General features: G+C 41.9%; 5 protein-coding genes across 9 annotated transcripts; 2 read left to right on the top strand and 3 right to left on the bottom strand.

The window, feature by feature from the left end:
- Positions 1-10454: 10454 nt before the first annotated feature.
- On the bottom strand, positions 10455-33485 carry NSUN3 (NOP2/Sun RNA methyltransferase 3). Of its 4 annotated transcripts, none has more exons than XM_048494932.1 (7): positions 33367-33485; positions 31916-31938; positions 31247-31356; positions 30114-30341; positions 27851-28005; positions 25326-25447; positions 10455-11721 (listed from the first exon to the last, which is right to left on the bottom strand). In XM_048494932.1, the coding sequence occupies exons 1-7, from the start codon at positions 33460-33462 to the stop codon at positions 11460-11462; spliced, it is 996 nt and encodes a 331-aa protein (XP_048350889.1). In that variant the 5' UTR covers positions 33463-33485; the 3' UTR covers positions 10455-11459. The 4 variants fall into 4 exon arrangements, with proteins under 4 accessions (XP_048350889.1, XP_048350890.1, XP_048350888.1 ...); XM_048494933.1 differs by having other exon boundaries at positions 30114-30209; XM_048494931.1 differs by lacking the exon at positions 31916-31938 and having other exon boundaries at positions 30114-30457.
- Positions 33486-38272: 4787 nt separating this feature from the next.
- LOC125431288 (ADP-ribosylation factor-like protein 13B) lies at positions 38273-48057 on the bottom strand. The gene is made up of 4 exons (XM_048494053.1): positions 47922-48057; positions 46545-46661; positions 43943-44011; positions 38273-40443 (listed from the first exon to the last, which is right to left on the bottom strand). Exons 1-4 carry the CDS (start codon positions 48055-48057, stop codon positions 40367-40369), a joined length of 399 nt encoding a protein of 132 aa, XP_048350010.1. The 3' UTR covers positions 38273-40366.
- A 7715-nt stretch (positions 48058-55772) lies between these two features.
- ARL13B (ADP ribosylation factor like GTPase 13B) lies at positions 55773-95816 on the bottom strand. 2 transcript variants are annotated; one of them, XM_048493543.1, is made up of 8 exons: positions 95749-95816; positions 93661-93840; positions 91084-91154; positions 86001-86250; positions 63920-64025; positions 62795-62997; positions 57485-57599; positions 55773-55923 (listed from the first exon to the last, which is right to left on the bottom strand). In XM_048493543.1, exons 2-8 carry the CDS (start codon positions 93717-93719, stop codon positions 55879-55881), a joined length of 849 nt encoding a protein of 282 aa, XP_048349500.1. In that variant the 5' UTR covers positions 93720-93840; positions 95749-95816; the 3' UTR covers positions 55773-55878. The 2 variants fall into 2 exon arrangements, with proteins under 2 accessions (XP_048349500.1, XP_048349499.1); XM_048493542.1 differs by lacking the exon at positions 95749-95816 and adding an exon at positions 95521-95731.
- On the top strand, positions 70835-79824 carry STX19 (syntaxin 19). Its single transcript, XM_048493541.1, has 2 exons — positions 70835-71041; positions 77055-79824. Exon 2 carries the CDS (start codon positions 77110-77112, stop codon positions 77989-77991), a length of 882 nt encoding a protein of 293 aa, XP_048349498.1. The 5' UTR covers positions 70835-71041; positions 77055-77109; the 3' UTR covers positions 77992-79824.
- A 2418-nt stretch (positions 95817-98234) lies between the features above and the next one.
- On the top strand, positions 98235-141192 carry PROS1 (protein S). The gene is made up of 15 exons (XM_048494313.1): positions 98235-98445; positions 104482-104639; positions 105666-105690; positions 108979-109065; positions 119027-119149; positions 119321-119452; positions 120736-120861; positions 122465-122586; positions 128223-128341; positions 128743-128932; positions 129076-129243; positions 131052-131220; positions 133611-133762; positions 134646-134862; positions 138751-141192. Exons 1-15 carry the CDS (start codon positions 98376-98378, stop codon positions 138927-138929), a joined length of 2037 nt encoding a protein of 678 aa, XP_048350270.1. The 5' UTR covers positions 98235-98375; the 3' UTR covers positions 138930-141192.
- The last annotated feature ends 2987 nt before the right edge of the window (positions 141193-144179 follow it).

The raw sequence follows: 144179 nt of genomic DNA, 5'->3' as shown, positions 1-144179 counted from the left end.
TGAGACTGGTCACTGCCTGACTGAAAGAGCTCCTGGACTACATTGCTAATAAACATCATTGAAGAGATAGTCCCCTCACTTCCCACCCCCAAGGCAGTTTACAGGTGATCTCTAGTCTGGTGCTGCTTAAAAATTACAGGGGTAGAAATGAATGTCTCTATTGAGGAACCCACCAAAACCTCCCAAGATGGAGGTTGTGTGGAACAAAGAATGCAGTTGACTGGGAAAAATGGCAGATCAGGACCTCATGACATTTGGAGGGGAGGGGAAGCAAAACCACACTTCAAATCAAAAGATTTGGAATCAACTGCTTCTAAAGTGTGCAGTAAGTTGAATGTGCAGAAAAGGCCTTGTTCAATCCAAATTTAGGGATGTTTACTGTGCAATAAGGGTCAAACAATGCATTATTGTTTTTTTTAAGAGCCAACTCATGTTCTTCACAGCAGCTGTGGGGACAGTCTTTAAGAAAAAGTGGAGAGTCTAAATGGGCTTGGGGAGGGGGGGAAGGAAAGGCTTCTACCACCTCCCAGGATGTTTTCCTATGAAAAATTATGATGGGGCTGGGGAGTTATTTCCACAATTTTGTTGCTTCACATGGAGTATCCATGCACATGGAACAGTAAAACTGGGGAGATCAACAGTGTTTTTGCACAAAAAATGGCTTGAAGAGGAAGCTGGAAAAATTCTTTTTCCCTGTGGCACCATTCTAAGCCTGTGTTTTTAAAGAAACTGTACCCTGCAGCTGCTGTGTGGCTCTGGAAACATGAGTTGGGTCCAGGGAAGTTGGACCCAATTTTTTTAAAATGAGTAGCTTGGCCCTAAGTCCTATATAAGCCAAGGGAATGTACCTCCAACTAAGTGTGCAGTCTTTGGATCCTCCCCAAACTAACACTTTAATGGCACTCTTTTTGAAAGTGAAGGTGCTATGAAAGATGAATAAGATATATGGTAGGGTCTCATACAAATTATATAGTGAAGTTAGGAAAGCTGAGAAATATATATTTTAAGAGCATTGCTCTTTCTTAACACACAAAAGGACCCACAAAGAAGCTTGTCTCTTTTCTTCCATTTGGTTCTAATTTACCTGGCAGAAATAGTTGCCTGGTATCCTCTGAGATGCTCCTTTTGTTGTCTTAGCATTCTCTTTCTCAGAGAACTGGCTAGGATTACCGGCTGGCATCCCAGCAAAAAGTATCATTGGTATTAACCGTGCAAATCACTTTACAGAGTCTCCAACAGGATGATTTGGAAAACAGATATTGTTCCTAGGTCTGACTAGGGATGTTAGCTAGAAGGATTTCTGTGTTTTTGATAATTGTCAGATTTTTTTGTTGGTGAAGCCAAAACTTTAAAGCGAAGGCTGGTTTTCTTTCCTGAGATCTAAATTTCTATGAATATGCAAACACATGGATGCAACATATAACCTTCTATGGACCTTCTAACTTCTCTACAGCTGCCCACACCATATCTGTATCCTTATTATTTTTAGACAGCTTTGTCTTAAATACTGCTTGATACTGTTATTGTGCTATTGCCAGTTTTCCCTTCAAGGGAGAAGGGAGGTGGGGAGGAGCATGGAAGGGAACCGTGTGAGGCAGCCTCAGCCTGGGCATCTGTCGCTCTGTCGGGCTGCTCAAGAGGAGGAGGAAGAGGAGGCAGCCCTGTGACCCTCCACCCACCAACCAAGCTGAGAACAAGGAGCCTATGGAGGAGGAGAAAGACAGAGGAGTTTCCAGGCTGGCTGGGTATCTTGGAAAAGTAGAACTTCCCTGAGAGACAAGCAAAGACCCTACTTTCCTCCAGCCTGCCTGGCTCCAGCCTGCCTGGCTTCCAGTGGAAGCTTGCTACTCGCCGACCTTGCCGCCCACCTCTCCATGCTTGCAAGCCAGCAATCTGATGCCACCTGGAAGCTGCTGCCACTCAACCACCGGTGGCCCACAAGGACTCCCTGGACGTCTACATCAAGCACTGGCTGCTGCTGGAGTGGTGCATCCAAGAACACAGCCAGCCCTGGGACCCCCAGAACCAGTTCCCGCCTAAGCTGATGCGCAGATTCTCTAGCATGACTATATGGTGCAGCTGGGCTTCCGCGACCCGTGGTGTCTGCAGGACGAGGGCCTTGATACTGAAACCAGCTGCCTCACCTGCCTCTATGCAGCCCTGCCTGCATTACTGTCTGCTAGCCACAGAAGCTTCCATTGACACTGGAAGAACTGCAAGCCTGACCAGGTGAGCTGTGGCTGCAGCTCCTGCACCCCATTCTATTGGGAACACATGCAGGGGGTCGGGCCTGGCAGCTACTTCAACAGCTGCAGCAGCAGTACCCCAAGGCAGCAGTCATAGGGTGGCAACATAAGGGTGCTGCCCGTTGTAGGACAATTTGGGGGCAGGCCACTTCTTCTCATGCGACTTGGGCATGTGGCTGGGTTTGGCAGACTTAGAGGGATTATATTGTTATTGTTTAATCTTTTTTAGCTTGGTTTTAACTTGTGGGATTTGGGGGCTTAGCTGGCATTTGGGTAAGAGGAGAACTGCCTCCGTGGGTCCCCTATTGATAGCCATCTTCCTGCATGGGAGTGGGATAGAGCTCCTGGGGTGTGGCAGAAGGGGCACCCTGGTCAGAAGACCCCAATTTGAAATGAGAGTCCATTCACAGTGTTTTTCCATCCCTCTCCCTCCGAGTGAGAGACAGAGGGCCCACTCCCAAGGGCATAGTAGGGGATCTAGAAGATTAATAGGGGCAAGACCACCTGGGGGGATGTGCCTGGGTGAGGGGAAGACCAGGGAGGCTGAGGCCATCCCAGTGCTTATGAGCAGGGGGCATTGTGGTGGTGGGGGTCAGAGGAAAATGGTTTTCAGAATGAGTACTGGATGTCTTCAGGCCATTATTCCTTCTGCTCTGCTCCCCATCCAAAGGAATGTGGGGAGGTCAGTCATCCTGCCCACTGGCCTGGTGATGCTGCTTTTGAATGCTAGGTCGGCCCTGAACAAGATAGCCCTCATCCAGAATTTGATATTGGATAAGGGGGTTGACTAAGCTTGTACAACAGAGACCTGGGCAGGTGAGGGGGGGGGTTAGAACTGACCCAGCTTTGCCTCCCAAGCTATCAAGTGCAGCACCAGCCCAGAATAGGTTGGTGGGGTAGCCACAGTCCACAAGGAATCATACACATTCACCAGGTGCCCCTCTCGTCCCGTGTCCGGAGTTGAGAGTTTGTATTTGGTGTTCGGCCAGAGAGAAAAGTTGGGATTGTTGCTGGTGTACCACTCACCCTGCTGCCCAGCAGCCTCCCTGCCTGAGCTGGCAGAGGCAGTCTCAAAGGTGGTGATGGACTCCCCAAGGATTGTTGTTCTGATGGATTCCTGAGAGCTCTGGGGGAGTTTTCAGGTGACATGGCTAGTGGTCCTGTCAAGACCCTAGTTTCACTGTTGAATAGCAAAATCAAGAGGGCCATCAACATGATCGCTCCTGAGTGCCTCTGTCCAGCCTGTAGAGCTCACTCAGCCCCTTGGTTCAATGGAGATTTGCGGGTAATGAAACAGAAGGGGCGACGACTAGAGAGCAGTGGAAATGGCTAGAGCGCAGGTGGTTGAAATCCCTCTGCGGGTCTGACCAAAAACTGGTTAGAGCCCATTTTCAGGCCTATCAGATGGTGGTAGAGGCAAAGAGAGTCTACTTCTCCTCCATCATTGCATCCTCAAGTAGTCGTCCAACAGAACTGTTTTAAGTGGTGAATGACTTGCTATCCTCCAATGGGGGGGGGAGTAGGGGCTGGGACACCTCTGGAGATCTGTTGTGACACTTTTGCTAGGCACTTTTGGGATGAAGTTGTCCAGATCCACAGGGGATTGGATGACATCATTGAGCAGTTTTTAGTATGGGTGTCCAGAGGGTCATCTGGTCATGTTGTGATGGATAAGTTTCAGTTGTTGTGGTCTGAGGATATGAACAGGTTGCACGCAGGGATGCGGACTACGACTTGCCTCCTGGACCCATGCCCATCTTGGCGGATAAAATCAAGCCGAGGGGGACTGGCTGAGTGGATCCAGGGTGTTGGTAACGCCTCATTGAGGGAGGGGGTCGTGCCACTGACTTTTAAGGAGGCAGTGGTTAGCTTCGCACCCTTCTGAAGAGGCACTTCCTGGATCCTACAGTTCTGGACAATTACTGTCCAGTTGCCAGTGTCCCCCTTTTTTGCCAGTGTCCACTGGAGACAGTGGCAGGAACTTAATTTAGGGTTCCATAGGGCTTGGTGCTATCTCCTTTGCTTTTTAATATCTATATGAGGGAGGTCATCAGGAGTTTGGAGTTGGGTGCAATGGTGCTCCGCCTTCCCGGCCCCGCCCTCTGAGGCCTGGTCCTTTCCTCCTTCCCTTATCCAGATGGTGTCCAACCCATTCTTGGCCTGAGGGCTGCTGGCTTGCTGTCCCTAGAAGCTTGCACACCCACAGCTTGGCTGGGCGCCCTGGCTGACCTTAGCAAATCCCCCTCCTTGCCAATTCTTCCACCGCCTCCTCCCCTCTGCCCACGTGTCCTTCACTTGCTCTCTCTCCGCCTCCTTCAAAGTTCTGCTTCTCTTTGCTTTCTTCTTCTTCCTCTGTTCTCTTCCACTCACCACAACCACTCCCTTCCTGCCACTCTTCCTTCCTTAAAACCTCTTCTCTCCCCTTTCCTCCCGACCCCCGGTAAGTTGCAGGGTCTGGGTAGCACCTGAGGGGACATCTGAGAAGGGGGGGAATCCCCCAACCCCAGACAGGTGCCATCAGTATGCAGATGACACCCAGCTTTACCTTTCAATTCCAGATGAGTCTAGTGAGGCCCTTATGGTACTGGATACTTGAACTGGATGAGGACCAACTGGATGAGGACCAACAAACTGAGGCTGAATCCAAATAAGATGGAGATGCTGTGGGTAGCAGGTCCCCATGTCCAGGAGATCAGAGGGCACCTGGTGCTTGATGGAGCGATATTGCCCCTGAAGGACTGGGTGCGAGATCTGGGGGGGGGGGTGCTCTTGGATTCTGCTCTGTCCCTGGAATTACAGGTGGTAGCGATGGCCAGAAGTGCCTATTAGTAGCTCTGGCTAGTTCACCAGTTTCGCCTATCTGGACAGAAGGGACCTGGCCACAGTACTGCATGCCCTGGTAACCTCTTGTCTTGATTACTGCAATGCAGTTTACATGAGGCTTTCTTTGAAGATGGTCCAAAAGCTGGAGCTGGTGCTAAATGCACCAGCTAGGCTGCTGATGGGTCAACCTGGCTGGCTGCATATGACACTGGCCTTGAAATAATGGCACTGGCTCCCTATTCACTATCGGTCACAATTCAAGGTACTGATAATCATATTTAAAGCTCTAAACAGCTTGGGTACCACTTACCTGAAGTAGCACCTACGCTCATATGAGCTTGCCCATGCACTGAGGTCAAGTGGGGAGGCCCTCCTAATAATCCCACCTGGTGCCAAGGAGTGGCGGGAGTGGGCACACGGAAGGACTTTTTCTGTGGCAAGTCCCCAGCTGTGGAACAGCCTCCCTGCAGAAAATTCACTAGGCACTGACACTTTATGGATTTTGGCACCTGGTTAAAACCTTCCTCTTTACTCAGGCCTTCAAATGTGTGACCCCCAGGGTCTCCCATATCGATGCCAGCTGAAGGAGAGGTTGAAGGGGGAGGGAGAGGTTGGGATTTGTATTGATGGTTTAATGGATGTTTTATGGGTTTTTTTAATGTTTTATGTTTTTAGGATTGTAATGTTTTACCGGGAATTTTAACCCCATTACGTAAGCCGCCCTGGGACTTCGGTGTAGGGCGGGGTATGAATGGAACAAATAAATAAATATTGAGTTGCTGTTTATTAACTTTTGTTTTTAAAAATTGATGATCTGCTATTAGGTCTTTTTTTTTCTACACATATTGCCACTATTAAGATTGTTTATATTTTAATTCCGATTGTCCTGTTATTGTTTCTCCTTAAGTTGTTGCAAGACTGTCTTAGCTGAGTGTGCCGGGGAAAATAGTGCAAATTAGTAAAAAAAGCCCAACTTCCAGTAGACCTGCTCTGACCTTGATAGCTCAGGTTAAGCTGATCTTGTCAGAAGCAAAGCAGGGTCAATTCTGGCAAGTATTTCAATATGAGGTCTCCAAAGAATACCAGGGTCATGATGCAAACCACTGCTGAACATCCCTTGTCTTGAAAACTGCACAAGGAGTTGCCATAAGCTAGATGTGAGTGAACAGCAAAAAAGAATGTATGACTCATCATCAATACCACTTCCACATGGCTAAATGGTACATTACTACATGATCTGACCTAACCAAATGGGCAGAATGCAAAATCCTGAAGCCACCAGGCAAGTCAACCAAGACCAGTTGTCAGTCAAAGTCTGTGTGACTAGATCTAATTACTTGTGTCTGCAAGAAACTGTCCAACTCATGCCTATAATTTATCAATTTTTAAAAGCAAAAAGGGATAATCATTGTTGCCCCTCAAAGATTCATCTGCCTCTCTACTGGACACATGGTTTAACGTTTTGGGCACCCTTATTTATCCCTTAGTGAGCTAAACTGTTGAATGGAATCTAGTCTACCAGTGCCACACTCTTGTCCAATCAAATTGTTTCAGTTAATTGCTTCTGTGAACTCTGACAAATAAATGATGTCCTGGATGAAGGCTCATGAATAGTATGATGCTGTAGCTTGTAAACAAATAAAAATGCAGATACAGCTCCACAATACCAGGCACAACCATACCAATTAGATATAGGCCATCAAGTAGCTTCTCTAGGTTTGGTTTGTGCATCTCCTGTCTGCATTTCCTGCTACAGCCATTATCAATTTCTAGTGCACTTTCCAGTAATTATTATGCTTCTCTCACATTATTCCTGGGAGATAGATTGCTTGTTATCTATATACAGAGGTAAAGTTAGGTTAATTGCCACTTTCTTTATGCCACATGTGTCTGTGACATCAACAGAACTCATATACAGCTCTCCCAATTTGAAATTTCAACTGAGTTATCATTTACAATCAAAGTAAAGTATCAGTTTTCATAGTCTTCCCTTTCTGTCTCATACAACCTTTCTCCAGAACCGTATACTACTTTCTTCTGTTGGGTATTCTCTTACATGCCATTCCAACTGTTCTCTCCTGTGCATGCAGACAGTACATGCATTATTTCTTTTCACTGTAGCCTGAATTCTGTATGTCACTAGTATGCTTGGGACCCCTTGAAGCCTGAAGTATGATCACATAAAATACACACTTTCCTAATACAGTAAGATGACATTTGCTTCATTTGTGAACAAGTAACACTGGCAATCCCCAAAATATAGACAATACCAGAATTTGAAATCATCTTAGGGTACAAATTCAATTGGACAAATGTATCCTTGTTGTAGTCCTTTGCTCTCTGCAGAACAAATTGATGGTGAAGCATAAAAGCAGAAATATGTTATCCAGATGTAAACAAACTGTGGCTAAATTATGCAGCAGAAAAATCATTTGAAATATCCAAAGAGCACCATAACAATTTCTGAAGTTGGATTTTTGGTGTTTCATTTAATCTGTGAGAAGATCAGTGAGTACAGTATCACTACAAAAATACATTTATCAAAAAGAATATAGATTGTTGCAATCCTGGAACGTGAGGTTTTCGTTGTTTTTATTTATGTGCAATTGCTTTATCTACTTTCAATTTTTTTCCTTAGCTTCAGTGGTATTTCTTAATTGTTTCACTTGTATTATGTTTGCTGAAAGAGCTTCATAAATTTTTCTGAACACTGTTGCCTTGGCGGTCAGATCAATCCACAGGCACTCAGCATACAAGACTTTGCAGCTAAGGACAACAAAAGGTTTCAGTTGTCACTAGGAATTACTTTGGAATCAACACAGTCACTATTTCATGGCAATAAACTTTCAAAGACAAGGAAGCTCAGAAGAAAACGTGGCTCACACTGGGTAAAACTAAAGACAGGTCTCTGTGCAAGCACAGGGTCATCATTGGCACAAGGGAGACATCACATCACGATATTTACTAGGCAGACTGTGTTTATGGGATGGTTTGTCATTGTCTTCCCCAGTTGTCTACAGTTCACCCCCAGCAAGGTGGGTAATCGTTTTACCAACCTCAGAAGGATAGAAGGGTGAGTTAACCTTAAGCCAGCTACCTGAAACCGTGTTGGAAACAAATTCAGAGCACTGACTGCAGTCCTGTGGCTTACCACTTTGTGCCACAGTGTTCCTTTCACACTGGGTAGAAGTCCTCATAGCCAACCCTGATTTTGTTGAGCGATTGGCAGCATAAAAAATAAAATAAATTAAACCTTACTTCCACTAAGGAAAGCACACATCTAAAAATCAAGTTTCCTCTACGTTGTTAGGCCTCCAACGGCCGGAAATGACCATACTTTAATATGTAACTTTTCCATGTAAAAGTTAAAAAGGGTCACCACAACATGAGGAACTGTATTAAAGGGTCGCAGCATTAGGAAGGTTGAGAACCACTGGTTTGAGGAGTGATGTTACAGCAGATGTATGTTTCCCATATTTTGTATAATTCAGTCTGATTCTGTACTAGAAAATACTTGCAAAAATAATAATATATATAACAAAAATACAAATAGGTTTTATTTTTATGCTAATAAACTTTTTAAATGTATATGGATATGAAGCGTAAATCTATTTTTATATGAAAATTTGGCAGCTAGCTTATTACTGAAAATAACACAATTCTGCAAAGAAAGCATGTTCTTAAATACTGGCAGGATTTCAGGAGTGGCACAGCGGGACATTAGGGAAAGTCTTTTAAATAAGGATGTCATTTGTATTTGTTAATTTTTAGCATTTTGTTATTGCTTTGAAACTGTGACTTATAAAAATGAAAAACGTGAATGGACTTCTGTATAAAGCAACGTTTCTTCATTCTTCTTTCATATATGGCAGAGAACGAACATCACTTTGGTCAAACCATTTGTTCAGATTGTTTATGTTTGTAATTAGAGCTTCAGTTATGTAGAAATGCTCTTGTAACACTGTGGTGACTACAGCTACACTTCATCATCCCTTCAGTTTAAGTATTCTTTCTACAGCTGCCAGATAAAAAGCATTAAATCTTCAAACTACATGCCCAAGTGGCACTTCTGTTTGGGAATCCACTGCTTGTAACGTAGTCTATTATCCCACTGTATATTCTGACAAAGGTAGTAGGAGTAGCTATAAACTGATCTCATTATAATCTGTAACTTCTGGAAGAGACCGAAGATAATCCTGCATGTAAATTACCGGTATGTGCAACACAGAAAATATGTTTTACTGGAGCCTAGGTGATCTCCACACAGAAAGACAGATTCTACATAAAATCCTGTTCTTGACTTTGAAAAATCATTTTATGATATATCACAACCATGAGATAACAATTTAATAATAGCTAGACCCCATTATTAATAATCTTAAATCAGGCACTCAAATAGCCTTAAAATGTGACGATATTTAGGAGGAGGAGGAGGAGTTGGATTTATATCCCCCCTTTCTGTCCTGTAAGGAGACTCAAAGGGGCTTACAAACTCCTTTCCCTTCCCCTCTCACAACAAACACCCTGTGAGGTAGGTGGGGCTGAGAGAGCTCAGAAGAACTGTGACTAGCCCAAGGTCACCCAGCTGGTGTGTGTCGGAGTGCACAGGCTAATCTGGTTCACCAGATAAGCCTCCACAGCTCAAGCGGCAGAGCGGGGAATCAAACCCAGTTCCTCCAGATTAGAGTACATCTGCTCTTAACCACTTCACCACTGCTGCTCCTTACAGGAATATATTTACAGGAATATATTTGTGTTGAAAGCAACTTGTGAAACTGGGTGACTACTAGATTTATTTTATTTTTCAAAAAAATATTTCTATCCTGATTCATAACAGATGTTCAAGGTGAGTCATTATCAGTCTAATAAACAGACAAACTGAAGATGGGTAATTTTTATTGCTTGCTAATGAGGAATGACGGTAAGCTAGCTGAAGATACTTTTTCCATGTTTGAAGCTTAAAAGGTTTGTTTAATGAACATATATGGAAGCTGGGTGTGGACAAGGACACGTGTTCTTGTAGTTAATGGACAAGCAGTTTGGAGCTGAAAAAATATTGCCAGTGAAAGGCAATGAGGTCTCAGTTTTGCAACCTGCTAATAGTTTCAGGGAAGGAGAGAGCTCAGATGGTTTTCTTGGGGAACAGGTAATTGTCTGCTGTGATATTTTATGTGCCTTCTCATTCTCACATGTAAACAGCTATCAGAAAAGCACCCAAGTCTTCAGAAGTTCTCCTCCAAAGGAAATAACAGCTGCTACCAGAACTTCGAGAAATGAGGAGTTCCATGATTATGAAAACACTTGCCTCTATGTTCATGCATTTTTACATTGTCACTGTGTATTCAAATAGATCTACCATAATCAAGAGGGCTCAGACTGAAGACGATGATTCTATCATATGTTTATGCAGAGATTGAGCATTACCCACAGCCCAACTCAGAGTTTAAGTCTGCTTAAGTCTAAATTTGAAATTAAGGACCTTCAGGATACTCAAATTCCCTGTCAGATTATTAACCCTGTAACAGTTGCATATTTCTGCATAAATATACCAGAAACAGGCATCACAGAAAACATCAGTTCTTGTGCTAACCAGTTTAGATAGTCAGCTAAAATACTACACTGCGTTCAAAATGCAATACATGCACATGGTTTTTTAAACAAGGAAACTCATCAAAGCTAGTATTAAAAGCACTTCGTGTGAAACACTTAGGCCCAATTTCAAGTGCATCTTGAGCAGAAAAGAGTTCTGTGGTTGTCAGCAGTTATTGAGAACACAAGATCCTCCTTACCTGGCACTCAAATGGCATAATTCAATGACAGCTCTATAAAGACAGAATAGTCTGTGACAGGACACAGACAATATAACTTTTTCAAATGAATGCAGTTTCCCTTAAAAAACCAATATCTTCATTTAGAATTTGCATAGTCGCAAAAAACAACCTGAAAGTAATTATTATTATCTGAATGATGAAAACAAGTACCTATAATATCTTACCAGTACTCATATGCAGCATACATTTGAAACTTTTATACTGGCAGAGTGCATTTACAGCTGCTTATATCACAGCTCTCAAAATGATTCTGACCGCTGTAGCAGGGATTCCCACTCTTTTTTGCCAATCAGTTTCAACCACTCTGGTAGATAAACAAGCATTTCAGGAATTTATTTTCCTTTAAAATATCATTTGTACCAAAAAAACTGCAAAGGAAACAAGTTTTTCAAATGTTCAAATTACATTATGAAAATTAGTAGGTAAAATGCTAATTGCTAAATAAATAAATAATTTTAAATTATTTTACTCCAGTGACATATTTAGCCTTCAATGTTAAAAATTGTATCCCCTTCAAAGTCAGTATGACTTACTGAAATCACACAAGAAACCACATGAATCATATTTTCTTTAGTTTAGATATGTACATGGGGCCCCATGCTTTTCCCATTTCTGGAAGTATGAGAAATTCATGCTGCTGGAGATCTGAAGAAAGAGAGAATTCTTTGGATACAGCTCTGGCTAGGGTGCTTATATCCACAGGCAGAACATTGTTGCAGGTGTTAAGGGTGTGAGTTATCATGTCACTGTTCTCTGCCTTAGAAAGAGTGCACGTGGAATAAACCAGAGATCCTCCAGGGCGTAAGGCCTTGATTGCTGACCTGTAAGAATACACAAGGAACTGAGCTGGATTTATTCAACATTTACGAGTGCATTAAACTAGAAGACTTTAAAGCAGAATACAATATTCTACTTATTCAGCATCTATTAGCATTCTGACAACAAAGCATGCACTTAATAACAGACAGAAAATGAATCCAATGGTGTATTATTTGGAAAAAATATTTTAACCCTTTGTTGGTAATAAGTGTTATTAGTTCCTGTACTGGTACTTAATCATTATGCTTAGATTTGGATTTATGCCTTTTATACATATGAATTTCTGTATGAACCCATTAAGTACATAGTAGACAATGCCACTTCCATATGCGCTCCCCCAAAAGTGAAATGATTATAAAACAGCAGTAATACATTTGCATTACAGATTTGTCTGTCATTATTGTTGGTTAAAAAGTAAATGACAGAAAGGACAGACTACTTTATGAAATCACTTATGTTTGAAATATAATATTTAGAAATATAATATTTAGGGGCTCAACAGTACAGACTTCGCACTCAGCGCTGGGATAGTAAGAAGTTGTTAAACTGAGATAAGCAACTGCTTTAGAATAAGCTGGGCAAAGTAAAACTGCCTGCTGTTTATTGACTGAGTCAAAAGGTTAAACAACCCATAAAAATTGTAGTAATGCATTTGAGGGCAATTCCATTCTGCTCAAGAGCTTTACAGCACCAAAATTTCATAGAAGTAATCTACTACAAATAGTGATGAGAAGTCACATGGACTATGTCATGACCTTACCCAAAATGGATTGTACCAGTGGGAGCACATCTATCTTTTGAAGAGAGAAGGAAATAGAACAGGGAGATAGAGGAGAAGACTAAATTGGAATCCCACTCTAAAGGAATTTAGTCACTCATCAGTCCATTGAGATCATGAAAATGAAGATTTTTTTAAAGTTTGCAAGAAATTTATGATTGTTTAATTTCTAGCATGCTATTTAAGTAAAGAAGGGGGATATGTCGTTCTACCCTACAACCACGTGTCAGCTGTGTAATTATTCATTAGGTTTGCCTGCATTTCTGGCACTACCTGGTTTGACAATCTGAGTGACAATTTTTCTAAACAATTAAGCGTGTAATATGGAAGTCAAATGCACAAACTTCATCACTATAAAGGATGGCAGGTTGTTAACATTATAATTGTTATAAACCACAAAAATGCTTCCAATATTTTCTGTTATTTTTTTGGAAAGAAGAAGTCCAATTTATTATTATTACTACTATTATCATTAGCAAACGACAGCAGCAAAAGATGACTGTACAAACCTACTTGCAGGTCATACTGGGACCCAAAGTTGTATCAGAAAGCAAAAATGGTCAAGAAAGCAAAATCAACATCTGAGATAGCATTTTTCATCCTGCAGGATATCCAGAACATTTCACAAGCATTATCTCCCAAACCAACCCAATAAGGTATGCTATTATCAATATTTTTAGGATCAAGAGCTGAGGCTGGAAGAAACAATAGCTTCCTCAAAGCCATCTAATGGCTTCCTTAAAGCTTCAATACAAAAATCAAAATCACCCATGCCTAAAATAGACAATATCTATTCCAGAACATTAGCTATTACCCTACAATGAAAAAAATAACAAAGGAAATGCTCAAAGTCATTAACAACACTATCCTAAACAGTTCAATCCTTCTAATCTTACTGGCTTGAATTGACTCAAAGGGGTAAATCTATAGTAGATAAATGTACAGATAAAGGCCGTTTCCGCACGGAGGCAGAAGCGGCTGGGTCAGCGCATTTTGCGCCAACCCGACGACGCTGGGACGACGGCGCCACGGAGCACCGTCGCCCGGCCGACCCGGCGCGTCCCCGGCCCTCCGGCACGTTGCCGAGGCCTGGAGACACGCCCCCCGGGCCCTGCGTTACTGCTCCAGTGTCGCTGGGCAGGGGGGGGTGTTCCCAGGCCTCGGCGACGCGCCGGAGGGCCGGGGACAAGGTAAGTGCAGGGAGGGAGTGGGGGGGGGAAGAGCCAGGAAGCCGCTGCCATTCGCACGGCAGCGGCTTCCAGCCGGCGTTTCCAAAAAACCACGCTGGGAAAGCGTGGTTTGGAAACGCCGGCTCGGCACCGGTCAGGCGGCGCGGCTGCGAAGCAGATGCGCCCCCTGTGCAAACGGCGGCCTGGGGACAACATTTTTGCCGTCCCCAGGCCGCCATATTCCGCCCGTGCGGAAACGGCCAAAATTAGAAGTAACATCATACACCAACAGAAAGATGCTTTAAGTTAGGATTTATGCATTTCCCTCTTTTTCATCACTATTCAGAGAACATATTGCACTGAAATACACAAACTCATTCCTGAGCCCAAATTAAGGTTTTGACCTTTAAAGTCCTTCATAATTTAGGGCTGTTTTCGCACGGGCGGAATACAGTGTCCCAGGGATGCTAAAAACAGCGTCCCTGGGGAGGGGTTCGCACGGTCGCCGCTGCTGCATCACAACAGCACCGGCCTTGCAACCCCCAAGCAGGCGAAGCCGCTGTTTCCAAACCTCGCTCCCTGAGCGAGGTTTTTTTGGAAACAGCGGCTTCCAAACGCTGCCGTGGGAATGGCAGCAGTTGGAAGGCGCCATTACCCCCGCTTTCCCAATCATCTTACCGTCCCCTCCTGGCTTCCGGCGCATCGTACAGGCCAGGGGACACGCCCCCTTGCTCTGCGACTCTAGAGCTGTCACGCAGGGCAGGGGGGCGTGTCTCCTGGCCTGTACAACACTCCGGAAGCCAGGAGGGGACAATGAGGCCATCGGGGGACGGCACATCCTCTGCGCAGGCTGCGCCGTCTTTTCCACCCCTACTGGGACTGTATACGCTGACACCCCCCCGAAGTGTGGCCGTGTGGAAACGGCCTAGTACTGAAATATCTGAAAGACTATCTTCTCCCATATGTTCCTGCCCAGGAATTAAGATCACAGGGAGAGGCCCTCCCATCAATCAAATAAGCTTGTTTGGTAGGTGCACTAGAGAGGGTTTTTTCCCAGTGGAAGCCCCAAGATTATGGAACCTTCCCTGGCAGTTGCTCCAGGTTCCCTGACTTTCTACCTTTAGGAGGCAGTTGAAGATGGTTTAATTTAATACCATATTTGGTTATGTTTACTAGCAGTAGTGGATTATGATTTTTAAATTTTGTTTTTTGATGGTTTTTTGATGTATTTTAGCTAAGCTGTAAGATGCCTAAAGCCCTTTAAGAAGAAAGGCTGCTAATACATTTTAAATACCTAAATAAATAATTTTAAAATGAAGATGCTTTATATTGGTTTTCATTATTTTCCAGTTCTATAAACCTAGTACTTTTTGCATTGTTCACTGGAGTTCTTTACTATATGATTTAATTACTTTTCATATTTTGCAGTCTTAAATCTCAGTGAGAAAGATGGTCTATAAATGTTGTTATTATGACCTATCAACTGGTATAATAGTTGACAGTCCATTCTAAGCACATTTCAATTGAAGCTAATTTGAATAGAAAAACTCTGCTTAGAAAGGTAATCTAAGCCCATTAACTATGGATAGCAATCCTTGGTTCAGAATTCAATCAGATTTTTTCCTAATCATGTTGCCTTGTTATGAAATGATTTCTTTTAATTGGACTGATGTTATTTTTCTAATTCTCCTTACAGAATTGTCTTTTGAAGTAACATCACACTAAATATGAGTTTGTTTTTGATTTTATGGTATATAGTTATTTCTCTTTTTTATATGATGTGTTTGAATGCAAAAGTTTGCTTTATTATAATTTATTGTTTATCTACAACTGCTTACCAGTATAATTTCTACAGGTTTCTAAATTAATCAGTGCAAGGTAGTTCATGACTGATAAAGATTCATACTTTGAAACAGGAACTTAGCTAATATACTGTTCTTTGTTGTGAGCACTTCTCCAGTTTGTAAACTATTTTACAGAAATGCCACATCGAAATCGCACATGATATCAGCATTGAAATTGTTATTGGTTATACTTGGTTTGTAAATATTTTGATGATGTTTTTAATTGTTGGCATTTTGGCTTGTGGCTACATGACCTTGTAACTCTAATTCTGTAATTTTTTTGTTTTCTATTTTCTATTACATTTTGCAATTTTTGAATTTCTAATTTGGATGTTTCTATAATAATTTTTCAGGCCTTTGATATGTTATATCTTTTGTCAAAATTCAATCAGCCATAAACATCATACATAGCCCTATCTTGTACCCTCAGCTCATCAAAATTGTAATTTACAGATAATAACACTGACTGATGTTAGAATTGCTTGTAAGGATTACCTCCTCCCTCCCCTCCCCCCCCCAAAAACCCTTGGAAAAATGGCTATATACATTCTAACCTTTTTACATTCTAACCATTATTATTATTATTATTATTATTATTATTATTATTATTATTATTATTTATTTAATTTGTATACCGCCCGATCCTTAATTAATTGCAAACCTAAAACAAACTCAAATAACAAGATTTGAACATGAACAATATCTGTGCATACAATTCAGTGAAACTGAAAACTGAATTTTAAAGCTACATATACCAGTCAGTCAGCATTTCATTTCAGTTGCTTTGAATCAGTTCAAACATACTCAATAGCTTTTAAAGGCTTCTATGAGAAGTAACTGCAAAACAAATAATGAAAGAAATGCAAAGAAAAATAAGAGACCAGAAAATGGATGCAATAAGTATCTCTTCAAATTCTCAGCAGTTTTGAAGAACACTTCTTAAATGTCAGCAAGAGAATAACCAAACCCACAAAATGCCAAAAGCAAAGACCTCACATTGAGATAAATTAAACAGTGGGATCAGTTGCCATTTTTGTCTGTTTTAATATCTGTGATTTTCAAGCCATGTTGCACACAAAAGCACACTTTCCATTCACAGAGACGCATACATCCCGAGGTACACCAGTAACTGGTACAGAAATTCATGTTATAAGTTCCACTTCCTCATGTCTTCAGAGGCTAATTACATGTTCTTCATCCCATTAGAAGGGCCACCATTAATTATGTCACTAATTCAACCATTCTTCACTTTTTTTTATAAAAGGAGGAAAAAAAACAAGGACGGATTATGAATTGTATTGTACTTCAATGCTGCCATCTTGTGTTTAACTTTAGAAGTATTTTCGTAGAACATAGAGCAGGTTCTGATCAGCAGGAAAGCAATTCTTTCATAGCTAGTCAAGAAGCTGAAATAACATTTACTTCCATCCCAGCATTCCCTCTTAACCAAAATGATCACAGATTTTGTTTTCCTTTCAAATATCAACCTGGGCATTCCACTTACATTCTTCAGCTGTAGCTTTTGGGGAGGTAAGAGTATATAAAATTAATCTGAAAAGGCCAGGGAAAACTCCCCTCCCGAATCCACAAAATGCAATTTATAATATGCCCATGAAGCGAGACCACACTGGGGACAGTCTTAGAAAGCTTAATCCATGTTTCCCTCGGATTTTGGATGGGCCTTCCTGTTGCAGAAAAGTCAAACAGCAAAGGACAGTATTTCAGAATAAAATGAGAATTGCGGTTGTTTTAATATGAAACTACTCCTGGAACCATTTCTCCCAGCCCAGAAATCTGTCCCATTTGTCATCCATTGAGGACATAATTATACACTGAATCCATCACTTAATTTTACATTTTGTCTCTTCCTCATCTGATCTTCTTCTAACTATAGGATTGTAAAAACTGCTCTCATCAACATAATTGCTTTTGCAGTTTCAAAAATAGACTCAGGTTCTGAACTTAGCATACAGTTCTCATATTATAATCAAGGAAAGCCAGGGAAAAAAACTAGTGTTGTGGATTTTCCGGGTTGCATGGTCGTGTTCCAGTAGCATTTTCTCCTGACGTTTCACCTTTATCTGTGGCTGGCATCTTCAGAGGATCTGATGGTAGTAAAGCAAGGGGAGTAAGTATACCTGTGGAATGTCCAGGGTGGGAGAAAGAACCATTTGCATTGGTTAAAAGTGTTAAGGGTGCAAGTTGCAAGTGCGATGTGCATGTGTTAAGTGGAATCCACCCATTTTAGCATATGTAATACTGAAGTTGCACAATCAATTAGTGAGGCCATCTGCATAGCAGTTGCATGGCATTTTAATCCATTTGATTGCTTCCTTCAGTGAGACATCCTGTGTCTGAGTGGTGACCACCCAGACACAGGATGTCTCTCTGCATGAAGCAACCAAATGTGATGGGAAGAAGTCAGGAGTCATGGTACATGTTGACACCAATGACACTAGGAAATGTAGTTGTATAGTCCTAAGAAAAAATAAGGATAGCTAACAGAAAGATAAAGGCCAGGATCTTAAAGATAGCATTGTCAGATGTTCTACTAGTTCCATTTGAAGGCCAGCTAGAAAAGTATAGATCAGGGATCTCAGTGTGTGAATGAGAACTTGGTTCCAGGAGGAAGGGTTTAGATTTGTTAAGCTCTGGGGAACTTTCTGGCCAAGTCTGCAGATGACAAATTATTTAGGATGGTGAAAATCAAGGATGACTTTGAAGAGGTCTAGGAGGAACCTCACAAATTGGGTGAGTGGACAACAATATGGCAGATGAAGTTCAATGTTGGTAAGTGCATTGGAACAAAATATCCAAACTTTAAGTAGAGGCTAATGGGATCTGAACTTGCTGAGACTGGGGTTATAGTAGATAACTCAATAAAAGTGTCCCAGTGTGCTGCAGTGGTGAGAAAGGCAAACTCTGTGTTAGGGTTTATTAGTAAAGGGATTGAAAATAAATCAGCTGATATAACAACCCTGAATAAGTCTATGTTTAGGCCTCACTAAGCAAACAGTTTGGACACCGTATCTCAAAAAGGACATCACAAAACTAGAAAATGTATAGAAGAGGACAACTCAGATGGTCAGAAGGCTGAGGAGGAAAGAATGAACAGAATGGGAGTTTTCAGTTTTGAAAAGAGACAACTAATAAGGAGGGATAAGATAGTGGTTCATAAAATTATGTACCGGGTAGAAAGCATTAACAAAGAGAACTTTTTCTCCCTCTCCCAAAGTATTCGAACTTGAGGGCATCCAATGAAAGTGATGAACAGTAGATTCAGGACAAAAGGATTTTTTTTCACACAAAGATTGTAACATGGAATCGCTGCCAGAGGATGGAGTAATGGACACAGGCATAGACAGCTTTTAAAGGGGATTAGATTGATGTATGGAGGATAAATCTATAAGCGCCTACTAGCCATGGTGACTAAAGGGAACCACATTCAAAGGCAGTCAATCTATGAATCCCAGTGCCAAGAGGCAACTTCAGCGGGAGGTCTTGACCTCTATGGTCTATTGTTGGACCTCCACAGGAACTGGTTGGCCACTGTTGGTGTGCAATTGTTGGTGTGCAATTGTTGGTGCGCAACAGGATGATGGACCACATGGACAACTGGTCTGATCCAGCTGAGTCCTTATGACAAGAAAATATTGTAAACTGCTTTGAATTTCCACTGGGAAAGCGGGAGATGAATAAATATTAACATAAATTTTGAGAATTTTTAAAAGTGACTTATAAGTAGTTTAATAAATCCATTAAAAAGCTTTTGTCAAAAAAGGAGGTTTATGGAAAGTTGCCCACTTTGAAAGCTTCCATAGCATCTGTGATGGGAGCGTGAGATAAGCAGAGATTCACATGAATTCAAATGTATGCACATCCAAGGACAGAAATCACTCTGCAATATATTAAGATTCCAATAATTAAAATGCAGGTGGACTCAATCTGGATGAGGGCTGAAGCTCTAGATGGCCCATACCATTCCCTATGAAATTATTGTTCAGAGCTGGCACCTGCTCCATTCACATACTTGCATGCAATTTCCACAGGGAAACAGTAGCGTCAAGAAGTGACTGAGAAAATGCTGTGAAGGGAAACAGTTAACTCGCACGTACACACCCCTCCAGTGTCACAGACATGAAGTGGCTCTTCTGTAACTATGTTTTTATACCTCTATAATCCCTAGGAAATTCATCACAGATTTTCTAGCACTGTGTCTAATACACATAAGTAAGAAAAAAATTATCTTGCAATTATTGCTATGTTTTGTAGCCCCATCTCTTCTCCTTTAGTCATACTGATTCTGCACTACTCACATTTTGGCATATCTTTCTTAACTCTGAGAAAAATTCAAACAGAATAATTTATCAATAATTCTAATATTCTGACTGGCTTCCTGCCTATACTTCAATATTGTCACAGATACTGTATATACCGGCGATTAAGACTACTGGGTGTATAAGATGACCCCCCCCCCCACTTTTCCAGTTAAAATATAGAGTTTGGAATATACTCGCCTTATAAGACTACTGTGTAAGTAGAAAATCAGGTTTTTTACATGGGATCACTATGCAGTGTTACCTAAATCAATCCTTGTCACTTATGCCACATGTAGAGCACCCTCCACATAGATAACTAGAATATGCATTTCAGAGGAAGAAGGGATCTTCTTAGTCTGTTATATTAATGTGTATTTTCGCACATGCAGAGTAATGCACTTTCAGTCCACTTTCCCAATTGTTTGCAAGTGGATTTTACTATTCCACACAGTCAAATCCAGCTGCCAAGTGCATTGAAAGTGGATTGAAAGTGCACTATTCTGCATGTGCGGAAGTGCCCAATGACCCCCAGTTTGAAACAATAAATACCATATCTGGCGATCATAAAGATTGAAGGGAGACAACACATAACAAGTAACTATCTTGAACTTCTGGTCAGAGCATGGCAGCTGCTGGACGTCTCTAGGAGAACTCCAAAGAATCGTCCCCCACCCATGCCCTCTCTCTCGGGGGGGGGGGAGGGGGGGCAGCCGCACTGACAGTCTCCTGGTCAACCGCTCCAGGCACCACCACTGCCTTTCACTCCCCCCACCGAGATACAGCACGGTGCTGAGGGCAGGCGCATGCACCAACACCAGGGGAGAGGACGAGCGAGGCGCCTGGCACCCGCAGAGTGTGCAGGAGAAGGAGGGAGATCTGCTGGGAGGTCTGTCTGGAGGGGCCGGAGCCAGCAAGCAGCTGCATCCATCCCTGGGATGTGTGGACAGGCGATGTTCAAGACAAAGTTACCCAGAGGCAGAGGGAGGACTCCAGCTGGTTCTGCCGTGTCTTTTACCCTGCTTTGCCCTCAGGAGACCGACAGGCTGATATTTGTGTGGAAGAAAGCGAGAACTTGGGCGCCCTACCCGGGAAACAGCTCCTGAGCTCCACTCCACTTGAGGAGGTGCTGGTGGGGTGAAGAGCGCGCGGGTCCCAGGGGATAGAGAGACAAAAAGTCGGGCTGCCCCTGCGTGTGGTTCTGCTGGAAGGATGTGCAAGAAACCCAGTTCGGAGGGGGATGTAGGTTGAGCGGGGGGGGGGCAGCTGACCAGGCAGAAGGGAAAGTGAAACCAGGAGCCCCTCTCCCATGTTGGCTCCGCAGCTCCATCCTTGGGGAGCAGGAAAGTTCGTCAAGTGCCTGTGGGAAGGGGGGGAGCCTTCTGCGCCTTTAAAGAGCTGGTGCGTTGGTTTTGTTGATTTTGCAGAAATAAGGAAGGGGCTCTTCAGGCACAGGAGTCTCCTCTTGTCCAGTAGCAACGCCTCCGTCGGCTCGGGAGTAGCCTGCCCCACGGACGCCGACGGGGCTGACTCTGCAGGCAGCTGGCCAAGCCAGAGTAGGGCAAGTTTCGTGTTCAGGTGTAAGAAACTGAACCCAGTGCACAGGGCAGTAGAAGCAGCAGCAGAGCTGCGGCTCCAGATCCTGGGCGCTCAGTACCACCCGCTCAGTACCCGGCATATAAGATGACCCCAGACTTTATAGATAATTTCCCAGGGTTCAAAAGTCATCTTAAACCCCGGTATATATGGTACTATTTTCTCTCTCCTTTATTCTTTTGGAGATGAAGTGGTTAGCAACTAGGAGCATGGCATTTTTAGCCATCTTATTTCTCCATCTGGGAACAACACAACATGGAACGCTGAATTAATATTCAAAATTATTGTGGAAAAGTTATAGGTTTACAATTTTTGTTCTTGCATAGCTCATATAAGCTTGGGATACTTTTATCAGATACACTATTTTCCTGCTCTAGATAACAGGCCCAACTAGATTAAACATGTTTTTGAGAAACTGGCTATTCTGGTTTGCTTAGATTTCTCTCTCCCAACAAGAATCTTACTGTCAAGAATATTCCACTTCAGGATTATAATCCAGAATGATTTATTCAAATTTGCAAAAAATTCACAGAATGATGTATGTTTTCTTGAGCCAAGGGGCCCACAAATTGGATTTTACATGTCAAATATTGGAAAGAAAAAAAACTAAAGGAGGTCAGTGTTTTAAATATGATTGATTTCTTCAAAGGAAATGGCTGACATGATGCATTACTGCAATAAGACACTTATATTTCGGTTATAAATCTAAAGCTTCCTTTAGACCTTTTCCTCAGGAAATCATGAAAACAAAGCAAAACAAAAAAGGACGACCATTACAGAGCTTTCCATCAAGAACCCTAGTTTTAGGAAAACAAACTACTTTATTTCTCTCTCAATTCATCCTGACAGCTGGGATACTTCTCAAGTGAAACACAGCACTACATAAAAAGCTTTAGTATTCGATCAATAACCATAAAATAATATATAGCAAGATAAAATGACTGAGGAGAAAAAAATCCTTTTTTAATTCAGCCATCAGCCACCCCTCTCTCAAATATCTTTGTAATATGGCTCTACATTTAAAATTCCTAATTGTTTCTTCTTATTTCTGTAAAACAAATATCAAAGGCTGTAATTGAAGAATGAGTAAACCAAATGCATTCCAAGTTACAAGGGTAGGCAGAAAATCTAAATAACAAAATAGGAAATAAATTTTAATTGTGAACATTTTGCCAGCAGTAACTACACAGCAAAGCTTCCACTGCATATGAAGGCTAAATATACTACAAGTAGAGGATATGATCTCCTGGGATAACCTGTGCAAACTTCATTCACTTCAAAAGGGAATCTTCCCAGTTAATTGTTCCCATGTCGTGGAATGTGTCATTAAATTACAGCTGGTTTATGACATCCCCAAAAGGTTTCCAAGGTAAGAGGGACTCAGGTGGTTTGCCATCTGCGTAGTTATCCTGGTCCATTGCTTGCCTCTGCATAGTTATTCTGGTCTTCCTTGGTGGTCTCCCATCCAAATACTACCCAGGGCTGACCCTACATAGCTTCCAAACTTTGATAAGATAAGGCTAGCCTGGACCATCCAGTTCAGGGCAACTGTGCCCATAATTTGGTTTCACTGTCATAGCTTCATGGTTCTGAAAGTCCCAGGTAATAATGAACAGGACTAACAATATTTTTCCAAAAATATTTTTCAGAAGCCTCATAATTAAGATGTTCCTAGATCACCTTCAGGAAACCCTGACAATTAAATGAGTTTGAAATTTAATCCTATGTGGTTTGACTGAAATACTCATCATTGCATTGTTGCCAGATAAAGAACGTAAGTACAGCCTGCTGGATCAGGCCATTGGTCCATCTAGTCCAGAATACAGTTTCACATAGAGGCCAACCCTTTGCCCTGGCTGGCCAAACAAACAAGGCGCAGAGGTCGAGGCCCTCTTCTGACGCTTCCTCTCACTCTCTCCACCGGTATTCAGAGGTTTGCTGCCTCCCCCCAACTCCATCCCACCTCACAACAAAAGAAAAACTTGTAAACTGTGTGTGTGTATAAAATGCCATAATGTCAGAGCCAGTAATGGCAAACCCAGTAATGGTGTCATGGTGACCAGGCCTCCACACCCTACCTAGTTCAACAGCAAGGGGATGTTATATGGCTTTGAGAGTAATAGCAGCCCCGGCATCCTTGCCCTCGACCTTGCCACTGATAGAGGGGAGACATTTCTTGGGCTCAAAAGCAACACAGAAGCAGAGCTTGCTGATAGCTACAGCAGCTTGGATGAGGAGCCAGCTGTCAGTAAAGCAGGATAAGGCCACCTAGAACTGCCTGAATACCGGCCATCCACGCAGGCTTCCATCTCGCCATGGAAGCACCACCTAGCGATAATAACTCCATGCCAGGACCATCTTCCTGGACCCCTGGTGATCCTGCCCTCTCTTGGAGTACACTGTCAGCACCCAGGGCAAACCCTCCCTCTAGCCCACCTTCCCCCTTGAAGCAATGCTGCCAAGACTTTGTTCCAATCTGGCCAAGTGCTGAAAGTTGGCCAGATTATCAGCTGTCAGTAGCCTGCAGGAGTAGGACCAATAGATGAAGCATGATGATGCAATCTGTTTACCTGGCCAACAAAGGAGACTGTAGCCAGTGGACTCTCCACAGAAGGTAATGCATCACCTTGTCTTACTGCTGCACTGCCCTGGACTTGCATGCCACTCCTGAAATCCTGTTAACCTGCTCATCTCCCTGGCTTTTGGACCCCGGACCTCTCCTGGACTTCTCTTCTGAAGACACGCAAGCACATTTGCTGGTGAGCCTTTGACTTGGGACCATGCCCTGACTACCATTTCTGTCTCATGTTGGACTGTGCTTGCTTCCATCAGATTAAGACCTTGGACTGTTGCTGACTAAACGTTTGCACCTCAAGGCTCTCTCCAATCGCTTGGCAGCCAGCCCATGGCTAACTGGCTTTCAAGGCAAATGAGAAGAAGATTGTTAGCCATTTGCCTTCCTCTGGAGGACTTCCAAATTCCAACAATGATTAGCTTCCAGCATCTGATGAGACTGAGCTATGCCATGCTGAATTCCTTTCTCTGTAAACTGTAGGGAATTTTTAAACAACCCTTTGCTAAGAGACAGAAGAAATCACTTTGCTTGAAAACTGCACATAAATGATGTCATACCACAATATTTAATAGAAAGGATAACATGACTCTGTGCTGAGAGGACGGGCATTCTCACTCTGTGATAGACTCCTTAAATGTAATTAACAAATAACAAAGCAGTGGAGATTTTTGTGCATGAGCCAACTGCTTATTTCTCAGCTAACCTAATGTCATCTACTCACATTTATGGTTTTGAGGCTAGCTTTCTTGATCCACGCATGACACTGTATTGAATATATTAAACTGGTTGAAACATGACAGGAATTATTATTGCAAATAAGTGGCCAAGTGTATAGTCTGAGCTCCAGCTCCTCCTGACTACTCCCTACTGATTGCTCCATTTGCTTTAATATGATTTTTTTCTTAGCTCACTAGACATTTGATGTTTCCCTTTTAAACTGGACAATCCATTAACTGTTTGCTACAACAATTAAAACAATTAAAGAGACATAGTTATTTAGGAATTGTGCTTTCAGCAAAACATGAAAAATCAAATGAAAACCCGCACAGTCCTGCCCCCTTTCTTCCACCCTATGAAGTCCTAGATACAAGCCAACTTTTAAAATACATTTTAAAAGCCAACTTTCGACAATATATTGAACTTTTAAAATGTTTATTAGGCACCTATCATGAAAAGGTAGGTCAGCTCTATGCCTTTTTAAATGGCTAGCTCCATGTGGCTCTACATGGATCAGGCTGATGAAGACCTTCAGAATACAATCTGCCATGCCCTTCAAGTCAGGGCAGAAGATGATTGAATTTCAGGACATTTTCCTTCACATGTCTTACCTCAGCAGCTGTATCTGTACAGAAGACAATTCTTTCCTTCGTGCTAACCTTGCAGTGGCCTGCTGAATATCAGAGGAGAATAACCAGCTTCTGTCGTTTGAGCACGGGGCATCTACTAGTATCTGAATGACCAATTAGAAGAAAAGACAAAATGATACCATATCGACAGAAATCTATGTAAATAAAAACTATTTATGAAAGTCTACTCATTTAAATATCAAATATCTGCCTATTTATTAAATTTTCAAGTTCTACATCTGTCTTCTACAAACTCTGTTTAACACGGGATTTAATCTTACCATTCCACTTACATAAGTGTCTAACTTCTCAAGATGTCTTTCTCCAGTGGAAGAGGCTCTTTCTCTGGGTTAGAAGGGGGCTCCACAGTTAGTCAAGCAGAAGGAGTCAACAGACAGGGAAATATAAAACAACTGAGAACTGTTCTTTGACAGATGAAAAAATCTGTTCCAGAATAGGTTTTGTGGATGATTAATTTGAAAGCATGGAAAATACTATCCCCACAAAATGTGATCCAGGAACTTATTTTGTGAATCAATAAAATGGGCTGGGGATATCCAAAGCTTTAACTAATAGGGGAAGAGATCCTATTAGCTCCTGGATGAAAGCCCACTGCAAGCCACTGTGAGTTTACTAAATGGGTTCACAGCACTGGTTGTTGAGAACTTTCTAAGGCTCAAATGATCACAATACATTTTATATATGATTGCATCCATATAAAAGCAGCAAGTTCTCCATAACAACTCAATGTAGAAATTCAGATTGGGAGCACAGAAAGGGGAAAAGAGGGGTCTTTGTCCACCAAGCCATTTTCCCTACCCGAAATGGAGGAGTTATTCCCCCCAACAAGGAGGCTGCCTGTGCACCACATGTTAAAATAATATGCAGTTTGAATCTATGTGCACAACAGGATAAAGCACAATTTCAACCCTATCCACCTTGGTGCTCCAGGGTAATTCAAAAGTTTAGGTGGGTTGGGCCATGGGGAGTGTCCGGTGGCCTTTGGCCTGCCTACGCTTCTTGGCGAGACGTTAAAGTTAACTTCGTCCGCCAAGAGCCTGGGGGTGACTCTGGATCCATCTTTATCATTGGTGGACCAGGTCACCCAGACAGCTCAGGCAGCTTTTTACCATCTGCGGCAGGCAAGGCAACTGGCCCCGTATCTCTCCCGTTCCGATCTGACCATGGTGATCCATGCCATGGTCACCTCGAGACTAGACTACTGTAACTCGCTCTATGCAGGCTTACCTTTAGCCATGATCCGGAAATTGAAACTCGTACAGAATGCGGCAGCCAGGCTCCTCTCCGGAGCAACAGCTAGGGACCGGATTACGCCGGTCCTGTACCAACTGCACTGGCTGCCAATCGAGTACCGGGTCATGTTTAACGTTTTGGTATTGACCTTTAAAGCCATTCGCGGCCTTGGCTTTAAGGGACCGTCTCTCCCTATACCGCCCTTCTAGGCACCTCTGATCATCGGAGGCGGACCTACTGGTGATCCCTGGCCCCAAGGCGATCTGGCTGGCCTCTACAAGAGCCAGGGCTTTTACGGCTCTGGCCCCTACCTGGAGGAACATGCCTCCAGGTGAGATCAGGACTTACAAAGTTTCCGCAGGGCCTGCAAAATGGACCTGTTCCGCCAGGCGTTTGGCCAGCCGGGATGATGTCAACTCCACCATAAGAACACCTGGCCTCCCGTGGGTACATAAAAGAGGGGGAGGGGTTGAAGCCATAGGTGGTTTTAGTATTTTAGGCATTTTGATGTTTATGATGTTTTATGATGTTTTAAATTGTCTTATTGATGGACACCGCCCTGAGCCTTCGGGGAGGGCGGTATATAAATATAATAAAATAAATAAATAAATAAATAATACTTATTTTATTTTGGTTATTTTTGTACTTTGTAAATTTTGCATTAATGTGATGAATGTTTTATTGTATGTAGTGTTTTCCATTTGGTATATTTCTCTTATACTGCTGATCTAAAGCCGTACTCATTAAATTTGCATTTGCACAATTTCAAAATAAAAATTTGGTTTCTGAGCTTTGTGAACACAAAGAGTTTGCAGATGTGGATTTTCCCCATTTTCTCCCAGCAGTAGTTTTTTTTCAAAGAGCTGATGAAGGTCGCAAGACCCCCCAACCAACATGGCATGCAGCATATTGGGAAACTATATCAAGGAGGGAAGGGCAGTAGGCTTGATCTGTTTGTAAAGGGGAGAGAGAATTGGAAAACAACTTCATCTTATTTCTCCTCCTTCCTGCAGCTCCTTCTTCCATAGGATGCTGCTGAAGGACAGGGAAGTCAAGGAAAATTCACTTCTTCAATTTATAAAAGCTAGGATCCAACTCAACATATTTTCATATTTATTCTACTCGATAAACATATGATGTAGCACAAAATAAGAATAGTCACCGAGAGTTGTGATAAGCATGAGATTAAAAATACAGAAGAAAAGAAACAAGCAAGCCAGAGTTCGAGGAAGTTGTCAGCATATTAGAGATACCTTATCAAATCTTTCAGGTTGGAGATTTCCAATTTGTCTTCCATCCAACTGAGAAATGATAACTAGATTCATCAAAGATTCTGGGATGAAAGATTCTAGTGTATTCCTCAGCCAATTTGACCTCAAATTATCATATTCATTGGACTGCAGAAGACCTTAAATAAGAAAGATCTTAGATATATAAAAAATTGCTACCTTTCCAACAAGTTGTCAAGGCAGTGTTTAAACCAAACTTTTAATACACTCAAACTCTAGCAACAGCTACTTCCATCATTATCACAATTATTAGGAACAAGTTGCATACCCTTTGTGAAGAGGCATATGGGGTCCAAACTGCGTCTGGAGCCCCTGCTGCAGGGAGCCTGGAAGGGAAGAACGCCCTGACCCCACCAACCTGCAGAGAGTGCAGAGTTGGGCCTCCATCAGCCCCACCCCCTGGTCTGCCTGGAAACCAGGAACATAGCTCCATCCCCCTGTTTTTAGCAGGCCCAGTCCTGCCTTGAACTATCTTTTCAAGTGATGGTGAACTTGAAAAGATAGTCAAAGGCAGAACTGCCCCTGCTAAAAGCAGGGGAATGGGGCCATGTTCCTGATCTCCAAGGTCAGTGCCTTGGACTATGTTTTCGAGTTATGCTGAGCATTTCAACAACATACCCATGAGCCTTTGCTAAATATGCAAATTAATAATGGGTATGTTGTTGAAAATATAGTCCAAGGCACTAACTCACCTACACTTACTTTAATTCTGCCAGCAGCCAGCAGAAAAAGCAGCCTGCTCAGGCTAGGCTGTTTCGGCTCCGTGCAAAGCAGAGTTGTCTCCCTCGGGGAGGCTGACTCTCTGGTCACATGGGGGGCTGATTTTGTGCCCCCCATGTGACCAGATGGCATGAGGCCAGAGACATGGGTTACCCCATGTCCCTGAGCAGATATGCCACTGCCTTTGTGTCAAAATGTGACATCGAGTGACTATCTGGCTGGTTTGTCACATTAATCATCTGTCTATCAAACCAGAACAAAGCTGAGTAAAAATAATCCATAAAGCTCATCATGACCATTTATCTAAACAGATGCTGAAACATACCTTTTCTTAATACATTATAGAAAAAAAGTAACATGAGAACTAACCTTAGGACAAGCAACATGTTCAATTGCTATGATGAATGCTTAATTTGCCCTTGCCAATTACTTGCCCTTGAAATGTCATTCCCCCTTCCCCTCCCCACTCCACAAACACTGCTTTTACCCCACCGATTCCAGACTAAGGCAGGGCATTCCAGGACAGCACTGATGTGACTGTAAGGACTTCCTCTGCAGAACATGACTTTCTCAACTCCCACCTCCTGAAGCAACCTCTGTAAGGGTCATTTGGGGTTGCAGTGGAACTGCTGAGGCCAGAAAGTCATGCTGCATGGATGCAAGCTCTTACACCCACAGAAATGCTGCTCTAGATCTGAGACTGATGCAAAGTAAGAACATGTCTGGAATACTGGCCGGGATCACGCATACCTGGGGGACTGAATTTTCAAGGGACGCTACTAGCCAGGGAAGGGTTAATCGTTTCTGAAGTAAAAGATCAACTTTGGAAAAGAACCTGTTGATGCACAATTTAGGTGGTTTAATTGCTGTGTATTCATCTCTTAGACCATGTCTAAATTCAACAGCTGCTATATTATCCTCTTAGATTCTCCTGAGTTCTATAATAACATTCAGTTATTATGAAATATTCATCAAGTGTCCTCCAATTTTAACTGAAACCATCCAGCTGCTAAAAGATATTCAGACTCACTGTCTGTAATCTCTTGCAGCTCAGCCTTTATTTTATAGGCATTCTCTGTGCCACACATTTGGAAGTGATCTTTTTAGGGATCATCATCTCACTAGCATTTGAAATGGCTTTGTTTCCTTTACAAGCTGATCCTTCAAACTTAAAAAACTAATGAAATATGTGAAAATAGCTAGGGACTGCAAAACACCTGTTTTCATGTACCTTCAACTAATAAACAGTAAAAACAATGTGCTGGGCAGCATGGGTATAATACGCAGATTGCATCTGAGACAGAAATTATACTACTTCCTGGTGTACCAAGCCAGACTTTAACAACACCTGCAAGATTCCAATTGCAACAGAAAAATAAGGAACTCCACCAGAGTTTTCTTAATGAATTCAAAATATCTGCTTCCAAATAACCTATTTAATAAGTTATTTAATTAAGCTAGCAGCCAATTTGAGTGTGCTAATTGGTTTAGGAGCACAGTGCATTACCTGGGCAAGCATACTGAAGTGTCACTATCGATTTACCCCCTGGAGCAGCACACATATCCAAAACCTTCTCCTCATTCTCTATATCGAGGGCCATCACTGCCAAAATAGAAGCCGCATTCAGTAGATAATATTCCTTCAGTCTGCCAGCTCTGTGTTTCTGAGCAGGGAATCTACCAGGAATGCTAGGGATGTAACACTTGAATGACTGCCGAAAACAGGACAAGGATTCTGGGAAAAGAAGCCGATAACCCTTTGAAAGCAAGTCATTCTCCACTTCAGAGGAAAAACAGAATGGATTAAGGAGGACAGCATATTGCCAACACTGAGGTGAAGTCAGCACTCTCCTAAAGATTTAAAGTAGAACAATACATGTTACTACACTTAGACATTTGCATAGAATAAAACAAAAAGCAAGGTAAACTGTACTTAAAAATAGGATATGGTATCTATTCAGTATCTATTTTGCTACTTTATAGGGCAGGGAACAATATGGATAATTCCCTATGTATATGGCAGTAGTTCAGATTACATTTAAACAACAGATCTATGTAAACTATGTTTTCCCAAGGTCTGACTTCGGGGCATAATCTAAAAGGAGAGGTGCCAGGGCTAAATTGTACCAAGCTTCTATATCAGAAGACTAGATATATAAAGTGACTGGATAATCCAGAACAAAGGAAAGATTTGCATATCCTCAAAGAAATCTTGATAACAAACTGCAGGGCCCAGAAGAGGTCTGATCGATCAAACCTAAAATGTTGATTTAATATATTTTCTAAATATGTCTCTATGAGGATGACCAGAAGTGCTCAAAAGAAATAGCCCACCTCTGCTGCTGCCCTTTTACCAACTGGTATTCAAAAGTAGTTTCTGAACATGGGCCTGTCTAATCTCCACCATGGATTTGTCTATTCCCTTTTCAAGGCATCTAGGCCAATAGTCATCACCACAGCCATACAGACCTAAGCCATTCTTCATTGCATTAGATCGTTTCTCATCTAGAACTCCTTTTTATACTGAAAAAAAAATCCGAGACGTCTAAATTATTTTGCACTTTGTAGAATTGTTTCAAATTGAATTACCTAATGAGACACTGAGGGTAAGGAAGAGTCAAGAAAAAGAAAGAAATTAACCTGACTGAATTCCATGCTTCTCCCAACTCCTTGCAGTACTGTTTCTCAAAATGATTGAGGACAACTTGGCATATTTGCTTTTGAAGTTTTGCTCCTGATTTTGTTTCCAACTTGGACAGAAAAAGAAGCACACAAGAATACCAATTAGGCAAAGGCTGTGCTCTGTTACACTTTCAATAAATGTAGTGTCATTCAAAAGTGCATATCTAAGAGCAACAGGCAAACAACAGATATTTCTATAGTTTCCTAAGGAAGTGATAAAAAGGTACATGAAGCTCTTCCTTAAAAATCATTCTTGTAATTGAACAGTGTCTGTACTGCATTAGTCACAGTAATTTATTTATAAAATGTTTATTCTATCTCCTTCCACAAAGACAGAGCTCAAGATACAGCATGTAATTCTCCTTCCTCCATTTTATCTTCACAACAACCCTGTGTGGTAGATTAACCTGAGAGCATACAACTGGTTGAAGTCCATCCAGTGAGTTTGATGGCCGTATGAAAATTGGAACCCTATCCAATAATTCATCCTAATCCAGATCCCATAATATAACTGTAAGGACAAATACTGACACATAAACACCACTGAGTTCAAAGGACTTACCCACTAGTGTATTCAGGACTGCAACAATAGACCGAGTCTAACTACTACATCACACAATTTCTTACCTCAGTTGATCCACTATCATGCCCTGCAAGTGCAAAAATGGTCTCTCAGGAACTGTGGATTATCAATTGGGTAGTTTATGTTAATTTTGTTTAATGTATTGTTGATTTTTAAAAATTTATTATTTTTTAATGTATCGATTAATTTTGTTTGTTTATTTAGGAAATGCAGAAACCTCTCCAGAGATCTGCTTCTAATTATTTTGTGCCACTCTCCATGCAGGAAACTGAAGGCACTGTTGATTACTTCTTCTTCCCCTTCTTCTTCCCCGTTTAAGAAGAAAGCTGGAGAGTCAGTTACTGGCCCAAGGCTAACTAATGAATTCAAGGCAGAGCGGCCAAGAAGGTTGTTGCAGTAATACGACTCAAAGGGCTTAGCAAAAAATAGGGCGTAGCAAAAGTCTGGAAGGGCCTTAAAGGTCTTTCCGGTCTAGTACAACAGTCTTCGCATTGCACCATACTACAGATGTTGAAATATGAACTGGTATGTAGAGCTTGAAATATTCTGGCAGCTGTACCAGTAATAACCCCAGATTTGCCAGTAACATTATGTTTTCTCCATAAAATGCACATGGCCAGGTAGTGCTTAGCATGAATTGCACCATTTCCTCTTTCAGGAGAACTTCAGAATCTTTGTCTCAGCCCAATTAAAAGGAATGTATGTGTGAATGGGTGTGTGAACATTTAATTCAAGCCCCAAATACATCACTTCCACTGCAACAGCTCAACCATGGACTGTTACAAAGAACTTACAGAGTGATGATAACAGGAATAATAAGAATGGAAGGAAACAAACATACAGCCTCACAGACTGAGATTTACAAAATCGCATGTGTGCTTATCAACTACAACTGGAAAGACCAGGAGAGGTCAGGGTGCTGTGAAACCATTTCTCTCAATCATCATCACCCAATAAAACTAAGGCTCCTTAAAGAAATGATGGGAAGGTCATAACCAGAGAATCTTCCCAGACTTGTTCTCTTTCATCTTTCCCTATATTGGACTGGGGGGAAGCCGCAGCTTAGCATCCAGCAATAACTGTCTTCGGTTCCTTTCCAGGCTGTATTTTTTTTGCTACTCCCTTTGAATCGTAATCCTGCAACAACCATCTGGGCCTATCTGACCTCTTAACGCAATTTCATAGCCCAACCTAAGCCCTTGAGGACTAAGGAAGAGGACTAAGCTGCTTTGCTTGATCTCAGGGGTGCACAGAGATCTGCGGACTTCATCTGATCCAAGCAGAAGCCCGTCAAACAAATGCACCACCCAATCTATTCAGGACTATCGGGTTCTTGGAGGAACAGAGGAGATCGCTTTAACAGAGAAGCAGCATAACCAGCCGGTCCTGCTCAGACTAGGATCGCTTTGCGTATCATCACTGCAGAAATGAAAGCTGAAGGGACCTGCACTTTATTCTTGCTGCGGTTGCTGGCAAACCCCCTGATCGCGCTCACCTCCTCCCGGCAAGACCGGTGTGCTTTTCTTATCTGGCGAGCAGCGGAACGGCAGTTTATCCCAAGGAGAGGGCCCGGAAGCCGGAGCAGCCACATGGCGGCTTGTGATCCTTTCGGCTCCGAACGGCACAGCGGCTGCCCCCCTGCGGAGACCGAGGGAAATTCCGGCCTGTTCTTACGGTGCCGGGCTGTTGTGGAATGGACGCTACCATTTTAAGCCGCAGGAGGGGAAGTCGCTCCTCCATGTAATGCAGGGGTGTCAAACCCAATCGCACAGGGGGCCAAAACTCTAAACACACTTTAGGATGCGGGCAGAACAGGATAAACATTTATTGCCAGGCATGAAAACCCCCTCTGCACCATGGAGAAGGCAGCCGCCTGCTCCGTTGGGCAGAGAGGGGACAGTGACGGTGGCCTGCCTGGTGCTGCCAGTTCACCAGGCATGAAAAACCCCTTTGCCCCGCATTGGGCAGAGAGAAGATGGCAGCAGCGGCGGCAGCCTGCCTAGTGCTGCCAGCTCTCGCACTGCACGAGCCGGCAGCACCGGTGATACAAACTCCCTCTGCCCTACGGAGAAGGTAGCTGCCTGCTCCATTGGGCAGAGGGGGCGGCGGCCTGCTTGGTGCTACCAGCTCTCGTGCTGTGCAAGCCGGCAGCGCCAGGCATGCAAACCCCCCACTGCCCCATGGAGAAGGCAGCCGCCTGCTCATTTGGCAGAAAGGGGATGGCAGCGACGGCTACCAGCTCACATGCTGCACAAGCCAGCAGCACCAGACACGCAAACTCCCCTCTGCCTGGTGCTGCCGGTTCTCCTGCCGTGCAAGCCAGCAGCGCCAGGCATGCAAACCCCCATTGCCCCATGGAGAAGGTAGCACGTGCTCCGTTGGGCAGAGAGGGGGTGGCGGCCTGCCTGGTGCTGCCGGCTCTCCTGCCGTACGAGCCGGCAGCACCAGGATTGCAAACCCCCACTGACCCACAGAGAAGGCAGCCAACTGCTCCAAGGCAGAGATGAGATGGCGACGGTGGCAGCCTGCGTAGTGTTGCCAGCTCTCACACTGCGTGAGCCAGCAGCACCGGGCATACAAACTCCCTCTGCCCCACGGAGAAGGTAGCGGCCTGCTCTGTTGGGCAGGGGGTGGGGGTGGCAGCGGCCTGCTTGGTGCTGCCAACTCTTGTGCTGTGCGAGCCGGCAGTGCCAGGCGCGCAAACCCCCACTGCCCCATGGAGACGAGATGGTGGCGTCGGCAGCACCAGGCATGCAAACCCCCTCTGCCCCACAGAGAAGGTAGCCGCCTGCTCCATTGGACAGAGAGGGGGCGGTGGTGGCAGCCTGCCTGATGCTGTCAGCTGTTGTGCTGTGCAAGCAGGCAGCACCAGGATTGCAATCCCCCTCTGCCTTGCGAAGAAGGAGGCCGCTTGCTCCATTGGGCAGAGAAGAGACAGTGGCGGCAGCAGCCTACCTAGTGCTGCCAGCTCTCACATTGCGCGAGCCAGCAGCACCGGGCATAGAAACCGCCTCTGCCCCACAGAGAAGGTAGCCACCTGCTCCATTGGGCAGAGAGGGGGCGGCGGCGGCGGCAGCCTGCCTGAGGCTGCCAGCTCTCATGCCATGCGAGCCGGCAGCGCCAGGATTGCAAACCCCCTCTGCCCCACGAAGAAGGCGGCCGCTTGCTCCATTGGGCAGAGGAGAAACTATGGCGGCAGCAGCCTACCTAGTGCTGCCAGCTCTCGCACTGCTTGAGCCAGCAGCACCGGGCATACAAACCCCTCTGCCCCACGGAGAAGGTAGCCGCCTGCTACTCCATTGGGCCGAGAGGGGTGGCAGTGGTGCCCTGCAAACCTCTGCCGGACAGAGAAGGCAGCTGCCTGCTGCTCCATGGGGCAGAGGGGGGATGGTGGCCTCCTCGTTTTCTGCCCCCTCCCCTGTGGGTCCCACGCAACAGCCACCCCCACGCACCATCATACCTGCAGGATAAGGTAAGCGGTGATGCAGGGGGTACTGGGTGCAACAGGGGGACGGAGGACCCATGGGGGGGGCTGAAAATGCGGAGCCCACCCTGGGTGCAGCTTTGCCCAGCTACACCTCTGCTTCAGGCCTACCTCCAGGTGAGGCCAGGAGATCTCCCAGAATTACAACTGATCTCCAGGCAAGACAGATACATTTCCCCAAGGGGGGGGGGGGCTACACCAGATAGTGGCTGCTAAAGTTCCTCCCCATTCTCAACCTCATATCTCCAGTCGGGAGCTGGCAACGCGTTTTCCCACCTTGCAATAGCCTTGCAATGTAAGCCAGGAGGCTTCCGTCCTCATTTTGCAGCAGCTTCTGTTCATCCCACATGGCAGCCTACCCTGCAGGATGCACAGAAATCAGAGCAGGACTCCCTTGGTGCAAAGCTAAATCTGGACCTCCCATCCGCCCCTCCTGCTCGGTTGCCTTACCAAACGCATGACCAAGAGATGGGGCGGCTCTTGCAAAAAATTCATGCAAAGCACCAGGAAACTCAGGCGGAGTGGGGTAAAAAAAGACACAGCAACTTCTGCCTGCAAAGAGATGCCAGCGGACTCAGAGGCGGGGAGTTTGCCAATTTGGGTGGGGGGGAAGAGGAGGGCTCACCCTTTGTTTGGCTTGGAGAGCTGTAACTCATGGGCAGACTGGCCCCCTTTTTTGTAAGGATTAGATTCAAAGGAGCCAGGGCTGGGGGGCGTGTGTTTGCAATGGGCCAGCTCTCTTGCAAGGAGATGACTTTTCTCCCCCTTTTGGGTTTGCTCATTTGGGGAGGAGTGAGTGGTGCTTGCAAATTTTGTATGCAAATACGTTCTTCCTGCTTTTCAAAATGCACAACAGGCTCCTGAGCACACCCACCAAACGGCGTCTGGGACTGGGGCCAGGCAATGGGATTTTAAGTGTGTGTTAGTATCCACAGGCCGGTTAGAATTGTATGAAGGGCTGGATGTGGCCCAGGCTGTGAGTTTGACACATGCGCCTTATTAGATAGATGGGGCTGAGAGAAACTGTGACTACCCCAAGGGTAACCAACAGGAATGGAGGAGTGGGGGCACGAATCTGGTTCAGCAGAAGACTCTGCAGCTCATTCGGTGTAGTGGAGAATCAAACCTGGTTCTCCATATTAGAGTTCACCTGCACTTAACCATTAGCCGTTCTGGCTCTCAGCAGATAGGGTTGAACTGCTCTTCTTGATGCATGCATTTTAAACTTGCTTTATTTAGGAAAGTATTCCAAGATGTATCTTCCTGCAGCAACCTGGAGTCATCTTGCTCAATGGACCAGTTTGGTGATTTTTCTCTCTTCTAGTTAAGGAAGGCATCTTAAAGGCCTATCCGCTATGTTATCAAAAAATCTAAAAGCTTGATCACTACTTCTTGTTTTAGCTAGTCCAAATAAAAGATATTGCATTACCAATGTTACTGATTCCATTGCAACGGGGATTCAGTATACCTTGGTAGCTTTGAAGAAAACAGTACAGTTCTGAGGGACATGCTATGCAAATAGTGCTACTACTTAAAGTAACAAAATGAGCAAACATCTGCCAAAAAAATGGTAGATTGAACTCTACAAGAAACAAATGGAACAATAGTACTTCATACTGTTTAAAGATTATACCCGTGTCCTTTGGCTCCTGTTACATCTTCCAGTGAGTGCTCCATTCTGCAAATAACTGACTAGTGATCCCTGGCCTGAAAGAGGTGCAGTTAGCATCACCCAGGCCAGGGCATTCTTGGTCCTGGGCCCAGTCTGGTGGAGTGTCTCAGGAGACCAGTGCCATGCAGGATTTGATTCAATTCCACCAGACAGAGCTGCAAGACAAACTGTTCCACCAGACTTCTGTTCGAGGGGGAAACGGTACAATGAATAATCTCTACCAACTTTTGGTCTCCCCTCATTAACATATCTTATTCAACATCGATTTTAGAGTGTTGTGCTAATGTTGTTAAATTTTTAATGAACTGTATTTATTGTATTTTACATGATGTAAGCCACCCTAAGCCAGTAAGAGGAAGGGCGGCATAGAAATATAATAAAATAAATAAAATCATAAAGGATTGGTTTATGTAACTTATTTCTGCTTGCACTCCTCTTTGTCCATTGCAGATGCAGTCCTCCACTGCTGCTGCTAGGCCTTGACATGAGCAATATCTTTCAAGGAACCAAGAAGCACTTAGCACAAGAGGCGTAGGTACTATCATAGAGTAGCTCTACAATAGATGGAATGGAGTAGAAATGCAGTAAGGTATAGGATTCCAATTGTATCCAGTATGGTTATTTGCTGTACCATTTCCAACTCTGGGTCTTGCTCTCATAACTATTTTATCACATAACACTATGCAGGTTCACTTGGAGCAGGGTCCCCAAACATCATTCCCGGTGTCATGGTGCCAGTGGATTTTCAGACAGTGGACATGGCCAATGGTCAAATGAAAGGGCCTTCCACTAGAGCAGCAAGAAGACTGGTAAGCACCAGGTCTTTCCTTAGTCATTAAATGGTTCCACTCCTCTTTCAGGCTTTCTTCCCAGGAGGTATGTTTGTTAATGGAACTATACTTAGATAAAATAGATTACAAACATCAATTAATATTCCACGACACTGCCATTATTAAGAGCGTATCCTGTGTCTGTGAGAAAGAGCAAGAGAGACAGGAAAGGGGTATGTAGCCAGATGCCTAGGGTGAAGATGTATAAAAGTAGGGAGATAAGGAATCAGTATCTATCCTGGAATAGTACATAAATGAATATAGAAAAATAGATGGAAGACTGGAGTGGATATTTCATGCCAGATGACTGCACATGGCAGGACATGATTTTCTCACTACTGCTATATCTAAACCATGTATTCATTTCATCCATCTTCAATCAGACTCTGGGTAAGATCCCACTGGCCCTTAAAAATTGCATTAAGACTTTATTTCATATTTATTTTTACTGCAGGCATAAAACGTTTAGATTTGACATTCAACAAATAATACAGTCATAAGGAAAAACAATAAAACAGTTCATTACATTAATACACAAAAAATTAGTTTGGGCCCAAAGCAAACATATATTTAACAGTCATAAACAAATACATGGAGCACACATGTTGTATATTTAAAAGGCTGGGTTTTTTTCCTTTTGTGTTCCCAGAAAATCCTTTGAATTGTAATGCATGTTAATAGGGGAAAGAACTGGCAGAAAAATATCTTTCAGTGAAAGGGCTGAAACTATCAAGCTCCATTAAAAGATTGTTTCCCAAAACAGAAAGCCTTGGACTAGTCTTTGAACCATCTTATGGGTCATTTTGGCTTATTTTTTCCTAAACTAAAATTCACAGTACTTTTAAAATGATTGTGGTACTAATTAACGTTTACATCAGTTTTCGACATACATGCTCGGAAAAAAAGGGGAAATAGCCAGCTTTGAATTCAAAACTATTTGACCACAATGTTCTATTAAATATAATATTTTGGATAAATTTTAATATTACTGTTTGTACACAAAAAGTGTGAAGTCACAGAACTTAATAACAGATCTTAATATTTCAATTGTGCCAGTTTTATTTATGATGCAGGAGTTAATTTCAAATAGGATCCATGCATACAGAACAAATAAATATTTCTGTACTTCTATGCCATTCTCAGTTTGTTAAAGACGGCCACACTGGACAGGGCACCATCTAAATTTTTAGAGTGCTTTGATGTACACATTTCAGCTCCAGCATAACCAAAAGCATTCTCAATCACTTTAGTGCCAAGACCACATATGTGCCCACACGCTTATACAAAGCTGACCTACACAGATACGCGCACAGTAGAGCTCTGAATGTGAGCAAGAAAGTATAATGAGCTGCAAAAAAGTTGGGTCAGCATTACAGGAAACAGATATAACCTAATCGAGGAAGGGCTAATTGCTTCCAATTTTAGTCGCTTGCCATTTTAGGTCTTTGGACAGAAAATTATTTTGAGGTTACAACATATTCCACGAGCAAAACCATCATAATTTTACATATAGTCTCATTTATCAGGAGATCAAGAGACAAGTCACCCCAATTTGACAAGAGGAAATGCACATCCTATTAATGCGTGCAATGCTTGTTGTCTGTCCCCGCCCCCCACCCCCATGGAAAAGCCCACTTCAGAAACTGCGACTAAGTGCACGGCATCCCAGATTGTTTGGAATTATTCTAATCATCAGCCATCCAGAAGTTAGAACAAGGGGTAGGGATTCAGTCTTCCTGCTCATCTTCGGAACATATGATTGGTGTGATCCCAGTGACTGGCATGGGTTCACTGTATGTAGCACCAGCTTCTGGAATAAGCTTTTCAGCTTGAGTAAAAACAACTGCAGCACTCATTCGAGCATGCAGTTCCTCTGGCTGATCATGACGATAGACAATATCAACACAGCAACAGCAAGGGCAACTTGTGAAGCATAGGCAAACTGTACTGCAGTTGCAAAGAAAAAAAATGACATTCAGAAGTATGTTTTGCTTGTGAAAATTAAGTATGAACCTCAATATTTCAAAATAGTTCTGTTAACCCAAATTTCCAAACCTCCTATAAAAAATATAAAAATAGTTGAAATGTATAGTTCATACTTTTCATTTGCACAAGCCTTCCAAATAAATCTCTGAAATATTAAATGTAGAAATACTGGTTGCTAAGCATAACCAGAAACAGTCATTGTAGGTGCACATGTTGGTCTTGGAAAGGTCTTCAGAGCTACAGTTTTTCTGTTCCGGCACAGAAAAAATTCAGGAACTTATCAATAGTTCTATTAATAAACATTTTCTTAGTCCACATAAACTCTTGAAGATGAGCTGGTGAATCAAGATAGTTGAATTCATCAACACTATTCTTACTGCTGCAATTCCAAGGCACTCTTAGTGTCTTTCCCAGCAATTTTTAAGAATAGCATTGTTTTCATCATTTTAGAAAATGATACTGAATCTGGGTTTCACTTTTCCACACTGCAGGCTTTGTTTTAAAGCTGCTGCATGACTCCTTGTTAAGAAATGACATCATGGGAATCACTGTTCGGTCTTTGCCGTACTGTCAGCGGAGGCAGGGGCTTCCCGTAGAAATCTAACGCAGACACATAGACACACCAAAAACACCCAGTGTTAATATATTTTATATCATTGGTTACCAATTCTAAGAACAGACTAATAATGTATATAATTAACAAAATGTGAGGAAACTTTGGGCTCTATCTGATATTGCAGTTTCCCCTGTCTAGTATGGACTCACAAACCAAGTCATATTTGGCCTAAGGAACAAATTTCTTTGTTTTATTAGTTTTTTACATTCACTATTTTTTTCTGATGGTCATCACTGTGATGTGCAGAAGGTAATTGGTAACATCTGAAGTAGTTCTAGGATTTCAAATTAGCAAAAGTTCAGCCTACATATACAAGATCACAGGCACAAAGGCACATAGTTGGAATAGACCCATTGATGCCTTTATGATTGACTATCTCAGCAGATAATTATAACACTCTATAGAATTATAAAAATGGTAATCATAAGATAAAATTAGTTGTAAGGATGTAAAATCAAAAGTAATATGGAAAAAGAAAAAAACTCAATCCAAATAGATTACTGTTTCCATTTTATTCCTTGTACACACAAATAACCACACTGTTGCTGTCATTGCTTTCTGCTTCTACAAGCAGTCTACAAGAAATAATACTAGAAAGGGAGAATCTCAGAGATCACTGCATAGCAACCATTTTTTCCAAAGACTCCCAGCCAACAATGGAGAACAAAATGAAAAGTAGCAATTAACTTCCAGTGCAATCCTAAACAGAAGTACACACTTCTAAATCCATTCACTGCTTAAGATTGCACTGTAACATGAACACACTGGGTATCTGTGTGTTTCCATGCTGCTGGTATGTTTGTTCTCTTTGGAATCAGATATTTGGGCAACATTTTAGACAATGCTGTAATAAACAGGATCTGAGGAAAAAAATACGACCATCTGTCTCAAGTTTCCAAACATGCCAGGAGAGAATGGAAACATCCTTCTTAACTCAAACACTTTTTTATAGTGCTATAACAACATGCAGGTTTAGTACATGCAAAATTAGAAAACAAATAAAAAGCTGGCTTGTTTACTCAGAAGGAACAGGAAAAGTGAATGCAAGCAGCATTTAGGATATTTTTGACTCAGTGGTACTAAAAACAGCCTCCATTGTAGCACTAAAGACATGGATTTATTTTACATCTGATCTTCATATATTTATATTTAATTTTAAAGGTGAGTGAACTTCTGACCTTGCTGTCCTGAATATGACTTAAAGCCAGATGTTTCTAGTATTTTCAACAGAATCTTCCAGAATTCTGTTAGCTATAAGCATCAAGATCTTTTTTCTGTTACAACGAAAGTTTGCTTGGAGATAGAAAGTGTCAAATGACACTATCCTATGCCTTCCAAGAACAATAGAGAATGTAAAACTACTGTTTGGGAAACCAATAGTGCAATCCGAAAATGAGTTAATAGTTCCTTGTCTATGAAAGTCAACAGGGTTAGAAAGGTGTAATTATGCTTAGAATTGTTTAATGTTCTCAGGAAACTAATGGATTTAGAAACTGCAACTGATTGGATCAGTTAGGACAGATAAGAAAGATGCTTCTCCCATCTTTTAACCTGTTCTTTTAGTTTAAAGATTGGTTGGTCAATATGAAACATGTACTTTTCTTGAGTTGCTAGGAAATTTTATATTTTCTTGAGATACTAGGAAATTTTATATTTCTGTAAATATAACAGATTCATTTAGATACTGCTTGAAAAGATTCCAGCTAAGAAAAGCGAAAAAAAGTTTGACCTATGCAGGAATGTAAGAATTTTCATAAATATCTGCTACCCAATTTCATGTATAGCATTAAATGTATGCCTACCATTAAACAAGGATACAAATGTGGAATACCAGTAAGTAAATTGATGAATAGTTATTCATTTTGTATCACAGAATAATGCTATAGAGTTGCCATAATAAATTTAGTCAGTGTGCCAAATATTTTTGGAAAAAAGCAAGCACTCACATGGTAGGGAAATTGGAGCTCCTGAAGAGGCCAGTAAATTCTTGCAACTGCACTTTATCGCAGTTGATCCTAAACTGCACTCAGTGGCCCAGTAAACCCTTGACAGACATGTGAATTCAATTACATTATTTCAGTTCCAAGATTTAGTGGTTTTCAACAAGAACACAAGGAACTCTATGAAAGATGAGTTAGTGTTATCCCTTTGGGACCGACCTGAGATATCACCTACCATCCAGATAAATAACTCATGTCCCAACTTTGCATTGGTGGGGACAGGCATCATGCCTAAGGATATACATTTCTTGATTCCCATTCCCATGCTCCAGCCACTAAGCCAGCTGCCTCATTTTGAGCAAAGCAAATGTAATCAAGAAAGCATGAGCCCTTTCCTCTCCTCCCTACCTTTTTTATTCTGTCATTTTTCTTGCCTTCTTCTGTTTACACACCTTAAAAACAAAGGTGGACTTTATTATACAAATGCATTTTAAAGCATATCAAACCATTGCTGCATTACAATGCATAACATTTGTGCTTACCATCACAAATGTTCATAAGAAACTACTGTTTGAAAAAATACTACCAAGGTGCCTTATACCACTGATCCACTTAATCCTCTATGAAAGGATGTTGCTGCTAAAGATCCTTTAACTGGAGATGCTAGGAAATGAACCTGGACCCCTGTTAATGCCCAATATACATTCTACTGCTGACATGTGCTTCTCCCACTGAAACACTATTCAACAGGAATGTTTATAATATTATTAGCATGCTATAGACAATAGCATTGGATCTTTGGCAAAGATCCATGAAATAATTCCCTCAAATAGCTATGCATTAATTTCAAGAACTCAGCTAAGATAACTCGGTGTTATAAATCAGAAGCCAACTATATTTTAAGATCAATCATTAAATGGGATCCCTTCATTAACTGTTAAAAAGGTTTAGATTCTCTTCTCAATTTATGTAATTTAAAAAGGTTTAGAAACAAATGCTATTTTACATTATTCAGGCTTAGGGAGATCTATATATGTTCACTTTTTGAGCTAATCAATTGCTCCTACATATTCTGGACCATGCATGCAAAATTTCCTTTGCTTTTCTAATTAAGATTTAAAACAAAACAAAAAAACCAGCCTTCTGTCTTATAGAATTTAGAAGTTTATATAACAGTTACTTGTAGCTAATGATATATGCCCCTGATTTCTGTTTTTCCTCTGAACTGCATCATGTGACATTTTTAATATTATACATAATGGGACAGCTTACTGAATTAATTTTTTTTAAATATAGGTAGGCACCACTGAGCAATAATCTGTCCTGAATAAAAGAATTAAGTGAATAGTTTATAAGCAATACTTTTGCCACAAATATAAAAAAAGCTAGGAAAAAGTGCATCTTTCCAAAAATTGAAAATAAAATCATAAAGCAGCTCAAATTTAGATGCAATGAAAGGATGCTAACGTGCAAAATGCTAACGTGCAAAATGAAATGGGTTTATGAGGACAAACAACAAATTGTGAATCTCCTTTAAAATTACCATTATGACGTGTTTCACCAAGAGGCTCAAGTTTTCGAATTCTGTTAATTTTAGGGGTTTCCCAGCCAACTATTGAAAACAGAAATATCAAAGACCATCACTACACTGTTGAACAGGAATTAAGAGATGAGCACATTCATCTGTGTGATGAAAATATAACAAGAAAACGTTCACCACCAATCAAACCTACAGTTCCATTTGCAAGTAAACTACAAGGGAAGGATAAAACTTGAAAACTGTGTATTAAATCAAAGGTCTGTGTAGACCAACTTTCTGTCTACAGAAAAACCTTGCAGACAGAAACGGTTTGCCACAGACATCTGATTAGCAGATCAGAGGTGGTATATATCAACAATCTGTTGTATTGTTTCTACTCTGTTGTACTGCACTGGTATCCAGGAGGAAGCCGGCACGACTGAGGGCATTTCAGGAACATTCCTGACATCTGATTGATCCAGACACCTATTTGACATAGAGAGAGAACTATTCATTCTCGACAGAATCCCTAATATTATAAACATATTTCACCTGCCCTCAGTTATGTTGCCATTGGAACAATTTGGCAGGGGATTTAAAAATAAGACTTGTAGCTAAGATTGCCAACTCTGGGATTGGAGGTTCCTGGAGAGACTGGGAAGTACGGCATATACCATGACACAGTCCACTCTCCAAAGCAGATAAAATTCTCCAGATCTCTGTAGTCTATAGATCAGTTGCAATTCTGGGAGAACTCCAGGACCCATTTGGATGTTGACAACCCTACTTGTAGTACTTTTTAGGCATAATTAATAATTTTAATTAAAACCTACTTCGAAGTAAATGTGAATAGGATTTCCAGCGCATAAACTTGAGAGTGAACCTCAATTACCTTGCAGATGTATTTTCACATAAGTATTGATATGATAGCAGTGCTTTGATTTCAGTACTTTTCCCCCCTGTATCTACACAAATTTTGTCCAGCAGAAGAAACCAATCTAGAGATTCTTGTTTGCACGTACAAAGTACTTCTGAATGTACATAACTGGGAAGCTAATTTTGCCATCTACTGGCAATCCCTTGTACTGATAAGGGTTCATAAGATGGTATTTGTAACTATCAGAAAATAGTTTCTTGTTTGCTAATATTAACAAGTGATATGAGTTACTTATTGGGCAGAACAAGGATTAAGTTCACAGGTTTTACCATTCAAGTTAGGATGTTTCTCCATAAAAATATCTATAAAGCAATAAATATATGGTACACAGGAATAATGTGCTGCAAATGAACTGCCCAGAAAAAGCAGTTAACACATACCGTATATACTTGTGGATAAGTCAACCTGAGTATAAGTCGAGGCACCTAATTTTACTACAAAAACTGGGAAAACTTATTGACTCGTGTATAAGTCGAGGGTGGGAAATGCAGCAGCAACTGGTAAATTTCAAAAATAAAAAATAGATACCAATAAAATTACATTAATTGGGGCTTCAATATGTTAAATGTTTTTGAATATTTATATTTATTTCAAAGAAAAACAGTAAACTACAAGAACAATAAGGAGGGAGAAGAAAATGAAGGAAAACTAAAGTCAGCTCATGGGCTGTATATCTGAAGCCCTTCTTGCTCTTTTTCTCTAAGACTAAGCAAACTCCCCTTGTTTACCCTTTCCCACCCCCTCCCTTCCTGCTCAGCCTCTCTAGCAAACAGCTCCAACAGTTTTTAACCTTCCAGTGCTGCAAACAAATAGTTTTAAAGCTTCCCACCCTTCTTATTAGCAGCAACACCGTAACGGGATGGACGAACTGTATCTCAACGGGGCTTCCATGGGCAGCCTTACTGCATACGCCTTGTGCAGCTCACCGGGGCTACTATGGAGTAAGGCTGCACATGAATGCGGTTGAGTGGAAAGGAGGGAGAAGAAAATGAAGGAAAACTAAGCCAGCTCACTTTAAGCAAACATTTCCCACACTAGTGTATCCATGTAACTCTCACAATACACCCCTCACCCTCACAAAAACATTTCCCATAACTTACCAGCCTGGGACTTGAGTCGCCACTATTTCTCTAGCTAGTGGCCAACAGAGCAACTGTGTAGGCGGGGCCAAGGCACAACATGAGCAGAGTTGGGAGTGAGAGGAAGGTCAAAAAGACAAACCAGGAAGTTTGAGGCAGCCTGATGCCAATGAAAGTTTAGGCTGGAAGGCTGGAATACTTCAGTCTGTGTGTGGGGACAATTTGGCGCTCCCCACGTGACTGGAATGGTTGTGCCCAGGATGTTCCTAGGCAAATACTGGCGATTCCTGGGAGGGGGACTTCTGCACACGCAAAGGTGAGCAGGATGGGAAAGGCGGAAGGGCTGACCTCACCCTGACTCACGCATTTAAGTCAAGGGAGCATTTTTCAGCCTTAAAAAAGGGCTGAAAACTCGACTTATACGCGAGTATATACGGTACTTGGTTTTCATGTTCCTTCACCTTCATCCTAGATCTACATTTTATCAGAGGAAACCTGAGAAGCTATATCAACTGCTGTTAACTTAAGTTAAATAAGTAGATAAAATCACTTCACACAGCATTCACAAACTGATGCACCAATAATTATAGTTCACTAATGTGTTACTCACCTGGTGCAAGAGGTGCTACTGGTGTAGTATTTGGGGAAACTGTGTCTTCAGTATTGACTGGTTCTACTCGGTGACTCCTTTTTAATTTTAGTTTCTTTGATTTCTTTTTACTGTTCTCTAAAATAAGCATAAAGAATACTGCCATGTAACATTAGCAAGCTTATAAATAAACTCTGCTTGTAATACTTTATTTTCATATCTGCAAATGCTTCCACTGAAGACTGCTGGGTAAGACTTCTTCCTTCAAAGATAGAGACAGGGCAGTAGGAGGCTACAAATTAATATAATGGGTTACTTCAGAGTAGGGAGGAGAGTAAATGATTTCAGATTCAAATCTGTTCTTCATACTACTTGAAAGGAAGAAATGAAAAAGCTAGCTAGTACAAATGCTGGTTTCTCTTGGCAACTGAGCATCAGCCTGATGAGTAAAGTGTCAACTACACAATATTGACTATGAGATTTTTTGTTAATGAAACATTTGTATCCCACTTTCCTCCATGGTTCAAGATGGCTTACAATTCACAACTGAAAACAATACATTCATAATTCTCCTCGAATGTAATAAGATGTCTGCAGTTTACACTCAAAAGCTTTTGTGAGTAAAATAAACTTTATAGTACCTCCTAAAGGTTTCCAAGAATAGTGCTGCCTTTCTTGAGAAACCCATTCCATACAATAGAAGAATCACTGAGAAAGCATGGATCCTTGTCAGTGCTAGGCGGGTCACTTTCAGCAGGGGAAACCCTTAAAGGGGACCCTTAAAGACTACATCTGGCCCATGGGAATATATGGGTAGAGATTTTTTTTAGATACCTGAGTTTTAGGACATGAAGGGTGCGATGACCCTTCTATCCGTGGCCACCAACAGTGATGTTCACTCTTTTCCCTTTATAAATAAATATACAAGTGTCAACTAATATTTACTCCCTTAAAGAGCGGCTGCGAATTAACGCGGCCGCCATTGCTGGCGGGGAAGGGACAGCCTCCTAGGTGGCTGCCGCCTCTCATTGCTGCCTCAGCGAGCTCCCAACAGCTTTCGCTGCAGGTTTCTGGACTTCAGCGTTGTAGGGCAAAGCCCTCCAGGGAGCCAGGTGACGGCGGCCTTAAGCCTGGACGTCGCACTGGAGTGAGGAAGGGCCAGGCAGCTTCTATTTTAGGGTCATTGTCCTGCTCTAAACCTCCTATTTTGCCAGAGCAAACACGTTGACCCACGGGAAGCGGTAACACGTTGCTGTGAGGTAAGTAATGGCGGCTTTGCCTTTTACTATTCCCTCCCCTCCTTGCCTCGTTCCTGCCGCCAGCTCTGTGCGCTGGCCAAGGCCTGGTCCCGAGGTCAGTCAGGGATTGGAAGCGGTCCTGGCAAAGGCTTCTCTTCACCAACCACGGCGCATTTCCTTTCCCTTGCCGTTACGCCGGGCCTTGCGCGGTGGGGATCCGCGTTCTTTCGCTTATACGCCGCTCCGCCGCCCGGCCCCGCAGCCCACTCGGGTGAGGCCCGGACGGCGCTGGCCATCGGCTACAATACCGCCCTAAGCGCGGAACTCCGGTGAGCCATGGCCTTCCTCCGGTGAGGTGGGGGGGCCCGGCGGCGCTGGCCTCATGCCTTGGCGCCGGTCCGCGCCAAGACCAGCGCCTGCCTTTTTTCTGGTTGAGTTCTAGCGGCTGCGCTTCTTACAGCGAAGCCTCGCTACCAGCATACTTGCACACGCCTGACCTCCCCGGGCGGCCCGGCGGGCGCTATCTTCGCTACCCCGCTGGCCCCGCGGCGCTTCTTCGGGTAAAGCGGAAGCCCGGCTGTGGCGGGCGCCTGCATTAAAATCCGGTCTCACGCCATCGCGTCCTACTTTTGTATATATGGTAGTAAGTCGGGCGGCATGGCCGCCGAATTCGGCTCGCCCGGCCTTCGCAGCACCCGCGGCCCGCCTTCCGGTGGGGGGGGGGGGGGGGGGGTCCGGCGACTGGCCGCATGCCGCTACCGTCCATGCTCCCGCTACTCCAGCGGGGCTGTTTCGAATTCCGTGGGGTCCTGAGGATGGCTGGCGAAGCCTTCTTGCGCCAACCCAGCTGCACCTATGGCGCTTCTTCTGGGTAGCGGGCGCCTTCCGCCCGGCCTCACGGCTTTTAAGGGCGGGCTTCAAACCGGCGGCATCGGCCTCGGCGCCTCCGCCAGCCCGCAACCCAAGTCCGCTGGCGCCCTGCACCGCTGCCTTCTTCCGGAATTGGGGCAGGCCGGGCGGCTATTCCGGCTACTTCCCGCCCGGCCATAGGCGGAACGGGCGGCCCTCTTCCGCCAGCGGATGGCGGGAAAACCTGGCTGTGTTGGCCTTATATTCTTGCCGCCCAGGGGGGATCAGCTGACCCATTTTTTTAGCCACCTGCTGCAGCCGCGAGCCATTATTCCTTAGCGGAAAGGGGGGGGGGGTGGCATGAGGGAGCTACTACGGTTTTCCTCAACTTCCGGCGCCAAATTCCCCACCCCACCCCCTTTTTGTCTCGGTTCATGTTTCAGGCACTTTCTGTTGTTGCTGTTTACTGTCGTTTTATAAAGTTTGCTGGGATGGGGAATTCATCGCCAGAAGCATTGCATAACGTATACTGCTGCTCCTTTTTTCCTATCCTTCCCTGCCGCATTTACAAGGCTAGTTACTAGGGTGTACTCTTCTCGGTTGCTGGCACTTAATACACCACCATCCCTTCCCAGTCCGGCCCACTGTTCTCCTTAAGCACTGGGTTTTCTTTCAGCATACAGCTGGCAGTATGGCTCCTACAGCAGCTAAAGGGGTGGAGGCCCCTGCAAAGGAGCAGAGGGCAAGCAGAGCCACCAGGGCCAATAGGGAAAAACCCACGGAGGCATCCAAAGGTGCCCCAGCCAAAAAGGCCAGGGTCTCTGTGACAGCGGCGGCTGCACAGGCAGAGCCTGGCAGCCCCATCCATAGAACACGCAGTAGCGGGGCCCCAAGGGTTACAGCCAATGGCACCACCACCAGCAAGCGACCACCAAGGACGCCGGTGGCCCCCAGACCCAGCAGCAGTGTAAGAGAGCAGAGCTCTAAGCGTGCTGTTAGCCAGGCTCAAGCCTTTATTGCCACCTCCACCAGCGGTATGGCAGCTGGCCAAAAACAGCCATTGCGGAAGCTGCCCCCCCCAAGGTTAATAGCGGCAACCCTTTAGTTCACATGGGGAACGCTTACTGCGAATCCATGGCCAAATCGGCGATGCAGCTGTCCAAAAGCAGCTTAGTGGTAGTTCGATGTTCGCGTGACCAGTCAGTCGGATTCCGGCTCTCTCCACCACTTTAGCTCACATGCGCTGTGCAGGATTCTGTAGGGAAGGGGAGGTTTTTCCTATTCCTGACCAGGTTGACAGCCACCAGGAACAAGGGAACTCTAAAATTCCCGCACTGGACGGTGAGGAAGAAGAAGACCGGACTGCTTCACCAGCAGGTCCCGAAGCGCGAAGACCAAACATCACAGGGTTCACGGAAACATCGCGGACACCCTCGCCCAGTGCGAGTTGTCACTGATGAAGGACTCTGAAGCCCGGATGGGGTTTTATTGGGTTTCCGGGAGGGTATTCCCTCAAGTTGCCTCCTTCCTTGGCAAAACGGCGTGACTTTAGCTTGGGTCCCTGCCAGAGATGGGACAGAATCATGATTCGGTTCTGGTCCACGGCGAAGGTTTGTGACCAGGACCCGGTGGCACTCTCCCAAAAAAAGGTCAAAGGAACGCAGCATTGGATGGATTTACTATGGCCGAGATATTTTTGACTTCGTGGTCTCGACTGCTCCAGGCGGCTTCTGGGGGGATCTGCCGCCAAGAGCCTCACAGCCCCTAGGGTTGGACCGGTCCTTCATCAACTGGCTATCCGCTCGTGAATATGCTATGCCTCATTTCCGACAGCTTATCCGCTTTAGAGCTTGGGCAGTTGCTGGCCCAATTACAATAATCAACGTGAATGAGGGCCAGAGCCATTGCTGGAGAGGCCGCCGCATAATAGGCTGCATGATGAGTGAGTTTCTGTGAAAGTGCTCTCCAACACGCATAAAACACGCTGGCATCTATTCATAATAGGGCGTGATTTGTGCAGCCCAATGCCGTCCCAGCAGTCTTCCTCCAACAAGAACGCCTCATTTTTTCAAGGCACAGGCCATGTGCTGGGAGTTTACTGTAGCGCGCTACAGAGCAAATGCAAGTTTGAGACATGCCTGTGAGCTGTGCTGGTTCCCACCCACGATCAATTGCCCAAAGGGAAATCCTGCCCAGTCTCAGGTGCTCCGCCCATCACCAGCCCCAACAGGAAAGGGACGGAGGGTCGGGAATCTCAAGCAAACTTCTGCTGAGGCAGAGGGATACTGACTCCCACCCGCCTGGTCAGCCCCGTGAAGGTCTCTGCCCCACTACTCCAAGCTTACCCAGGAGGTGGCAGCCATTTCTATTAGATGGATTCACCAAGGTTTTAGAATTCCTTACGCAGGCTCCAAGGCGCCACCATCGGGAACTGCCGCTAGGACTTGCTCCAGGGTGGCTGGAACAAAAAATTGTATCAAAGAAATTCAAGCAGGCAGGGTAGCTGGCCCTTCTCATCCCTCCCTGCCCAATCTCCGGAAAGTGTCCTCTAGAGTAGTTCCAAGAAGACGATAAAGCTTTGTAAGGATACACAAATCTTCCACCCCAGGGGCCTTTCTGCAACGGCGTATCAATTCGGAGGTCAGCTCTGTCAAGTACGCTTTTAGACTGCTTCGTAGCTCCTCATCCGCTCATGTGGCCCTGGCCCTGATGGCTAAGTGTGACATTCAGTCCGCTCTGCTGCCCATTCATCCCAATGACTTTTGTTTGCTGGGTTTTGGGGTGCTCTCAGGGCTAGTCGGTTCGTGGATAAATCCATGCCGAAGGGCTGCTCTGTGGCTTGTGCGGCTTTCGACGCTTCGGCACATTCACATCAATGGGCCGCCAAAGGCCGGGCCTCCTCTCCCTCACATGCTAACGCACTACTTGGACGAAGTTTTAATCATAGGCCGCACACCTCTGAATGCGGGACAGGCTGAGGGCTCTACATGGCCGGGCGCAGAGCTGGGTGACACTTTGGCAAACGAGCAGGCGCCCCGCCTTCATGGGTATTTTAGGTGTCACACTGGACACCTGTGGAGGGGTTCTTCCAGCTTGCCCTCAGACAAGGACAAGATGCTTGCTCTATTGCAGGATTTTTTACAGCGCAGCAATGCACCCTTAAGGAGATGCAGGTCCGGCGGTTCAGTCTATCGGGTGGTGGCCACCGGGCTTCATTTCGCACGGCTGTTCAGGCTTGGCGAAGGGGTTAAGGCCCCATCATTATATCCGCTGACCAAAGGCATTGCATTTGGCTATCTGGGGTGGAGAAGCATTTTAATCACACTTTATGCAATCCCCTTGATGCACGCTTCAAATGTGTTCAGTCAGTCTGATTCCTCTGGTGTTTGGGTTTTGGGTCTTTCGAGGGTCGCTGCGTGCCTGTTACGGCCAGTGGAATGGGAAGCTACTGGAATCTTGAGAGATTTCGAACTTTCGGCCCTTTCCCATCTAGTGGCCGGTTCTTTGGTGAGCACGGGTTTAGGTGAATCCATGTTCTTTCAGCAAGGTGACAGCAGGGTCCGGTAATCAACAAACAACTCTCCGCTTCCAGCGGTCATGCTTGGTGCGAGGTTTGTGGCTACCCTGTTTGCTTAACAACATCTCTTTTTCTAGCTAGGCATGTGCCGGGAGTGGACAACAACATTGCTGATGCCTTATCCAGATTCCAATGATAATTCCGCATTGTTCACGTAAATAAGTAACCCCTGACTTCTTCCAGAACTGTGGAGTCTTGAAGCGATTAGTGGCCCTAGTACTGTGAATCACAGGTCCTTTTGGCCTCATTCATCTGGTGACTGGGGCAGCATCCACCGGGCCGCTGCCTTTAGGCTGGCCAGGGGCCTGCCAAGCCATCCAGTCATTGGGCAGGTGGCGCTCCTCCGCAGATACAAGACCTACATCAGGTCCTTCACGACTCGCAGGACTTTTCTGTCTCTCGCTCTGCACCCATGGCGAATGGCACCGCTATCACGGGCATCCTCCGGCTGGGATGGAACTGGCTCTATGGAAACAGGCAGCCTGGTTCGTGTCAGAGGTATGCGCTTGGGAAGCCCTTCTGCCTCCATGTTTGAACAAGGTGGATCGCTTGGGAGCTCCAGATGTTCTTCATCATTCATCTCGCTTTAAAATGACTTACCTGCTTCAAGCCGACACTACTTCACAAGATGCTGGGAAGATTTTAACGATTTTCAAGATGCCTGGGACCTTAGGATCTTTTGGTCCAAGCTGCTGAGAGACGCTGCCGGCAAAGTGTCTCAACAGGTGTGGACTTGGCCAGAATCAACACCTGTCGCTACGGGTTTCTGCTTTGTTCAGGCAATGGGGGCCACGAGTCTAATTGGGAATTTCGCACACGTTGGCCCCTTTATAGGGACGCATCGGGTACACTTGTCTTCCCAGTATGGGACTGTTGGCTGCACAGGCACGAAATGCATTTGTGTGGATTGCCCGTGTAGGTATGCCATGAGCTGTTTCAGCCTTTTGGCGGTTTGGCGATGGGGACTGATCTTTGCTTAGTATGCCGGCAAAATGCTCCGGCTTTATGAACCTCATTATGAGGTTTGGGTTGTAGCAAGCCAAGGGCAACCCTGCCCAGACGTATTTCTATGGCTTGGCGCAGAATTCGGCAGCAAAGAGTTCAGGAAGTGGCAATCCCCATCTGGAATCTCAGCTGCTCTATGCAGATAATTCTTCAACGGCAGGCTAAGTTGAGTGAAAATTTTAGGTGACTGGGGGATGTTATCTGCTGCCCAGCTCACAGACTGCAAGATCAGACTCTATGCCATGCTCTTTACGCTTTGTTTTCACCTTGAACCAATTTTGTTAATAAAAATAATTTTACCACACACAAAGCATGTTGTATTTCGCCATTTGGCTTCTGCTGAGGCGAGCATTTCTCCTGTTCAGCAAAGCACTAACGCTGCCGCCATTATACATAGCGGGAAGGGACAGCTCTCCTTAGGTGGTTGCCGCCTTCCTCTATTGCCTCCTCAGCGAAGCCCCAACAGCTCATGAGGTTTCTGGCTTCTGGTAGGGACAAAGCCTAGGAGCTGTACACTGCGGCTCTGGACGTCACCGAGAGGGAACAGGCACATTTTAGCTTTGGTCCTGGCCTAAACCTCCCCATTTTGCTAGAAACACTTGTCCACCCAATTCTCCCTATACTTTGGACATTTTGTTAGCCGCATGCCTACTTGTTGTAGGCTACGTTTTATATTGGGGACTGGATCGCCAGGGACAGCGGCAAGTGCTTATGTGAACCCCCATTATGAGGTTTGGGTTGTAGCAAGCCAGGTAACTCCTGCCCAGACGGGCTTATGTATTTATGACCTGGCAGCAAAGAGCTCCTCATAAAGGGCAACCGCCTATCTGGGAATCTCACAGCTGTTCGCGGTGATAATTTTTCATCGCATGTGGTAAGAGAATTTAGGCATCGTATGCACTGTATGTTCCAGCTCACAGATCATAAGATCAGACCCCTGCGTTGTGCCTTACGCTGTTTTCACCTTGAACCAATTTGTTAATAAAATAATTTTACCACACACAGCGATGCTGTACCACATTTATTTCAAGGAGGGTTATTAGCTACTTCAACGCAATTATTCCTCATATAGTAGCTGCCACCAGGATTATAAATTAAAAAAACCCTCTCCTTTACTGCCTTCTGGTAGTGTGTATGAGCTTATAAGGCACAGTGGATGGCCTATGTGGTCCATGGGAAATTAGGATGGGATTCCGCTGGGGCACTGGGGCTGTTCGCAGGGCACCGCAACAGTCTCTGGGGTGCACCACAAGAAAGGTGCACCCAAGCCATGCAGGGTCCATACGGAATGGGCCAATGACTTCTCACACAGAAACCCTAACACACACTGCCATGCTCACACTCAGCTTTAACTCTCTCTGATACTCCCAGTCCTTTCACCTCCTGCCAGTTTAGCACAGTCCTCCCACACATACACTCTAGAATCAAACAATCATATTGCTTTCCCATCCCCACCCCATCTTTTCTCTCCCACCAGCCTCCTCAGCCTAAAATCACACACACTACTACAAAGACTTTAAATTACAATTACAAAGAACTTTAACACTTATAGCCAGCATCATGAATTGAATCTGTAGATAAACTGGCATCCAATGATGCTACTCTAGAATAAGCAGATGTATTACCTAACAAACAGGCTGTTGCATTCTGATTCAGTTGCAATTACTGGATTGTATTTAACAGCAGCCAACATAGACCATACTACAGTAGCCCAAATATGCAGCTACAAAAAAAGCATGGATTAGGCAATTCCACAGGTCAGTTGAATTATATAAAGGCCAGAGCTGGCGAACAAGATGCAGCTGGAAGATGACAGTTTTGTGCATCCCATTAACCTGCTTTTCAAACAGCAAGACTAAGCCCATAAGTATCCTCCCCCGTGGTCTTAACTCACTTTACAACACCATTCTAATTTCACATTATAGACATCCCAAATATTGCCAAGCAGCCTCCCTTTATTATCCTTCTTGTCTCCCCAGTGCCCACAATGTATATGTGGCTCTCTTTCCATTTTATCCTTACAACCGACTTGTGAAAAGCTGATCTGGTTGTGATCTGATGTTGTATTTACTATGCTAATTCTAGTTCTCCACATGAACATAAAGATTATCTTTTTTTTTCATGCAGAGCAAGTCCAGAGGAACAAAATCTCTTATCTACCCTATATACATATATGTTTATGCAGAAGTAAGTTCAGTGGGGCTTATTAGTAAGTGTGCATAACACTGTAGCCTTAGGTTTTTTTAAAAATATATCTTGAACTTTGTTGTTAGATAAACAAGTCAGAATTTCACATTCCCATTCCTGAGCTCTCATTTATGTGGTAGTTTGTAGAAGCTAAGAAATGGCAAGAGACAAAACAACACCCTGCCTTTTCTCAAGCCTTACGTGAATTTCAGAGCAACTGAGGGAGAAGTTTGTGGCAAACAAAAGCAGAATATGGCTAGTATATCAAGCCTGAATTTACATCTGTAAAACTCACCTATTCTGGACTCATGCAGCTATCCTGAATCACATCTCTGAGGCTGGGCTGGCTCTATCTTCTTCTATGTTGCAGCCAAGTTGGGTTAGGGTGGCAGCTTTATAACTTTCTACTGCTAGTCTACAATGCTTTCCATCGTTTAATCGCTCTGTGCTCCCTCAGTCTCCATTTGTTCCGACTGTTTTAAGCTTCTAAGGCTCAACCTCACTCTTCCCTCTGCCTCTTTTCTTTTTCAACTTTCTTTTCGTTCTAACAAAGCACAGCAAGAGGACATTTTAATACAGACACTTGTGCAAGAGAGTAAAGCAGCAGAAATGTCAACAAAAAGCCATAGAAAATACTCTACAAGATTTACTGAAATAATATTACACACCTAAAACATTCAATAGGTTGCATTTACAGATCATTATTATAGATTTACATGGCTAATTATTCTACACCAACCTAATGTAATCTCAGCATTACTAATTATTGCTGCTAAGCATTATAGATAATGATGGTGGGAAACATAGAAACTTTACCCTAAGCATAGCCTACTATGCACTAGATGCCCAACTTTGGCCCCAAATATTAGTTATATCATATTCTTAAGAAAGCATGGCTGTACACAGCTTTACATTTTAATTGGTTTTAAGAAGCAGGTATTTAAAAGTTCAACTGTACAAATATAGTCAATACCCTTATTTCATCCTTATGTACACATATAGATTACTGGATGGTCCCATAAACAAATCATTGTGTAGATTACTTAAGTTGTCTGATGCTAGGAAGACTAAGTCTTTAATCACGTGCACTGATTTAGGAGGTGACTTTTAAAAAAAACACATCTGCATATTATGCCAAGGAACCAAAAGACACTAAAGTTGGGAAATACCCTAAATCATTTGATTTAGGGAATTACAAAATTATGCAAGGGGACAGGAGTAGAAGCCATAACGCTCCAAAGAAACTGGTGTCTGCTATTAATGTTGATTTGTTTCACTGGTACTTCGTTTATTTATATCAAATGCGCAAATAGATGGAAATGAAGCATCTATAAAACAAAAAAAGTAATTTCAGTAAATGTAATAAATCCAATTTTTGTATTTTCTGACAATGCTACAGGCCAACCTGTAAAACAGTTGCTACCGCTGATATAAGAGGCAGACATATAGTACTCCTGAAAAGGAGACATACCCATACAATATGCAAACTATACCTCTTAAGATTACTTTTCCTACTAGGGCTGCAACCCATTCCCCAGCACAATGAGAATAGAGTATATATAAAATAATATTAAGGTACTCAGGGCAGAAAAAGGTGTTCAAATATACCATATAATAACATGTGCCATAATTGGTCTGCACTAGTGGACTATATGCCAAGCAGGTTAGCTACCACTGTACTGTTACTTATGCTTGATAATGGCAATATCTGAAAATTAACTCAGAAATTTGAAGTGCACTTAGATTGACGCAAACTCTGTTGAAGTAAAGGCTAATGTCTTCTCAGTAACAACTGTGCCCTAGTCTAAAATAATTTTATACTATAATGGATTCATTAATTTTTTTCTAATTTACTTCACTGAGCTTAGGAGGTATAGTTCTGTTTAAGATTGCATTGTCTATCACTTTTTGCAGATTAAAGGGATGTTTAATTATGGCTACTTACCAATATTAGGGCCAGCTTTTGATCAGAATTACCTCACAGGCTTTACTTACTGTAAGCGAATGGGAATGAAGAATAGTTTTCATAAACTCTGTGACAGAACCCAGACAAAGTGAAGTATCAGTCTGTAATCCCTGGTTAATAAAACAAAACATTCTGATACCTCGGTGATTACAGCAGATATAGGCTGGAATGGGTTGTCAGTTACTATTTCAGAGTCAGTTTCATCCGATAGGCTCCTTCCTTCACGTTCAGCTTCTTCTCTCTCTTTCCTTTCCCTTTTTGAAAAAAAGAAAAAAAGAAACTGAATCAGTATGATTCCAAAGGAAAGGTACTAACACAGCCCCATAAAAAGGGCAGCTGCCAGTCAGTAACCAGGGGACCCAGGCTCAGACACTTGAGTTCTCTGGGCTGACCTTGGGATGTATATACACACACACCTTTTGGGGGTTGGGGTGGTGCTCAGATGCCTTACCACAGGGGCAAGCAACACAGCTCCTCTTGGTCAGCACATCTCAGCCTGTAGCAGCTGTTCCACTTCACGGGTACAATGTTTGATAACAGTATTATGAATTAAAGCCAAAGGAACCTGTAGCATCATCATACAGAATTGCCGCACCAACCTGTTGGTCTCAGAGGAAAGGACTTGCAACAATGGGTTTAAATTACAGGAGGAAAGTTACAGGCTGGATATCAAGAAAAAAAATGTAAGAGCTGTTCAGCAGTGGAATCGGCTGCCTAGGAAGTGTGGTAATGTCACTGCCTCAAGCTGTGGTTGAATGTTCTGTCAGAATTGCTTAGACTGCAGTTTCTTCTCAGATAGTTTAGGAACTGAATTCTGTCAAATTCTGTCAGCATGGCCAATTGGCCATGCTGGCAGGGGCTGATGGGAATTGTAGTTCCTGAACATCTGGAGAGCCGCAGGTTTCCTACCCCTGCTTTAGACTGATCTTACATTTAGCAGGAGACTAGATGGCCTGTATAGGCCTGTCCAACTCTTAAGATTCTGTGACCTTTCACTTCATCTTTAACCCCAGCAAGTGGACTGAAAGTTTCCATTGGTTGACAGGCGGGTCACCCGATGGCTGGATCTGTGCCCTATGCTGTCCCAATATTCCAGTGGTTGCAATCAATACAGTTGTGGCCTGTTTTTTTAACCCAACTTTGTCTCTGCATGGATCTGTTCTATCCTCCTTTTCTCCCTGACTTCATCCCCTGCCCTTGGGCCCACAAACTCACTTTTCTTTGGAAGCAAAGAAATGAAACCATATTCACTATATCAAATGAGGAAGAAGGATAGCACTGCCTTTGTCCAGGAATCCTTAATAAATTGGGTCACACAAAGCAGCTGTTATTCTATTTGCATAACATTATTCCAGGAATATTCAACAGCAGTGTCTCATACTGCTGTCTTTATACTGCCAACAGCCATAATAGTCACAGCCAACATTTCCATTTCTAAGAACCCTCTGCCTCAATCTTCATCACTTCCCCTGCCTTCTTGCTAGATGTTTTATTTGTCCTGTTGCATCAGCCTTCTCTCTTCAATCCCTTAACGTGGCTGAAAAACAGAGAGGTATCTGTCTTGAACTTCTTACAGCCAAACATGCACTACGCAAGAAACCTGTGTGACTTCCAGATCCATATTTATTCATGTCTTCCAGGCACTGCTTTGAGAGACACAAGCTACAAGATAGTTGTGGCATGTTAGTTATAATGATGGTACAGAAACTAAAATTTTCAAAACTTATGAATAAAGTATTAGCTGGTAACCGTGATTATCAGTCTCACAAGCCTTTTTATCTCATCCACAAAATCCTTATAAATATTTGGGGGGATGAGATGAAAGGACATGGGAACCTCATAATCACTGCATGTTGAAGTGCAGGAAAAAGATTATGTGCCATGCACACACTGACACATTGTTTACTTTTAAAAAATATCCTGCCACAAAGGGAATAATTAAAGAAACCATGGAAGGGGAGGGAGAAAGCGAGATATTGAAATGACTGAGAAAGGAAACATTGAAATATTTTTTTGTCACCTAATTTCCCTAAACAACATGTATAGAATGTCAAGACTAAGAAGCCTTTTTGGGCTCTCGGTAGATAAATACACTGGTGGGTTTTGGTATGCACTGTGCAAAAATGAAGTGGCATAAATAACCTACATTTCAACAGTGAGGGATGAAGTAGAATTTACATGCTACTGTGAGAAAACAAAGTGGTCAAAAACATCCAGGAAAAAACTGCATGTTGTGGAGTTATCTTACTAGAGTACCATACAATGATAGAGAGTTTGAGACTCTCTACAAATACCTTAAAAAGATATAGGATTAATATATACTACAGATAAATGTCACATATGTCCAATGAAAGTAGATATGATAAATAATTCTGATTTAGATTGTCAAGAGAAAATCTATTTTGTCTGTAAAAATCCTAGAAAAAATCCTTTCGTGTTTCTCATGATCTCAGAGGGTTCAGAGAGCAAGTGTCATTAATTGGGAATGAGTGTACTACCCAAGGTTGTAATGCTTGTTAGAGGGTACGAAATCATCTACGTTAATTTCAACCAACTCGGACTGGTCAAAGTACCGTATATACTCGAGTTACAGAGTACCGTATATACTCACGTATAAGCCAACCCGAATATAAGCCGAGGCACCTAATTTTACCAAAAAAACCTGGGAAGCTTATTGACTTGAGTATAAGCCTTCGAACTTGACTCAATAGGAGCAAAAAACAGAAGATTTGGGAGCAAAATGAGAAGAGTTACTTAACAGAGTTTGCATTAGAGATGAGCAGCTTTTCAGCACTCTAGGAACACAAATGAACCACTGTTTTCCTCCAAATGTAGAATAATTCTGGGATTCATAATCATGACAGCTTAAACTTTGCTCCCAAAAAGTCTTTGTCTTCAGCAGCATCAGTATTGGGCAGTAAACTACTGTATGAAGAATTGCATTCATCTAGAATGCAATAACCCTTAAAAGAGAAATGCCTCGGTTTCTTTTAACACACACACACACACACACACACACACACACACAACCACAACCTAGTTGTAGTGCTGTGCAGGCTGTCCTTATAGCTTGTTTTTACAGCTCTCTGTTGAGTTAGAAAAAAAGCAGCAACATGCTTACCAGATCCCCACAGCAGCCTCAGCTTCAGCTATCTAACACTACTATATATATTCTCTAGTGCAGTTTATTTAGCTTCTTTTTTTTCAGCAATTAAAATGTGCTGAAAAAGTCGGCTTATACTCAAGTATATACGGTAACTGGAAAGGTTTGATTTTAGAAGGAAGGGGTAAGTCCATTCATCCTTCAGAACATTCTGACCAGAGTATGGCCTGCTTGGTTAATCAATAATCACCTGTCATGGCCATAGTAAACCGTAAATTAGTTCTATCAGTGTTAGCACTTGCTTCTATGTTCTATGCTGTGTCCTCCTCTCTGCCTGACAATTCTATTTGAACTTTGCACATGTACTGAAGATATCTAGTACTTTTTAGCTGCAAGTATTTTTTTCTGATAGGTAGGCTTTAGCTTTGTTGTTTTATTTGTGTTACTGAATTGCACCTTGATTTTGTGTTCACTGTTATGTTTTTAAGTTTATGTTTTACTATCTTTCTTTAATAATTTTTTTAAAAATATGCTTTGGTTTTGGAGTTCTGGTTTAGAATCCATGGTTCAGTGTTGCTACCACCCCAAAGACCGTGACAGGTCTTTGACATTGATACATTCTAGATTTATTTTTTATGTCAGGTGATCTGTGAATGAACTTGCTGGTATACAAGATTTATTAAAAAAAACAGAGCAAGGTAAAATTTCTAATAATAATTATGAGCTTAAGAGCGTGTTTGTGAATCTGAATCCAACTCCAAGATTTTGCCACCAATAGCTGGCTTAACCACCACTGGTACTCTGACTTCTGAAAAGGTTAAATTTAATTTATTACTTTTACTATAGTTTATCCAGCTAAAGCCTACTGGCCAACAACCAACGACTACTAAAAGATTTATACTGAGCTGTCTGAAGTTCACTTAATTTCCAAGTTCAATCACACAATAACATTACGTCAGTTATGCAGGCTTCTTCAATAATAGACATTCCTTCCTGTAAGATCACAAACACAGCACTAGATTGAGCTATGAGCACTCTCTGTCTAAGATTCCAAGCTATGAGAACTCTCTGTCTAAGATTCCAAGTTGACACAAGTTTGTTACATTTAGATTATGACACATGAACATGGTATTTACTGCAGTCTCAGAAGCCAGAGACAGCTGTGCATATCTTGGGAATGTGGGTATGGCGCAATTCTTCATTATTCCATAATACTACTTATTCCCCGCTGTGCACTCTTACAATACCTATTTATCCAAATCTCCATAATGCCGCAAGCAGGCTGTTCAGTTACGCAAAACAGCCCTCTCTGTCTAGGTTTTGAATAGCCAACCGTGAATGTTGGACAATAGAGTTCTGATCAATGGCTTTTGTCAGCTATTACTCAAGTCACTGGAATTTGTGCCACACCTTGGCAGCCTGGATGGAGAGTGAAGGAATGGTTTTGGTAGGCTGCATCTGGACAGAAGAGAGAATATCATCAGGATGTGGAGCTTGCTAGAAAAGGTTGTGGGCTGACAGAAGTACCTTATTAGGATCTAGCCAGGGGTGCCTGATTCCATTCCCTGACTGATTCCTGATTCCATTTCCTGACTGATTCCATTCACTAAACCTTCATATTTGTTTCCCTCCCCTCAAATGCAAATTTCTACTGCTTTGGAAAGTGGGGATAACAACCGTGATGCAGAGGGGAGACAGCCATAATGATAGTTTACTTGGGTCACAACTTAGAGAACTGTATCATTGGCATTTTATTACATAACGCAACACACACTGATTAAAAGGGTAAAGGAAATATCTTTATTAGGGAACTACATTTAGGATAGGGAAGAGGAGAAAGATAGCATGCTTGCTAGCTAGGAAGAGTCTCTCACACTAACTTCCAAGAATTAGCAAGATATTAGACCTGAGATTATCAGTCTAGGGACAGACAAGAAGTGACACTAAATAGAGAACAATAACCTTACAACCTTTTTAGCTGCCTACTTGCCCACCTCCTGCTCAGTCATCCTCTCAGTACCTTTGCCCATTAGACGTTGCTATTTCCAATATGTATGACAAGTCATGTGGGGAATGTATGTTGTTACAGACAACTGTATCAAACTATTAGGAAATATGTCTTTTAGCTCACATTAGAATTGTTAAACTATGATAATTTATAGAACAGGGATCCAGTCAGGGGTTTTTTTTTAGTTCAGTCTCACCCTATTTACCATTTTTATTATAGCCCTCATCCCACATGGCTTTTATCTAAGCAGGTTTCATCATCATAACACATAACATTTTTAATATTAATTTAATATCATTCATTCACATAGACTCTTCTTCTAAAAGGGAAAAAAATACCTTTCTTCTCTTATCTTCCTCACTCGTTCAGCTCGTTCTCGTTTTTCTTGTTCTTCAGCTCCTTTTTGCTCTGTGGTGTCTTTCTGGATTCGTTCATTTAAGGCATCAAAATCTTTAGCTATAATATGCAACAGCCAAAATAAACCTTTCTTTATGGATTTGTCAATTTTCTTCCCGCTGCCCACAATAGCTGAGCAAGGCTCCTACAAGGAAGAGAAATACAGCCATGATACTCAACTACAGTGAATGAGGACAATGAGATCTTCATTTCACTGTCATGTAATTTTTTGTTTATAGCTGATGAGCTCTTAATTTGTCAGTACGGTAACAACATGCACACATTTTGCTCTAATTGTTTGTTCTAGTTGAGATTCCCTCAGCTATTAATAAGATTATGGAACAGTGCGGGGGGGGGGGGGGACCTTTTTCAGAAGCTGTTTCCATAAAACCAAAAAGATACTTTTAACTACTGAGTTTAGAAAAGTATTTGGGGATCTAGACTCGTGAATTAGTTATATGAGAATATCTATGGGGTGTAGTTGACACCATATGCCTCAGCCAGGAACTTGAATTTGATTCTCCCTTTCACTGGAGGCTCTGGTCACTACAGGTCGGCTTTTTCCCATCTCCATCTGGGCCCGGCCACCCACTGCAAGCTAGTCACAGCGACCTATGCAATGGTCACCACCAGACTGGACTACTTTAACTTACTCTATGCAGGGCTATCTTTGAGGCTGCTCTGGAAATCACATCATCATTATCATCATCAGACAGGATAGGCTTTGCCACTGCTTGAATTATAATAAAGTTATTGGGTTTTTTTCCGCTTAAGGTTAACATTCATATTTAAAAATAAATAATTGAACAAGCGTCCAACCAGGCTAATTGTAACCACAGATGTTGCAAAGAATGTATGTGGAACCCAGTGCTAGGTTTTGGCATTAAGACACCAGATCATTTTAAAATCATTTATTTGGCACAACAACTGCAACCAGAACTCAGAAGTGCAAAGGCAAGAGCTGCTTTGTAGGGCTGAATGACATGACAGGATTATACAATTTCAGCCTGACCCATGCATCAAATTTAAGGAAGTCACCAAATAAGACCTTATTAAAATGCACTTACAATCTGACACAGGCATTTGTGCTCGTTGACAAGCTTCTCAAGAGACAAGCACTCAATTACATCTGCTTCCGCCAATGCACCTTCTTTGTCCTGCTTATTTGCTAACCTAATGGAAAAGAACACCACCTGGTGAGAAGGTGAAACAGAACTGCTGATATCAGGAAAAATTGCAAGCCCAGTTCAGACCAAATAAGCAAAATTACAGGAGATAGAAACTTTCAATTCTTCCAGCAGTGAACAATCAAAAAAATTATATACTGTTACTAACCTCAAACACAGGCTCTGATATTAATTAATAATCGCTTTGTAGTGGAGTATACCACCTGGGTTGCCTAGATCTTGGCAGATCAAATTAATAATCTCATGTTAATTATTGTTAAGGCATGCTGTGCTTACTTCTTGATCGCAACTGTTCAAGCTGATATGTTATCGGCCTTAAAAACATCACATTTATAGAGTGACTACTAATTAGGATTGACCTTTTCTAAAAGGAAATCAGATAGAAGTATTAGCTATTTAATTATTGGCACACAGGTTGCCTTAGTTACACACTGGTTCTAATCCTGAGGACCTCATGTGCAAAATGGCTGACTCCCCCTGAAAATCAAACAGTCCGAAGGTTTGGTGTCTCACAATGCTGATTATCAAGTAAGTTTTTCCTTACAGCACAGTCTATACTGTGCTGCCCATGAGGATCCAAGTAGTGTCCCACAAAGGCACCGCGTGACAGCCAATGTGGCGGTAATTAGAATGGTGGACTAAGACTTGGGAGACTCTGGTTCAAATCACTACATGCAATCAAATTTACTGGATTAGTCATTCTCCCTCGGCATAACCTACCTCATAGGGTTGTTGGGAAATAATATGGAAGAGGGGAAACCATGAATGCTAGCCTAAGCCCCTGGGAGAAGGAGTGAGATAAAATTGCAGCAAGCAAAATAAGACAAACCAACAAGTCAGAGTGGGATAGATAACATCAGATGCTTTAACACCTATGGCAAAAATTAGATATAAAGAGCCTATAAGTATTAGTCCCCGTTTTAAATAATACATGTTTAAACAGTTTGTTGAAAGGGAAGCCAATTTCCTGTGACCCCCCACCCCGATACAAACATATACTGTGGACTTCCAACTGTCCCTGCTGGTCCCCCAGAAGCAGCATGTCAGGCATCTTTTTGTGGGAGACAAGGAGTCCGGTTCTGCTCACAGAAATGCCTTCCATAAGCAGAAATGTATCATGAGATCCAAGTCAGTTAGAAAAGTTCAAGAACTGATGGAACACATCTTGTTCTGCTAGGAGACCTAACAAGTCTCCAGTTTAACAGCATGGACACTAACCTTTACTTATTCATGCCTAGAAGCTCTCCTGCTTGTGAACAATGATACTGCAAGATACCAGTGGAGCATACAGTATTTTGTATACTTACACAGGTAAAAATGCATAAATACTAATTTCAATCTCCCTTCAATAAAATTAGAAAAATCAAAGTTACAGATTTTACATGCTCTTATAGAGGTTTCATCACAATTTGACTTGAGTACATTTCTTCAGCAAAGTTTAAAGGGTCATATTCAGGGAAAGACATTAAAAAAGAAAATGAAAATTTGATAAAATGAAATAAACCCTTAGGGATAATTCACACTTTAGAGTCCCTTGCACTCTCCCCACTCCAAATACTGGGTCAAGAGACAAAGTCTGGGAGTCCCATGCAAGCAAATTCATTCTCAGGGCTGAGCTGGGACCATGAAGAGAGAGAGCTGAAGCCTCCTCCTTGTACCGTTTTCCCATCGCAAACAGTACATGCATACTCCCCAACAGAGAAAACCTTGGTTCCCCAGAAAGTAGGATGGGGGAAGGGGTGTGTGACGCTTAGGCCCCCTCTCCCTGTGGACCTGAATTGGCCCAACATACATTTGTTAAAAGCACATAGCTCCCTGCACACATCTGACTGAAAATCCTCAGGGCAACCACATGAGGAAATTTAAGTGAGAATGGGCCTTTAGTGAACAAATGAAGTATACATTTTTCAAGAGCATGGGTAAAAGAGGACGTATGCATTCTACAAATGACTGGTGTTCATGCATTGTTACTAACTAAAATTCATCAAGTGGATAAATTAAAGGTGTGTTACAGCCACACACGCTCTTTCATTAGCTGAACTAATAGCAATACATACATTCAGTAAAATGAAGAATTGTGTTATATACACAATCTTTTTTAAGAATAATTTTGAATTTGCCTCAGGGCACTCCAGCTGCCATGATACAAGCCAAAACTGGCCTTCTTTTAGGGCCCATGTCCACGTTGCCTTAATTAAGTACTGGAGAAAGTTGAAGAATTCTCCCTCTAGTCATCTTTCTAGGAAGTGCTTTATTCAGCTCCAGAAATACAGACACTTTCAGAGTTGCTAGTTATTACAGGCTTTTCTGCTGTTACCCAATAGCTGTTGATGTCTAGGGCTTTCCTCCAGACGGGTTTAAAACTCAGAATCAGATATTTAATATAGATGGCACCTTAGGCAGGGATATAATTATTAGCTCCAGATTTCCCTCCCCCCCCCTCCCCGCCACCACCATGGCGTAAACGCCAAAAACTGGATCACATTAGAGCTACTTATTTGTCCGGCATCACCTTTCATAAACAGTCTTTATGAATTTGATGCACTTGCAGTTTTTAAAATTAATAAATAGAACACAAAGGTAATAATAAATATGAAACCACAAGTTCAAATAGAATTGATGAGTTAAACAGTTAAGTTTGTAAAAAGGTGGAATGCTTGGGTATTATGTCTACAAATATGAACTATATGTTATTTTAAAGTAACTATGGCCCTTCCTCCAAGACATTGGTGCAGGCGTTTCATGAGTACTCTGGGGACGGCAAAAAAACGCCGCCATTCTCCCTAGGGAGAGTTATCAGTATAGAGGGCGCAGCTGCTTCGCAGCCGCGCCGCCCTCATGTCGCCCGACTGGCACAAAGCCAGCATTTCCCAACCTCGCTCGGGGAGCGAGGTTGTTTGGAAATGCCGGCTTGGAGCCGCTGCCGTGCAAACGGCAGTGGCTCCAAGGCACCCTCCCCCCCCACTTCCCACCTCGCCACTTATCTGGTCTCTGGTTTCCGGCGCTGTCGCCGAGGCCTGGGGACACGCCCCCCTGCCCTGCATACACTCAAGCAGGCGTGAAGGGCCGGCGTGGTCTCCAGGCCTCAAGCGACGCGTCGTCGAGGCCCATATAGGGACAAGCCGGTTGCCGGGCTGACGGCAGCTTCTCCGCGGCGCCGCCATCCCAGCCGGGTTCTGGGACTCGCCCCATGCGATGGTCCTTTAGCTGCCGGCTGGTCGGGCGTGGATCATGTCGAATTCAACCCCTCTCTGCCTCGCAAGCGCGAAGGGGCTTATGTTAAAAAATGGAATGAAGTTAAAAAAGATTTTTTAAAGGTAGAATAAACTCGAGCCACTGTTGCTGGGGAGAATTTGATGATTAAGATGAATGTACTACCAAGAATGTTATTTTTGTTTCAAACAATACCAGTATTAACAACTGACATTCCAGTTAAACAATGGTAGAAGGATATATCTAACTTTGCTTGGCAACGTAAAAAACAATGTCAGATTAAATATAACATTTTGCAAGATGCAAAGAAAAACGAGGTCTTAATTTGAAACAGTATTTTGCTGCCTGCTGTTTGGCCTGCTTGAAGGAATGGGTTATGCTGTGAAATAGAAGACTGCTGGATCAAAAGGGATGTGATTTGAGATTTGGATGGCCTGCCTATTTATGGTATGACAAAGTTAAAATGAATAAGGATTTTAATAATCGTAATATTAGGTGTGCCACTCTGAGAATATGGAATAAACATAAATCTAGACTATGTCAAAAAACACCAAAGTAGCTCTCTCTGCAAGAAACATTATTTAAGCAAGAAATTATATTTGGAAACAGGTGGAGACCACATTTTATAAGGAGAATGTAAAATGAAATAGAGAATAATTAACCGAAGGAAATTTCTGTAATTGGGGTTTTTTATGCACAACTGCTAGAAAGATTAAAGGTTGACAAAAGATTTTTATGGGTTTGAGTACAATAAGAGTGAATTTGAAAAGGATTTATGGACAAATAATTACCATGTTATAGCTAAGACTTATAAACTTTTGTTGAGATTCAGACAGGAGAACATGCAAAAGATTGTATGATGAAATCATTTGTGAAGTATGGATATAATATACCAAATGGAACAATAAGGATAAATGTGGATAAAGGGTCTTAAATTTACCTTAAGTTCTAGCCTTAAAGAGAATTTTTATAAAATGATGTACCTTTGGTACTTATCACTAGAGAAATTGGCAAAAATGTAACAACATGTTTTGAACCATATTGGAAATGTGAACAGTATAAAAGGTCTTTTTATCATTCATGGTGGACTCCTAAGCAACCTAACAAAATTTGGACACAAATCCATGAATTAATCCAGAAGGTTTTAAAAACTAACAATCAAATGAAACCTGAGGAATACCTTTTGGGATTTATGGACAATTTGAAAGGAAAAAAGGAACTTTGTTTTTAAACATGCAACAAGAATACTTTATGTGCAAAAGTGGAACAATTTGTCTATACATAATAGACTTCAGATTGGTTAATTAAGTTGTTGATTAGACTGTTGATTAAAGAAAACTGTTTAAATTCATGGGTAATTGGAAATTGTTGATGGTTTTTAAATGCAAGGCAATAAAAAATAACTGATGATTTGTGGTTTTGAGGAATAGAAGAGTAGGGATTTAGATATATTACAGAAAGTATCCCTAGGCTATTCTACTTGTGAGGCCTCTCCCAATCTCCTACCCTCATGACTAGAGGAAGATGGAAGAATATTTTAAACAAAATTGAGTAATACTGAGAATGATTACATTTGTTTAGAATTCCACAATTCACAATCAATACAGAAATCAAAGCTACTGCTGAGTTTTTGGCTTAAGACAATGTTATTCTAAAATGGGATGTAAGGAAAATTACTGAAGTGTTGTTAAGAGACAACAGTGTAATATGACAGCATGTGTAAGAAAGGCCTATGACTGTGTCAACAATATTATACACCTTGGCCGGAAGCCCCCAGGATTTTGAGGCCCTGGGCTTCAACCTACCACGCCTATAGGCAAATCTGGCTCTAAAAGGCAGTCTAATCAAAAAGGGAAGGGGGGACATAGCGCATGTGCCGAGAATGGTGCCTCCAAAGAAGCAAATGGTGGCATGAGTAGCCGTGAAGGAAGAAATCCTCCTGGGAAAGTATTTTTTGAAATCTGCACCACAAAAAGGGGATATTCCCAGGCTGAAACTCTACTGGATGCTGACTGAAGTCATTTCCATTCCCTGGAATGCCCCCAGATCCCCCCCTTATGCCAGAGTGGGCTTCTGCAGCAGAGGGGTGCCAGCATGTGTGCAAACTTCTGGGTTTAGGCCCCATGCAGTTGCATGCAACACACTGCCAGAATAACAGCCCATCCACCAGTGTTTTTACTCCTTACACTGGTGGGATGGGCACCTGCATTGGCAGCAGGGTGCCTATGAAAAGGGAGGGAGTTCTCCCAATCTCCATCGGCACCCCCCCCCCCCACTTGCAAAGCTGGGTCCTGGCTATGCAAAGGGGGATGGAGCCAGCAGCGTACCTGTGAAGATAGGGAGAATACTCCCACCATTTGCAAAGCTGTACCCTGGCTTTGCAAAGGTGGGAGGAGGAGCCAGCATGGTGTCTATGAAGATTAGGAGAGTTCTCCCCATCTCCATAGGCACAAACACAGCCTCTCATTTGAAAAGCCAGGATTCTGGCTTTCCAAAGGATGAGGTAGCAGGGTGCCTGTGGAGATTGGGAGAATTCTCCCAATCTCCATAGACACACACTCTCTATTTGCAAAGCTGGATACTGGCTTTGCAAAGGGAGGGCAGCAGTTGCTTGTGAAGTTGGGAGGAGGTTCTCCCCATCTCCACAGGCACATCCCCATTTGTAAAGCTGGGATTCAGATTTTGCAAAGTGGGGCAAGCCAGCAGGGTGCCTGTGAAGCTGGAGAAAGTTCTCCACCATCTCCATAGGAAACTCCTGGTTGATGATGACAGGGTGGCCAGTGAAGGGGCACCCTTCTGCTGCTGGAGTCACTGCCAATGCCTCATCTCCAATTCTTCTGAGTTTGCTGGCATTACTGCTTCAGTGGCCTTGCCCCACACTGATGAGTGCATGTGGAAGTGAGCAGGTGACTGCCTCAGTAACTTGGCCAGGTAGAACTCACTCTCCAAGACAGTGAATAACTGCCTTATTCTACTGTTTTGGCAAGCCCCACCCCCAAGCCATGTGTACATGGCAATTGGCTGAAAGTGAGTCATGGCGACTGCTTGGAAGTAAGTCGTTGCTACCATGACTAGCTTTTTATATATAGTGATTTATTATTGCATGGGTAGCTGTTTTTATAATATTGTTATGGCCTTGGCCTTACACAATCAATTTTATTTACCCGTGAAGCATTATTTTAAAGACAATTCAACTTTCTGTACCCTGCATGTCTCAGATCCAAAGTATCACATGTGGCTATTCTTCATTTGCTTCTGTTTCCCCCTTCCAGTTAATGTCCCTGTAGGACACCTCACTAAGCATAGTGGAAGTTGGTAGCTACTTCCCTCAGCATCTAACTTATTACATCTTTGAATTCAGGAATCTAATGATCAGGCAAGCTTTCTTTTCTTTTCTCTAAAGATCAGAGTCCTGTAAAACAACATGTATTTGCACTTCAAGTCAAGTGACCCAGGCAGGAATACTTCCTGGTGTTGGCTAATTAGAATAGAATGGCCCGCCTCAAAACAAGGCTTGGTCTCCAACTGGCAGAACCAGATTCCCCAAGCATAAAGTAACCAATTCGCTCTCCTACTGCTGTAAGTTGCAACCAGTCCGACTCTCACATCTACAGCCTTCCAAGATGCACTTTCCAAGTGATTGAGGTCTAGGAGGATTAAGCAAGCAGAAACTCTTTAATGGAAATCCTGCCCTGTTATTTGTGCTCACACAAGTATGGGAAATGACTTTAAAGCATCAGATCCTAAGACAGACGTACAAGAAGCTTCCATCAACTCAGGATTTTAAAGGTAAGTAGTTTGCTTTTATTGTTCCTCGACGAATACGAAATAGTGCACTGTATAATTTAAAAGCCTCAAGTGTCAACATATCTTTAAAACAATGGGTGTTTGCTCTACATAAAATTTGAAAGTGTTTCCGATAGATACGTTTCCGAGGTTTACTGCCTCGGAACAGGAATACTAATGTGCTGAACACATTTCATGCCTCAAAGTTGTTTCTTTTGGAAATGTGCCAAGAGTAGCTTAAAGACAAGAGCTCACTTTTAATTTTCCAAGTCAGTAGAATTTTTCTTTGCACAAAAATTCTCATCAAAATACCAAGGCAGGCTTAAATAAATAAATAACATGAAGCGATATTCTAGGAGACCAGTTCACTTGTAAAGTTAAGCGTGACAAGTTAAGTGCAGTATGAACAAGGCACTCTTGTTTTATTTTTGTTCTTATATCCATTTTGTTTGAGAATTTTCTATGTTTACTGAACAGTTTTAAATAATATTGAAACAGGGAAAAAAACGGAAAATAGAGGTAGGATATATATTAGGGAATTTTATGATCGCTAGAGAGCTTTAATCATCCTAAGGAAGGGAGTGTATGTGTACAGTTAAATGACATCACAACATCATATTTACAAAAAAAATATTTCTGCTGTATATGAAAACTTGTTCAAAGGTCATGCCTACTTGAATCCAAAAAGATTCAAATTATTTTTAAATACAAGTCTAATTGAGAACATGTCCGTTTTTCAGATTTGGGCTATTTAAAAAACAACAAAGGAATGATATCAGCAGGGCAGGTCTTGGCAAACTTGGAGCCGGTTTCCGTAGCACATAGTTCCAAAACTAGGCATAAGAACCCACTGTGTACAATTTTAATATTCCAAACATTCCAAGTGAAGGTGAAATTTTGAATTCTCTTAGGTTACTACGCTTTACATCCTGAAACTTAATAAAGGCCACAGATGCAACCTTCGCTTTTGCGAATGTGTGCATATGTATTACACAAAAGTTCACCATTTAAAAATCGATTTAATAATACTTCCATCATAAAACACTTGGCTGGATTCACTAGCATTTCCTCTGGTGAAAGAAGAGCGAGCCACTTTTGACCACCAAAATGGATATGTGAGAGATGATGGGATTCACATGGGCAGAAGTTACTAGAACATGAGCTGCAATGAGCGAAAAAAAATGGGCAAGTAAGTGGATAAGCTGCTGCAATCCATCCAGTGGCGATTATGCAGGAAATGCTTACCTCTGGATTCTTTTCTGCAGAGTGGGCTTGCAGAGGGCTGTCCTCCCATTTATCTGTTTACCCATGAGGAGGCCGCCCATTACCTGCCATGCAGCTGCTTCCTGAAGTCCCAACTCTATCCTTTGGGAGCTTCTTTTGGCACAACCCAGCAACAGCCTTAAAGGCTCAGATCTCATTGATAGTCTCTTCCATTTCCCTACACACACACACTCCCTCTCTCTCGCTGATGCTGCAAGAGAGGCTTATTTTTAAAATAGAAGCTTATCTGAAAGCAAGTTTTTTAAAATGCCATCCCAATCACCAGGGAGGGCAGAAGCAGAGTGGGGGAGGTGGGGTGGAGCCAGAAAGAGGCCCTACTTGATAGTGATACAAGCATTTAGAGAAACGGGAAGGAGTCGGCAACAGGGAGGAGGGCAAGGGAGAAGCATGCAAATCAGCACGAGGGGGTGGAAGATTAGGCGTGCTGGCTGTGGGCAGAGGGAAGCGGTCCAGGGCAAAACTGTGCCCATTGGCAAATCTGGCTGCTTAGGCTGTAAAACAAAATTAAATTTGTGTTAGAAGTGGTCTCTCTTGCTATGGGAAGAGCAGAAAGTTAGAGCAGGGTTTGAGGAAATACATCCCCACAAGAAAACTTGTACATTTGCCCCCATTGTGCAGTAGATACCTTGAGCGTAATCAGTCAGTAATACACTAGGCCTCAGAAACTCAGGAGAAACAGGATCACATACATATACATTCGTACTCTGAGATTCACTGAAGACTCTTCTCCACATCATGAATATTATGTAATTTTACTCTGGAAATATTTATCTTGCAATGAGCTGAAGCAGGGCATGTTAGTAAATGAACTGTAACAGGTTTCTCTTTAAAAATGTAGGAACATTTAATCTCAGATGTTGAACCAGATTCATCATGAGATGAATCTATGTCTAGTTAGAAATATTGACTTTCAATTTACAGTTATGAAACCTGATGATTTTTAAAAGACAATTCACAGTCCCCCCCAAAACGACAATGGCTGCTCCAAAGAGAAAGCTGAAATATGTTGAACTTGAAAACAGTTCAAGGCATTCAGCTTACCAGGAAAAAAAGAATACATTATGCTTGTTGCCTGAAACTTGTACGCAAAACCTGTTTTGCAATAGTGGCTAAAAAACTGCAGAAAACAGCAACAACATTTCATAGGCTTGGAGCAATTTATAAACTTGCTGTTTCTCTATTTGATTACAAACCAATAACTGACATCATTATCCAACATATATTGCAGGTTGCAATTACCTGGATTACAACTATGCTTGAAACCTAGAATGTAGTGCTACCTCAACGGTATCATGCTGAATGTTTCCATCTAAGCAGCAGTCTAAAGTAGTAGCACAACTCTCAAATATCTTGTACACACCTAAAATCAGGTTGTTAAAAACGTTTTATCTGCCCCTTCAATGAGATTAAAGACACATTCAAAAGTTTCTTCATCAAAAGTATCAACTCAATATAGTATATATATTTTTGAACATATATATATATGTACACACACACACACACTTATGGTACTTTTTGTTCTAGTTTGCCACTGCAAGATGGCAAATGCAGCTCTTGCTTCACTATAAGCAATGCTGCATGGCCGACTCCTCCCCTGTTCTCTGAATCACATGACCTTTCTTGAGGAGTATTACCTCAGTGATCTCCACCCAGTATCATTTAGGTCATAAATAAACAATGATTTTTTTTAATTGTACACAAGGACTTTGCCAGGCGGCTTTTTTTCTGGTACTAGCTCCAATCCAGCTTCCAATGGTATATTTTTCAGAAGTAGACTTTAACATAGTTGATGAGAGAAAGCTTATACTTGTTTTACAGTGTAAGGGGGTGGGGCAGTTTAAGGGAAAATCTGCATTTCCAGAAAATAGAATTTAAAACCTTCTTATCTTGTGCCACCTTAAACAGTATTCCCGCACACACACATAAAGTTTTCACAGGCCCTCTTTCTTGTTCACAAAAAATTATGCTACAATAAAAACTCCTTAGCCTTTAAGACTGCACAAAACTCCTGTATGTCTTTGTTGCAACTAGCACAGGTGGCCATCTGGAATTATTCATAACCTTTAAGGACATAACTTCAAAGTTTAGGGGCAAAAGTGAAAGATTAATAAAATAATTAGCATAATTGCAGTTGTGGGGAGAGACAACAGAAGATTTTCTTATTTCTTGTTTGGTCATTATACCTGTTCCCAGTGCAGTGATTATTTGAAACAACTGTGACTTTAAAAGGGTTTCAACTCAAATTACTGATTTTCCCAATATTAGAATTGATTGTAATCCACAATAATACTTTTGATACTGACTTAAAACACTGCTGATTTGTCCTTTAATTACAGATCTGTTGATCATAGTAAATTCCTGATGTCAATAGATGTGTTAGACTGTGCCACAAGATATTTTTCTCATAATCTGCTATGGTGAATCAGTACTGATTATTTTCATGTGCTCAAACCTAAATACCTTAGAATTTACATTGGTGGAGAACAATTTCATAACGTTACAAAAGACTTATCTTTAATTACATTTCTGTTATGGGAGTCAACAATTTTGAAAAGCCAAGAAATTATACAATTTTTCCTTGTGAAATGCAATTTTCCAACAATTGGCAATGAAACACGATTGCCCAGTAATTCTTATAAACAGCTAAGTACACTGGAATTACATACCTATTCTCAGGTGGAGCTACCAGGGGGACAGGGGGTGCGCATTGCACCAGGTGCGCGCCGGGGGGTCGCAAAAATTTCAGGTTCGTTTGTGGGGTTTTTTTGTATTTTTTAGTGTTTTTTCAGTTTTTGATCTGCAGGTGGCGTAGTTTTTAGGCTAGCAGCACCAACATTTCTGGGATTTTTCGGGAGACTCTCCTGATGATACCACCCAAGTTAGGTGAGGTTTGGCTCAGGGGGTCCAAAGTTATGGACTCCCAAAGAGGGTGCCCCATCCCCCATTGTTTCCAATGGGAGCTAATAGGAGATGGGGCTTCACTTTTGAGGGTCCATAACTTTGGACCCGCTGTACCAAACCTGGCTGGTATCATCAGGAGAGTCTCCTAAAGATACCCTGAAAGTTTGGTGCTGCTAGCTTAACAACTGCACCCCTGACAGCAGGCACCCCAAAATTTCCCCAGATTCTCCTTTTAAATCCACCCCCTTCGGCATGGATTTAAAGGGAGAATCTGAGGTCCACAGTTTAAACATTGAAAGTGATGCTGGGGGGGGGGGGGATGCCAGCATCACTTTCAGTGTTGTTTAAACTAGGGACCCCAGATTCTCTTTTTAAATCCACCTTAAAGGGAGAATGTGGGGTCCCCAGTTTAAACAACATTGAAAGTGATGCTGTTTTTATTTGGGGGGGGGGAGAATCCACCCTCAAACAGCATCACTTTCAATGGTGTTTAAACTAGGGACCCTACAGGCTCCCTTTTAGGTAGGCACCACAGTCGAAGGAGGGCACTGACCCGCCAGAGCCCGTGCCAGCACACTGACTGGACTGCCCAGCAGTAGACCTGGGCCCCTTGCTGCCTGCCCAAGTGATAGACCTGGGACCCTTCCTGCCTGCTCTGCAGTAGACCTGGGTGCTCCTCTGTGAGATCAGCAGATGGCTTGGTTTCTCTCCCCCCTCCACTGTATCTAGGGAAAATGGGGTGGGGGAGTTTATAATCATAAACTCAGATTATGCCCTAGCTCCATTTTTCCTAGATATGCCTCTCTTCCACCCTCCTGGGGACCGTGCAAGCAGGCTTCTGCCCTCCCCAGGCCCTGGGGACAGAAGGAGCTGGCAGCAGGTACGCGCAGGGGGCCAGGTTACGCAGTATGTGGGGGCGGGGCTATGCAGCCCCACTGGGGTGTGGGGGAGCAGGGCACCACAAAAGGTTGGGGTGGAAAACAAAGAGTGTGCACCGGGCACAGTATGGCCCAGCTACCTGGCGAAGTATGGCCCAGCTATGCTCAAGCCCATGCCCCCCCCACCGCAAAACTCAGATTTTGCACCGGGCTCCATTTTCCCTAGCTACGCCTCTGCCTATTCTACATTGTTGCTAATAATTCTATTATGGAGAACTGTGGAAAATCATGCCATAGTTTAAGAGCACTCTGAAGGAAGAACTAAAAAGAGTGGTGAATGAATTTAGATACATTCTGGAAGAAAGTTTCCAAACTTGAACATTACATAGGGATTTTAGATGCAGATCCTGAACACCACAGCTGTATAATTTTTAAGTGCTTAACCAATGTATACAAATAGGCATACAAAATTCCATGGGTTACTTCTTTCACATGTGGTAAACTTTCATCAGTTTCAAACCTGAGTTGTAGTGCAAAGCTATGTAAAATTACTGCACTCTAAACCTATTGATTTCATAGGAGTGAAATGCTACATCCACATGACGGCTAATGCTTCAACACTAAACTATTATTTCCAAAAAAGAGAAGAGGGAATTTCAAAGGGAGAAGAGGAAATGGAAGCATACAAAACTAAAAGGATGTTCACTGTACTATCTATCAGAACAAGATACTTCTTATGAGATCACTATTTCTGTTTACTCCACACCCACAAAACTAGAATATTGTGAGTCAGTATGTGTTCTTCTCTGCCCACTGATTTTAGATAGTGAGTCTCAGGAAAGTTTTTGCTTAGGTTGTGCTGCATTCTTCTGCTACATACTTACAAGTTTTCCATCATCTGTGTTACATGTCTATGAGTATGTAACTTATTCAAGTGGTTTTTAATCCCCTAGGATTACATCACTATCTGTACATATGACAGAAGAACTCCAGTGAATTCTGCAAAAGATGAAAGACCGCCTTCAAGAGCTTAAGCTGCGAGCAAAGGAACTACAGTTATTGGAAGAAAATAAACAAGGTGCTAGAGTTGTGTCAGAGGAAAAAGCAGAGTTTGAACAAGCGGCTGTTATCTTCGAAAGGGAGCCTGTAACAGAAAGATACCTAAATGAAATCCAGAAGCTTCACAATGATATCAACACTTTGGCCGATGACGTTCAAAAGTTTAGTCAGCACCAAAAGAGCCTGGTAGCTTCCATGAGAAGATTCAGCGTTCTTAAAAAGGAATGCAGCATTACAAAAGAGATAAAAATTCAAGCAGAGCACATTAGCAAGTGCTTGGACGACTTGTCAAAAACAGTGAAAAAAGCAGAAAAAGTACATGGTTCATCATCTGCTGTTGTAAGGGTTCTTAGTTCTCAAAGAGATGTTTTATTCCGCCGTTTCCAAAATATTATGTTTCTGTACAATGATGCTATAACAGCCAAGCAAGAAAAATGCAAGACCTTTATCATACGTCAGCTTGAGGTGGCTGGAAAAGAGGTCTCCGAGGAGGAAGCTAATGATATGGTTTGGCAAGGAAAATGGGAAATTTTTAATGAAAATCTGCTCACTGAGGTTAAGATTACTAAAACTCAGTTATCCGAGATTGAACAAAGACACAAAGAACTGATCAATCTTGAGAACCAGGTGAAAGACTTAAAGGACCTCTTTATCCAAATCTCACTTTTGGTAGAAGAACAGGGAGATATTGTCAACAGCATTGAAATGGAAGTACTTAATACTCAAGAATATGTTCAGACATCAAGAGAGAAGTTCAGACTAGCAGCCAAGTATCGAAAGAAAAATCCTTGTAGAGCTATATGCTGTTGGTGCTTCCCCTGCTGTACATAAAGCCCTTTTCAGGCAATTCATCTCACTCTAGCACTACCAGCTCAATTTTCAGCCTGCATGTAAAAATGCAAGGGGGAGAACAGCCATGCTGCCCTATAGAGCACAGGAATGCCCTATGTTTTAAGTATTTCTCAAACCTGAACAAGATAGTGCCAGGATTAAGAAGAGTGATGTTACAAGTGATAGGTCACTAATGATGTTACAAAACTATTTAATAAGTGCCTACGATAATGTTCCATGCAGCACTTACCATCAGAACCAAGTCACTTATAGGGAAGTTTTATTCAGCTGCTTAAACAGAAGGGAAACTGCAGAACCACTACAATGCTATCATGAAGAGCTTGTCTGTACTAGTAACCACTACATATTCCCTGGTGTAAAAAACACACTGTCTGGAAAGGCTCTGTTGGGAACAATTTATGACTATGGTGTTGGGCTGACCATTTCAGAAATGACAATTTGTTTGACAACAGAAGCAACATGGAAATATATTATAAGGTGCAAGAGAGAATGTTATAACATAACATACAATGAAGATGCGAAGCTGTTCTGTGTGTTGAACCTTTTCTTCCATGCCATCTGTACAAGTAAAAAAAAGGCAAGTTCGAAGTAGATAAGCTATAACAGAGGTCTCAGTTGATGCAATATGATAATAAGCTGCAACAGAGGTCTCAGTTGATGCATTAAGACACAAAGACATTGGTAGTTTGCTCACCAACGTCAGTGTTATTACAGAAATAAGCCAGAGGGAATACCGGTATGTCATATATTTTATGTAAATCTGCATGTGCCTCAGTTCAAAAGAGAGAACTTCAGCAACACAGCTGTTTGTGTTAAACGAAAAGAATTAGCTCAAGGAGTAAATTATTTCTTAGAGAAGAGAGCTTAGAAGCAAGGTTCAGTAACAGATAAATTAGGACTACTTTACATATTGTAGAATAACAAACATATGTTAGGTATGCCTCTAAACTTCAGCCTGCCCAGTGATTGGTAGATGGATGATTACCCAGATGTCCTCGAGCTCAAGGGAGTAGAAATGCTTTCGAGTGCATTTTTAATACAGAGTCCCCAGTCATTCTGAGCCTGTATAAACCTTTGGAATTCTGGCACAAGATGGTGGACAGACATACTAAATGGCTGTGAAGGAGCCAGAGCCAACCACAGAACATCAGGGAGTGAGGTTATGCATAGCTCTGATAGAAATTCTTCAACGTGTTAGGCAATACCCTTGTAATCAGCACTTCCAATCAGATCTCCAGTGCCCAATCAGAACCCCTGAAGAGCAAAAACCCTTTTCTATAAATGCCTGGTGGATACCAGGAAAGGTGTCAGTGGGTTCTATTTTGAGGACTCCTACCTTTAACTTAATGAATATTGTTATAAAGCATACAGGAAGAAGTGTTGAGGAAACACATTCTAAAGTTTGCATTCCCTTCACATATAGAACAAACTGGAAGGTTCTGTAGATCCCAGCTTCAATATTTCTGTGTGCATGCATGTTTAAAAGTTATGTATGAAACAGGAAATAGGATAAATGATATCTTTAAACAAAAGGCATTGCAATATTGTTACTGACAGCTTGTAAATATTTTGCCCCTAAATAAGGCAGAACACAGAACTCTCACTAGATATTAAAAGCACAAAGGAAAATGCAAAGATTCCACCTTGTCATTTTGTTACCCTCTATGAAAGGCAGTTTGCATTGATGTGGATTTAACTTGCAACCCAAAAAAGTCAAAGTATAATCATAATTTTTTGGAGGCAAACAGTTGTTTCGGCTGTGAGACAATTTTTATGCTGTCAGAAACTTTAGCACTTCATAGTCATCATATTACCGCATTGCACAAATGCAAATTTAATTTCTTTAAAAAGCTATTTATTTGCACTCAGAAGGAGGCAAGGCTAAAGAAATTATTTCCATAAACTCTGTTTGTTATGCAAAGTGCAAATCTATCACTAGCATGAGACAAGTGTGAATGCATGTGTAGGAAAGATTAAACAATTTTTGCAATTTACATATCAGAGAACTTTGAAGAAATGTTTTGTTGTAATAACAAAGGAGGCAAACTTTTAAATGCAGCAGAAATGTCCAAACTGAAGCACGCCTAAAATTGGAAGAGAAGGTTTGGTTGAACTCTTGTATAATGGTTAAGGTGTTGGATCAGGATCTTGGTACCCCTGGTTCAAATCCCCACTCTGCCATGGAAACTTATTAGGTGACCTTGAGCTAGTCATACATTTGTCAGCCCTGACCCTGGCAAGTATTTGGATGGGAGACCTACAAGGAATACCAGGGTCATGATGCAGAGACAGGCAATGGCGGACCACTTCCAAAGGTCTCTTGCCTTGAAAAATCCTATGCCTGGGGTTGCCCTAAGCCTGCTGTGATTTGACAGCAAAAAAAAAAAGTGGAGTGACTATTAAGGATAGGAGTAGAACTGCTTTCTCTTTTGCATATGCTGGTTTTATGAAAGATTTACTGTGTGCAGCTCTTTACATATTTTACTGAAAAAGGCACTGACAATGAATTTTAAAGAATGCAGCCTACATTCAGACAGTGCTTTGAATTAAAGAGCGGTAAAATTACACTTAAATGGCAATTTCCCCACAACTGAACAGTGAAGCAGCAACTGAAGGGGAAAAATGTTTCTGCAGGGAAATTAAGACCACGGATATTCATAATCGGCTGTAGTAAGAATGTGGCAGTTTTTCTTTTTAAAAAGCAAAGCATGAACTGACCTTTCTTAGCTGCCTACTCTCACCTAGGTGATTATTAAAACCTATACTGGCCATTTTGCAACAGAAACATATAATTAGTAGTTTGCCAAGCAAGTTAGGTTCTTCAAAACAAGCATGTCCAGTTAAAATTTCAGGTTACTTTCCCCCTCCAAATGGCCCCTTTAATATAAAAGAACATCAAAAATGTAGATCTCTGAGGCAACAGAAATGGCAAAAAGGTTCCCTGAAGCATCTATTGGGACAGCTGTTCCTACCTCCTTCTTTCCCTAGCCAAGTCTTCTCCCATACCCTGCACTCCCTGTGCCATCGCTCCCTCTCACACTGCTGCTTGCTCCCTTCCCTCCTCTTCTGTGTCTTCCCCACATTGATTTTTAAAGCCCTCAGCCAGCCAGACCACTCCCAGCCTGGCTACATGTACTCTCAAGCAGGCTGCAAGACTCCCCCGCCCCAGTTGCTTGGGGTTCACAGGGCCAGCCACAATTGGCTTAGTTCAGACATAATACAAAACCATGATTTAATGTTTTCAGATTGGGAAACCATTATCCAGCTCACAGACACTCAGATTCTGTTGTCTCATTTGTATTCACTCTTCTTAGCTCACACTTTCAACAGAAGCTGCTGAGCTGCAAAACAAATCTGTAGGGAATATACAGAAGCAAGAACCAAGACAAGGTCATTCTGAGCACTGAACCATTTGTGAGCCGACAGCACAAGAATGCATTAGTTGGCAATGCTGTGCAGGGTTGTACCGCCCACGGGGACAGGTGGGGTCAAATGACCCCAGGTGCAACAACGGGACAAAATTGCCCCTACCCCCTCCCTTGCGCCGACTCAGGGGAGGTGCCCGTCCAAGCCACCTCCTTCCCTTCCCAGGTCCTCGGGGGTGGGGATCGGGTAACTCGGAAGGGCATTGTGGCAGCAGGCTGCCTCCTGGGCCACCCACTGCGGTGCTCTGCCCCCTTGAAGGCTGGCTTCTGTCTTCCCCAGGCCCTGAAGAGGGCAGGAGGCGGCCTGCAGGGATGCAGCTCAGACAAGCACCGCAGTGGCCCAGGAGCTGACCTGCTACTGCAGTGCCCGTATGAATTGCCCCGAAGGACGCGGGGTGCCCGGAGCTGCCCCGAGGATGCAGGGTGCCTGGAGCAGATGTTGTCCCTGGGCACTATTTTCCCCTGATATGCCTCTGATGCTGTGAAAGGGACCAGTACTGCTCACAAGCAACTGGGCAAAGTACCTTACAAGGACCATTAAAAGCGAAAGATGTCCAATTCTTACACCAAACAAATAATGCACATGAGAGATCAGTTGTTGAGATTAAATACTAAACAGGCTCATTCTAGGATTTCTTTGAAAAGTTCACACAAGGAAATAGTTTTAGGTAAGTAGCTAGGTTAGTCTGTATTAGAACAAAATGTGTGTCCCACAAAGACAAAATTTTCCAGGGTATAATCTTTTGTAAGTTAAAATTTTTACTCAAAATAGCTTCTGGAAAATTTTATTGGTCTTTAAGGTGCTACTGGACTTACATTTTGTCACACAGAGAGAAACACAGTAGAGCATAGTCACATTGCTGAAATAACAACAATCCCTCAAAAGCTGGATCCTCCTGTTCCGAGGATGTTTATCTTCAAAATTAAAACTAAGTTCAATGGACCCCCCCACCCCAATAGACCTGCAATAAATGCCTGACAGCTCCAATATACACAGAGTTTCCCTCCCCCAAACACACCATCGATTAGATCGTATACACAACTGTCTCAGTGTCTCATCTCCCCATCCCTGTGCATCCTTCATTGTTCTTTTCTCAATCTTCTATCTCCTACCTCTATTCCAAGCGTAACTGAATCAAGGAGCTTAACTGGTCTACTTGAGTTCAATAAGGCCTTAACATGTGAATGAAGCCGTTGTTCTGTGTCTGGAAGAGAGATGCCAGAAGCTGCCTATGCATTACCAGAAGACCAGCCTTCAGCAGTTTGGGCTATCATTTAATTTTTTTTTCAAAGTTTGTATCTGGTTCCAACAGCAGCTACAAAGAACATCAACCCATGTGAGGGCATACTGTCAGAGCAAACAAACAGTTCCTTTGCCAAGATAGCTATGAGAAAAAAGAAGGTACAGCACAGGGGCGTTAACGAGGCAAACTGTAGCCCTGGGCAAAACCTGAGTTGGATGCTCCCCCGCCCCCATGGGCGGCCACTCCACCACGACCAAATTTTCTTTTTGCACCAGGACACTGGTGCCTGCAAGGGGTGCATTTTTAGACATATCAGCACCAAAATTTCAGTGTATCATCTGGAGACTGTCCTTATGCTACCACTCACGTTTGGTGCAGTTTGGTTCAGAGGCGCCAAAGTTATGGACTCCAAAAGGAGGTGCCCCATCCCCCATTGTTTCCAATGGGAGCTAATAGGAGATGGGGGCTACAGTTTTGGGGGTCCATAATTTTGGCCCCCCAGAACCAAACTGCACCAAACCTGGGGGGGGGGTATCATCAGGGCAGTCTCCTGATGAGACCCTGAAAGTTTTGAGACTGTGCCTTCAGAAATGTCCCCCCCCCCCCAGCCTGCAACCCCCATTGACAGCAATACAGAAAACTCAATGAAGAACAAAGATTCTTGGGCAAATTTCTGGTATGTTCCTGCAGGGGGCACATTTTTGGATGTATCAGCACCAAAATTTCAGGGTATCATCTGGAAACTGTACTGATGGGACCCCCCAAGTTTGGTGCAGTTTGATTTAGGGTCAAAGGGGTTCCCCATCCCCCATTCTTTGCTAAGGAGATGGGGGCTACCCTTTTGAGGGTCCATAACTTTGGACCCCCTGAACCAAACTGTTTGGAAGCTACTACACTGGCAAATACTGCACTGCAGTGGTACTTAAGGGGCATTACTTAAATTTCCTTAGAATCTTTTTCCTCCTTCTGCTCATTGTTCATTTGTCAACTAGAAATAGGTTTAAATATCTTCACTCAAACCATTCCACGTTTTATAGAGGAAGACACTGGGTATAGAATTTGCTTCTGAAAATTTTTCATTAAAAAGGTTTCTAGTCCTCATTGAAAGCTATGTTTGAAAGTGTATGGGCAGCCTGAGGAGAAGTCAGTAAAATCAGTTTCAGACTGGTAAGACTCAGAGGTACACTAACACACATTTCACAGTCTCAATTTTTAAGCAAGTTTATTGATTTCTTTCTTCTGGGATCTGTTATCAGCCCAGCTATTCATCAGTGCATTACAGGGATGCAGACTAAAACAAAACTTCTGAGAAAAACACTACTACTGAACAAAGAAAATGTTCTGGCAAAGTTTATTTTAACAAATAGGACAGAAAAGAATTTCCTATTCAAAAATAAACAATGGGCATTTGGCAAGAATATGCAGTACAGCCTTGAATATTCATAAATAGATCTTGGAATAGCATCAAATGTCCCACCTGTAGCTATCTGATAACAGTACTATAGCACTTATTTACCAGACCTCTAAAACCAAGCAGATCAAAACTAATATCCTGTCATAAACAAGGTTAGAATATCTCACAGGATTGTTGGGAGAATAAGGGGGAAATGTTATGAGTCCTTAATGATGTGGTACAGAAAGTTTTCCAACGTCACATTTTTCAGGGGAAAATTTTCTGTCCTATGTATGTAATTTTAGTCTGTTCAAGCATAGTTGTCAGGACTGTTACACTGCATGTCAATCATGTCACATGAGCTAAACATGGGATATGAAACATGGATACAGCTTTATGCTTGTACATGATCCAGGATAGTACATGGTGTGTTGATCTCCTTTTGTGAACATTTACACTTTGCTAACATCATTTAAATATTGAGATTATTTAAATTTGACAAGCAAAATTTTGCAATTCAAATTTTTCTGGAAAAGCCACATCACTGTCACTCTAGGTCCCCATTAAGTGAGTCACAAATGAGGAAAATAGCATGAAATAAATATCTTGGCCCATCTCAAATCTTTTAGTAGGTATTGCATAATACTTTGAAAAGTAGCTGTGTAAGAATTCCTAGAATGCCTTCATTTAAACACAATTAAAAAGCACACTGCATGCTGATTTATCATTAGGCAGCATGGAAATAACAAGTTTCTGAACAGCTCTTAACATAACATGTATTCACTGTCCATTAAAAAGAGAAAATGAATACTCCAGATCACTGGTCTTCAATAGATGGGTGGGAACCAAAATGTAACTGCATGCAAAGGAGCAGTGTCATACCAGTGATAGCACCACTATTTAGCAGAAGACAGAAAGAACTGACATTTCTTTTTTTTTAAAGGACAGACAGACAAGAAAGATGATCAGAAGAAAAGGAAAACACACATTTTTACATTTACTTATTTCTGCAGAACAAACTTGCACTTAACAGAATTCATTCTTTTCTATTTAGTCCTGCTAGAAAGGGCAGAGGCAGGCAGACACATGCAGTTAAACGAACGTAAGTGAGGCTCATGTGGCCATTCTGGATTAAAGGCGAGTCCCAAATGTAAAAGATACAGTAAATATTAGACCTTCAGAAACTGAGTCTTCAGTGTAAACATTCCTTATCACTATGCCCTCCTTACTCACCTGTCAAGAATTTTAACTACAGGGTTTCTTATGTTTGTATAAGGCAGATTCCTTATGTGGCATTCATCCGTTTCAGAATGCCTTAAGGCCTTCAACGTGGCATAGCTGTGTCAATGTCTCTTTCTGTGGTTCATACCACGCAAGAACTCACCATATAATAAACTCACCTGGCAAAGGATCTATTACCATACATGTTAGAATCCCTAAACTACAGAGTGAACACTGTCTTATTTGTTTTCTTAACTAAGTCATTTGCAAAAAAAGAGTTATAAGAGATGTATAAACACAGGATGAAATGGAGAACATTACTTCCTATAATCACCGATTCAAAATTACTGTATGCGTAAAAGGATGATTGATGGATCACGGACAGCATCTACAATATAATGCACATTCAGCCACGACTACTGTTACATCTAGAAAATCGGTCAAAGTATGATTATGGATATGAAGGTATGCATGCTATTATCACAAGATACATAGTACTGGAGACAAAAAGAGTGCTGAATGGTATACATGAACATACATTTAATTATTTAGAGTACTTGTACACCACCATTCCAGACCTGCTTGAGATGACTCATAATAAAACAAAAATGTAACTAATTCTATCAGCAAAAGAAGAAGAGTTTGGATTTATACCCTGTCTTTCTCTAATGTATAAATTAGTAGTAAATGTAACATGTCACTTACACCAATACAGGTTTCCCTGATATCTTAGGATGCTTTAGAACTTCAGACATGGTCTCTTTTGTCTCTTCCATTCTGTCCAGATCACTGGAATCCACAACAAATATTACTCCATAGGATTCAGCATAGTAATTCTTCCAGATACCTCGGATTCGCTTTCCGCCTCCCAAATCAAAGATGGTGACTTCAAAACGTCCTTGTTTAAGATCAATTTTAGAAAAACCAACTGTTGGAGCTACATCCTCAGGGGATTCTGAAAAGCAGCAAAACATAACAAAGTTATGAGAGGTTGTACTCCAGCAACTTATATTCCAAAATGGTACATTAAAATTGTTCCATTATTCCAAAATGGTACATTAAAATCGTACCATTAATGATTCCATTATTCATCATCATCACTGGGTACTAATCCCACTAACTAATAAAGGCACTTCTGCACACAGAGCAGGGCAGAGAATTTCTATTTCAGCCTCCTGACAAACTTTGCACTATTCTGGTAATTCTCCCAAACCCCAGAAGTAGATTTATGAAGGATGAAGGAAGACACAACAGGAAAATCAACAGTTTTTTCAGCGGCATGTAAACCCTGACCTTTACACCAGACACTTCTCCAAATTCCATGAGTTCCCAACATTATACAATTTACAATGCAATCCTAAAAGCATTTTCTTAGGAGTAAGCCCTACTCCATAGAACTGAGCAGTATTCTTAGTAGCTCTGGTTGGAGAGAAGTTTGACTCTCACAAGCTTAAACTCCCCAAATCATCTTTGTATCTGAAGTTCTTTTGACCTTGATTCTAGTTGTTCCATTGCAGACCAACATGGTTACCCACTGAAACTAATTATATTTTAGACTATCGAACTACAAGTGGAGAAATAAAGAGCCTGGGTTGGATATAATAATGTTTAGGTGTGAAGTTTTACATGATCTTTTCAAAATAAAAATATTTATGAATCGCAACTTAACTGTGACCTCTAATACAAAGTAGTATAAATCTGAAATCACTTAAAATATAATTTTACCGTACAACAAAAGAGCACAGGCATGACCCTGGCATTGTGTAAATGCCACCTAATGCCAGCAAAAGTGGCATCTGTGCTAGTACAGGGACATTTTCGCTGGTCCTAGGAACTGCATGGCTATGTAATGCCAAGATGCCAAGGCTGCTGCAGTGCCAGCACTCTTCCAGCATAGGAGCCTGAACCAGTGCCAATAGGGGCATTCTCATGGGTAGAACTGTCTTTAATTAGCTTCCTGAACTCTTTCAGCCCATTAATGTCTCCTTTTGCTGGTGTGGACTTGTGCCAGTAATAAGGGTTGTGCAGCCCACTGGGCCTCATAGGGGCTGTTTTCAGAAGAGGTTCCCTGTTTTCTTTTTGGGTACAGCACTGGAAACCACTGTGGAGGTGGCAAAGCTGCACTATGCCTGGCCACTACACATCTACTTCCCTCTCAGGACTGAGCTGCTAATAACAATATAGACCATACTAAGATACCAGATGAAAATATTAGCAAGAAGATAGTGAGGAAGGTTGATCAAGTTTCTTTTGCATCTGGAAAACTGCTCGATCAGATTTTCTCACAGTAGTGCCTTTGGCTACATCATGAAGCTTCCCAGTAAATAAATAGGCAATTCACTATCACTAGGAGCAGCAGTGGCGTAGGAGGTTAAGAGCTCGTGCATCTAATCTGGAGGAACCGGGTTTGATTCCCAGCTCTGTCGCCTGAGCTGTGGAGGCTTATCTGGGGAATTCAGATTAGCCTGTACACTCCCACACACGCCAGCTGGGTGACCTTGGGCTAGTCACAGCTTCTCGGAGCTCTCTCAGCCCCACCTACCTCACAGGGTGTTTGTTGTGAGGGGGGAAGGGCAAGGAGATTGTAAGCCCCTTTGAGTCTCCTGCAGGAGAGAAAGGGGGATATAAATCCAAACTCTTCTTCTTCTTCTTCTACTTCAACAAACAAGTGTCATCCAATACAGAGCCTGGTTGCATGCACGCTATTTTACCCCAGCCAACAAAAAGAAATTGTCAAGGGCAATTTTAAGGTTGCAGAGATAAGAGAGATAAGGCAAATTGCTGGTGCCTATTGAACTACAAGTGAAGAAATAAAAGAATAATTAGAATCATGCTTTGTTATACTCATACTTTTTTTCAAATTAAATCCCAAGTCAAAGTCATCAAAATGGTTATCCCTACAATACTAATTTTTATGTAAAACTTATTGATATATGTATTACTGGATTTCAAAAGATAGCAGTTTCAGCATAGACTGCAAGGGAAACCACTGATTTTATATCCCATGTTAAAATACAGAAATGTCTCATTAAGATCGTGTCTTCTTTGCTACAGTTCAAACAATTCTACATCTGCAACCCTCACAAAAACTACCAAGTTTCCCATTTTACAACATGGGATAAACATGATACTTTAACTTTAACTGGAGGCTCCCTTGCCGTCTTCAGGCCCTTGTTTGGCCCAGTTTTCCTTGCTCTCTGAAGCCGCTGTCGACAGGACCTTAGCTGCTGTTAGACCTACTACCTGTCCTCTGGATCCGTGCCCATCCTGGCTTGTAAAAACTTGCAGGGCGGAGCTACGACCCCATCTGTTGAGTATCATCAATGGCTCCCTCGAGCAAGGAGTCTTTCCGGATGGGTTGAAGGAGGCAGTGGTCCGCCCACTCTTAAAAAGACCACCGTTAGATCCGAGGGATCTGGCCAATTACCGCCCCGTCTCGAATCTTTTCGTTTCTGGGGAAGCGTAATTGAGAGAAGTGGTGTTGGAGCAGCTTCAAGGTTTCCTGGATGACATCCGTGCCTGACCCCTTCCAGTCCGGCTTCCCGTGCGCTGGGCATGGGACGGAGACTGTTCGTCGCCCGTCCACAGATATGCTTCCGTATTCAGCTTCGACCGAGGCGGATCGGCGCTGCTGGTGTTGTTAGATCTTACCGCCTTGGCGTTTGATGTGCAATTACGTAATTACCATGACCTTTTGACTCCACCGCCCTGGCGTACTCTTCCGAGGTGCGAGGCACTGTCCTTCAATGGATTGCCTGCGTTCCTCCGGGGTCGAAGTCAGCAGAAGAATTGAGTCTTGCCGGGGATCAGGCCTCCCGGAAGTGCCCGCAATTGACTCGGCGGTGTGTGTACCCCAGGGGCCCTACTATCCCCGCTGCTATTTAATATCTATATCGACCCCTTGCCTTTCGACTGAGTGACGCGAGTTTTGGGCTGACTTGTCACCAGTATGCTGATGACATTAGCAGCTCATTCTGTTGATGGAGGGGAGCAGCCGCCGCCCCTGCGGCTCTCCGTGAACACTGTTTGGGAAGGCGGTTGCTGGTTTGGTTCGCGGCAGAGCAGAGTTAAAACTGAATCCATCGAAGAGCGGAGATCCTTCTGGCTTGGCCGCGGGGGGAGTGACAGGATTTTCCAGCCACCCGGTGTGGGAGGGGGTCACATTGGCGCCCGACCCCCCCCCCTCCGTCGCAGCCTGGGGAGTCCCACCTGGATTTGTCTCTTTCAATGGAGACCCAGGTGGCCCATACAACCCGGACTGCCTTTTCCCACCTTTCGTCCAGGCCCGGAGGCTGGCTTCCTTTTCCTCTCCCAGCCGGACTTGGCCACTGCTGATCCAGCGCAGCGGTCACCTCCAAGGTTAGACTATTGTAACTCGCTCTACGCGCGCCTTTCCTTGCGTCTGATCCGGAGATTGAAGCTGGTCCAGCACGCAGCGGCGCGGTTGCTTACAGGCAGCTCCATCTATGATCACATTCAGCACCTGTATTGCCGCCAGCTACGCACTGGCTCCGGTGGGAGTTCCCGGATCATTTTCAAGGTGCTGGAGTGTTGACCTTTAAGGCCTTCTACAGCGGCCTGGGGCCAAATTTCGATATCTTCGAGACCGCGCATCACCCCGTATGTCCTCCCTGCGGCCTCTCCGGCTCAAGCGGAGGCTAATCTGTTAGTGGTCCCTGGCTCCCTCAATGATGCGCGGCTGGCCTCCACTGCGGGCCAGGGCGCTTTACAGCCCTGGCCCCGGCCTGAGTGTGGAACACCCTCCTCCTCCGGCAGTTCGGGGCCCTCGCAAGGGACCTTGGTGAGAGTTCCTGCCCAGGGCCTGTGTAAAACGGAGTTGTTCCGCCGGGCCTTTGGAGGGACCAGCAGCATGAAAGCGGGTTGCCCCAGCCAGTCTACCATCTGGGCTCCCATCTACTGTGGCTGCGCCTCCCTTCCTCTCCCCAATTTCCCCTGGGAGGAATTTTAATGGAAAATGGGGGTTAGCTTCCGGATCGCCTTCCCTATTTATTATTATATTGTTAGTATAGTGTTACCGCTGTTTTAATGTTTTTAATAACTTATTTATTGTATTTTAAGTTGTTGTACACCGCCCAGAGCCCCTAGGGGATGGGGCGGTATAAAAATGTAAACAATAAATAAATAAAAATAAATAAATAAATAAATAAACTTCCCAACGAACAGTCTTGATTCAAAGGCTCTCTGCATGTATATGAATGAACCCAGAGCCCAGAAAAGGATTTACCACTCTGTGCCATGTCAGAGAAAAAACTGTATTAAGCAAGGAGACAGCTCCAACCTTTCTGAAAAAGAGAAAGGTTTTACTTGCATCCATTACATATTTGTCCCATCCTCACTTCTAGGTTTCAGGATGACATTCCTAGTTCTCTTCTCCTCCACTCATTCCTCACAACACTGTGAGATGATTTGGACAAAGGAGCATATAAAGGGTCCAAGGACATCCAATAAGGGCCTAATTTCACAATGGATTTTTATCAGACACGGCCAGGGAATTCTGTTTCCTAGGTGCAAGGGAACAAGCAAGGAAAGTGGGCTCAGTTCTCCTCCTCTGGGCCATCTTCCCAATCTGAAATGACACTGGGAAGTTGCTACTTTGAAACTTCATGATTAAGTGGAGTTTGAACTTGGATCTCCCTACTCAAAAAGTCCAATTTCAATTTACCATACAGGCTCTCTGCATTCTTCTGGAAAAGTAATACTTTCTGGGACCTAAAAGAAGCTTTTATTAATACTTCATGAGATAGTCTGGAATAAAGATGCAACTTACCTCCTTGGATTCCTTTCACAGTTGCAGTTTTCCCAGCATTATCAAGACCCACCATGATTAACGTTATCTGCCTTTGAAATATATAAAACAAAAACAGTATTTTCAGACTGACCTGAATGTCACTGTATTTTAAAAACACTTAAAACAAGCTGGGAATTGACATACCCAATACCTATGTCCCCATACTTATTGCTCAAAAGTTAGGTGTCAAAACTAATTTTACTTCTAAAACATTCTACATTTCCTGTAATACATAAGAAGTAACTAAATACCTAATGATTTTGTTAGAATATATATTTATATACAGAACTAGGGCAATTTATAACATAGAAGGATGAATCAGCACACTATGTACATCCCATCTCCAATGTATCAGTAAAATAATTGGAAAATTATGTTCTAAAGACTTTGACAGGCATGCACACAACTGCCTAACTAACAATGCCTCTGACTTACAAGTCATTCCCAAACAAACTACACTGCATAAACTCAGTACAGGGAAAGTAAAATTTCCCCATACAGATACCTCTGCTTTGTTTTTCTAAATGGCACTTTTTACCATCTTTCCCATCCTATTGCAAAAGTCCAATTGGATCTGTTCCTTTCCCTGTACCACCTTTCTGTAGGCCCTCTGCCATTACTGTCTTGTAAGTTATTAGATAAAGTGAAAATGGTGTTATATTAAAAATTGTCTTCCACTTACCCAGAGACCAAGTCAATCTGTCTGAAGGGAAGTATAATCATCCATAAGGCAACTACCTTCCCTTGAAAACAGGCCTCTTGTGGAATCTTTAGACTAAGAAATTTTTATTCTAGCATAACTTTCTGGTTCTGGCTCACAAGTATTTATCCTAGAATTAAAAAGTCCTAAGATGCTAGAATATTGTATTTTTTTTCTGCTGCAAACTAATAACATGTATGCCTGGCATATGAAAAGGCTATTTAGCAAAAGGAGTGAAAGGTAAGACTAAAACTTCTTAAAAACATACAAACGTACATGTTTTTAATTATTAGCAAACATAAGGGTTTCCAGTTATGTTTAGTGGGGAGGGAAGGGTATATAGAAGGATGTAGAAACATAGCAACAGTAAATATGCAGTTTGAGTTCTTTTTTATATATATACAAATATATAGGTAGTAGATAGGTGAGGACAAACAGATATTACACTCCTTTTTTCTTACATCTGTGTATTGATCTCTTTCTAAAATTAGATGTGGAGACCTTATGTATTGCTTCCTATACCTTTAGTAACTGAAATATGAATAAAATGTAATTAAAAAATAAAAAAGACTAAAACTTCTGATATGTTTCATTCTGGCCTCTTAGGGAGTGTTGGCTGATTATGGTTACTTGGTCACAAGAAAAAACAATTAGCCCAATTTTGGGTTAAGTTATTGCGCTGAAGAGATGTACTGAGGCAGACTACTAGGTCTAAATTAAGCTGTGGAGGTAGTATGGCAGAGAAGGAAGCTGCAATGTTTCACTTTGTGTTTGCCTCTTGAGCATATACCAAAGTACTAGGAACAGCCACAGTAAAGAGAGGCCATGGCTTTCTTTTATAATGCTCTTAACTAGTAGTGTTAACAAATTGCAGACCAGAACACGTAAAAGAAGTGCTTCAATGTGCCTTTCATGTTAATTGCTGGTTATACTCATTAGAAAGGACATTCTGCACTTGCAGTCTTCAAGTCCATTTGGTATTTAACATGTTGTTGGGTTTAGATTTGTGTGTAAAACTGGTACAGGAGCTAAGCCCTGGCTCTAATTTAAAGTTAAGATCTTCACCTTTAGATATCAGTAGTTCTAATCTGGTTGCAGTTGGGACAAAAGTTTGTTTTTATTAGCTGATCAGGACACCTACAACAGTGGTAGCATACCTTTTTTTTCTTAAGTAGGCAACCTGTTCTCTTAACGTCAACCATTTCTCTGCCCACCCCATTTTGCTGTTTTATTTAAGTTTTGTCATTCCAGTTCCAGAAGTTGAGTGAGTTAGGAAGTTGCAGGGTTTGAGAAAATAATTTTAAATTCATATGTAAGAAAGAAGTTATTTGTGAACTTCTGGTTGCAAATATGTATATCTGTCCACAAAATTTTACTTCGCTAAAATTTTAGAGCCATATATGAGATATATATGGCTCTAAAAATATCCTAAGCAGCATATATGAGATATATATGGCTCTAAAAATATCCTAAGCAGTATAAGTCATCATACTCCTCTCCTTCCAAATACAGAGAGTGTTCTTCACCCAAATGTGTCTGAAAAGTTGTAACTATGCAGGTTTGCAATTTGTGCATTATAGTTTCTGTTTCTACATTTCTACAACTTTCTACAACATTTTTGTTGCTGCTTTGCTGTTTTGTATCACCATTAAGTATTGAATTTGCAACTGTGGTTTTACTTTAAAATTTACTCTAATATTCAGAATATCTTACAACAAAATAATCACTTGTTGCAAGTTACTTTTAATTCATAGGATGACTAACAATCAACAAATATCTTTATGCAACTCTTCCTTGAAAACTACTATTTCAAAGTACTGTAAATGAGAATCTTCTAAACCTTATTTTAAATTTACCTAACAGGTTCCCTCCACCTCTTCAGCCAATTGCAGCAATTGGCCATCAGACTATACATCACTATGCAACAGCCATTCAAAACACCAAACAATTCACAGATGCAGTATGCAGACCGGTCCGGAATATGCAGTCAGAGATTGCCCACCGCATAAAAGAGCAACTCAGATGCTGTCTTGGGGCTGAAAAAAATGAGAAAAGTCACTGTTAAAAACTGCCTGCACTCATTCTTAAACAACAGAAAAAGGTTCCTTCTGTAAATCTGCAAAAAAACTGTCTTCCAATTAATTTCTTTCACACAAATATAAAGCTACCTCAGTGAAAAGTGTCATGGCTCAAAAAATAACATTTATGCTATGGAAAACAGCAAATGGAACAGTATAACTTCCAACAGGCAAGATATAGATGTTTTTACCTCTAAGTAAGATTACAAACCAGATCCTCAGTTTTTATGAACTTGTCAAATATAAGTAAGGCAAATTCTAACAAGCTGGTGTACTCAGAAATAACTTCGGCTCATTCCGCACATGCAGAATAATGCACTTTCAAACTGCTTTCAGTGCTCTTTGAAGCTGTGCGGAACGGCAAAATCCACTTGCAAACAGTTGTGAAAGTGGTTTCAAAACGCATTATTTTGCATGTGCGGAAGGGGCCTTCCATTCCAGCTAATGAGGCTTCCAGCCAGGAAAAGATTCTTAGTATTACAGCAGACGTGTTCAAATACGCAGCTACACAGCTCATTCATGCTCAGAGCAGTTTATCTCAATAATGTTAAAAGCAACATAGCAAAAACAAAAAATATACCTGTAACAGAAAAGCAGCTAAAAATCAGTTTAACAATAACAGGTTCCCACCACCTACCAGGTAATAACAATCCCCTCAAACATGTTTCCCTTCAAGGCAAACTTTTTTCTTGAAGAAACAAAATGAAATATACTAATAAACAACCTTAAATCAAAAGCCACAATTTAACCTCAGTCAAAAGCAGCATCAGTATATCTGGAAGACCAATGCTTACTTGGATGCATCTGCATGTCCCTTCCAGTTATAATCTATGATTTATAGCACTAAGACTTGACCTGAATGACCTGATGACTTTAGCAAGATTAACAGATGGATTCTTGGAAGAAGGAAAAGTGTGTCTATTAAAAAATTACAATCACATTTTCTTCTCTGGAAGAATTTGTGCTAGGTCAGAAGGTTATACAGCATGCATCTAAGATGCATCTACTTTGACTGATCTGAGAATCCACATTCCAACATGTCTAAGGACCAGCAAGTCATAACTGCCTGCTTAGGTACTTGAATGGGACAGAAATGGCAGGTCTGTTTAATATCCAAATGTTCACTGCTATTCAGTTAGAAGTGAGAGGTGCAAGTTTTTTTCTTTCCAGAATGTTAATTCCTGTGGAATTTTAAAATAATTCTGTAACAACTACTAAGTTTTCTTGCATGGCTGCCTGTGCCATATAATACCACTAAATAAGTTAAGAGATTCCCCATGGATTTTTGTCACCTTATTCTTTTGAAAGGTGCTTTATGCATACATCAAAAAGTGGTAAAAATCTCAATCCCTTTCTAATAAGTCCTTTCCACATTGAATCCCCTTTCACCAGCCTAGAATCACTCGCCGACTCACTATGGAGTAAATCTCGTTGAACTCAATGGGGTTTACTTAAAAGTAATCAAGGCTAAAACTGTGATTTAACTGTGCTTCTGGGATTAACTTGTTTGTTGCCTGAATCCTTACGCTGAGATACCAATGCTCTCTAACATACAAACGCACCCTTGACAACCGACAATAAGCATGTATTGAGGAGGACGGGGGCAGTACCACAAACCCACAACAAACCATCCCTTACCCAGCTCTCGGTGCCATAGCCAGCCAGGACTGAGCGATACCGGTGTCCAGCAATAGCCTTCCGACTACTCTCGCCAGCCCAGAATCACCCACGGCAATGCCTCCCCCACTTTCAACCGAAGTCACATGGGGCTATACCAAATGTTTTTCCCTCCTGCCCCAGCCTTATCCCCCTCTTCAGAAGATTTAAAGAGGCCACAAGCTACAGGGGAGAGAAGGCGGGCCTTACCGATCAGTCACGTGACGCCAATCCCTGCGCCGATTCCCGCCCACGTGATGCTGCTGGAGGCCGCTGATTGGTCAGGCTGAAGGGTCGTTAAATAACAACAGAGCGTCGAAGGGACGCGTAACCAGGTCGGTTGTCAATGGTTACAAAAGCGCCAGCAAGAGAAGAGGCAGGAGGGAAGCAAAGGGCCACTGATGAGAGGAAGGTTTGGATTGGTGGCTACACGCCCATCATTGGTTCTTATAAAGGCGGGATTAGAATTCCAGGGAGCGATAAGCACCAATCGTGTGGCGTCCTACAAAGATGCTCATACTGAGAATCTGGGAAGTTGCTGCCAGTTAAGAATGGCTTAAGAGAGTCTGTTTTGTGAGGTTCTGGTGCAGGGACAATAATTTGGTCCTTAATACCAATAAGACAAAGGAGCTGATAGTAGACTACTGAAGGAACAAGTCAGAAATTTAGCCCTTGGTTATAAATGGGGATCGAGTGGAGCGGGTGGCTAGTTTTAAGTTCCTGGGTGTTATGATTATTGAGGATTTGACCTGGGGCATTCAGACTGCCGCAGTGGTTAAGAAGGCCCAGCAGAGATTGTATTATCTGAGACTTTTAAGAAAACAACAAGTAAATGAAAAACTGCTGGTGACCTTTTACCGCTGTGCCATAGAGAGTGTCCTGACATACTGCATCTGTGCATGGTTTGCCAGTTGCACAGTGGCAGATAGGAAGGCGCTCCATAGGGTGATTACTACTGCCCAGAGAGTTATTGGATGCCCTCTCCCCTCTTTGGAAGAACTCTATAATTCCCGCTGCTTAAAGAAAGTTCAGAACATTCTGAAAGATCCATCTCACCCTTCATACTCTTTTTTTAAAATATTACCATCTGACAGACAACATAGGATCATCAAAACAAGGACAACTAGGCTCAGAGACAGCTTTTATTCTAAAGCTGTGGCTATGCTGAACTCCATGGTGTCGCATTGATATGGCTGTGGCTGTGTAGGGATGGTTGGAAGGGGGATTGGGGAAGATGGGGTGTGAGGATTGCAGAAATGTGCATGGGGGATGCTTGTTTGTATTTTCGTTGTGCGTGCACAATGCACAATGACATTAAAGTTATCTTATCTCTGCTCATGACCTGAGTTCAATCCCTGCAGAAGTTGATTGCAGGTAGCTGGCTCAAAATTGACTCAGCCTTCCATCCTTCTGAGGTCAGTAAAAAAAATACCCAGCTTGCTGAGAGTAAAGTGTGCACAACTGCGGAAAGCAATGGGCAAATCATACCAGAAACACAGTCCACCTAATAAACTTCATGATGTAACATCACCCCATGGGTCAATAATGACTCTGTTCTTGCAGGGTTGACTACCTTGACCTTTATAGGTTAACAAATCTATTGTGATACAAGCTTTTGTGCCAGAAGATCGTTAATAATTTAGGCTACAGTAGATTAACATGGAAGTTAACTATAATGTTGCTGTTCCAATGATAGATGGCTGTATGTTCAGAACTGGGCAAACAGCTTTTCCAAATGGTTATTCTAGTTTTTCTCCAGGATGCTTTTCAGTTTAGTACCTGTATTGAACTACACTCAGAAATATTGTGCTAGATGCAGGGTGATAACCCTTATTCTTAATGCCATTTCTTCTCTCCCCATTGTCTCATTAGTGTATCTAACGGATTTAAAAGATACATAATAACATATATCCTCAAGATCATTTGGGTGCACTTTCGTATTTTATTACATCAGTGTTTGCGTATATGTACATTATTGTAAGTTACTGTTAGTATATGGAACTGAATGATACCGGTCAGGCAAGCGTCTGTTTCGAATGTGCAGGATTCTGTATTAGCTATACTCCTAATACATTTGAATGCATTATCACATAGATTTTGCTTCTATACTAACCACCATTATTAGATAGATAATAATGTTCTATACTAACAACCAAAGGACCTTCTTAGCCTTTCTTATTATTGCTTTTCTTTGCACACTCCATTCATCAATAGACCCAGGCCTGCTCAAAGGATAAGGGCTCTGGAGCACTTGACCTGGGAAACTTGCTCAACTATTCAAGATGGCCTTAAGAAAACCCTTCAAGCGTGTGCTGTCCCCTGTACCTAAACGTTTGATTTTTAAAAAACCACCTTGTCGAATTTCGATCCATTTGAAAAAGCACCTAACTTAAATGTTCAGAGACAAGTAGGGAACCTCTGTCTCTTGAACGTAACTTCCTTGAGAATAATGGTCGAAACCTGAACTGTGCTTGGTAAACAGAAACCTTGCATTAAGGGGGAGAAGAGCCCGTGGAAAATCTCATAAACGGTTTCTCCTTTTCCAGCTGTTGGAAGGCGAAAGCTGGTGCGTCCTCTGGGTCGCTGACCCCAGGCCCCCCTCTTGTGCATCCTGTTTATCTGCCAGAGCATCGTTTCCTGGAAATGTCCTGCTTTGCTCCGCAGCCCGACCCCATCCCCCAGCCAGTCGGCTTTCCCTCCCCACCCCCCAGCAGGAGGACTGGAACCTGGCAGAACATTTCCCCGCTGCCTCGCTCTCAGGCTCGGGGTAAACAAGGAAGCGGCAGCTCTGCAGCTCCCCTCCCTTACGGATCCCCCCGCCTCGACTTCCCTGCAGGATGAGGCTTCAGTCCCTGGCGTGCCTCTTCCTCGCCTGCCTCTTTGTTGCGCCCACTGAGGCTGGGACATGTAAGTAAACTCGGTCAGCGCGCCAAGTTTGAGGGGAAAAGTTTATTGTTTTAAACGCCCCCTTCCCCCTCCCCCGTTTCTGGTTGATTCCGGTGAGTGTCATTCCCTCGTCCTCCGACCGGCTGACCGAACTCTTCGACTAGTCAACCCGTTATTCAGAAATTAGAATTTCTTTGCATGCCGCAGCCGGGTTCCTGGGCGTTTTGCTCAGAAGCAAATCCGATTCCGCTGGAGGGGATTTGCGTCCTGGCATTTGGCAGTCACGTATCGGGTCAGGTGTTCTCGGCTGAGGATGATTTTCCTCGCAAAGTCCGGCGAAGCTCTGCTTGTTGGGCAAAGGCGGTTTTGATTGAGACTCAGATGCTCCCCCCTTCTCTTCGACCGAAGCAATCAGGTTTGCCTGTGCAAAGGTGAGCCTATGGCTGGCGATGATCAATGTGCCCAACAGGAAATCATTAGTAACACCAGCCACTGGAGCTTTTTGTCTGACTAGGGCAGGGGTGTCAAACCCAATCGCACAGAGGGCCAAAACTCAAACACACTTTAGGTCCCTGGCCGAACAGGATAAACATTTATTACCAGGCATGAAAACCCCCTCTGCCCCATGGAGAAGGCAGCTGCCTGCTCCGTTGGGCAGAGAGTTGACGGTGGCCTGCCTGGTGCTGCCAGCTCTCCAGGCATGAAAGCCCCCTTTGCCCCGCAAAGAAGGCAACTGCCTGCTCCATTGGGCAGAGACGAGATGGCGGCGGCAGCCTGCCTAGTGCTGCCGGCTCTCACACTGCACGAGCCAGCAGCACCGGGCATACAAACCCCCCACTGCCCCATGGAGAAGGTAGCCACCTGCTCCATTGGGCAGAGATGGGGTGGCGGCCTGCCTGGTGCTGCCGGCTCTCGTGCTGTGCGAGCCGGCAGCACCGGGCATACAAACCCCCTCTGCCCCACAGAGAAGGTAGCCGCCTGCTCCATTGGGCAGAGATGGGGTGGCGGCCTGCCTGGTGCTGCCGGCTCTCGTGCTGTGCGAGCCGGCAGCACCGGGCATACAAACCCCCTCTGCCCCATGAAGAAGGTAGCCGCCTGCTCCATTGGGCAGAGATGGGGTGGCGGCCTGCCTGGTGCTGCCGGCTCTCGTGCTGTGCGAGCCAGCAGCACCAGGCATACAAACCCCCTCTGCCCCATGGAGAAGGTAGCCACCTGCTCCGTAGGACAGTGAGGGGGTGGTGGCGGCCTGCCTGGTGCTGACGCCTCTCGCACTGCGCAAGCCAGCAGCACCGGGCATACAAACCCCCTCTGCCCCACAGAGAAGGTAGCCGCCTACTCCATTGGGCAGAGATGGGGTGACGGCCTGCCTGGAGCCGGCAGCACCAGGCATGCAAACCCCCACTGCCCCATGGAGAAGGTAGCCGCCTGCTACATTGGGCACAGAGGAGAAGGCGGTGGCGGCGGCAGCACCGGGCATACAAAACCCCTCTGCCCCATGGAGAAGGCAGCCGCCTGCTGCTCCTTTGGGCAGAGAGGGGGTGGCAGTGGTGCCCTGCAAACCTCTACCGGACAGAGAAGGCAGCAGCCTGCTGCTCCATGGGGCAGAAGGGGGATGGCGGCCTCCTCGTTTTCTGCCCCCTCCCCTGTAGGTCCCATGCAGCAGCCACCCGCACGCACCATCATACCTGCAGGATAAGGTAAGTGGTGATGCAGGGGGTGCAGGTTGGGACACTGGGACCCAACGGTGTAGCTAGGGAAAATGGAGCCCAGGGCAAAATCTGAGCCCCACCCCACCCCATTGGGCAACCTCCCTCCCCCACCATGACCAAACAACATTTTTTTGCCCAAGGTCATTTCAAAGACACCGCCACATTATAGAACATGCCACAAATCACACATCTGAACCCAGCAATGATCCTGTGATCCATGGACATGGTGGGGATTTGGGGCTGGGGCTGGCAGAGCTTCCTGTGCCCATGGATCCTGTGATCCATGGGCACAGCAAGCTTGCTGGGGATTGAAGGGTGGGGCTGGCAGAGCTTTCTGTGCCCATGGATCCTGTGATCCATGGGCACAGCAAGCTTGCTGGGGACTGGCAGAGCTTTCTGTGCTAGTGGCATCCTCCCTCCCTCTTACAACACTCCTGTGAGGTAGTTTTGGCTGTAAGTTTGTGGCAGAGCAGGGATCTGACTCGGTCTCCGAAGTCCTAGTCCAGCACTGTATGAAAGGTATTGTACCAGTCAGAACATCAGACCTGGAACTGGGAGGCCCCTTCCGCACATGCAGAATAATGTACTTTCAATCCACTTTCAATCCACTTTGCAGCTGGATTTTACTGTGCGGGATAGCAAAATCCACTTGCAAACAATCGTGAAAGTGGATTGAAAGGGCATCACTCTCCATGTGCGGAAGGGGCCAGAGACCCATGTTTAAAACCCTACTTGCACCGTGGAAGCTTGTTGGGTGATCTTGGGCCAGTCACATACACTCAACCTAATCTACCTCACAGAGCTGTTGTGAGGATAAAATGGCAGACAGGAAAACAATGTAATCCACTTGGGGTTCCACAAGGCACAAAGGTGGGCTACAAATGAAGCAAAATAAATGGCTACAGTCCCACACTAGCTCACATCTTGCTCAACTGTAAGCTTTCATCTCTTTCTTAATCTGAAAATAGTTAAACTTGAATGGCATGGAAATGGAAATTTTGCAAAGAACTGACCTCATACTGCAAAAGCTGCACTCATGTTCTTATATCATCTTTCTGTAACATGTAAATTGGTATCAAGGAAGAACAAGAAAACATTTCCTTGGAGTGTCAAAGGCTTTCATGGCTGGATTCAACTGGTTGTGGTGGGTTTTCCGGGCTGTGTGGCCATGTGTTAGATCTTGTTCCTAATGTTTCTCCTGCATCTGTGGCTGGCATCTTCAGAGGTGTATCACAGAGGAAAGTCTGTTATAAGACACAGTCTGTAACAGACTTCCCTCTGTGATACACCTCTGAAGATGCCAATCACAGATGCAGGTGAAACGTTAGGAACAAGATCCACCAGACCACGACCACACAGCCTGGAAAACCCACCACGACCAATTTCCTTGGAGATTAAAGACAAAAAAGCAGCAGCTTCCAATTAACTCCAAGCCACCAACTGACAGAAGAAGCAGCACTGAGAGAGAACAGGGAAATCTAAGAGAGGTCTCCAGCTTGCAAAGTCAGGGTCTCTGGCTTTGCAGAAACAAGGCTCCAGAAAGAATCTATTAACAAGTACTTAGTGACTGAAGCAACAGAGAAAAGTCTGTTTCACATTGTGTCTAAGTGAGAAGGGAAAGTTTAGTGTGGTATATTGCCCGTGTCCCAGGGTGGGGAACCAATCACTAAGTGTTTGGGTGGAACTTGCTATGCAAAGGTGTCGTTGAGTGCATCCTTTTGCGGGTGGGGTTATCAGTCCATTTTTTAAGCACTGGAAGCCACGCTTTGCTAATTTTTAACGTCTCTTCTTTCTTATTGAAGTTGTCCTGGTGTTTGTGAATTTCAATGGCCTCCCTGAATCCTCCCTAGAAATAAAATGACTAAACTTAAGCTATTATACTTTGGACACATCATGAAACGACAACACTTACTGGAAAAGCCAATAATCCTAGGAAGTTTGAAGTCAGCTAGAGAAGAGGAAAGCCCACCATGAGATGGATTGACTCATTAAAGGAATTCGGGGTTGTTAAGAATAGGATGTTTTGGGGGTTATTAATTCACAGCTGTGAATCAGAAAGGGCTTGATAGCACATATCGCAGATGAGAATTACATTACAATACACCAATAACATAATATCTAACAATGAGTGGATTCAGGCTAAAACCAAAGTATCAGGTGTTTATTTTCCTATCACTTCAAGCAATGGGATAGAGAAATCCCAGCTAGTCTTTTCTTGCAGTTTTTAAAGAGAATGGAGTACTGTCAGGATCTGAATTTGGCAACCCTAAGCCCCACTCTATGGATGCACACTTCAACCCATATTTTTTGTTCTGATCTTGAACATCTAAAAGGATTAGTTCTCTCCAGTTTACTTGGGTTACCTGTAAACAAACCCAGTCAGCCTGTTTTGACTTTTTATTTGTGGGCCAGTTTTAGCTGTAAAAAAAGAGGTCTGTTCTGTTTCTCAGAGGAATTTTAGTACATTGATGAGTTAAGTAATAAATTCTAATTTATTTGTGGGATGTGAATTCTACTTAAAATGACTTCTGATCTTAAAGTAAAAATAATTCAGCAAATGAAACACAAATGTATCAAATGGCATTAAAATTATATTCAAGATGTAGCACGAGCAATCTGATTTTACTGCTTTTTACAGCTAAGATATTAAAAATGAATTATGATATTTTATGGCAGGTAAAGTTAATTGATCCCAAAGTTTTTAATTGATCACTAAATAAAAATTCTGTTTATCACTGAGAAAGTTCCTCATAATTCTTGGAAGAGATTAATTTAAATTAATTACTACAAATTATAAAAAGTGGACCTGAACTTAGCATATGCAACCCAATTCCATATCTGCAACACAGGAATAGAGTAGCTTGATGTACCTTTGCTGTGACTCTCAGACATCTATTCTAGTACTTTGAACTTTGGGTCAATAAAAGATTACCCTTTACTTGCTCGGCTTTTCTTGAGTTGTGTTACAGTCAATAGAAAGTCCCCTGCTGACTTGAAAACGGTGGTGAGGTCTATTATCTTTTCTTTGTTTGGAAAGGGTCAAAGACTTATTTGATTTGCATCCTTCAGTGTGATACAGTGGAGTTATTGCAAGCGTTCTGTTTCTTGAATCTTAAAAAAAAAAGCCTTTAAAAACATTGGTAAGCCATGCTTTATTTTATTTGTTTAAGAACATTGATATCCTCCTTTTCCAAAGAACAGAATTTGCCCTCAAGATGGCTAGCTGTGTAAATCAATATACCAATAAGATAGTCAATGAAGCAAAAATATATAAATAAAACAAAAAGAGCACAGTGCGGTGAAATGTAGCATAGCAGCAATACATTTAAACTTAGATTTAACCTCAGGCAGCAATAAACAGCAAACTCTGACAAGAAACAGCTAAAATATAGCCCTAAACCGGCATAAAATAACAGTAGGGAAAAAAACAGACTGAGAAAGTCAAATAAGGCTAAGAATGGAACTTGTCTGTTTCTGCTGCCTTGGGTTATCTTTATTGCTTGCAAAACCTGCAGAAGCAGTAGAATGAAGCAATCAGTTTTGGAGTCTTTCCTTATTTTGGAATATAATTCCACAAGCAACTTTTCAGTAGTAATTCCTGTGCTGAGATAAACTTGATGCAGACAGATAACATACCGGTAGCTGCTTTTCACCACTGAGTAATAATAGCAAGATGTGGCTCCTTTGCGGGATTTTTTTAGGTGTGAGCGAGCATGTTTTAAGGTGGATATTCTTTCACAGATACACACTGAGAGGTATCCCATTGCCACCAGCAAGCTATATGAAATTCCACTCCGGGGTGTTTATTTGTGTGTATCATTTAATTTATTTCAGATATTTTTAATGCTGCAGTTTAAGTGATCCAGCTCAGTGCCTGAATCAGCTGGCTGGTTTCAACCAGCAGATCTAACCAAAAGACCACCAATAATTTTTGACTTAAGGTTGCCCTGTCAAGCATGTTGTGATCTAGTTAATTTCACTACCAAATAGGATAGGTGACTCCTACCATTATCTTGTGTGGGAAAGTGTCTGAAAGTGGCTGTTTGTTAGGCTGTGGTTGTAAGGAAGAGTTCCAGCTTTCATGGGATTATTTTGAACGATTCCAGCTGTTTTTGTTCGTTTGTTTGAGAGAGTTTGGTAAGTTCTGTAATGTTTGTCATGTTCTTTCTGATGCAGGCCTTTTATAACCCCCGCCACACACACCCAGCAATCCTAGTTGTTAATTGCTGATTTTCATACAGATCTATCCCTCAAGTTCCTCAGAATCTTTACTCTGAAACTTAATTCTACAGCATTGTTTGATTGTAGAACAGTGGTTCTTCAATGCCAAATGTTTGTTTTTGTTAAGTTTTATCTCAGCACCATGCCTCAGCGTTCCTGGTCAGAAAACGTCGGGCAAATTCCTTTATGGAAGAGAGCAAAAAGGGAAATTTGGAACGGGAGTGCATTGAAGAATTGTGCAATAAGGAAGAAGCCAGAGAAGTATTTGAAAATAACCCTGAAACGGTAAGCGCTCTTGTGTTAATAGACAAATATATATTGGCTGGTTGCTATGGAGGGACCTGATATTGTCAGAACATAGGTTGGTGTGTGCCACTGAACTGTGTGCAACCAATTGTGTCTATGACAGTAGCATCATGTCTCTTACAGTGGCAGCAGCATTGGCAACAGTGCTGACTGCATGATTTGGGAGCCCTTGGGAAAGAAAACTAGCTTCCTAAATGTGGAAGAGGCACAGCATGCAAAATGAGAGTTCTTGGACACAACCCACAACCTTTTGGCAGCTCCATATTTAGCGAGAATGGTCATGTTCTTTGCAAATGGCCATGCTTCTTCCAAATCTGACACAGGATGGCAAGTGTAAATGTGATGTTGGTACAAGAGTTGGATTCAGGGGAAATTCCTGAAAGTGAGGATACTGATTTTCACTGACATCTCTTTACTCCATCTTCATGCTGTTCCTTGAGTACTGTGGTCCTCAGAAGCAGCACTGGGTGGGAGCATTTCGAGTTGCAGTAGAACCGAGAAGGTGGAAAAATCCCACTTTGCTGATGGAAATCCTTTCCAACCAGTAGCAGTTTTGCTCAGTATGTAATTCATAGTGGAATATAATAATAAAATACCATTATCATGATGGATGCCTTTAAGTAGCATTCATTTTGAATGTCATCTAAATTTAAGCATCTGACAACTTAGTGATCAGCAGTAAGCACCATAATTGGTAAACATAATCTTCACTTTTATTTTCCTTTCCACAGGAGCATTCACAAAATGAGGCTAATAGGTTCCATGCATTAAATACAGTATATATTTTGAGTGTTACATCAAGAAACACCATTCTCTTTTAGACTTCTAGTCATTATCAAATTAGCAGCAAATAATAAAGATAGATATAATCATTTTCCATGATCTCTTAAAGTTATAGTACTAGTAAATGATAATTATCCTTCTAAGTAAATCAAACAGTTAAACGATGTGTCCTGTTATTTTACCATTCTAACTGGATTTTCCCTCCTTTTTTAAAAAAAACAGGAATATTTCTATCCTAGATATTTAGGTAAGTGAAAAAAATTGTATATTTATTTTTTTCTATTTCCATGTTATTTGTGTATTAATTTAATCACTGAAGAATTTTTAGAAGAAGCCGAGGCTGGTGAAAAGATCCTGAATTTTATTAAAAAATGTTTTGTGTATGTTATTTGTAGTCTCCATTTCTCACTGGAACAAGGCAGATTACATAGAATAAGTCAATACAATCAATACTCCAATAGACAGTGCAATAGGATTAAGATTATAGGAATCGGGAATCAACCAGAAATATAAAAAGAACTGAAGCAAAAGCTGGTTATTTTGGGTTTTTGGGCTGTGTAACCATGTTCTGGTAGTTTTTGTTCCTAATATTATGCCTGCATCTATGACTGGCATCTTCAAAGGCAAACATCTGCCTCTGAAGATGCCAGCCATAAATCAGGTGAAACATCAGAAGGAGAAACTACCAGACCACAGCCACACAGCCTGGAAACCCCACAACAGCCAATTGATTCTGCCCGTGAAAGCCTTCAAATACAAAAAAAGTATTAATATGATGTGTTAAATGATGCAGAAATTAGACAACAGTACCCTACTTATGGACAGTACAAATTATACATAATATAGACCACAGTTCCTAATTTTCTACCCAAGTATCTTTCTGAACTGTTGTGTTCCAACATAGCCCTGTTACCTGGGTAGGAAAGCCCTCTTGAGTAATTTAGTCTTGCCTAGTTTGTGGAAAGCCAGGACAGTGGGAACCCTCCTGACCTCATCAGGCAGGCTATTCCATAAGGCAGGGAACCATGAAAGCTTGTGTACAGGCAGTTGTCGATTGGGCCTATTTGAGAGTCTGCACAATTTTCCCTTAGTACAGAACCATGCATCATATCCTGTTTCTTGATCGATTCACCACTTTTTGACAATGTATTTGTGGGTGCTGCAGTGTAAGGCAGATACTGCTGCAGGGGAACTGGACTATTTAATTGCTGATATTATTTTCATTATGCTGTTTCTCTGCTGAAAATGAGCAGCTCTTTTTTTCTTGCTTAAAAAAATGTAAGATTAACCATCAGTTCTGCCAGTACATATAAAAGCAGCTTGGGAGTGGTGAGTGCTAGTGGGAAATTTGTGGAGGAAGAGTTAAATAACTCTCACTGAGCAGATACAAAAGTCTAGATGTCAGACAATTCTGTGGCTTCCAGGGCTTCTTTCTTTCTAGGAGTCCTAACAACTCAGTTGGTACCACTTTCTCCATGAAGTTGTTTAGTAATCTCAGCAGCTGATGACAGAAATGTCTTCAGATGTTGTTTTCTCCTCCGTCCCAGAGTTCTTAAAGTTGTCTCGGAGGCCCCTTCCGCACATGCAAAATAATGCACTTTCAATCCACTTTCAGTGCACTTTGCAGCTGTGACTGCTAGTAAAATTCACTTTAAAACAATTGTGAAAGTGTATTATTCTGCATGTGCGGAAGGGGCCAAAGTGTAATTTCTGTGGTGGTGTTGAAGATTGGGTGTGCAAAGCTAAAATCCTCATCCAACCCTCAGACTGTGCTATCACACCTGCTGTTCCATGTGGGATAGCATCAAGCATCAAGTTTTTACAATGAGCCTGACAGTTCTGGACCTAATTTAAAGACTTATTGGTTAACATAAAATGGAAGGCCATCAATTATTGTTTCTTAGTTCTAGGAGCGATTGGAATGAACTCCCATTAGGTTTCATGGGATTTGCTGTAACAGGTTCCCATGGTGGTGGGATTCAAACAGTGGCATAGCGCCAATGGGACAGGCCGGGGCACAATGGGGGCATGGCTGGGCATTCCGGGAGTGGGGCATTAATAATTTCTCTGTTACTGTAAAAAACTCTTACTGTAAAAAAAAGTTCCTAATTTCCAGCTGGTATCTTTCTGTCTATAATTTAAACTCATTATAGCAAGTCCTATCGTTTACTGCCAACAGAAACAACTACTTCTCCTCTAATTGACTGCCTGTCAAATACTTAATACTTTCAAATACTTAATTTTGTTTCTAGAAATCAAAAGAAGGATACTTTCCTTAAACAAGGAACTTTACCATATTTCTAAAACATGTTTTTAAAACAGCCCAACAGGGAGAATTACCCTGTTTACTACCTTCGCTAACCAGCCACATAGGAAACAACAGGACTTTATGATTTTTGGACCTAATTAGTAACCCCCTCTCGGCACACACAAATAATTAGTAACCCACTCTCGGGAACTGGTGAGAACCTGCTGGATCCCACCTTTGCTCCTATGTCATGTGGGATAATTATATTTGGTTTTGGCATATTTTTGTCACAAAGATTGAGCTATTAGAAATGATAAATGAAGACAATACGAAAATCACATGCATTTATCATGAAGCTTAGGATATAAGATTACAAGAACTCTAACAACCTACATAAACTCCTTTACCATCAGCTACTATAGATTTATAGAACTCATTGGAACTTGCTAGGAAGGTGGCATGGCTTTCAGTTTCTTTTAGGCCCTTTCCACACAGCAAATTAAGATTGGGTTGCAGCCGGGATAAATGAACCTGGCATAGCCCCAGGCCATTTGTATGGCTGGTTGTCCTGTGGACAGTCAGACGTTCAGCCAGAGCATATGTCTTCATACGGAGGAGGTGCTTAAAAAAAAGTTTTTAAAACTTGCCTCCCTCCGAAGCGCGGCTATGCAGGCAGGCACACATGCTCCCCCCAGAGCCTTGCTGGAGCCAGCAGTGCCTGCTTGGCTCCGCAGGTGGGAGCCGGGAGGGATACAAAAAAAAAAGTGGAACTGCATAACACTCCTCATGGCTGCGCATTGAAACAAAATAATTGCAGAAACTGCAATTCTTGTAAAACCCAGGTTTGGGGTGGAAAACACGGAGCAGATTTGCTTCAGGAACAGGATCCATTCAAAGTCCTCCCCCCACACCTGAATTTTATCCTGCCTTTAATCTGTGTTTATTGGCCCATGCAGAAAGTGCCTTAATCCTACAACCAGTTATAAGTTGAAAAAAAATTCTGTCTGTTCAGAACCTGATTTAGGACTGATCTGTATAACCGGGGGGAAAAAATCATCTGGTGTCGTACTTCTTGGATTCGACTCTTTCAGATTTAAGCTGCAGGAGGAATTGTATTTTACATTACTCCCACATGCACAACATTTCCCTTTACACAGGGAAAGCCTGTTTGAAAGCCTGTTTGCTTTCAAAAATCTCTCTAAAGGTATAGTTCAGGGAGTAATGTAACTCTTAGTATTTTAGAATGTGACATGCTCATTGTGTATAAGCTTATTTATACTTTGACAGACTGCCTGGCCTCTCACCGAGCAGGACTTTTCAGGACACCTCTAGTGACTTCAGATGTTCCAGTGGATCTGAGGTCATGTGTGAAGGGTAAGCTTTTGTAGTCGTTTACCTATATATTGCCTGTGTCTTCCCCACTCCTGTGTCTTCCCCACTCCTTCCCCATCTTTTAAAACAGTGTATTTTTAACAGGGGATTGCAGGGGTTATCTCTTTTTCTCCTTAAGGCTACTAGGAGCTGAGACTGCTGGAGGTGGGGCTTAACAGGGGTTAACAGAGGTTACTCTTTGTCCTGGGCTGCTAAAGGTGGGGCTCCTGAGGTGAGTCATTCAGTCTTTAGTTCAGTCTCTGGAACCAGCAGAAAGGAGCAGCAGTGGACAAGGCATCTGGGCCAGGAAGAACAGAGTGACTCTGGTGTTCATTTTGGAGGGCTTTTCTCAAAGCCACATCTTTTAAAACAGTGTATTTTTAACAGGGGTTTGCAGGGGTTATCTCTTTTTCTCCTTAAGGCTACTAGGAGCTGAGACTGCTGGAGGTGGGGCTTAACAGGGGTTAACAGAGGTTACTCTTTGTCCTGGGCTGCTAAAGGTGGGGCTCCTGAGGTGGGTCATTCAGTCTTTAGTTCAGTCTCTGGAACCAGAATTTCTTTCTTTTTTCTTTTTAAAAATAAATAAATTAATTAATTAATAAGGACATTTCTTGATAGTAGGTACAGATAGCTCCAAGGGGCACTGACTAAAAGTTTAATATCTAAATATCTAAACAAAAGCAGATATGAAGGCAGGAAGCCAGCAGGGGGATGGGGGCTTGCCAGTGTTTTGCACTGAGTGTCACATGTATGACTATCTGCCACTAGGCCAGAAGTCGTGGGTGTGCCCTCGCTGCAATGAGCTCTTGGCACTCAAGGAACGTGTCCGTTCTCTTGAAGCCAAGGTGGCAGACCTGGAGAAGCTGAGAGAGGCAGAGAGGGCAACAAACAAGGCTTTCAGGGACCTAGCAGCCGGGTCCCACTCCCAAGGTGACATCTCTTCAGATGTCATGGAGAATGAGAGTCTGGGTGACAGAGGGTGCCAGTCTGAGGTGGGGGAAGATGCTCCCTTAGATGGGATCCCTTCCTTAACTGGTGATCAGCTATCCTCTCGCACCGAGGATACCCCTCGGGGAGGTGGGGGGCTCCTTGTAGTGGGTGATTTGATCATCAGGAATATAGAGAGTTGGGTTTGTGACAGGCGTGATGACCGCATGGTGACTTGCCTGCCTGGTGCGAAGGTTGCGGATGTCACGCTTCGTCTAGATAGGCTGTTAGACAGTGCTGGGGTGGAGTCAGCAGTTGTGGTCCACATTGGTACCAATGACATTGGGAAATGTATCCGGGAGGTTCTGGAAGCTAAATTTAGGCTGCTAGGAAAAAAGGTTAAAATCCAGGACCCCAAGGTGGCTTTCTCTGTAATGCTACCTGTTCCATCGCTGCAGGGCTGGAGCTAGGCAAGCGGAGATACAGGGTCTCAATGCGTGGATGAGAAGGTGGTGTAAGGCAGAGGGTTTCAGATTTGTCAGGAACTGGGGAACCTTTTGGGATAAGGCAGGCCTGTACAAAAGGGACGGGCTTCATCTTAACCAAAGAGGAACCAGGCTGCTGGCGCTCAACATTAAAAAGGTGGCAGAACAGCTTTTAAACTGATTCCTGGGGGAAAGCCGACAGGAGCTGAGGTGACTTCGGTTCGGAATACAGAGTCCATGGGGATGCAGACAGAGAAGGAGGTTTTTTTAAATCAACTACATACAAGTGAGGAACATAGCAATGTGATAAGTGATAGTGTCTACAAAAGGCTAGAGGGCAAAACACATAAATCCCAGGTTAGGGACAGAGACAGAGTATACAAGTGTCTCTATGCTAATAGTAGAAGCATTCGACCTAAAATGGGGGAGCTGGAGTACAGAGTTTTGAAGGAGGACATTGATATAGTGGGCATCACAGAGACATGGTGGAATGAGGAGAACCAGTGGGATGCTGTTATCCCAGGTTACAGGCTCTACAGGAAGGATAGGACAGGGCGTATTGGGGGGTGGGGTGGCCCTCTACATCAAAGAGAGCATAGTGTCACATAAAATAGACAATGCAGGGGGGAGCTGATTCCTCTACAGAAGCACTGTGGATATCAATACCAGGGGTGAAGCATAGTTTAACATTAGGAATATATTATCGTCCCCCTGACCAAAGCACAAGAGGAATCTGAGATGGAAAAAGAAATTAGAGAGGCCAACAAAAGCAAAAATGTCGTGGTAATGGGCGATTTTAACTATCCCCATATAAACTGGAAAAATGCATGTTCAGGTCATAGTAAGGAGAGAGCATTCCTGGATATGCTAAATGACTGTGGCTTAGAGCAGATGGTTGTAGAACCAACCAGGGGAGATGTGATCCTAGATCTAATTCTATGTGGGACCCAGGACCTGGTGCAGGAAGTCAGTGTTGTTGAGCCGATAGGGAACAGCGACCACAATGCTGTCAGATTCAGTATCTCTGCATGCGAACAAGTGACAACTACTAATGTAGTTACATTCGCCTTCAGAAAGGGACATTCCTCAAATATGAGGGGGATAGTGCGCAGGAAGCTGAAAGGGAAAATCAAGAGAGTCAAAAATGTCCAAGATGCTTGGAGGTTATTTAAAAACACAGTTTTAAAAGCTCAACTGGAATGTGTTCCACAGGTTAGGAAAGGCAGCGCCCAGTCAAAAAGAAAGCCACCATGGTTAACAAGAGAGGTTGAGGAAATTATTAGGGGAAAAAAGATGTCTTTTAGAAAATGGAAGTCCAACTTAACTGATAAAGAATACCAGAGAGAACACAAATGGTGGCAAAAGAGAAGCAAGTTAGCTGTAAGGGAGGCAAAAAAAGGATTATGAGGAACGCATGGCTGTGAACATCAAAACCAGCAACAAACAGTTCTTCAAGTACATCAAAAGCAGGAAGCCAGCAAGGGAAGCGGTAGGCCCGTTAGATGACAAAGGAACAAAGGGTGTGCTAAAAGATGACAGGGAGATTGCAGAAAAGCTGAATGAATCCTTTGCATCTGTCTTCACCCAAGAGGAGGTGAGTAAAATTCCTGCACCTGAACCAAGCTTCTAGGAGGCTTAATCCGAGGAAATAACGAAGATAGTGGTAGACAAGGAAGAAGTTCTGGCAGCCATTGATAAACTAAATGCTACCAAATCCCCTGGCCCAGATTGCATTCACCCAAGAGTTCTTAAAGAGCTCAAGCATGAAATTGCTGATGTTCTCACTTTAATATGCAACTTATCCTTGAAATCAGGCTCCATCCCTGAAGACTGGAAGATGGCCAATGTCACACCAATCTTTAAGAAAGGATCTAGGGGGGACCCGGGAAATTACAGGCCAGTCAGTTTGACATCTGTTCCTGGTAAATTAGTAGAATTTGTCATTAAAGATAAAATTATAAAACATGTACAAAAGCAAAACCTGCTGAGAAAGAGTCAGCATGGCTTTTGCAGAGGCAAATCCTGTCTTACAAACTTACTAGAGTTCTTTGAGGATGTAAATAGGCATGTGGAAATGGGGGAACCAGTGGACATTGTCTACTTGGATTTCCAAAAGGCTTTTGACAAAGTTCCTCACCAGAGACTATTGAGAAAACTCAGCAATGAAGGAATAAGAGGGGAAGTCCTCCTATGGATTAAAAACTGGTTGAGAAACAGGAAGCAAAGAGTGGGTGTAAATGGGAAATTCTCACAATGGAGAGATGTGGGGAGTGGTGTCCCCCAAGGATCCGTATTGGGACCAGTGCTCTTTAACCTATTCATAAATGACCTGGAAGTAGGGGTGGGTAGCGTGGTGGCCAAGTTTGCAGATGATACCAAATTATGTAGGGTTGTGAGAACCACAAAGGATTGCGAGGAGCTCCAAGCGGACCTTGATAAATTAGGTGAGTGGGCTAAAAAATGGCAAATTCAGTTCAATGTAGCAAAATGCAAAGTGATGCACATAGGGGCAAAAAATCCAAACTTCACATACACGCTACAGGGGTCAGTGCTATCAGTCACAGACCAGGAAAGGGATTTGGGCGTCTTAATTGATAGTTCCATGGGAATGTCAACTCAATGTATGGCAGCTGTGAAAAAGGCAAACTCTATGCTGGGGATAATCAGGAAAGGAATTGATAATAAAACTGCAAAGATTGTCATGCCGTTATATAAAGCCGTGGTGCGACCACACTTGGAGTACTGTGTTTAGTTCTGGTCACCACATCTCAAAAAGGATATTGAAGAGATAGAAAAAGTGCAGAGAAGGGCAACGAGGATGATTGAGGGACTGGAGCACCTTCCTTATGAGGAAAGACTGCAGCGTTTGGGACTCTTTAGTTTGGAGAGGAGACGTCTGAGGGGGGATATGATTGAAGTCTATAAAATTATGCATGGGGTAGAAAATGTTGACAGAGAGAAATTTTTCTCTCTTTCTCACAATACTAGAACCAGGGGGCATTCATTGAAAATGCTGGGGGGAAGAATTAGAACTAATAAAAGGAAACACTTCTTCACGCAACGTGTGATTGGTGTTTGGAATATGCTGCCACAGGAGGTGGTGATGGCCACTAACCTGGATAGCTTTAAAAGGGGCTTGGACAGATTTATGGAGGAGAAGTCAATCTATGGCTACCAATCTTGATCCTCTTTGATCTGAGATTGCAAATGCCTTAACAGTCCAGGTGCTCGGGAGCAACAGCCGCAGAAGGCCATTGCTTTCACATCCTACATGTGAACTCCCAAAGGCACCTGGTGGGCCACTGCGAGTAGCAGAGAGCTGGACTAGATGGACTCTGGTCTGATCCAGCTGGCTTGTTCTTATGTTCTTATGTTCTTATGCATATCTTTAGATTTTTAGATAAATCGATAAAAACACTAAAAAATGTAAAAATAATAAGATTAGTTGATCAGTGCAAACACCCAATTTGCCTGTGCATTTGATCAACAAACTGGGATGTCTGCAGCTTTGTAGTTTTATACACAAGCAGTCAGTAATTCCAGTCCACACCGGGAAAAGCCCATCGGTCTTGGCTCTTGGGTTTACAGCACATTGGGAGACAGACAAGTAAACCTGGGAAACTTAGCAAATTGCAGTTCATGTTCTTTTGCGGTTTGCATGCTGCCATTACTCTCCTTTCACTCCCCACCATAAAAGACGTTTAGTGTTTGGGCAAAGTGATATATCAATATATTTTTGATATATCATTATATCAATAAGAGAATTTAAATATTAAAATTATATTAAAAATCAAAGCATGCATGCATGGTAGAGAACCCATGAAACATGCCCTCCCCTCCGGTTAGCAAAAAGCTAACCGATGGCTAATACCCGCCCCGCTGCAAAAAGAAAGATGGGTAATAATGCCGAACGTGGCCTGGAACAAAGATTCTATTAAAGGGATAGGACAATTTCTCTCTTTGAAGTTGTGGGAACCTCTCTGTGTGTCATTTATTTATTTATTCATTCATTCATTCATTCATTCATTCATTCATTTATACATTTATTTATACTTTAGATTTATTAGCTGACCTTCCCCAGAGGGCTCAGGGTGGGGTACAACACAGATTCATCCTCGCAGCTCCAAAGATTTAATGGCACTTAAGTCTTTAGAATAGCAGGTGGGAATTTATGCCATTAATCCCCACTCACTGTAGACACCCCACTTTGCCCCAGTGCTGTTCCACAGAGTTCTTTGTCTCCCAGGGACCATATGGCAGGGGGCTAGAACGGGAGAGGCAAGCAGGAAGGCCCTGTCTATGAGGTCAGTGATAGGATGAGTTATCTTAAACCTACTCAAGTTAGGAGGGATTTAATTTAAATTTGGTTAATTTCTGACTGATCATCACCACTATACATGTATCTACTTGGTAACCCTTTTTTAACTAGATGAATTTAATATACCTTTGGAAAATATATATGTACAATTTTGTTTGTCATCGATATATTGTAATCACTTGTCATATTTCATGAAATGTTCAGCAACCCCATCTTCTAGTATTTATATTGTTTATTAGCCACTTATTATGTATTGGCCACTTTTCCAAAAAGACAATTGACACAGCACATTTATTCAAGTTATATAAGCAAAAGAGTACACTGTGCTTATAACCAGATCTGTTGTGTTCATTGACACTTCAAATAGCATTTACTGTGGAGACAACTCTCCAGCCCTCCAGCTGTTTCAATTTCACTGCAGTTTTTTTTAGCTTGAGCGGAGAGAGTATTGATTTCCAATCCTTTTTAATTAAGAAAATCTGCCAATGGAATTTTATATTTTGTTTGTGCCCTTTATCTCTTGTTTGCGTCTCATATCCATTCATAAGTCATAAAGGAAAAAAAATCTTGCAAGGACCTATGAATATCCTTACATATTTTGAAAAAACCAAACATGATTCATCGGCCCAGTATCATATCTGAAAGGTAGCCAGTTTTGGATGCTACAGTCACAGCACAATTATTTCTTTTTTCCATTAGCCATATAAAGTACTTGTTCCCTCATGGTGAGAGAGAGGCACACAGCTGATTATCTTGACTAATAGTTCTTCCTATAATCTACTTGTTATGAACCTGTCTAATATTTCTTTGTATCCACTCACAGAAGTGCAATGAAATAATCATTGGATTTTATCTTAGCTCCATTCATGGTGTTCAGAAGTTTGGGGATGGTAGTCCGTAGTTTTGTAATTCCTGTAGTCAATCCCCTTTTGTAGTCTATTCTCCTTTGTAGTTTGTAGTTGTTTTTTGCTTGAGCTAGTAGGTGAGTTAGTGGGGACTGTGGCAGGGATGGATTGGACACGGGGATGGCGTTGTCTTTATGATATTATATTATTATGTTATATTATTATGTTTAAGATGCATTACTCTGTTATTGTTCTGATATGTTATGATGTTATTCTGCTATTGTGTTATGAAATGTTATTATGCTGTTATGTCATGATTACTGATGTTCTTGCTTTTTGATATTTGATATTTGGGGATATGTTTATTGATGCTGCTGTTTTGCTGTTTTGATATTTGTTGGTTTGATATTTGCTGTTTGATATTTGATTAGTATTTTGATGTTATTTGCTTGTTGTTCGCTGCCCTGAGCCCTACGGAGGAGGGCAGGGTATAAATCAAATAAATGAAATGAATGAAATGCAATAGTACATCATATTCCAGTGATGGCAAACCTATGGCATGGGTGCCAGAGGTGGCACTCGGAGCCCACTCTGTAAGCACGCGCACACAGAGTTCGTCATGTGGGGGGCGGAAAATCTCACACACACACACATCTAGGCTGGCCTGGGCCACTGAGCACGATGTGCGCGCACCGTGGTGAGTAGGGAGGACTCGGCTGGCGGGCCTGGCGCCTGTGCTCTGGGTGGCTGCTGCCCAAGGGGGGGGGAGTGCAGAGGAGGCAGAGATGCTAGAGAGGCACAGAGTGGTGTGTGTGGGACTTGCTGGACGATAGAGCAGGCTGGCCCCTGCTCAAGCGGGTTGGGCTGAGGAAGAGGGAGCCAACCAGTTTTTTCTAAACTAAAACCTCAGCATTCAGGTTAAATTGCCGGGTTGGCACTTTGCGATAAATAAGTGGGGTCTGGGTTGCAATTTGGGCACTAGGTCTCAAAGAGGTTTGCCATCACTGTCATATTCTGTCCTGTCTAATATTGGAGATTTCTTGCTTTATAAAATCTGCATTAAGTCTTAAAGCTGCAGAATAGCTAGTTTGTCATTCAGTCTGTCTGATCAGATTACATCCAAGATATATAAGACATGAGTAATAAAACAAGCCATGCAAAGTATCCCCTTGTCTTAACTGTAAGTGCCTCTTCAAGTTGTCAGGTGTTTGGAGACTGATCCCAAGTGGAAGATACATACTTATCTTTAAGCATCTGTCCCTGTTTTTGTCCTTGAGAACACAGAAGGGCAAAAAAGAATCCTTGGTAATTCTCCCTCTAGCAATCAGCAATGGAGTACAGCTCCCTGACTGCTGTGTTAGCGTGCCTGCAGTCACAAACTGAAGTGTGCTTTTATTCATCCCTTCCCTCTTTTTCTTACTCTCATTAGAGCCTCTTGGGGGGTGGCAGGGCTGTGTATGAGCATATTATCTTGCTGAATGGTCTCTAGTGAGGAATGTTGCTATAGTTGATGTTAATTTTATTCCTCATACGTGTCGATATCATAAAGTGGTTGTCACAGATTACCCACTGGAGAAACTCTGGTGATATTACAAGCCAAAAAAAAAAGTGTTGTAGCTGTGACTTAATATCATGGCAATCAAGTCATTAAAATTCTGCAGTTGTTTAGGTTAAATAGATGAGAATTGGCTTGTAGTAGCAGCAGAAAACCTGGAGGGTCAGAGCCCTCTGCCCCTCCGTCAGCATTTCATGCCTCAGCAGCACTGCAATAAGTTAACAATATCCCATAAGAATTCATTAAGTGGCAAGAAGAACTGAACCAACTGTTATCATTGGCTATAACTCAGTGTCAGAGAGTATGCTAAGTATATACAAGGGCCCAAATTCAGTCCTGGCATCCCTGGAAAGACCAGTCACCATCAGTTCTATCCGCTGTCAAGCTCAGGAAGATTTTTTTTTCCTCAAAGAGCAAAGACACCAGAAGTGTGGAAACTAATCATTATATTGATATTCCACTGTCCATGTATCCAAAATTGCCCCAAGTTACTTTGATATCAGAACTTAATATCCAAATGGGGCACTCCCAATAGTTTTGAGGATAATCTAAATATTTGATAATCTGCTGGCCCAATTTTTTTCCCTCAGGTAGGTTCTGCCTGATGCTATGTAGAGCAAGTTCAGTAATTAACAATGCAGGCTTTTTCATCTTTGATTTCAGTGGGCTTAGGATTAGCTCTGCACAGAATTGCACAGTTATTCCTATACCATAACAATATTGTTACTTCTCCTTCAGGTATAGCTGGCTGAGTTACTGAGAAAAGAAGCTATTGGTCAAAACATTATCTGTGGGTGAATTAGTGACAGGTTGGCAGGTTGCCATTATTTCACTCACATATAATATTTCAGTCAAGAGGTATTCCAGTATTTTCTCAGAAATTTGGCCATGTTTGAAATCCTGTTTTGGTAAGATACCTTGAAACTCCATGTTGGGAAAGTGGGATAGAAATATTTTAATAAATTCATGTGTTAGATAAAAAGGAAATATATCTTAATTACCTACAGGTGTTTGTAAAAGAAGTTCATTTAGTCCTCAGCAATGGGGTATATGCTATTAGTCAAGCAAACTGCCTGTGTGCTCTTTAGGCACAATCTTCACTAAAATTCCCCACAAGCATTAAAAGTGAATTAGGAGGGCTACATTGGCCTCATAAAATATTGTTCTTGTATAGCAAGTGTAACCTCAGCTTGTGGGTTCTGTGGGGCAGTACTTGGAAGGAGTTGCAAAGAACCAATTTTTAAACAACAAAATGGTTTACTTTTCTTTACAATTAACACTTGTAAAACATCAACATTTAACGTTACAATTCAAGGTCCTGTTCAGGTTGCATTTCAAGTCCTTCTATTTACAGTCTACTGATATTGCCAAGTCCAAATTCTTCTTTGCTGGTGGTTGGTTTCTGAAGACTCCAAGGGCTTGATGAACAGGTTGCAACATGATGAAGGTCTCCAGGAGAACTCTCACCCATTACAACCACAAAAGAAACCCTGAAACAATAAACTCCAACATTTACAACACAGCAAAAACAACAACTACCTTCCCAGTAGTTTCCAACAATATTGAAATTACCTTAACAAGGTGTTAAGGGCTTATAGAAATCAAGGTCCAAGTCTGGTAGCCTTGCTTCTTCTGCAAAAGAGCTCTTGCAGCCTCTCTGCTGCTCCGAGTCTCCACCCCCTTACTGGGTCAACCCATTCTGGGCCAACCCATTCTGGGCATGGGGGTTACACAAGCTTTTGCCATTGTCTTGAATATTGCCTTAGGAACAGAAGGGACAAACAAGAGTAGGAGAATACTAATTTAAAAACTTATTTTTTTTCTTCCTTGGCAGTAATTTCAGATCAATGTAATCCTCTACCGTGCAATGAAGATGGTTCTAAAGAGTGCAGAGATGGCCAAGCCACGTTTACCTGCATCTGTAAGCCAGGATGGCAAGGACAGTGGTGTGAAGAAGGTAGAGTCTGGACTATAACCCATAGCAGCTATCAGGACATTTTATATGACAGAAAACAGACATGAATCTATTTTAAATGGCCCTCTTCATACTAAATAATATGGAACTCAGCAAAGAATCTGTTCAAGGTTATGGTTTTATTTTTGTCTTTGTCCCCCCCCCCCCCCCCAGATGTAAATGAATGCGAAGATTCAATAAATAGAAATGGAGGGTGCAGTCAAATCTGTATTAATTTTCCTGGAAGTTTTCGCTGTTCCTGTGAAGATGGTTACTTTATGCTTCCAAATAAACTGAGCTGCAGGGGTAAGGGCAATCTTATTGACATCCCTTTTCTCATATCAAGATCCACTGCCTGATTACTGTGCTTCACCTCCATTTGATAACACATTGCAGAATTCTCTGTTCCATCTGCAGTCGGTGGTCTTGCAATTATTTAGGATACTCCAGAAAAAGATAATTGTCCAACAAACAGTTCATGATAAACTTCATCAACATGTGAAACGGTGGGCTATGTAATACATGGAATCTTAATGTGTATGATTATATCACATTTAGTGATTTAACTTCTAGGGACCGTGGAAAGGGAGTTGCCCTGAACCATGACAATTCTAGCAACTCACACATTTCGAACATTTCAACAAGAAATGCTCCAAATAGACAAATAAGGGCTGCAAGTTACCTGGTGTGGACTATAGATCTGGAATGTGGACCATCTAGTAAACAAAGTCAACGGGAACCGTGTGGTCACAGTTCCAAGGCTAACATAGGCAGCTTTCAGCACCCCTTTCCCAAATCTTCTGTGAAACTGTGTTTTTGACATCTGCAGCACTGAAACAGAAAGGTAGTAATATAACACATGCATACCTATCCCAAGAATCTGTTAGCCTTGTAATCCATTCTTCTGTCTGATGGTATCTACTTAGACAAGGGTTGGGAGTTTGCTGCATGGTGTGAAAGCACTATCTCTTTAGCTTGTAATTGAATTCTGGGGCTTTGCCAATGCAATTGTAAGCAGAGTTATGTCTTTCTAAGTATAATGAAACCAGAGGGTTTAGAAGGCTATAACTTTGTTTAGGATTGTGCTAGCCATTATTCCAAGGCAGTAGAGAGTATATGCTACCGGTATGAACATAAAGTGTTAAAACTTCATCTCTGGCAACTACAATTAAGTCATTAATGCTTTGAAATCACTATGCTCCTGTAATTTTCTTTAAAGAAGTGACATCATATCTGCTATTTTTTTTACTTTTGTATATATGCCAAGTGAGGATCTAACTCATGAGATAGATGGTGAGCTCTACTCCATGAATGTCTATGCTAGAATTACATTTTGGTACAACTAACATAGTATCACTTTTTGATTTCACATAGTGGCATAGTACCACTTTCTTTTTGTTTTCATTTGAAATGAGTTTAATGATATCTCAAGCACATTTCATTGGGAAGTCACTTATGCCTTCCAGACTTCTGATTGTCTCTTGAGCTCACTACTACCCTTGAGGCACGTGGCAGGAAGTAAGTGCCTCAGAAGTGAAAAAGAATCCGTTCCTTTATGTTAGAAATGAATACATGTTTTATTTGTACAGACAGGGACGAATGCATGTTAAACTTGAACATTTGTGGGACAGCACAATGCAAGAATACTCCTGGGAAGTATGAATGTGAATGTGCAGAAGGCTATGCCTATAATTCGAATACAAAGAAATGTGAAGGTAGTTCCTAATTTCTAAAAGCAGAATTTTGAATGTCTTTATAGTTATTTTGGAGTGCTCATTGTCATTATTTTACCTCAGACATTAATTTATTTAGTGGTTCATTGAATAAACTTTCTGAAAATTTTGAAGCCATGGGGAGGGGGGGAGAGAAATGGAAATATATGCAATAGTTAATTGCCTGTCAAACCTATTATCAACTTAACAAATTATACAGCATCATTTATAACTTGGTTAGTATATAAGATTGTACTGTTTGGCATATTTATGAAATTTGAAAATATAAATGCCTTTTATTTTCTATAAAAAACAGCAAATATATCCAATACTCAAGAGAGTTGCAAACTGCTGTATCCTATGTTACCATAGCACATATATCTTTACTGTTTGACATTTAAGAGATAGGAAACACTGAAGATAGAAGACAACTTCTGTAATAAACAAAAACACATTGAAAACACTGGATTATTTAATGTATTGTCATAAAAATACATTATAGCATGTTAATTGTTGCCAAAACTATTGATATTTAACCCCACAAAAAAGTTCTTGTCAAACTGGTATTATTTATTTATTGCCATCCAATCGCAGCCAACTTATGGCAACCCCATAGATTTTCAAGGCAAGAGACATTCAGAGGTGGTTTGAGGCTGCCTGCCTCTGCATAGCAACCCTGGTATTCCTTGATGATCTCCAGTCAAAATACTGCTTAGCTTTCAAGGCCTGATAAGATCAGGCTATCCTGACTATCCAGGTCCAGGCATATATAGATCGACAGAAAAATCACTGCTCAATAGATCTTTCTGTTGCAAAAGTTGTGGTTTAAATACAGGCCTTGCAAAATTTGTGCTTTATGTTGATGTCTATATGATCTTCTTGCAGTTAGAGTTTGTTTACCTAGGCAGCAGGTTACTAATACTGTCTTTCGCAGAGCTTTGTCCTTCTAAATTATTTATTGTGCTTAGCTGACAAAGCAGAAAATGTAGTCAGCTGTGCTCAGTTGGGACAAAATGTGCTTTGCTCTGGCCCACACTTTTTCTCTGAATGATTGTTCTCCAAGCCCCCTTGGCCTCAGAACACAGTTACACACACAAACACACTTCTTTATATGTTTGTATTGATCGTATTCTGTTTTCTTTATCCAAGGCATTGTGAGTGTAGGCACCATAGTTGAGCCTATAGAACATATTCTAGATGGGGTTTTTTTTCCAACTGTAAAAGATAGCAATGGCCAATGATAGTGCCAGGATCCAGACAGATGAATATTTGGGCGAAAGATCTTCCTCAACTAGCCCAAATGCACTGTAAAACTCTAGTCTCAGCTGGTATAAAAGTAATACATAGCTGGCATGCTTCTAGATTGGCCAGGTCCTTGTAAAGAGAATGCCTGCATCCATTTATGAGAGAAAATGGGAGGTCTTCAAAGCCAGAAACCTGCCAAATATTCATTTTAACTTTAAAAATACATGCATGTTCTGCATTAGTAAAACTACAATTTCAGGTCTTTTATGATTCCCTTTTTACTTCCAAGAATGCAGTTGTACAATATGAAAGGAAAAAGCAGGTTTAAATGTCAAGCTGTGTGTTTCTCCTTTTGCTGCAGATGTGGATGAATGTGCTGAAAACATTTGCTCTCAAATGTGTATCAATTCTCCAGGAAGCTACACATGCTATTGTGATGGCAAGAAAGGCTTCAGGCTTGTTCAGGATATGAAAACTTGTGAGGTAAGGCACCACTGTTATGCCTCCCTTCCTTCCTTTCCTCAGTAAAAGTAAAGGAGTGAAATTTGAGAACCACCAAGACCCACCCCTTATACCACTTTCTTTGTTTTGTTGCATACATACTTCTCTATGTTCAAGGCAATTTAGACTAAAACAAGCATTGTTAAAAAACAACAACAAAGGTCAAAGATTGTCTTAACAGACCTTCAGGGGTTGTCTTAACAAATGGGCAACAGGGCAACTGTCTCAGGTCCTAGTCTGGGAGAGACAACTGACCCCTCCCAGCCCTCCCTGATGGAGGGCTGGAGTCAATTCTGGGGCTTGGGCAGTCAGCTTAGAAGTGGAAGCCACTTGCTTCCCCATCCAAGGCTCAGGCAGCTAGCTTTTGTTGGCAGTGGCTCCTTCTCATCTCACACAGGATGAAGTCCATCACTTACTTGGATCTAGTGACAGGAAGTAGGATCACAGGGAAGCGGCAGTGATTCTGGAGATCTAGATTTTTGCCCATAGTTGTAGAGCTTCATTACAGCAAGTGGCTTGGAATTCGTAACTGTGGTTCAGATCTAACCATGAAGTTGAGCACTACATTCCATACAGTTTCAGTTGCAGGGAAGGTATTTGCAACCATCCTGCCACATAATCTTTTTCTGTATATATCTTTTACAATAATCTCAAGCCAGAAAAAAAATACAAGTAATTTTTAAAGATTATTTATTGTTTTATTATTTCTTGGATGAATGGGGATCTGAACGAATCTTTCCCCAGTTTTGTCCAACACTGTACATTATGTCGGATCACTGAACAGGACAGAGAAGGGGGCAGAAATCTCATTTCAGGAATTTGACTGTGTCTTATAGTGGTAAGTTTGCCAAATCTTCCCTACCTTCTTAATGCCCTACACTTCTAAAATTTTCCTAGCACAAAAATCTCCCCCACTCCCACCCTGTCTCTTTGATTTCTTGACCTAGATGCATAGTTCCCCACGTCCCAGAGTTAAAAGTGGCAAGACGTTGCCAATTCTGCCCATAGTGTGTACCCTTGTCACAATATCATTTGTTATTCAGAGATTTTTCAGGCTGGTGTAGTGATTCAAATACCCCAACATCTTGTCTGAGCAGAAGAAAGGAATATGTGTATATACCATGTGAAATAATGCCTGCAAAACACCACCTTTTACAAGCTATTGTAACTCTTCAGTTCTGAAGTGCAAACTTTTCTTATGTTGGTTGGTTGATCAGCTGGTTGTTTGGGGGTAGGATGGGGGTTGGGTTGGTTTTTAAAGTTTCAAAACCTGAGTTGGTACTATTGAAATATTTGCATAATTCTGAGTCCCTTCACCTTAATAATTCTCTTGCTACAAGCCAAAAGACTCCTAAGAGATATATTAAACTATCAAATCATTCACATTTCTTCCAAGGAAAAAGAGTGAGGTATGCATGGTTTCGCTGAGAAACATTTCACTGTTAATGGCTTCATTTATACTTCTTTGGCAAGACTGAGCATGTTCAAGTATATTCACACACACTAGAAACAAGTTTTGTCACAGTTCAATTCAGTGGGGCTTAAAGAGTTCAGAAATCAAAGGCATCTATTGTGCTTTAACATATTTATGAGAATGTGGTGAGTGGTAGTTAACTGTGATTTAATGATTAGGCAAAATGAGGTGTAAGTCCATTCCCAGTTGATAATGAAATCAGCAAGTTGGCTGTATTGTTTCAGTAAATCAACTTGTATATGGAAAGCAGATCCATAACTAAATAAAGTAAAAACTGTTCACATAAAATCTGTTTGAGATTATGCTAAGATTATACTTTCACCTACAGCTATAAAAATATTAGAACTGTTGTTCCAAAAAGAAGACACAGCAGAGTCTTCAATCATAATGTAGTCCTGAAAGCTAGCCCACACCTCCAATAATACACTTATCTGCTGTGCAGATTGCATTGTTTGGTTGGGGCCTTAATTTTCAAGCAATTCCTTTTTTTAATATAATTTTTTATGGTATAGAATGTTTATATAATCGTTACATACAATATATTTATTCAAACTATACATTTTCCCCCTTTTTTCCCCTCCTTCTCCCCCTTCTTTTTCCCGGTTGTTCAAGCAAGCAGCAGAAGGTTCATTCTCCATGTTCTCTTCTCCCAGATTTTTTCGTTAAATCTGGCTTCTCTCATCCAGTTCTCAAACATTGTCCGTATCTTCATAATGTCTCTTAATTTCTTTTGCCATAGCATATTTTTTGCCATCATCTCTAAAATTTCGAATTGTATTTGTTCCCATACACATTCCAACCATTTTGAGATTGTCCATTTCTTATTATCTTTCCAGCCCAATGCTATCACTGCATGTGCAGCTCTGATCATAATTTTATACATTGGTCCCAGAATTCTATTTACTTTTTTATCTTCTATTATTCATACCATTAATAAATCATTATTTATATAAATTTTCACTTTTACTAATTGTTCTATATACTTCAAAAAATTTTCCCAAAACTTTTTTACCACTTTACATTCTATCCACCTATGGATGTAGTATGCTCCCTGTTCACCACAATGCCAACATCTTGGCTCAATCCCTTAATCATATAGGCTAGCTGTATTGGGGTTCTACCTTTCTTTCCAGTTCCACATATTTTTCAATCTTTATCTTATTCATACTATCCATGATTCTTTCTACTTTTTCATCATCAAAGAGTTTTTCTTTCTCCCATTTTTGCTTCAACATTCTCAACATAAAATCCTTATCTTCCAACATATATCTATCTATATATAAAGCTACCAGTGACTTTGTTAGTCACGTCCTAATGCTGAAACGGCTGGACGGATCGCCCCCAAATTTTCACATGACGTTCCTCCCTGTTCTGGGCAGGTAATCGGACCTTCAAATCGCCAAAAGTCCATACCTGAGCCAGGTCTTTTTCCTGGCGCACCAGGCCATGAAGCTGTTTGTTTTTAACTGTCACCCTTAGAATGTTCGTGCAGCATGTCTGTGGCCTGAGGGCTTGCTATGAGGGCTTAGAATGTTCGCTCAGATGGCCACAGGTGAGCAGTGAAAACAGTAAATAGGTAATACTGTTAGGTATTATACAAGTGGAAGTGAAACCCATACACACTTTGCCATGTGAGACGTCAGGTAGGGTTCCCCCCCTCACACACTGGTAACTTTCACTCTCTGTGCCTCACCCACTACTACCACACAATACACATCCAGCTCATCCTCACACACCTCACTCTGCCTTCCCTCACATCCAACCACCACTAACCACCACTTACCCACTTCCTCACCCATATTCACCACAGCTCTCTTTTACTAAAAGTGAGCTGGAGTTTGCCTTTTTCTTCTAAGAAAATCCACGAGGGGGGGGGGGGCAACACTACTGGCTCCGCTTCTTTTGCACGTGGCCTTTTAAGAACCCAGAGAGCTGGCCTCGATCGGGGCCCTCACCACCCTGCCTCTGCTGCCTGACTGGGATAGCCTCCTTGCCCCAGTTCTGCCTTACCCAAGCCAGGACTGTGCGTGTCAACCAGCCTCATGGACAGCGGGATTCGCACTCTGGACAGTTCCGTTGTGGAATGGAAAGGGTTACATTATACTAAAAAAACAAGACACCACCATATAACAATGTGAATTGAAAAGGGAAAGCGGGATTCTATTTGACCACCCCAAAAGGCTATGCTGCGGATCATTGGACCTGCATGGACATCTGTGTGGGTTGCAGACTGTGATGAGAAGGACAATTGCCACAGCAACACGTGGCCAGGCCCCTCTAGTTTATAAACTAATCCCAATAAATTTCCTTTTAGTATTTCATGGCTCTTCAACCATTGAATTATTATACAATCACCTTTTATTCTAAATTTCTTTAATCTTTCCCAAATCCCTCTTAATGCCAGCCAGTTCTCTTTCCCTCCAATTTCTATTAAATTTTGTAACAATATAACCTCTCCTTCATAAACTAAATCCGCCACTTTTTGTATTCCTTTTTCCTTCAGGTTTTTTTATAATTATCCATCCCTCTTTTCCAATCACACTTGCCACTGGAGCACTGTCCAGGATGCCAGGCATCCATTTGCTTCTCCATTTTCCCCATATTTCCATATTAACTTTTCTTGGGCTTCATAACTCTTTTGTTTTACATTTTATAATCATTCATATATAAATACCATGTTTGCCTATTCCTTCATTTACTTCATTTTCAAACTTTATCCATTTTTCTATATTATTTTCTTTTATATCCATTAAACTTTTTATCTGGAATGCCTCAAAATATTCCTGTGTTTTCGGTATTCCCCATCCTAGAAGTTTATTTGGCATATATACTACTTTGTTCATTACTCTTGCATTTTTCTTATCAAACACCCATGCTTTCAATTTCCTATCCCATTCCTCAAATTGTTTTTTAGTAATCTTCATAGGTAATGTTCTAAATAAATAAAACAGTTAAGGTAATATACACATCTTTACTGCTTTAATTTTCCCTGTTAAAGATAGGGTCTGACTCCCATTCTTTAATCTGTCTTTGTATTTTTTTTCCATCTATTTTCGTAATTGTATTTAAACATCTTTTCTATTCTGTTGGAGATTATGATGCCTAGATATTTAATTTTCCTCTTCAATATCGTTTTATCAAACTGTTTCTTTTCTATATTTACACCCAATACTTCCATTTTGTCCATATTGACAATTAAACCTGAATATTTCTTAAAGTCTTCCAAAATTATTTTCAGCTCTTTCATTGTGTCAACTGGATTAGTTGTTATCAATAACACATCATCTGCAAACAAATTTATTCTTATTTCTTCTTGATTTATTTTATATCCTTTTATTCATTCATTATTTCTAATTCTATCGGCCAGAAACTCCATTGCCCTCACAAACAGGGACGGAGACAGTGGACCACCTTCTTTAACCCCCTTCTAATGTTAACTATTTCTGACAGACCCTCATTTACTCTTATCTTAGCCTTGCCATTCTTATATAATTCTCTTAATGCTCCTATAAATCCATCACCAAATCCAAAATTATGTAAAGTTTTAAAAAGATACTCATGTCCCACTGTATCAAATGCTTTGTATACATCCAATTTTATCATAGCATATTTTTCTGTTCTTTCCATGTTGAATAACATTTAATACATTTCTTATCGGGTGACTTATATCTCTTCCTTTTACAAACCCATATTGATCATGTTCAAGCAATTCCTTACCTTGTGAAGATCTCACAGTCCTAGGCTGGAGACATCATTAATTTCTAGGGGAAACACTGTAAAGCTATTTTAACACAAATCAAGGAGTTGGATTCAAATAACTGGTGTTCTTACCAATTTACTTTTTGCAATTGCCATGTAGTAAATCTAGCAGAACTACATTTGAAGGAATCCACTGCACAATGAACTTTGCTAGTCAACCGTGTAACAAGCATTGGTGGTAGATATCATTATATAGACTCTGATGAACGCTTCAGACAACCTAATTCTAGTTGATTTGCACTGCATAATGAGTACACATGGCAGCATAAATTAGGGGGAAAGTAGGTATTTGAATCAATCTTAATACATGTCTAAAACTAAGGACAGAAGTTTGACCTTACTTGGTCAAATTATAACAGGTGTTTCTTTTTTCTGTTATTCCTAGCCTGTACAAGATTGTCTCACACTGAATCTTGAAACAAATTATGAATTGCTTTACCTGGCAGAGCAATTTATAGGGATTCCTGTTTTGTATTTAAGGTTTAGACTGCCAGACATTACAAGGTAAGTAGATGTCAGAAGGCTTCAAGTGTGGGAAAACAGAAGCCAGGCAGTCTGAGGACATTAGTGAAAACTGAAGCTCATTAGCATATATGATATTTCAAATTTAAATATTTTTCCCTTTCATTATTCATGAGCTTTTGTTGTGGGAGACCCAATTTACTAATTTGTACTGGACCCTGAATAATCATGGTTTGGATCTCAGCAGATATGCTCGTGTAGCATATGTTTATTAGCTGTGGTCATTGTCTCTTCCTTATGAGTTGCCTTGTGTAGCTATTGTGTTATTTTTTTAGCATTGTATTTTATTCTGTAATAACTTTCACAGTGTACAGATCTGGTCTTTTAATTGTTTCGTACTTGTATCCTTTCTTCTTTATTGTGCTTTTTCTATTCCACCCTAGATTTTCAGCTGAATTCGATTTTCGGACCTATGATAATGAAGGTGTTATATTGTATGCTGAATCTCCTGACTACAAAGCATGGATTTTGCTTGCTCTCCGTGATGGGAAGATTGAAATTCAGTTCAAGAATGAAATGGTAACCAAAGTAACAACTGGTGGCAAAGCCATTAATGATGGCTTGTGGCATATAGTAAGTCCTTTACTTATTTTTCAGTGCTAAGAACGTAAAATAAAATTAAGGGAGCAATCCCCTTTTCAAACAACTGTGTATATTTGCAGTAGTAACTGCAGTAGAAACAGTAGATACAAATATCTGTTTCTTTTTACATTTAGATCTCAGTGGAGGAACTAGATCACAGCATCACTGTCAAAATAGCCAAAGAAGCAGTGATGAGTATTAACAGCCCAAGAAATCTTTTCAAGCCATCCAATGGCTTTCTGGAGACAAAGGTGTACATTGCAGGTCTGCCTCGCAAAGTGGACAACACTCTAATTAAAGCGGTAATCTTTTTCATTGTCCATTATAGCATCTTCATTGTGACCTCTTCTCTCAGACATACCTGCATCTCTTCATTTGTCAAAGACAAAATTCTTGTGATTATTTTCTTTCTTTCAAAAGTCACAATATCTGAAGTGAGTTAGGAGGTTTTATCTGAGGGGCTTGTGTGGGATTCTCTTTTTCAGTAATTTTTTCAAGTTCAGTTACTAGCTTTATTCTTAGAAGACACACTTACAACATTTCATTTGAATATCTTTCTACACATGTTACCAGACAATACTAGATAGAAGCCAGAAAAATGGACATTTGCTATTAGCTTTAAAGGCATTCAAATTGCAGAGAATAGAAAAGTAGCTAAACCTTAGGTTTTTAAAATATATTTTATTATTTTTCTACAAAATTTAAACATAATGCAGGAAAAAAAAGGAAAAATAATAAATGGATCTACTCTAATAACCAACTGAACAAAAAGTACCAATTACAATTCAAAATATAATAAAAAGGGGGAAAAAACCAAGCATAATATATAAATTTGGCAATCCCTACATATTAACATACTTGTTGAAAAGATATATCTTGATTTATGCTCTTGTACATTAAAATCATTTATTTAAAAAATAAATTTAACGCTACTTTATATGTTATAATATTTAAGGTAATGTTCTCCATTGGTTTCAGCTCATATTCTGGACTTCTATTCAGTTAATTTTGCCATAATACATTTGTCTACATCTGAAAACAGGTAGTCTCTATGATAAACGGATAGGAGCCAAAAAAGTTAACTAATTAGCAATTACAGGGTGGAGGAGGGTGTGAATAAAGGCAGCTAAATTTGGGAAGAACAAATTTATAGCAGGTGCATTTGCACTACCAATTTAATGTTGGAAATGCTGCTGGGTTTGTCTGTGCTGCTATAGGAATTGCATTTGACCAGCGGCAGTTGGGAGATAAATTACAGTGGAATTAACGGAACTGCTATTTACAATGGAACTGCTATTTCTACAGTTTCAAAAATCCCTGGGGAAATGGTCATTGAAAGTAAATAACTATAGCTGATTTTAAAAAGCTGCTATTTCTATCCTAGATGAAATCTCTGCTTTGAAAAGCAGTTGCATTCTTCAGTGTTTCAAGTTTTGGACTTGGACCAGGGCGACCTGAGTTCGTACCTCTCTGCCATGATGATATTCCTTGAAAGGCTTTGAGGCTGTCACAAACTTTCAACCTATTGTGCCTTTCAGGTTGTGAGGATAACATGGAGGATAAGAACTATGTATGCTTATTTACACAAATGTTTGGAACACAGTAGCATAGCAAAGAGCCCTAAAAAGCAATATATGTTTTCCTGTACCATATGTAGGCATTAGATTTTGGCAAGCTGCCTGAAAGGAAACAAGATCCCCTAAATTGAAAGTGCCAGTTGGTCTGTCCATAATCTAAGATTCCAACAGTGTCATCTTAACATCCTAATCCCACTGATTTCAACTCTGCTTAGAATGTCACTGCAAATCTTTTTTCAAGCCATGTGGCCAATTTAGTGGTCATAACAAGGTTTGGTACCACTATGTATGTACCACTAATTTCGATAGATGTGTTACACCTATGGTTTGAGAGTACAGAAGTAGGGCCAATTGAAAGACAGGTATTTTGTCTAAACAACAGTGTTTCACAGTCCTTCCCAAAATGTTTCCATCATAGAAGCCTTCCTGATATCTTCTGAAAGGCTATTCAAAATGTTCCTTCCAACGACTGACTGACAACATTTCTAGACTAAATCAAAATGACCTAAAATTTTGCTGTAACTCTTCTACAGATTAATCCCCGCCTAGATGGATGCATTCGTGCCTGGAACCTGATGAATCAGGGAAATTCTGGTGTGAAAGAAGTCATTCAAGAAAAACAAAGTAAACACTGTTTAGTAAATGTTGGAAAGGGGTCTTATTACCCTGGTACAGGAGTGGCAAAGTTTCAAGTCAGCTACAGTAAGTATGTTTCCCACTTCTCCTGATCCTATACTTTGGTGGTCACAAAATTAATAGAAATCGAAGTACCTGTTGTCATTCAGCTTCACAGATTCTCCAGCCAACTATTTCAGAAGCAGGTTCAATGTAGTGCCAGACTTCGCAAAAGAAGAAACTGTACCTTTTGGGAAATAGGCCATCGCTAAGTAGAACAGCATCTAGCTCCCAAGTTTAATTGCTGGCATCTCTAGTGAAAGACCTCTGCCTGAGACCCTGAAGAGATGCTGCTGGCCAGCATAGAAAACACTGACCTTAATAGATGAATTGTATGTGTCCATGTGTACTGCATACACAATTGTAGTTCTTTTATAGGTTCTAACTGCATCACTACTCTGTGTGGACTGAGAAGCAGGCTGTATTAGTGATGGGATGCTATTAAAACTTCCTTTTGCAAGTGATCACTTAGGGCCAAATTAAACATTGCTTTTAAAGAGTTGGGATCAGGCTCAGAATGGGATCACAGAGGGAGTAATGCACTGGGGGTTATTTTTCCAGTTTTGTTGTTCCACATGCACAGACATGACATATGAAATAGTTTTCATATGGGAAAATGGTTCGTAAGGGAGAAAGAGCCTTTCCTGTTTCCATTTTGCAATTCCAAGCCCATTTGGGTTCTCCTTTGGGGTTCCATTAGAAGCCATTTCTTGCAGCTGCTGTGTGGTTGCAGGGAACATGAGTTGGGTCTGAGCAACCCAGACCCAACTTTTTAAAGAGTTTAGTACAGGGGTAGGGAACCTTTAACACTCAAAGAGCCATTTGGACCCGTTTTCCACGAGAAAAGAAAACTCTTGGAGCCGCAAATAATTTTTGACATTTAAAATAAAGATAACACTATATATATAGGGGTTTTTTTACCTTTTACTCCGCTCATTCTGAGAGAAGGCGTATGTGGATGCGCTCGCTTCTGCTGCCTGCAGGTGGGCGAGGCAAGGATGAAGCCAGGCGGGCTTTGCCTTTGCCGGCGCGCCAGAGAGCAAGCACCCGCCAGCTCCAACGGGCGGGCGAGAGGGGAAGCCCAAGGAAGCGCCAGCTCCAGCCAACTGTGGGCAGTTATGCACTCCACCCCTGCTGCCTGCAGGGTGGGCAAAGGAGAGATGGGGCTAGCTGCCTCAAGCAGTCGAGTGGAGCCGCAGTGCAAGGGCAGAAGAGCCGCATGCGGCTCTCGAGCCGCAGGTTCCCTACCCCTGGTTTAGTAACTGTAATGTTTAGTTTGGCCCTTAACTGATGACAGCATGTGAAACAAAAAGGCAGGAGTGTGGGCCTTTGTGCTCCAGAAGGAGTTCTGGTTCACCCTCCTGGGAGCCAGTGTGGTGTAGTGGAGGCTTATCTGGTGAACCACATTAGCTTGTGCACTCCAGCACATGCCAGCTGGGTGACCTTGGGCTAGTCACAGTTTTTCAGCACTCTCTCTGCCCCACCCACCTCACAGGGTGTTGGGGGGGATGCGAAGGGAAAGGAGATTGTAAGCCCCTTTGAGTCTCCTTACAGGAGAGAAAGGGTGAGTATAAATCCAAACTTCTGCTTCTTCCTTCCCATCTTCCTTCCCATTCACTGAGGTAATAAAGTGGGGGGAAGTTAATAATGCAAACTAATAATAAGGAGATTGATTGTAATATTCAATAAGAAAATGTTAATATTGTTTATAAAAATAATAATGATACTATATTGTTTTTAAAAATGAGAAAGATACTATAAAGAACTTTATTTACTCTTTTAGTATGCTGAGGTACTGTAATGAGAAAGATGTGAAATGGTAATATGATAAGCTGAGACACAATTTTAATTGAATATTTGGTCCTGTTGTCTAAGTTGTCTTTAGTTTGATATTAGGACTAATGATATATACTCAAGAGCTATTTATTTATATCTTGTATACTTGTTTACTGTGTTGACATATGAATGATTACAATGTTATATCAAAAAATTCAATACAGAAAAATACAGAAAAAAACAAAAAATAACAATGCCAACTACTTTGGATCCTTTTCAGGGGAAAGGTGGGATGCATAAATGTCAGGATGTGACTGTGTCCAGACTATTAAGTGAAGGCTGTTTGTGATGTGATGTCATTGCCTGCTTTTCTCAAATGTTTCAACCAAGTAAAAATATTTCAGGGTATTTGGCATGTATCTATTTTATCCATTTACCTGGAAACTGCAAGAGCTTTCTGGAAGGCTTGTCATTCCGAAGTAATAGCATTCGTTTTTTCCTCAAACTCTGCACAGTAATATCTCAGTTTATTTCTGTGCTGTCAAAGCAGAGAAGTTAAAGCAAAATAAATTAGAAACCATCTTTTGTGTCTTACTAATGGATACTTTTCCTTACTTAAAAAAAACAAAAACAAAACTAAGATAACAGCCTCAGCGATACAGAAGATTGGTTGATAAATGTCACCCTGGCCATCCGTCCATCCACAAGCACTGGTGTGATGTTCGCATTGGTATCTGGAGAAACGGTTCCTCTTGCTTTATCAATAGCAGAGTCCAACTCATCCAACTCTCAGGTAGCTGTTTGCTCCTACTATAGGCATGTATACATATCACATTTTCTTCGTGTCAGTAGGGTGAGAGCCAGCATAGTACAAAGCTCTGGAAGACCAGGTTAAATCCTCACTCTGTCACTGAAGCTTGCTGGGTAGCCATGGGGTAGTCATATACTCTCAGTCTAACCTAACTCATAGAATTTGTTAAGAGAAGAAAATGAAGGAGAAGAGAATGATGTAAGCTAGCGTGAGTCCACATTTTGAGAGAAATCTGGCATGAATATCTGTTCTGACTGAAAGTAATTTTTTAACTACCAGAGGCCTAAGGTAAGATAACAGCTTGAGAAATATTAATGATATCAGACCTTGTGAATTAATAGTTTAATTCTGACAGATGTGAATTACTTCGTCATTTCCACTGACAGCAGTTGGCTCAGCTGATTTAAAGGGGCAGCTCTGATGTAGGATTTTCTTCCTTGATAGTACCACTTGAGAATGTATGAGTTTCTTGTTTGGAAGTCCCCTATCAAATCTCTCTGAGGACACTTTGTTTCTGACATGCAAGTTTCTTTGAACGGGTTTGGCTGAGATGTGTTTTGAAGCAACCCATCCCCCTTGGTGCATGGAACCCCATGAGATTACTAGGCTACATCAGAATCTGCTTGTTTTTGCTGGGTCTCTAAAACTTGAAGCCCTTTGAAATGTATGTATCTGTTAATTTAAAATATGCATACTTTTCTGTGGCTTACAGTTCCAAAATTAAAATCACAAAAATGCAATAAAACACCATCACCCCCTTCATATAGACATACACCCCAAGAAAATGCCTGCAGCTCCAATCCCATTAAAAGCAAAATATCACTCATGGAGGTGTACGTGATTATTGTTTGTTTCTGTTTCCTAGGAAATAATTGTGTCTATTGAGAAGTCCATTGTTGCCCGTTTGGAGTCAAAGAGCTTGTGCACCTGGAAAAGAGTGCAGGTGGGACTCAGAGTGAGCAGACAGCTGCTTGAACTTACAGCTGATTCACATTCAGATGTCACATACTTAGATCAACAGTTTGCTGTCTTGGACCAAGCAATGAGTGGACCCATGGATACGTACCTAGGTGGCATTCCTGGTAAATGTTGTTTTCTTCCATTATAATTCTGCTATTAATTTAACTCCATCATCCATCATTATTTGATTTTGTTGTTTGTTTGTGTGAAAATAAGAACAGTGTCCTTTCTTTAAATAATTTTCTGCAGTAGCTATTAAAGCCTAGTAGTGCTTCTATTCATGTTAAGAAGCAGAATCTGTTTTGAGATGTGACCCTCGCAACCTCATCCTCTCCTTTCCATTCCAAATGAGGTCTTGTCTCTTTTTCTTCTTTTATCATATATCTCAAGCTCCCTCTGCTGACACGTCTGAGAACAGTGTTGACATAGCCTGTATTTTTCTCTATGAAGTATTTAAAGATAATTGAGGGAGACATGTTTATAAGAATCCAAATTTTTGGCTTTGAAATACTTGCAATACTTGCAATGTGTGAAAATTGCATCTGAAATCTATAGCTGCTGGATTCCTACTTTCTTTTTCATTGTCCCACTTCCACAACTAAGCTTTAGCAGTGCATACAGATTGGGGCAGAGAATAATAAACTGAGCGATATTTCGCGATGAAAGGCTGTGTTGGCTCAGCACAGAGACATTGTCTTGACAACCTTTTCATGCATTGACTGACCTTGCTGGGATGGAGAACAGGTGCAAGCATACTGTCCTTGCCCCCACCTCCACTTGATCACCAGGTCCTGTGCATGGAGTGAATAGCATCATACAAAGTGCCCACATATAGACTTCCTCCTCAAGATCGGAAACATTGTTTTCTGAAAACTTATTGCAGGCAGGGAGTATACGCATGGTCACATCTCCACACATTCACTTCATGAAGATGATTCAGTAATCATACAGTATCAGAGTGGGGTCAGTACACTCATACCTGCTCTTCTTTTTAGTTTAGTCAGTCAACATGTGGAATGGTCATATAGACATGTGTGTCATCATTTGCTGCCCAGTCCTCAGTGTTGTACACTCAACTCTCCATTGTTTTCTACCAGGAATGCAGGCATCCCTGTTGCTCAAATGGTATTTCATCATTTTCAAAGTAAAAGTATTAAAGATATATTTGGTAAATAGCTGTATTGATACCTTTGATTTGTATTGAGATAAATACAGCTGTAGTATGATAATACAGAAATATTAATCACATAGAACCAGTGTGGTGTACTGGTTAAGTGTGTGGGACTCAACACTTGGGAAGCCCCGATTCATATCCTTATTTGTCATGAGTCTTGTGGGGTGACCTTATGCCAGTCATTCATTCTGAAGCTAACCTTCACAAGATTACTGTGAGGATAAAAGGGGAAAGAACCAAACAACTTGGACAAAGATGACCAACTTGGGCAAAGATGACTTTAAACTAGCCCCCCCCCCTTTTAAAGTTCTATGTAGAAGAAAATACAAAGTGATTTTTTTCCCCAAGGGTTTTTTTCCCAATGTGTCCAGTGGAGAAATTGAAACCTTTTAGGGAGCACTGAAAAATATGAAATATTTTTTTCTTGAGTGAAATGCATTTGAAAGCAAAGAATTGTTCACACAAAAAGTGTAGCATGAAAAAGGTCTGAGACTCCTTTCCCCATAACAAAAAGTGGAAGAGCATATTATTCATGCAACTTCTACCAATTGAGCCAATCAGGGTACATACCAAAAGCTGGCAGCGGGTACTGAAAGTCTTGTTCTTTTTCAAGAGAGGAAGTGATACCTCAGGAAAATTGTCTTATCTTAAAAACCATGGTTTTAATGTAACTGTTAGATTTATTTGGGAATTAAAAAGAGAAGTCAAAATGGTGTGATTCAATAAAAAAGGACTTTTACTGTGTTCACCTTCCACTAATACATTGATCCAACTAGCCAAACATCTCATATTACAGAATTGTTGGAGTTACAATACTCTAGTAATGACAGAAAGGAAAGATAATCTTTTTCCATGGTCCATATATGAACACTAGCTTGTAGCACTTGGCCCACCTTGAGTGACACACATGCTGAAATCACAAACTATCTAATACTGTTGCAGGACAGAACTGGCTGTCCTGATAATCTGCTGTCAAAATTTTGAGAATTTGTAAACAAGTAACTGAATTTCTATAATACCATTTCTGAGCTTTCCTTTTGCCTTTTTTATTTTATGTAAACTAAATATTTATTTATATACATTTCTATGTCACCCTAAACCCAAAGGTCTCAGACCAGGCTACAACATAAGATATAAAAGTCACCTAAAACGATTATAAACTGTAATAATAAAATTTGTTTAAAATTAAAAACCTATTAAGTTTCATGAAATTACCAAAGGGAGAAACAATTTGTTCAGCCAAAGGCCATGAAAAATAGATGTGTGTGGTGACCATCCTGCCTGCAGCCTCCAAATGCAATGTCCACTCTTTTTTCCAACTAATATTTGTTCTCTTAATTCTTCTCCATATGGTAGCTGCCACCAGGAATATAAACCCCTTCCCTCCCACACCTCTTTATCTCCTTTTGGTAGTGAGTACGAGCTTATAAGGCAAAGTGGATGGCCTCCATGGTCCAAAGGAAAATAGGATGGGATTCCAATGTTTCTTCAAACAAAGTAAGATTTTATTTATAACTGATAGGTAGCTTCAAGGTTTCCAGCTAAATATTTACAAAATAAAATAAAACCAAAATAAAATGCTTTGAGGACTTCACTCAACATAAATTCCCTCTGACACTTTCTGACAGCTTCTCTCTCTCTCATTTTGTCTAACAATTTTATTGAGGCTTGGACTTTCTCTGTATGCTCTCTGACTTTCTAAGTCTCTCACAGAGCTTTCACACTCTATGAGTTCTCACACAGAAACCATAGCACACTCACTAGTGTTTGCTCACACAGAGCTTTGACTTTCTTTGACTAGAGTTTTGACACTCCTGGGTCAGCACAGCCTCCGCACATGCATACTCTAGAATCAACCAATCATATCGTCCTCTCATCCCCCTCACATCCCCTTTCTTTGTCCAATTCAGTTCTCAGTTTAAAGTCACACAGACACACACACATTAAAATCATTACAGTGTGTCTTTAACTTCCCAGGGTGGAGACTGTTCCACAATCTCAGGGCCACCACTGAAAAAAACCCTATCTTGGATCTCCAACTTTTTTTACCACTGAAAGTGGTGGTGCCACCAGAAAGGCTTCATCTGCTGATTTTTAAACAACAACAGATATTTTGGGCCCAAGCCATTTAGGGCATTATGAGTCAAATATACCACCTTGAATTGGGCTTGAAAGTGAATTGGCAGCCAGGGCAGTTCTTCTAAGACTTGCATGATATGCTTCTGGCCAGCAGTACCCATTGCTGCCAGGTTCTGCACTAGCTGCAGCTTCCGAACTATCTTCAGTCTTTTTTGTTCCTTTTACATATTCCCTTTTCCCAATCTTTCCTGTATTTTCCATTCCTCCCCTATGTTATTCTGTGATCCCATTCCCCTTCTCTTCCCTTCTAAATATTACTTTGCAGCTTACATACTATTCTCTCAAATCAAATATTTTCCTTAGCGCCCCCCCCCCCATCATCTCCTTTTGTGATGACATTATTGTTGTTAATGTTTGTTCTTAAAATAAACAGAAAATTTATAAAACGAAGCATTCCAACTACATACCCACAAAGTGTGGAAAAAGGAGCAATAACATTTGGGAAACATTCCATTTTATAACATTTGGGAAACATTCCATTTTATAACATTTGGGAAACATTCCATTTTATAACATTTGGGAAACATTCCATTTTATAACATTTTTTGCTCAGTCCAGATACATGGTCACCCTATCTTGTGCTTGGTTGATCTATATTTCCAAATAAATTCAGGCATTAATAATTGGGGTTTTTTTGGCATTGTTTATTTTTTAATTAGAAGGGTGTTAAGTTTTATGTATGTGTTGTTTTACTCAGATGTTCCAATTGATGCAACCCCAATAACCCTTTTTTATAATGGCTGCATGGAGGTGAAGATCAACGATAAGCATCTGGATCTGGATGAAGCCATTTTCAAAAAGAATGACATCAGATCTCATTCATGTCCACTGATTATGGAGGAAGTACAGAATTCTGAAGTTGATGATGTCTTGTAAGAGAATCCATATCGTTTTGTACAAAACAGATAAAGGTGGAAAATGAACTGGAAAGATTCTCCTTTTTAATGGTGTATTTTGTGAACAAAAAAAAATTGCATCCTTTTCCGATAAAAAAGGGACAGTATCAAGATTAATATTTCATCAAATAATCTGTGTCATAACATTTTAGTGGCATAGCCTACCTGTCAACATGTATACAGATCATATTTTGAATTTTATTTAAACTAAAGCCAGAGAACACCAGTCTAGTTGCAATATGATACCTTGTTTCTGAAATATGGCAATTGGCACTGAACAGACTGAATTTTTTTGGTTTAACTTCTAAAAATAATTTTATATCCAGAACCCAAAATATTCTGTTCGTATGGAAAAGAGCTTAAAGTTACATATCTGATGGTGATACATCAAGACATACACAAGCAGATAATGTAATAATGTTATGTAATCATTTTTATTACATGGGTCCAAACTCTTTCCCATAGTAGAAATACTGATAGCACCCAAGATCAACCTTATACCTTATATCAAATACTTACAATAAAAAAGTAGATGTTCTGTTTATATAACACTCTAAGCCAAAAGATTGTGTTGTGTGAAGCATTTTAAATAATACATGTACAGCAAAATGTGACGAAAGGGATATATTTAATATCAGAAAGGATGAAAGCCTAGATTCACATAAGGCCTGTTCCTCTCTTCAGATGAAGGATTCCAGTACTGTAGTAATGAGAATGACTTGCACCTGAATTGGTATACCATCCTATCATTATCAACAAGATGCATTATGGTGCCGTGTGAGAGCCCATTTATGTTTCCTCACACCATAGCATACATTTTCATTGGCTGAATGAGAATTCTATTCTCATTTCTAAATGGTAAACTTAGATATTGCTTGAAACCAGCACACTGTAGCCAGATGATAATGAACCATAAGGCCAGCATAAATGTATAAGGTTATTATTGGTGATTAAAGAACTGTGTGCATCAATGAGCTCTACTGACATTGATAGGACTTCAAAGTAATTGCATTTAGGATTGTGGTATTGGTGCATCAGAATCTAATGACCTGGCACCTTAATCCCAAGGCTCCAATTACTTGAAAAGATGTCTATAACAGAACTTGGTGGCCTGAAACCATGCTTAGGACTTCAGATTTAGTTTTAGGGTACAATTCTAAAGATAATTTCCTGAAAGTTAGCCCCACTGAATAAAATGGGACTTACTTCTGAATAGTCCTTTTTAGGACTGCTCCCTTAGTCAGCAGAAAATGAGCATTCTAAAGACAGGACCAAAACATACAAGGTGCTGGGAAATTCATGGTCAGATTTTCACAATGACTTTTTAGCAAAACTTGACACACAGGGACCCAGTTTGGATCAGGACTATGCCAGGATGGAAAACAGTTTAATCTTTGCACCCCACCCTGCATAATTTCACAAATTGAAACAAGGTTATTCACACGTCTATAGTCCTTTAAATAAAGATTGGCACCCATTTTTTTTTAACAGGCGAGCAACAATGGGGACTTGATTATCAAAAGTATACTAAAGTAGAAGGATTAACACACACACACACACACACACACACACACACACACAGAGTCTGTGTGGCTCAAATACAAGCTACAGCCCTATATAAGTAAATAAATGACTGGTGAAGATCTATAATTTCTTTCAGGTCTTGTTTAATCTCAGAGGTAAATCTCTAGCCATAAATACCGTGATTTTAAAAATTCATGAAAACCCACAGAAGCTTTTGAAATTTTTGGGTCCCATCCTTATGTGAATAAAGGAGTAAGTTACATGTAGAAATACTCATTTTCTGCTGTTTAGCCTTCATTCCACAAGTTTGCTGTGCCAAATAGTGGGGGGAGGGGGTTGTGTGTTTCTCTGTGTGTGTGTTTTTAAGTTTGAAGTGACTTGGCAGATGAATGCTGTGAGCTCCTGGGAGAAAACTAAACAGAAAGTGGAAATGTAGATTGCTAGCATATGCTTATTTAGATCTTCTGGATTGTCGCCACTGTTTCTTGATATAGATGCTGTAAGAGTACGTATGGCAAACCTGTGCCAGGAGCAGAGGCTAAACACTGCTCGTTTTGTTTTTTTGTTTTTCCAAAGCCAAGGAGGGATAAGGAATTCTTATATATAAAAACACATCAAAATAAGTTGTGTCCCATACTTTTAATTGGTTTCTATTTTGTTTCCTATATTGATATTGTAATGCACTCTAACAAAATAAAATAAACAAAAATCTATGCATACTTTTCCATTTCAGGAATACTTTGTTATAATGTTCTAATTATCAAAGCCTTATTTGAAAGGCTGTGGTGTCCTCAAAATGAAATCAGCATTTGTTTTCTGTACAAACATAAACCAATATCATCTGTTATAAACTTACAAGAGATTGTGTATTTGGGTTCAAGTTATTCAAAGGTTCCCTCAGTAGTTCCCCAAGCCACACCTTTTCACCCTCTCCCCACCCCAAAGCATAGACTCAGGACAAGGTAGATGGGAGTTGTCACACAAGAAGGAAGGGGGCTGTGGTTCCAGTAAAGCCCATTGTGGGGGGACATGATTGCTTACCCCCTTTGCTAGGGCTTATTGCATCTCCCACTGCAATGGGCCTTCTTCTTCTTCTCCTCCTCCTCCTAGTGTTGTCCCACTAATGCAGGGTCCGCTGCTCAGATTCTTAAATGCCATTTACCTTGATTGCAGCTAGTAATACATAAAATTAAGAGAACAGCATTCATTAAACACATGCAGCACACACATCTCAAAGAAATAGTAGCAGTAATGATAACATATTTCATATGAATCTTCTAAGGATGATAAAGTGTTTATTGAGTAGCCACCTAACTAAGTCTCTGCAATTTCCAAGATGTTAACATAAAACCCCAAATTCTGTACCTTACCAGTTACACATTAAAATATTTCCAGAGGTTAACTTGTTAGCAAAATAAAACAGAAATCATGTCGCACCTCTAAAACGAATCATGATTGCTTCAGCATGAGCTTTTGTGACTCAAAGGTCATTTTTTCAGATACATATAAAATACATATTATATACAAACATATAATGACTTAGTGCCACTTGGTTTCTGTTTTATTTTATTTGCAAGAATGACTGCATTATGCTTCTCTTATTCTTGCAGCCTGTTAAGCAAACTTAGCAACAACTCTAGTAATAAATATGTTTTTGTTCATCTTGTAATAAAAAAGAGACAGCTGCAGTTGTTTAAATAGCATTCCCCACCGCATTTCACACAACCTACAAAACAACAGATAATGAGCTAGGTTTTCACCTCCCTCAAGGTAGATTTTCTGCGTCCCATGAACTGTGCAAACACAGATGATCTTCATAATGAATTTTGTTTAATCACCCTTAGAGGACTACAGTGTTCATAGCTTGATGTCTTAAAGCATAAATGCCATTCTCTATCTGTGATCCAGGAAGGATACAAGATAATACGACCTCTACTACTATTCAGGAAGATTCACAAACCATTGTGTCACTTTTAGATCATTAACTCCAGCTACAAGGTGTTTTTTTTACATCTTCAGAATTCTCTGCTTCATCCTGTACTTTAATTTGAAGATCACCTAAAAGCATTTTTAAATAAACAGCATGAAAAAATCTTTTATGCCACCTGTAATTATCCATTTACTTAAAATAAACCTTTGCTAGATTGAGCACTGTCAAATATTTCAATCTTAGTCAACAACTGAGAGAAGACTGGATTATTTTACATTTAATGGCAGTTAAAGAAGCTTCCATATAAACCATGACTGTAGGTTTAGATCAGGGGTAGGGAACCTTTAACACTCAAAGAGCCATTTGGACCCGTTTTCCACGGGAAAAGAAAACACTTGGAGCCGCAAATAATTTTTGACATTTAAAATAAAGATAACACTATATATATATATAAGGTTTTTTTTACCTTTTACTCCGCTCATTCTGAGAAGCGTATGGATCATGCATCTCAGCTCTGCTGGCACCTGCAGGGCGAGGCAAGGATGAAGCCGGACAGCTTGGCCTTGCCAGCTGCCAGGAAAGCACACCACCCCGGGGCTCCAGCAGGGCTGGAGCGAGAGGGGAAGTTCAGAAGCCAGCGGCGCAGCTATCAACTGTGGGCAGTTGGTGCACCCGCCCTGCTGCCTGCAGGGTGGGCAAGGATGGGGCCAGCAGCTCGGTCGTGGAGCCGCAGTGCAAGGGCAGAAGAGCCGCATGCGGCTCTCGAGCCGCAGGTTCCCTACCCCTGGTTTAGATGGATACTGCTTAACAGGGCTATCAAAAAAACAAAGTGATTTCAGTGATGATATTAGAGCACCGTATTTGTACATCATAACCAATTTGTGCCTGAGTTTTGGGTTCAAACTAGGCTTGGAAAATACCCTATAAATTTGGTAAAATTCAGATTCGGATTTATTCAGGCATAAAATCTGTATGCTCGAACAAGACAAATAACATATTTGGATATACCTGAATATTCGGGTATTTCCAAAAAAATGCTTCAGAGAGTACAATGTTATGGGCCCCCAAAACAGTAGGGCCCATCTCCCACCGCCCCCTGAAGCAAAGTTCACCAAACCTGGATGGTGTTATCAAGAGAGTCTCCTGAAGATGTTCTGAAAGTTTTGTGCCTCTACCTTGAAAAATGTGCACCCCACAACCTTCCCCCAAGAAATTCCCCATTGGCTGCAATGGAGCCACTTCCGAGCACAGAATTTCCCAGCTCTCTTCAGCAAGCTCTATGGTGGGAAAAATGTTTTTTCCCCACCATAGACTTCAATGGGGCTTGCTGTTCTGCCCAGCTGGCTTTGTGCTGGAGATTTGGGGGCAGCCTCTGGGGGGATTGTTCTGGGTAGCGGGGCCTAATTTACAGCAGGGCTGCTGGTGTGAGTCTCCTGAAAGGAACCAGTCAACTTTGCTAAAGTTTGCTTGGGAGGGGGAAATGCTGTGGGCATCACGTTCACCTTCAACAGCCACTGGAAACAATGGGGGCACCCCCTTTGGGGGTCCATAAGTCCTTCCTTCGCTCAGAAGGCCTGAAATCCTAGCCGTACTCAGTTCCCCAGCTCCCACCCTGTTGTGTTTGGGTCCTCAGTGCAGATGGTTGGCCAGGTACTCTCGGAGGTGGGAGGCTGATTACCTTCAGGATGGTTTTGAATCTGGTTTCTGTATTCCCTTTTCTGGCCGGAGGATGGCCATGCTTAGATCTGCCAGGGAGCTGCCCAACTTTGTGGCAGA

This window comes from Sphaerodactylus townsendi, linkage group LG04 (assembly GCF_021028975.2).
Source record: "Sphaerodactylus townsendi isolate TG3544 linkage group LG04, MPM_Stown_v2.3, whole genome shotgun sequence".
NCBI classification, from domain to species: Eukaryota; Metazoa; Chordata; class Lepidosauria; order Squamata; family Sphaerodactylidae; genus Sphaerodactylus; species Sphaerodactylus townsendi.
This window is presented reverse-complemented; position numbering and strand designations above follow the sequence as displayed.

What these genes read in the sequence shown, in the direction of transcription:
- NSUN3 (XM_048494931.1), bottom strand. Translation starts at nt 33,462, where the DNA reads ATGTGGCTGCTCCGGCTTCCGGGCCCTCTCCTTGGGATAAACTGCCGT. An exon ending in GAAGCATGGAATTCAGTCAG is followed by an intron (nt 30,458 to 31,246) that starts GTTAATTTCTTT and finishes TTAAATCTTTAG; the next exon opens with GAGAGTGCTGACTTCACCTC. An exon ending in GTACAGATACAGCTGCTGAG is followed by an intron (nt 11,722 to 25,325) that starts GTAAGACATGTG and finishes GTATTCTTACAG; the next exon opens with GTCAGCAATCAAGGCCTTAC.
- STX19 (XM_048493541.1), top strand. Translation starts at nt 77,110, where the DNA reads ATGAAAGACCGCCTTCAAGAGCTTAAGCTGCGAGCAAAGGAACTACAG.
- LOC125431288 (XM_048494053.1), bottom strand. Translation starts at nt 48,057, where the DNA reads ATGGCCAGCGCCGTCCGGGCCTCACCCGAGTGGGCTGCGGGGCCGGGC. An exon ending in AAGGAAATGCGCCGTGGTTG is followed by an intron (nt 46,662 to 47,921) that starts GTGAAGAGAAGC and finishes TGCTTATTTTAG; the next exon opens with AGAACAGTAAAAAGAAATCA. An exon ending in AGTAGCACCTCTTGCACCAG is followed by an intron (nt 44,012 to 46,544) that starts GTGAGTAACACA and finishes TGTTTTCAATAG; the next exon opens with TTGGCTGGGAAACCCCTAAA.
- ARL13B (XM_048493543.1), bottom strand. Translation starts at nt 93,719, where the DNA reads ATGTATAGTCTGATGGCCAATTGCTGCAATTGGCTGAAGAGGTGGAGG. An exon ending in AGGAAGATAAGAGAAGAAAG is followed by an intron (nt 57,600 to 62,794) that starts GTATTTTTTTCC and finishes TTTTTCAAAAAG; the next exon opens with GGAAAGGAAAGAGAGAGAAG. An exon ending in TATCTGCTGTAATCACCGAG is followed by an intron (nt 55,924 to 57,484) that starts GTATCAGAATGT and finishes GTGCTTTGTTAG; the next exon opens with AACGAAAAGAAAGTTGAAAA.
- PROS1 (XM_048494313.1), top strand. Translation starts at nt 98,376, where the DNA reads ATGAGGCTTCAGTCCCTGGCGTGCCTCTTCCTCGCCTGCCTCTTTGTT. An exon ending in GAATACAAAGAAATGTGAAG is followed by an intron (nt 120,862 to 122,464) that starts GTAGTTCCTAAT and finishes CTTTTGCTGCAG; the next exon opens with ATGTGGATGAATGTGCTGAA. An exon ending in GTACCTAGGTGGCATTCCTG is followed by an intron (nt 134,863 to 138,750) that starts GTAAATGTTGTT and finishes TGTTTTACTCAG; the next exon opens with ATGTTCCAATTGATGCAACC.